The sequence below is a fragment of the Mesocricetus auratus genome, unplaced genomic scaffold, assembly GCF_017639785.1.
Source record: "Mesocricetus auratus isolate SY011 unplaced genomic scaffold, BCM_Maur_2.0 Super-Scaffold_100714, whole genome shotgun sequence".
In the NCBI taxonomy this organism is placed as follows: domain Eukaryota; kingdom Metazoa; phylum Chordata; class Mammalia; order Rodentia; family Cricetidae; genus Mesocricetus; species Mesocricetus auratus.
In genome coordinates, this window is record NW_024429270.1 from 1,242,410 (window position 1) to 1,349,467 (window position 107,058).

Below are 107,058 nucleotides of genomic sequence, written 5' to 3' on the forward strand. Positions count from 1 at the left end.
CAGTCCATAAACATAACAGCCTTCAGGTTCCAAGGCTTGCTCTCCAGCCTCCTCTGAAGTCACCCTATGTTCACTGGAGCCTCTTATAGTTAGAAGCCTCCCTGAGCCTCTGACCCTACACAAGGGAAAGTTGGAGTCCTTCCTCAAAAATTGACAGGCACCGTGCTCCACTGGGAACAAATCTGAGACCACAGTAAAAACTCCCTGATGAATGTGTGGAACAGCTGTCACCAAGCCCACAGCAGGTCCCCTTGGCTTACTCCTGGGGTGCTTCTGTAGCAGCTCTGGGCTGTGGGTGCAAGGATCCAAAGGAGAAAGCAGGCTGAGTGGAAATTTGATGGGGTAGGCTTCAGGTCCTATGGCCCGAGACGTCCCAAATTGGCTGGACTCAACCAGATTCTTTTCTTTTTTTTTGGTTTTACGAGACAGGGTTTCTCTGTATTGTTTTGGAGGCTGTCGGTCCAGCCCAGTCTTGAACTCACAGAGATCCACCTGCCTCTGCCTCCTGAGTGCTGGGATTAAAGGCATGCGCCACCACCGCCCGGCTCAACCAGATTCTTATTCCTTTCTTAGGTCGACAATGTGGCTAGCTGTGTATCTACAGCTAACAAAGACTCAGAAAGGTAAGGGATGGCTTAAAAGACCCAGGAGCCGGGTCTTTAATCCCAGCACTCGGGAGGCAGAGGCAGGCGGATCTCTTGTGAGTTCGAGGCCGGGCTGGACCGACAGTGTCCAAAACAATACAGAGAAACCCTGTCTCGTAAAAAACCAAAACCAAAACAAAACAAAAAAAAAGACCCAGGAAGCTCAGAAAGTTGACAAGGCTCCTCCCATTCAAGAATGAAGATTGTTCACCCAGGATAGAGCCCTTTCAACAGTCAGATGTGTGGAGTAGAGAGGCCACGGTGCCGGCCCAGAGTCTGTCAGACCTGGACCCTGAGATGGGTGCAGCCAGCAGGAGCATGACCTGACTCTCCCTTGGCCCAGGGCCAGGCTGGGCAGTGCAAACTGACCACAGAGAGCTCACTGGGGACAAAGGAGAGTGACAGTGGGCCTACTAGTGGCCTAGGAGGAGGAGGCTGGATGGGCTATGGGGAATGACTGGATTCTGGTGGGCCAGTGTCCCCGAGTCATGCTGCTGTACCTAACACTGTTCTTCTGGCAAACAATTGTTACAGCAATGCTATCTTTTCCTGTCAAATTGGACCCTGCTGATATCTTTATTATTTATTCATTTGGGGGCTTTTTTCTTTCTTTAAGACAGAGTCTCACTACATAGACCTAGCTGGCCTGGAATTCACTATGAAAACCAGACTGACCTTGAACTTGAAGAGATTCACCTGCCTCTGCTTCCCAAGTGCTAGGATTAAAAGGTGTGAGCCACCATGCCTACCCCTGCTGAAGTTTTGTTTATCCTCTTAGCTGCTGGACCTGAAGAGCAACTTGTACTGGTCGGTAGGTAGCCTTTAGAGGTCCCGCTCACTCTCCATGGAAAGATTCCATTACATATTCAGTATAACAATAAACCTTGAATGTCTTACAGATTAAAAGAAAAAGCAGAAAGAACAGAAAAATAATGGTGAAAAAATATTTAAAGAGTGTATACTGGAGGCTAGGTGTGGTGGCGCACGCCTTTAATCCCAGCATTCTGGAGGCAGAGGCAGATGGTTCTCTGTGAGTATAAAGCCAGCCTGGTCTACAAAGTGAGTTCTAGGACTGCCAAGGCTCTGTTACACAGAGAAACATTGTGCCAGAAAAAAAGGGGGGGGGAGATGTATACTGGGGCATGGAAGATGGCTCAGCGAAATGTTTGCCTTGCAAACACAAGAGCCTGAGTTTGAGCCCCAGAATCCTAATAAAAAAGGCTGGGTGTGGTGGCATGCACTTGTAATCCCAGCACCAGGACAGGGAAGACAGGCAAACCCTTAGGTCTCTGACCAGTCAGACTAGTCGTGGCAAGTCCCAGACTAGTGAGAGATGGTGCCTTTAAAAACAAAAAAAGGTAGGTGGTACTTAAGGAACAACACATATATATGAAAATGCACATGCATACACATAGACATCCAAGGAAAATGCTCTGCACGTAAGTGGAAAAAAATTACTCCCAGAAGCCATAAGATTGTGAGGTGAAAACCCCAGGGCCAGAGGTGGGCTGTCTTCCTATAAGCTGTTGGCCAATGAGGCACCCACACCTAGAACTAGATGGTGAGACATCAAATGCCTTGGCTGAAGAACATGGAGAAATCAGGTTGGGGCTGAGCCAAAACTTCTCCCCTATTGGCTAGCTGGAAGTGTTTCTCAGGTTGTTAGTGTGAGATAGAATCTTCATACTACACTACCAACATGATAGGAGACATGTGACTTTGGTGCAATGATGATATAACTGTTCAGGGTGCAGCTAACTGCTTTTCAATTGGATCCTAAGACCTGCTCCACGGAAGGGAACTCACATTTGGTACTATAAGGGCAAATGGTCATGTGGTAACTGACAACAGCTGTCACTGCCAAGGCCGAGTCAAATCTAGTCCTTGAGGCAGGGGGGATGCCAACACAAGACCAAGAGTGGTCAGGGCTTCCATTAGGAGAACCGGTCATCACACCTCTTTGTCACTATCAGAATGGCTTCAATGTCCGCATCAGTACAACAGGAATGTAGATCTTTTTTTCTGTGACATCAAGAGTTTTTGGCTAACATGGTCAGGAAACTGTTCGAATCCCTGGAAGTGCTTCAGGGAAGTCTGGTCTGGTGCCAGCCAGCTTGTAGGCTGGCTACAAATGAAGCAGTCATTGAGCTAGCGGCTAATGAGAGCCATGATAGGTCTCCAATTCCCAGAATGAGCCACTGGGACAGCTGCATGCCAATCAGTGAACTGTCATTTAGAAGGCAGCTTCTATTAAAACATGACTTCCTAGGAGCTGCACAATGCAGCCCTGCCTCCCCCCCCCTGTGACCCCAGACTCCATCCCCAAGGTCTGCCCTTCCCCCAGCTTCCCAATTAGTAATTGACCCTCTGTCATCTTCCTTCTGAGTTAGAAACCAAAGCCAAGGGCCATGTTGTGGCTGATGCCACTGTTCCGCTGGCCCGGCTCCAGCCTAGATAGTATCTGTCTTCCTCAGCACCCCCTCACTTCCTCTCAGATGGGGATGCAGAGCATTAGGAGTTAGCAGCTGCCGCCAGGCACCCTTTAGAGGTTGATGAGGTAATCCCCAACGCAGGCTGACGAGAGCCTCAGGGTGAAAGGGGCTCTGTGTGGAGGAGAGAGTCTTGACTGTGTCTCTCCGTCCCCAGGAGTGCTTCACTGGTGTCCTGGCACCAAGCAGAAGAAAAGCTACTCCGGACTTCCTTGCCTCCACAAAAGCATCATTCACTCTACAGCAGACACAGACTGCAGTGAAGATTTCGGCACAGTGGCGGGCAGGAAGCCCTGTTGAGGTCACTGACCACCCCACTCCACCTATTTCAGGAATTCCTTTTGTAGTGGGGTAAGCATATGGCACCAAAAAAAAAAAAAAAATCAATCCCCAAAAACTGTGAATGCTGGCCATCTACTGTCACTTGGGCTGAGGGTTGCTAGATGCTGACTGGGCTGCCAGGGAGCGTCGGGACAGGGTAAGTGCTGTGGAAGGTGGCTCTGGTTGGCTTGGTGGCCCACAGAGGAAGGTCGGAGAGTGAGGGGAATGCATCTGCACCTGACAACTGTGAGGAGAATGGGACAGTGATGGTCATTAATGTAGCAGTGGGTACCAAAAAAAAAAAAAAAAAAAAAAAAAGCCGGGCGTTGGTGGCGCACGCCTTTAATCCCAGCACTCGGGAGGCAGAGGCAGGCGGATCTCTGTGAGTTCGAGGCCAGCCTGGTCTACAGAGCGAGTGCCAGGACAGCCTCCAAAACTACACAGAGAAACCCTGTCTCAAAAAAAACAAAACAAAAAAAAACAAAAAAAAAACAAAAAAACAAAAAACAGTTGAGGTTCTAGGAAATGGTTCAGCAGTAGACACTTGCTGCCAGGTTGAACTACTTGAATTTAATCCCCAAGACCTACACTGAAGAAGGAGAAAATTGACTCCTGAAAGTTGTTCTCTGACCTCCACTTGTACACCCCCCTCCCATAAATAGTAAATGTAATTTTTAAAACAGTTATTTGGGGGAAGTGGTGGCACAGACCTTTAATTCTAGTACTGGGGAGGCAGAGGCAGGAGGATCTCTGAGAGTGCCATGGTAACTAGGGCTAGGCAGGGAAACCTTTTCTCAAAACAAAGTTCTTTTGCAAACTTACAAACAAAAACAAAGGTGTGACCTCAGGGCCACTACACAGGTTGTAGGAATGCGAAAGTGATGTGGCAAGTCCTTATCTGGTGGCTGCTCCAATGCAGGAGAATCAAACTGAGACCATGAAGGGCTCCATGGGGACCTTCAAATGTGTGTAAGAGCAGCTTAGGTTAGATGGCATTTTGTAGTAAGTCAATTTACAACCCCCACGTCACTAAAGTGACTCTCCTGGCGTCATCCTGGCTGTAACTCTGTTATTAGGTCATCTAGAAGTTGCTCCAGTCAGTAATGCAGGCCTGTCTTACACTGTCACAGCAAAGTGGAAAGAGAAACATAACCATAAAAAAAAATAAAGTAGAAAACAACTTTACAAACCAAGAATATAGCATTTTATTCATTTCCAGATTATGTGTATTACACAACATATACATATATTTAGATAACATATAAAAGAAAGAATAAATTGTAGGAAAAAGTATTGGTCTGGATCTGCCTTGTAGGACGTCTGTAAATCCGTGCATCTGTTGTACGTGTGTCTCACATGCCAGGGCAGGCAGCACAGGAAACCCCAGCAGTTGTGTGTCACTCAAAGCTCTGCTTTCCCCACTGAACTTAGAATGCAAGTAACAGAACTGTGGCATGGTCACTGGTGTCCATGACAAAGACACCAAGTGGTAAATGAGCCATAGCACAGTGGATTATTAGATGGTTTTGCATTGTCTCTATGTAGTTTTTTTTTTTAAACTAAGAGTCATGTCCAGAGTCTGTCCCCTTAGATGCCGTGCAGTTATTGCTGAAGGAGAAAAACAGAAAAGAGCAATCAATTTCAGCTATTAGAAAACTGAAGGTCAATGACACCAGTCCCCTATTTTTCTGATGATAACCGGGTGGACACTGGGCTGTGGGGACACAAGCGTAGCTGGAACAGGAAAAGTGCACACAAGTGTCCACAACTGTACCCTGCTTGCTCACTGAGGCTGACCAAGAGTCAGCCAGAGGGTATTCTTCCAAGAAGACCCATGAACAGGACATAGGGTGGCCTGAGAGGGGGAGGGGAGATGCACCGTGGTGGGGGAGCAACAGAACAGGTCACAGCCCATCCTCAGCTTGGTGATGCTATGCTGGAAGGAGAACTAAGAGGTGCCAGCAAGCCTCCAGGGTCAGTCAGTCAAGGGGATGTCCTAGGCCATGGCTCCCCACCCCCTGGCTTCCTTAAGGAAGGATGTCTTACTTTGGCCTTGTTCTGAACTGGAAGATACAGTTTGAACTCTGCCGGGAGCTCATCTTCTGAGTAGAGTCTGTCTGAGAAATAAACCCTTCGGATACGACAATTTGCATGGATCTGTAGAAACAAGACTCATTTTGACAGGCTAAATACAACTGCTTGCTCTTTGCCTGATTCACCCAGAAGCCCTCTCATGGTACTCCCAAAACTTCATCTCCATTAGCAAATTGGCTTTGCTTTGGGGTAGATTCCAACAAGAGGGGGATTCAGGGGCCGGAGAGATGGTCCTTGGTTAAGATAACTTACTGTTCTTGCAGAAAAAAAGACCGGGGTTCAATTTCCAGTACCCACACCATGGCTCACAGCTATCTGTAAATCTAGTTCTGGAGGATCTGATACCCTCTTCTGACCTACTCAGGCAAACATGTAGTGCACATACATGCAGGCAACATAGTCATATACACAAAACAATCTAAAAAACATTCGAGGGGGTTAGAGAGTTGGCTCAGTGGTAAGAACACTTGTTGCTCTTGCAAAGGACCCAGGTTCAGTTCCCAGCACCCACACAGTATGTAGCTCACAACCACCCCTACCTCTAGTTTACAGAATCCACTAGCCTCTTGTGGCCTTCTAGGGTACCAAGCATGAACATGGTACACAGATGTACTTGCAGGCAAAGCACACATACACATAAAATAAATGTACAAATTTTTAGAAAAAAAAAAAAAAAAAGGAGCCCGGTGTTGGTGGCACACACCTTTAATCCCAGCATTCAGGAGGCAGAAGCAGGAGGATCTCTGTGAGTTCGAAGCCAGCCTGGTCTACAGAGCGAGTTCCAGGACAGCCTCCAAAGCCACAGAGAAACCCTGTCTGAAAAAAAAAAAAGGGAAAGAATTTTGATTGTTGAATTTATCTTGTTTGAGTAGACCTCAGAATGTTCTCTGGACCTTTTCCAGGCCAAACCCCCTGAACAGTGCCTTGGGAACTTTGGCTAGAAGCCCCACATTGCCCTGTCACACGTATGGAAGGTGAAGTACCTGCACTCTCAGGGTCTCGATGTAGTTTGTGCCATACGCCCGCCGGGTGAAATCAGACAGGTTGAACTGAATCTGGTTCCAGCCGTCGTCCAGCCGCATGGGCATGGTACAGATGAAAGGTTTGACACGGGTGGTGCTCTGGTAGTTACTTGCTCGAAACCGCCGACGAACATTTTTGTCATCTAGTACCTGCAGCACCCGGAGGAGGCCCACACTAGCTCCATGTTCTCAGGCTCAGACAAGCTTTAAGACAAGAATCTGAGCCTCCACGGCCTGGTTCCCAAGGCCAAACCCCAGGGAGAATAAACAAGCCAGAGACAGGTCACACTGGTCACAGATGGCCCGGAAGTAGTAAGTTTATCTTATTTGTTGTCAAGACAACAGCAGCTGCGATGACATATGTCACAGCCAGCAGGCGCTCAGACCATAGAATGAGTCATATTTCTTTCCTCTAAAAACTCAAAACTATTAAAACTGAAACACTACTCAACATTAAATATTCACTCCCTGAATGGCATGTTAATCTTTAAGCCTTGAACTCTTGGAGCCATTGATTAGACTTTCTGGGTACTGTTCCTTTTGAAGCCTCACATTAAAACTTTGGTTGTGAACACCAAACTTACACTCATGAGAGCTGCATGCAGAGGCAGGAAAGAGCACACACTACAGGACAACAGGCACGCCTACCGCCTGGTTCCTGCACACTCACCTGTACCTCAAATGTAAAATACTTCTTCAGATTTTTGATGATCATGACGAGGAAAGGCAGTTTGATTCCCAGTGTCTTCTTGGGGTCTGCAGGACATGTGATGTATGTGGTGCTGTCAGCAGAAACACCGAGGAATGGGTTGGTTACTTGCTGTGGTGTGTACAATACCACATGATCCAAGAGTAAAAATTAGAAACCAGATCTAAAGGATCCAGCTTTGTCACCTAATGAACCCCTCAACAGTTCAGCTAATGAACATTGTTTTTAAATGCCAAGACTGGCAAGACAGAGCAGTGGGCAAAGGCACTTGCAGTCAAACCTGATGACCAGTTTGATCCCTGGAGCCCACAAGGTAAAGGAGAAAACTCTGATCTCCAAACACACACCATGGCATGAGCACCATCCTCCCTTCCCTATGCACATACAAAATGAACAAAATAAAAAGTTAAGTGTCGAGTATAGCGATCTGCAAGGCTGTTGGAGGCCAGGAGATAAAGGCTAGTTTGGGCAACATGAAAAGATCATGTCTTTAAAAATCAAACCCAGCCAGGTGGTGGTGACATACACCTTTAATCCCAGCATTTGGGAAGCAGATCTCTATGAGTTTGAGGCCAGCCTGGTCTACATAGTGAGTTCCAGAACAGCCAGGGCTACATAATGACACCCTGTCTTGAAACCTCCACCCAGAAAAAAAAAAAAACTAAACAAAAGAACTGACTCAAACAACAACTTGAGACCAAAAATAAAGTATCCGGAAAACAGTCTTGGAAGTACTTCTAGTAAAAGAAGACTTCAATTCTAAGGTAAATATGGAATGATAAAAAATTTAAAAATTGGGTTATTGAAAACTGTAACAGCTGCAGCTGGGTAATCAGAGCATTCTTCTATACTCTAGGTGAACAGCAATAACACAGCTAACTGCTCTCTGTGCTGGGCATGGGTCTGAGTGTCATAGTTGATCTTCACACTAACCCTACAGGAAAACACCCCCATTTTGCAGATGAGGAAATGAAAGCTGAGATTAAGCAAACTGCCTGATATACAGTGCTGCAAACAGTGCAGGGGATCCACAGACAGCCGGATCCTGTTAACACTGGGGCATACTGCCCTCCCATGCAGCACTTCTAGAATAGAGCTGGCAACCTACCTGACATTTGTCCCTTCAATCTCTAGCACCAGGGACTGGATGTCATTGTCAGTGATTCTTTTGATGTGGCCATTCCGTACCTATAAAGGAAAAAAATTTGTCAGGGTTGCAGTGTTTGACAACAGCCTTATAAAAATTCTGAAGACTGAATGAGCCCATTGGAGGAAAAGTGGCCCAAGAACACATGACACACAAGTTGGTAACAGCATGTCAAAGCCTATGCACAAAGGCGCATTTCCTCCACCTGTCATTTGGAATAAATTCCTTTCTGATTCAGACTCAGCTAACATTTGCTCTTTATTCTGTAACAGCAAAGTTCATGTATATTCTTATTCAACTCCTACAGCAGCAATAAAAACAAAGGTAAAGTGATAAGAGTCCCATTCTCAGACTGAATGTGGCATCCAAGGACTGTAAACGGGAGGTCCCAAGTAGGAGAATGGGTATCCTAGACCTTCCACTAACCATAGCTTCTTTGTCCACAGAGATAATAAACTACTGTCAGCTGAGCATGGTGGCCCACACCTTTAATCCCAGCACTTCAGAGGCAGAGGAAAGTAGATCTCTGTGAGTTTGAGGTCAGTCTGTCTATACAGTAAATTCCAAGATGCCCAGGGCTATATAAAGAGACCCTGTCTTAAAAACAAAAAACAATGAAAAGGTCACTAAGAAGGAAGGTATCAGGTGAAGAATGTTGATGCACACCTCAAATCCTCAAATCTAACTACTAGAAAGCTAAGGCAGGCGACTACTTTGAATTACAGGCCAGTCTGGCCTACATTGGAGACCTTGTCTCAAAGAAAATGTGTATTTATGTGTGTGTGTCCCTTGAGTTTACTCCTACTTTTCCTTTACCTTCTTTTATATCACTTTATACTCTTCTTAAATATGAGTTCAGATCCTTTCCATACCATGCACAGACATCTTCATTTTCAGTCAAGTGATCTCTCTCTTTTTTTATTTTCTTTCCTGGCTCATGTTGCCTAGATGGCCTAATTTAGCACTATACATACATATACATACATACATACATACATACATACATACCTATATACAGGCATTCATACTACATATTAAACATTAAATATTAATTTTCTTAAAATAATTAGGAATAAACAAGCATTTCTGAGCACCTAACCCAGAAGCAGCTAATATGGAAAAGATCAATAGGTATAGAAGAGGCTACAGGAAAAAGAAAAACCGTGTCTTCTGGGTATGACAAAAATGGCAGTGTTGGCTTCATAATCAATGATTCAATCTCACTGACTAAATCTCCTTGTTCATTAATCAGCATGCTGATTACAATTTTATTTTCCATTACATTTGCATATAGGGAGCCTGACAACAGACTTTTGGGATATTTGTACACTGTGAAGATATACAGCTGTGATTGGTTTAATAAAGAGTTGAACGGTCAATAGCTAGGCAGGAAGTATAGGTGGGACTTCCTGACAGAGAAAGGAAGTAGAGAAGATAACTGAGGTAGAGAGGAGGCACCAGTGGGGGTGGTGCAGGTATGGACAAACAAAATGGAAAAAAAAAAAGTAAAAGCTACAGGCAAAACAGATTAATATAAATGGGTTAATTTAAGTTACAAGAGCTAGCAGCACAAGCCTAAGCTAAAGCTGAGCTTTCATGACTAAGTCTCCCTGTTGTTCTTTATGAGCTGGCAGTGGACAACAAAGCTTACTACACAATACTTTTCCACACAGCTCCGTGCTTTCCCATCAGTTTCTGTGTGCTCTGTCACTGAGTTTGATCTATTCTCATTGCATGTGGTGTTTCCCGGTGACATCTGGAACCACTGCCCATCTTGTTCTACAACTGCAGTGGACTTGTCTGTGAAGCTCAGCCAAGAGTGGGATCAAATACCATGCAGCCTTAGGATCTTCTTCAGTGCTCAGTTCTGTGTGAGGCATAAGCTAAGCATTCAAATATGTGCTGACTCTGGAATCTGTCACCTTAAGAGCTGGCACATCTGAATAGGTTCAAGGAGGGCTTTAAACATTCCTGGATAACATATCGACCATGGACTGTTTATAATAGCAAGTTGGAGATCATGGGAGCATCAGAAAGCACGTGAAGCTAGTGGCATAAGAAGGTTTCTTACAAAACACCCTTTGGTGCCATTTTCAGACACAGAATTCTGGGCTAGATGGGCCTCTCAGCTCTGCCAATGGAGCAGTTCTTGGGTTGTCAAGACACAAATGTCACATTGAAAAGCTTCTCAAACAAAGCTGGACACACTCAATGCCCTCCTGCTTTGAATTCTGGGCCACTTTCCAACAGAGATTAGAAACACAAAGGCTTAAGTCTGTGTAGAACATGCCAGCACTGCCCACCTCCTCCAATGCTCCCAACCAAAGTAGCAATATTTCTCCTCTATATTTTGTGGAAAATTTGGCAACTTCTTGAAGGAGGAATCTGTCAAGAAATTATTTACAAAAAATGTGCTATAGCTCTACTGGTAAGAACTGGGAGCATTCCAATAAGATACAATATTAGTTTTATAACATATTACTAGTTATTCTCAATAACATAAACATTTCTTCTTTAAAGAGTAGCTACAAAAAAAAAGTAGCTGCAAGGGCAGGGAATTCAAGAAACTAATAAGTAATTAGGTCCTCAAGTCTACTACTATTGCTAGAAGGCAACATGTTGCTATTTACCCAACATTGTTTCAAATCATGGAGTTAATCTTAACATTTCCGAAAAGTTCTCTGTCCAGAGTCAACAAGAGGTCTCCCCTGGCTCAGAAAGCAGCCAGTTCTCACAGGGAGGAACTGTGAGGAAATTGGCCTTCTTCCCTTCTCCAAGTTTACAGCTTGCAAATCTGACCCACTCAAGTCCTTAGAAAGGGAACAAAGCCTTCCAAAGCATGCAGAGGGCAACAGCTCTCTCTGTGTGCTAGGATGAACAGCTAGGATGAACTCTAGAATCCCTGGGCCTCTCTTCACCCAGAGGCAAGTCAACCTGATTTGTTAGTAAATCACAACCTCCCCTCCCCATAAGACACCTTTCAAAGGGCTACAAACACAAAGGAGTGGAGTGCTGATGACTGGGATAGGAGAGTTCAAGGACAGAGGACTTCTCAAAGTCTCTTCTTTAAGGCTCCTAAACAAGGGAGTGGTTCCTGGGGCAAGGTTTCCACCCTCTGCCCTCTAGAAATGACTACATTAAATTATAGACCAAGCTGGGGTGTGGTAGTGCATGACTGAAAAACTAGCACTTGGAAACTAGGAGGATCTCAGTCTTGAGGCTAGCCTGGTATACAAAGAAAATTTCATGCTAGCCAGGGCTATACAGTAAGATCCTGTCTCCAACAAAAACAAAACACAACAAAGACACAGGCTGTCATGGCCTTCAATTGTCCAGGCCTTCCAGGAAGTCAGCCCGTCCTCTGAGCAGCTCCTCATAAACACAAGTGGTAAGATGTATGTCTCCGAAAGTCCCAACTTCCTTTCCTTAGCTCAGAGTTCACCGGGCAGGCCTGGCCTTCGGATGAACATAAAATGTATCTGCTGATATTTAGTACTCAAGGCGGAAGCAGATTTCACTTAACTTCTTCCTTTAATTAGTGTGCACCGCTTCTGACATTAATCCTTTCATCCATGATATACTATCACAGTCAGTGTGGCCTATGAGTATTCTTTTTTTTTTTTTTTTTTTTGCTTTACTATCCTGTGGTGATATTTATGATTTATTAAAGCTTGCCTGAGGATTCAGAAAGTAAAGTCAGCCTCAAGCCATAGAAGCCAGGCATACACCTTTAACCCCAGGACTCAGGATTAAGAGGATCTCAGTGAGTTCAAGGCCACCCAGATTTACTCAGATTGATCCAGTCCTAAAGAGAAACAGCTCACACACAAAGAAGATCTCAGTACCTGGGTTCACACACCTTTAATCCCAGCATTAGGGAGGTATATAAAACAGGAGCAAGATCTCAGTATCAGCCATTGATTCTCCAGTCACACTGAAGATAGGAAGGCTCAGTATCAAGGAGGATAGGAAGGCACTCGGTCCCAGAATTCTCCAGCCACGCTGAGGAGAGGCAGCAGGATCAGCCTGAGGTAGTGGGAAGAGCTAGTGGCCCATTGCTTTGTTTTCTGTTCTTCAGCTTGAAGTCTGAACCCAAATATGAGTCACTGGGTCTTTTACTTTTTGTGTTACACTATCCATTTACTAATACTTAAAATTTGGGGCTGAAGAGATAGCGTAGTGGTTAAGAACACTTGCTGTTCTGGCAGGTGCCAGGTTTGGTCCCCAGCATTCACCCAGAGTCATGTTACTCCAGTTCTAGGGCCTCTGATGTGCTCTGCCAGCCTCTGCAGGCACTTGCACTCACTTGGTGAACATAAACGCTATCTGGCAAGTGCGCATGGGGACACGCACATACACTCAAGCAAGCAAGCAAGCGCGCGCACGCACACACACACACACACATCTTTAAAGTTGGTGTGATGGAGATGCACTTTTGGATGTCCACTAGGGTGCTTCCAGAGGAGTTTAAGTGAGGAGTGAAGACTTACAAAGTGGGTGGCACCAATCTACCTTCTGCTCTTTCTTACTCCACCATTGAACAAAAAGGGCAAAAGATTACAGTCAAGATTACAGTCAAGCCGGGCCTTGGTGGCGCATTCCTTTAATCCCAGCACTCGGGAGGCAGAGGCAGGAGGATCTCTTTGAGTTCGAGACCACCCTGGTCTACAAGAGCTAGTTCCAGGACAGCCTCCAAAGTTACAGAGAAACTCTGTCTAGAAAGACAAAAAAAAAAAAAAAAAAAAAAAAGATTATAGTCAAAATTCCTGGTCTGATTCCTGGTCTTCACAGGTGAGGAGTCCTAGCTGCATGTTCCTGCTACCATGAACTTGGCCATGCCTTTCTCCCTACTATGAACTAATTCCTCCTTGAACCAAAAGCCAAAAAATAACTTACTTACCTTAAGTTGTTGTCACAGCAACTAGAAAACATGCAAAGTAACAGGTTTAACAGGCACAGTGGCTAAGGCCTATAATCTCAGAACTAGGAAACTGAGGCAGGAAGACTGCCACATGTTTATGGCTGCCTTAGGCTTTGTAACTCCAGGGTAGCCTGGGCTACATTGTGAAGACCTTGTCTTGTACGAATCCCAGCACCCACACAGAAGTGGGGCACACCTTTAATCCCAGCACCCGGGAGGCAGAGGCATGTGGATCTCTGTGAGTTTGGGGCCAGCCTGTTCTAGAGGGTGTACCGGGACTGTTATACAGAGAAGTCTGTCTGGGGGGAGGGGGTCTGGGTGTGGCAATGCACTACCTCTAATCCCAGCACTGGGAGGTGGGAGTGGCTAGACAGGCAGATCCCTGCGTTCATGGCTAGCCAGTTTAAAAGCTACCCAGTGTCTACCTCCACAAGTAAACACATCAGCACACATGTGCATGTACACATATACTACCATCAACACAAGATAAAAAAAGGAAAAAAAGAATGGATTTCTTAATGACATATGCAAATGTGATTATATTTTATTTTACTTATTTTTTTATTTTTCTGCCTGACTATATTTTATTCTTATTCATTCCTGTGAACCCTGACTCCTCCCAGCCCCTCTCATCTGGACACATGAAGTACATGGGGGCTTTTGAACCCAAGTTACTGGCAATTACAGGGGAATGCTCTTCAGTACTACAGACACCAAAGGTACAAACCTTAAGCTCATCTCCCAGTTCTTCTCCCAGGCTTTTCATGGTTGCTAGGCAACTAATAAGGAACACTGATTTTTTTTTGCCCCCTTCTCAGTGTAAACCCCAGGGAGGAGGGTCAAGATGAGGGAAAAATAATACTACAGGGATAGGGAAGAAGCTGGCCAATGTCCACAATTGTACAGAGTGATTCAAAAATAACACATTAGCTGTACCATTCCTAGCCCTCCCCCCACTTTCATTTTCTGGCTCCTCTCACTCATCGTGGCAGGCAGCTGAACCCTCAGCCATCTGGCAAGTCCTCTTAATGACACATGTCCCAATTTACATTAAGCCCTTAGATCTAGTAGGCCACTGCAGCAAGAAAGTATCTGCCCAGGGCCAGGGGCCTGGCTCCAAGTCAGAAAGCAGGCAGAGGGAGCCCTCTGTGGGAAACTATGGTCATAGCTCAGGCTCATGGGACCTTGGGCTACTCTCTCCATTTGCTGTACTTTTTAGGACTTACACAGCAGACCCGCAGTTGGAACTCACACTATAGACCAGGCTGGCCTTGAACGGGGTGCTGGGATTAAAGGTGTGCACTACCACCACCTGACTCCTAGTGTTTCTTGAAAGGGCACAAGTAAGCAGAACTCATGCTTTCATCCAGTTACAGTAAAAGCCATTATTCATTAAAAAAAGGCCTTGGGAAAGTGAAAATCATTTTCTTTTTTTTTTCTTTTTTCTTTTGGTTTTACGAGACAGGGTTTCTCTGTATTGTTTTGGACACTGTCGGTCCAGCCCGGCCTCAAACTCACATAGATCCGCCTGCCTCTGCCTCCCGAGTGCTGGGATGAAAGGCGTGCACCACTACTGCCCATCGTGAAAATCATTTTACTCTATCCAAAGGTACTCAATTCCATCCACGGAATGATTTAACATACATCAACAAATTAAAAGTTAGGGTCTAGGGCCAGCAAAGTGGTGCAGCAGATAATCACTTGTGGCCAAGCCTGATGTCCTGAGTTAAATTTTTGGACCCATGTGGTGAAAGAAGAGAACCAATGGGCACAGGCATGATCTCTCTCACACACACACACAAATAAAAATGTAATTATTTATTTTAAATTTTGGAAAAAGACTTTGTTCATCCTTAAAATGAAAAATGGGTACCCAGTCACCACGACCATTCAACAACAAACAACTCCGATAGTCTGATTCCATGTGGAAACAGAAACAGCAGCAGTTGAGAGGAAGAGAAGATGGGAGAGTGAGAGGGAGGGAGAGCAGGAGCAACCCCATGGGATTCTGGGGAGCAGACTGAAAGGCATGCAGCACTATGCAGGATGAGGAACACTTATTTATTTTTGCTTTCTGAGACAAGATCTCACTATGTCACCCTGACTGCCTGTGCCTCCTGATTCAAGTTGTGTTCAGCAAGCTCTAGCATCTCGAATAAATGTAAGATTTATTAGTTCCAGAAGTTAAGGAACATTAAACAACCAGCTGACTTATTTCTACACTCTTGGTCTGAAAACATACAAACATCTTTACCAGGAAACTGGTGTAGCCAAATCTTAACTAAATTCAAGTGTGACAAGAAGGAAGCTGAGGCCGGGCGGTGGTGGCACACGTCTTTAATCCCAGCACTTGTGAGGCAGAAGCAGGTGGATCTCTGTGAGTTTGAGACTAGTCTGGTCGACGGAGAGTAAGTTCCAGGACAGGCTCAAAAAAAAAAAAAAAGAAGGAAACTGAATTAATAAACAATTCAGGCTGCAGGGTCAAGGCAATATCAGAGACAATGCCTCCTCGGAAGTGAAGTGTGACCCACAGACTAAGGAAGATGGAAGATGTGGGCAGAGTTTGGGTGAAGGCTGGGGAGCAACAAGTGCAGAGGTTGTCAGTTGAAGAAAGTGGACTAGGCAAGGAGGGGAGGGGAACCTGGAGTTAAGCGGGTGGCAGACCACCTGCCTGGGCCTCAGATCTTTCCACTCTAAAGATTTGCGAGTGGAAAAGCCAAAGAACCACTGTTGTAGAATATTATTTTAAGGTGTGTTACATTTGTTTATGCTCTGGAACATTTGTTTAATGATGTAAAGATGTGTTGCTTTTGCTTATGCTGGTTTGTTTAACTCTGTGAAGCTCTGTGACTGTATAAAACGCCTGATGGTCTGGTAAAGAGCTGAACAGCCAATAGCAAGGCAGAAGAGAGGGTAGGTGGGGCTGGCAGGCAGAGAGGACAAACAGGAGAAATCTGAGGGGGTGGAGTAAGAGAACAAGGAGAGGAGGACACCAGCCAGCCAGCCAGCCGGCCGGCCGGCCAGCCAGGGAATAAGAGGGAAAATAAGAGGGAAAAGGTAGATGGGATAATTTAAGAAAAGCTGGCCAGAAACAAGCCAAGCTAAGGCTGGGCATTCATAAGCAAGAATAAGGCTCTCCACATGTGATTCATTTGGGAGCTATGTGGTGGGTTCCCCAAAAGAGACTAAAAGAGTAAAAAGTAAAAAAATAACAGATCATAACTACATTATTTTAATTCAGTAGCCTATGCAAATGCTATCCTTAATCTTTCAAAATTGTTTTTCACAGAAACCAAGTAAGCATTCTCTCTGTGCACAAACGCCAAAGTCAGAATAGTAAGTATCTGTGATATCAAAATAAGGACTCAAAATATCACTACAGACTATATGTACTATCTATGGGCAAAGGACCAAGCTGTATGTAGGTAATATAGACAGACCGACCTGTCCCCCCCCTCACAATCAGACTTCAACCTTATTACAGCTCTGCATTATTTGCTGGGTGGTGGGGGTGGATTTTTTTCATAATTCTGTTTCTTCCAAAATATTTACAATGCCAGTCACTCAGATGATGCTCAATAACTCAGGGATAAACATTATCAATTCCCGTATTTCCTTGCCGGGACTGGATTCCTGGTTACTGAGAACTTTATAACTTAACTGAGGAAAAGTCCAATAACAACAAAGCTGATGTGGATAGGCCCAAACTTCCCTCTTTCTCCTCTCGTCTCAGTGAATTAATTTATTTTGTATTGTGAAGATTTGGTTAAAACGAATGTTCCAGAGTTTGCCAAAATGTCTGTTTAATTTGCGCTAACAGTGCTTCACATGCGTTTATGTCATCAGGGCACCATTGGACCTCTAGTGGCATTGTTAAGGGACACGATGCACCATGGTTACTCTGCTTTCATATGCCATGTGTAAACATGTTGACTAGTCACAAGGCCATGCTTGAAAGAAAAAGACAAAGCACATCACAGATCAAAGCCAGGGGGCATCAAACGGATGCTTCTTATAAAAGCTTTACCACTACCATCCCACCACAACCCAGCATGTTCTCCGGCCCTGCTCTGACTGCTTCACACCAACACTCCACACAGCTCAGTTTCCAAATTCAAGTAGCACACAAGCCGGCACTCTCTACACCTTCTGTTCTTAGCAGTCGAGATACCAAGGCTGGTGAGCCATCGTCCTCCCAGCGGTGCCATGGGGACCCATCCCGGGTTCTCTTTGCAGGGGTCTAATTTAAGAGCTCCTGATGCCTCATTTCAAAGTGAACAAAAGATTAAGAACATGGGGGAGGGGTTAATGGTCTGTCCCTATGCAATACTCTTGATGTAACCAGTGATGGACAGAATCATTGGAAAGAGAAGACTTGGCCAGACTGCTCACGGATCAAAGGCCGGATCTTGTGGTGCTTTCACCTGACTTAACCAAACAACACTATACTCCAAACATGCCTCTCTCAAAGCTTCTCCCAGGACACACAACTGCCTAGCGCTGACAAGCAGAAGGCAGTGCAGGTGCGCTATCAACCACCGTGTGGCCCAAAGCCCTCCTCTGCAAATAAGAAAGACACTGTATAGTTCCAGCTCCACTACCAATAAACGTGCTTACTTGGCCTATCCTACCTACACCTCTATAAACACTCCACTAGGCACCCCACCTGTCTCCCCTAAGAGGGAAGTACTAAAGATAGTCCCTAAAATCGCCTGGCTTCCGCATTCGAGTGCCCACTTTATATATTTTTTAAAAAATGGTCCAGCTGACTGCCCCGGGGATCTTCATGAGAAATAATAAATGTAGACCAGCTCACATCCAGCTAGATTTTTTTTTTTTTTTGGTTTTACGAGACAGGGGTTCTCCGTATTGTTTTGGACACTGTCGGTCCAGCCTGGCCTCGAACTCACAGAGATCCGCCTGCCTCTCCCTCCCGAGTTCTGGGATTAAAGGCGTGCGCCACCAACGCCCGGCTCCAGCTAGATCTTAACATCTCCAAGAGTGGCCAGGGAGGGCCACCATCTCATGTGGTAGGCGAAACTACCATCCATTCTAGAGGAGGCCTGGATAAAATACGGAGGTCTGAATTTACGGCTCCCGAGAAGCCTCTGACAATCACCATTTTGCAGTTTTCCCAACGGAGAAAGCCAGGTGGGGAGGAACAGTACCGACTCCAAGGCACAGAGAGCTTGCGGCAGGTTCCAAAGGCTGGCCTGTCAGCGGTCAGTGACGCCGAGCGAGCTAATGAGTGAGACCTGAACGCGGCTGGCTTGGCCCGAGCGGTTGTGGCTGCGCCTATGTTCAGGATGTTCGGGACAAAAGCCCTCAGCCTACAGAGCAGCACGGTGCCTGGCCCCGGGGGACACGTGCATGCCTTTCGTCGCGGGGATGTGCGTGTCAGGCTAGGCGGTGGGCACTCCGCACCCATTCTACTGACCGGAAAGCCGAGGCTCAGCAGTCACACCGTCACGTGGGCAGCGAGGGCTGCGGGCCGGCCCCGCCCCCGCCCCGCCCCGCTCGGCCGCTCACCTTTTTGTCCCAGATCTGCAGGGGCTTGCTGCCGATGCTGTAGAGGATGGAGAGGAAGCCGCTCTGGAACGTGTTCTTGAACATCTCGCCAGCCGCGGCCCCGCAGCCGCCCTAGGCCGGACTGAAAGTCGGCACCGAGCGGCGGAGGACAGAGGGGGCCGCCGGTCCGAAGGAAGGACGCTGGGCTGCAGCCACTGACGGCGGGAAGCGGCGTCGCGTCGCGGATCCGCAAGCCTGGGCGCGCACAGGGCCACCTCAGCCCCGAAAGCACAGCAACTGCCGCCCGCGCCGCTAGCCCGCCTGAGAGGAGGCGGAGCGCCGCCGCGGCCCGCCACGGATCCCTCCGCACTCCTGAGCCCGCCTCCCGAAGGAGCATCGCCCAGTCCGGCCGCAGGAAGAGCAGCTTCCGGTTTCTTCCACCCTTAAGCCCGCCCCTTCCTGCCTCCTATGGCGCGGTACTCGGTTGCCAAGGAACTATTCCTCTCCTCTCCCCGCCGCAGCCCAGAATTGGTTCCCAACAGCGGAAGGAGACATTGAGTTTACCTTACATGTTGACAGTGCCTGCGGGGTGTCATGGGAACCGGGGAGGCAGTGTAGAGGGGTGGAGTCACGACAGGCCCCGCCCCCGAGGGGGGCGAGCGAGGAGGGGGACTTTCTGTGAATGACTGATTAATGTTGCTTGGCGTTGTGGCGCCATCATTTAATCCCAGCAAAGTCAGAAAGATCTCTGAATTCGAGGACAGCCTGGTCTACATAACGAGCTCCAGGACAGCCAGGACTCATAGAGAGACCCTGTCTCAAAAAATAGATGTCCTGGGGGACAGAAGAACGTGTGAGCGAGTGAACCAGTATTGAACGTCTTATTTACGACATCACCTTTAATTATCAAGTGACAGTGAATTGAACAAGATGCTGGGGAAAGCAATATGCTGGGGAAAACGTATCGCCTTAAGTGCATTGATTAGAAAACAAGAAAGCCTGAACATTAAGATAAAAGCAGGCCGGGCGGTGGTGGCGCACGCCTTTAATCCCAGCACTCGGGAGGCAGAGGCAGGCGGATCTCTGTGAGTTCGAGGCCAGCCTGGTCTACAAAGTGAGTTCCAGGACAGCCTCCAAAGCTACAGAGAAACCCTGTCTCGAAAAATACCAAAAAAAAAAAAAAAACCAAAAAAAAACAAAAAAACAAAACAAGAACAAAAGATAAAAGCAGAAATTAATAAAATTAAACAAAATTGGATTGGTTGACTTGAACCAACAGCTGATTTTTTTTTAATGCATCAACGCCTAGAACATTTTAGGAAAGACATAAGCTGTGGTATTTCAAGTGGAAGGAAATCTCAAATGTGGGAGACATCCCCTGTTGCCCAATGTCTTCCTCTATGGTATATTGTCCAGGTTTCCTTTGGGTATTCTGACACACAGAAGACTTTGCAGCAAAGGCAATCATTTTTAAACAATTTTTATCATCATAGTTGCAAATTACTATGTGATAGAAATATGGAAATTTTATTTATGTATTAACTCAATCCTCAAACCAAAGCTTTGGGTACTCCATCAAGAATTTCTAGATACAGTGAAAAAAATGAATTTATTACTGTATAAAATAAAACTTACCATATGTAATTTACTTTTGCATGATATCTGGATATCTGCCCAACCTGTTTCAAGTTCTTTTGCAAAAAGTCAGGTGTACACAGTTAATCCCAGCACTCAGAAGGCAGAGGCAAGTGAATTTCTGTGCGTTTGAGGCCAGTCTGGTCTACATAATGAATTCCAGGACAGTTAAGGCTGCTACACACAGAGATATCCTGTCTTGAAAAAGAAAAACAAAACAAAAAAAGTTAAAAAGATAATGTATGAAGTCTTTTGAGCTGGAAATGAACTGATCTAATGTTGAATTTTGAGGAATGGTTGCTTATGTTGAGCTTCCTACATAGACGACATTTGCACGAAGAACTCCATCTCTCTTCTCCCAGTGTTCTGATCTCTTTTTTGTCCCAGTGAATCCACACGCAAATGCCCTACTTCTTCCTGTGGAGGTTGGATCCTAAGCTGTCCAGGACAGAAGTTTACAGTCACTCCCTTCCCAGCTCCCTCGTGTCCTGTGGACATCTGCTCGCTGTAGGCTTGTCTAGAAGTTACCAACTTGATTCCTTGTGCATACCAAACCCGTGAAGTCTGCCTCAGCTCCCTATTTCTCATTGTAGGTCTTTTTGCCGGATATGTCCCCAATTTAATAGAAGCTCTGAGCTATGGGTGCCATCCTGGCCCAGGGTGTCAGTCACTCCTCATGTCCTGCTGGTGTCACCTAGCACCTCAGTCATCTTGCATTCCTTTGTCTTCACCTAGGCTGCTGCAGCTGGGCTGACTGGCTAATCCTTACTCCACTTAGAATGCCACTTTCAACTGGGCGGTGGTGGCGCACGCCTTTAATCCCAGCACTCAGGAGGCAGAGGCAGGCGGATCTCTGAGTTGGTGGCCAGTCTGGTGTACAGAGCAAGTTCCAGGACAGCCAGGGATATCTCAGAAGAAGCAAAAACAATTTACTTTCATGCTCCAATGTGTGCTTCCTATGGCTGCCATGACAACACACCACCGCATCTTCAGTGGCTCAAAACCTCAGTGGCTCAGAACAATAGAACTTTTTTCTTTCACAGTTCTGGAGGTGGGATGTCCAAAATCAGAGTTGTCGGAGCCACCGTCCTTTGAAGGTGATAGGAAAAAAGAAACCCTTCCTGGCTTGAGGCATTTCTTGACTGGTAGCAACAGCAGTATAAATTCTGTGTTCATTTTTACATGGCCGCCTTCCCCCCCACTTCTGTGTCCTCTCCCCTCTAATAAGGATACTAGTCATCAGATTTAAGGCCCACCTGGAATCCAGCAAAGATCAATGTGGACTGTGTTTGATCCTCCTTATATTGGGCTTGAAAGTTATTGTGTGTACTGGATACTTTTATGTCAACTTGACCCAGGCTAGAATAATCAGAGAGGAGCCTCAATTTAGAAAGTGCTTCCATATGATCCGGCTGTAAGTAAGCCTGTAGGGCATTTTCTTAATTGGTGATTTATGGGGGAGGGCCCAGCCCATTGTGGGCGGGGGGGCCAACCTTGGGCTAGTGGTCCTGGGTTCTATAAGAAAGCAGTCTGAGCAAGCAGCATGGAGCAAGCCAGTAAGCAGCTCCTCTCCAGGGCCTCTGCATGAGCTCCTGCCTCCAGGTTCCTGCCCTCACTGCTTTTGATGATGAGCTGTTATAAGGAGCTGTGAGTAAATGAACCCTTTCCTCTCCAAGTTGCTTTGGTTATGGTGATTCATCACAGCAATGGTAACATTGAGACACTATGATCTGACATTTGGGTACAGAAAAGACCGTGTGATCGTAAGAAGCATACAGGTAAATGGGCTTGGTTCTAGCATATTCTCCCCAGGGGTATGTAATGAGTCCTTTTCTGTCCCACTACCTTCCAAATAATGACATTATTAATAGTAACTTCTTTAATTATGAAAGCTCAGCCTATAGCTTAGGCTTTTTCCTAACTAGCTCTTATAACTTAAATTAACCCATTTATATTAATTTATGTTCTATCTTGCACCTTCTGTTTCCTCTCTGTTTGGCTGGTGACTCTGCCTTTTTTCCCCCCAGAGTCCTGTGTGTCTCCAGAAGTTTCACTTAACCTCTTCCTGCCTAGATATTGGCCATTCAACGCTTCATTCAACCAATGACAGTGAACATCTTCACATAATGTGCAAATATCCCCCAACAGGGGTGAGTGTGCTTTCCTCTGTTCATGCATCCCAGGCCCTGCCAGTGTCCACTATTGTGGTAGGCACTCAGTAAATAAATGAATAGCGAATGGCTAGAGAGATGACTGGAAACCAAATGGTCACTTCTGTCATTCAGGTCTGTAACCCTGCCTACTTAGGAGGAAAGAGGCTCAAACGTTCAAGGCCAGTCTATGTGGAGAGTGAATTTAAGGTTAGACTAGGCAACTCAGTGAGATCCTGTCTCAAAATGAAACAAAAGAGAAAGAGGCTTGGAGATATAGCTTAGTGTAGACTCCTTTCCTAACATGCAGCAGCCCCTGGGTTCAGTCCCTAGCACCACAAAGAGGAAGGACAATCATCGAGATGGGGACTACCGTATAGAAACAGAACAATTGCAACCCAGGCAGCAGCAACAAAAGCTCCCATGTTGCCGATCAGAGCATTCCAACTAGCTCAGGAGGTGCATCACAGGGTATGCCTTGGAATGTCCTCAAAGACACAGGCTTAGCTTGTTAACTCACGGCTCTATCTGGACTAGAATCTTTGACTATGGTGAACCAGAACTGAGGCAAGTTATATCATGTTGGTAGAATATCAAAACAGATGGACATTGGTTTTTAGGGTTCTTTTGAAGTGGAGAGGATTGAGACAGGGTTTCTCTGTGTGACAGCCCTGGCTGACCTGAACCTCACCTTGTAGACCAGGCTGGCTTCGTACTGACCCAGATCTGCCTGCCTCTGCCTCCCAAGTGCTAGAATTAAAGGCATGTGCCACAACAGCCCTGCTTAGACATTAGTTTTTAATGACTGATTTCATTTTTAAAAATTTATTTCTTATGTATATGAGTGCTCTATATGCATTATGACTTTATGCCCAAAGAGATCCCACTACAAATGGTTGTTAGTCACCATGTGGTTGCTGGAATTGAACTCAAGTCCTCTGGGAGATGTATGTGGTTTTGTTTGCTTGTTTTTTTTTTTTTTTTGCTTTGTTTTGTTGTTTTTGTTTTTCAAGACAGGGTTTCCAGTGAATAAAGTCCTGAGTGAATGTGTGCTGTTGACAAAGGCACAGCCATATCAATGATCCCAGAGCTTCAAACCCATGAAGGAATGCTGAAGCCTTCCTCTGGTCCCAGAGTGGATATTGACAGTTTGTGCAGAAAATGTCCATCATAGCTCCCCCTCCATATTTACAGCCTGAAGACTGCTCCCTCCCTCCTAGAGATCATTCCTACCAACATTAGGTAAGCCTGTGTCCTGATGCAGCTGTAAACCATAAACCCTTCCTCCTTATCTCTACTAACTCCTAGCCTCCTTGTCAGGGTTTCTCTGTATTGCTTTGGAGCCTGTCCTGGAACTCGCTCTGTAGACCAAGCTAGCTTCGAACTCAGATCTGCCTGCCTCTGCCTCCCGAGTGCTGGGATTAAAGGCATGCGGCACCAACATCTGGCCAGTCTTCTAGATTTTATATCTACAGACACATTTAACAACTCTGATAATAGGGCATGCACCTCTCAGAGCCAGGAACGCAGATAAAATCTTGACAAAAGCAGGGTGCTTCATGTCTCAAGAAGGGATCTGACCTGTAAGATGTGCTGTTAACTGATTAAAGGGGACTTCTCAGCACTATATCAAAGGGAAAGTAAGGCTATGTAGTGTGGGATCCAGAGGCTGCTGCCTCCAGCCTCAGTAAGCAGTGGGGCGTTCTTACCACTAGAAATCCAGTGAGAAGGAATTCTTTCTCTGGGGCCTATTTGAGAATACAAAGCACCCATTATATGTTCTATATACAGCCAAGTAACAAATATTCTGTGGTTGATACCTAGAATATTAATTGCTACTTCTCTAATAAATGATAAAGGCTTTCAGCAGATTTTAAAAAATACTTCCAAATTTATCATCAGGTAGATGGACTTGATGGTGGGTAATTTTGACAAAAGGTGGCATGTATAACTTCACATCTATGCTACAGCATCCCCCAAAGGACATCATGCTAACCCCCGGGAGCTATACATCAGACAAGGATGATCTGCTCTCCATCCCTCCTTACATGGTATCATTCAGAATGCAGCCCTGTGAGTCTGGCTTCTCAGCACAATGCATGTGAGAGGCACCTTGTGTTAAGAGCCTGAGAAAGAGAAACTGCAGTCTGGAAGGAATGCCCATCCTTTCCACCTCCTGGTCCTCTAGTCGTGTCTCCCCCTGCCCCCATCCACCACACACCCCATCCCATTATGCACACACATACAATTTCTGAAAGTTGAACTATACCCCTTTAAAAAGTAATTTTTAGCCGGGCGTTGGTGGTACACGCCTTTAATCCCAGCACTCGGGAGGCAGAGGCAGGCGGATCTCTGTGAGTTCGAGACCAGCCTGGACTACCAAGCGACTTCCAGGACAGCCTCCAAAGCCACCCTGTCTCGAAAAACCAAAAAAAAAAAAAAAAAAAAAAAAAAGTATTTTTTTATCCTACACACACACACCTATCCACAAATGAGGAGCAGATTTGCTCACTCAGCAATTCTGGAAAAAACAAAAAACAAAAAACACAAAATCTGGAAAGAGCCCAGTTTCTGAAGGCATTGCTTTAACTGTGGCACATCCCCCGGAACACCATGAAGCACAGGGAGAGAGGGGTACACGCTGTCTCAGAGTTTGACTGTCAACTGGAAACATTTTAGAAAAATGTATCATTTTCTCACATTTTATCATGAAAGTCACGGTACGTTTTAGATGATAGTAAGGGTGTATGGAAACACAACAAAACATCAAACTGAGTGAGAGCTGATATGGCCTAGAGGGGCTTTGACTATTAGATGATAGTAAGGGTGTACAGAAACATGAAGAAACGGGTCAAACTGAGTAACAGTTAATGTGGCTTAGAGGAGATTGAACTATTAACTTTTGATAACATTTGAATTGTTTACTACAAGCATAGTAACTTGTCATAGAAAAGACATACAGGACTTCTGGTGGTGTGAGCGTTCTCTGACAGTGCATGTGTGCTGGGGTTGGGCTACATGGGTCTCAGGTTAGCAGGCTCCGTTATCTTCTTCTCAGAGTCAAAAACAAAGTGAAAACTTCCCTCTCCTCTCCAGCCACCCCAAAACTCAAGAGTATCTGGTAGGCCTGGTGTTTCTGAAAAGCAAGACTTCTACACTGGGAAGTGAAGGAGAGCTGGAGCTAAAAAGAGGGGGAAGCCAATGACTAAGCTAGCCTTCCCAGTTTTCATGAGCGTTAATGGATCCCCTTGTCCCTACTGCTGGATCTGCCCAGGGCGTGAACTGCAGACAGGTCTGTGAAAACAGCCCGTACCCACTGTGTACACCACAAGAGCATGTGAATGAGCTATTGATACTGGAATACCATGGAATTTCTAGAGTCTTGAATTGAAAAGGGCTCAAGAAGACAGCCTAAGAACATTGGGCCAGTGGTGGGATGAGAAACCAAGGCAAGGTGCTTATAGCTCAGTGGCCTGGAGGGCACTTGCTGGCATCCAGTGGTGGGGAAGAATGGGGTATGTTAAGCTCTCATATCTGTAGAACTGACTACATCTGACATAAGTGGATCCAAAGGACATTGATACTATGGTGCCCCCCCCCCCCCTTTTTTTTGGTTTTTGGAGACAGGGTTTCTCTGTATTGTTTTGGAGGCTGTCCTGGAACTAGCTCTGTAGACCAGGCTGGCCTCAAACTCACAGAGATCCGCCTGCCTCTGCCTCCTGAGTGCTGGGATTAAAGGCGTGCACCACCAACGCTCAGCTTAACTGTTATATTCTTTCCACATAATCACTTCAATACTGTTGAGTGTTCACATGTGGATTCATATGGTCATTCAAAACAAGAGGCAGAAGGTGCAGAGCAAGCGGCCCTTGTGAAGAGCAAGCCTGCGCCCCAACCCACTGCCTGCTTCAAACCTGCCCGTGTCTATGTGCTTACAGTGTGAGAACTAGTGGCCAGAGGCTGATCAAACCCAGCTGTGTTTACTTCCCCCTACACAGCTGCTCTGAGATCCGTGGACTGAGGACATTGAAAGAGCACTATAAACTGGCTTTGTTTCCTGTTAACAATGGCTTCTTCCACGAGGCCTGTGTGCGTGTGTGCATGGGTTTTCCCTGCCTTTCCTGGGGGCTCCAGGACAAGATGAGGGGCATCTTTGGGCTTGATCCCTTCCCTCCCATTGGATAGCAGATTCAACCTGCCTCGAGGATTGAAGTATTTTTTCAGAAGGGTGTGAGTCTACATGACAGAGTAAGATATTGAGGCAGGAGTGAAGAAACAGAAAGGGTGGCTTACAGCATCGTCCTGAAGTTATCATGGGGCATTCAAACCCCTCGATGCTGAGCCCCTGCTCATTTGGAAGAGGCGAAGGTGAACAAGTGATGGGGATGAAGTAATCTAAGGAATGCCCAGCTCTCCCCTCCTATGCAGCCACCCAGGCTGTTCATTCCACTCTGCCTGTCACAAGCCATCCTGGCCCTGCTTCCCCCAGTTAGAGCCCAGCACGAGTGCACTGCTCATTCAGTCCTCTCTGGCCACAGGTCGTGGTCAATGGTCCCATACTGAAAACTCTCATCCACTTCTTTTAAAACGTTTTATTCAATAATATATACTTTTAAAATAATAATATGTAACTGCCCATCATGCCATACACTGCCCCCATCCCGTCTGTGGAGTCTGTGGTCAGCTAGTCCTTGGGATTTGCTGGAGCAACAGGCAGCCATGGGACAGGTCAAGGGCACAGGGAGCAACAGTAACCAACAACCATTTTTGCATACCCTTCACATTTCCCATGCTTTCTGGGTCGGGAGGAAGTCAACAGGAAGCCAAAGGCATGTGAACCTTTTACATTCGGAAGTGAGGTCTGATTTACGGTGGTGGGCTGCCCTTCAGGTGGTCTAGTTCGTGCTCGCCAAGCCTGCCACCATTTTGTGTCTGCTCTCGGGACGTGATCTCGCTACGCGCGTTAAGACGTTTGATTTGGTTCTTGTTCTGCTTATGGAAAAGTATGAGGAACCGCAACAGACCTGGGGAGAGATGGGAGGAGGGGAAAGAGGGCGTTAATCAATCTGAGTCAGAGTGAGAGCAGACACCCGGGACAGGACTGGGGATGGGGCACAAGCTTGTCTTCTCCACACCGCTCGATGGGACACTGGCTGTAAGAGCACAGGCCTTGAAGTGTCCTCTTCCTGCTGTTTGACCCCAACAGAGGGAGCCATTAGTCTGCCTTCTGGAGAGGAACTCTGGCCACATCATATCATAATCTTGCCCCGCCCTTCAAGTTCAGGTGCTGATGAAAACGCCTTGTGGCCATCCTGCAAGTCAGACAATAGGTCCAGCTCTAGGGTCTCAGACTTGACATACTGATTGAGGGGATCTTGAGTCTAGGAATCTGATGACTTGGTACTCACTCAGGGAAAGGGTCGAATCCACTAATCATTGAAGGGCAGCGGGTGTGCTCAAATTATTTTCAACCTGCCTCTGCTAATGGGTAGCTTTCTGGCATGGCTTCCACACCCACCATGGTAAAACAGGTGACTGACAGGCCAGTGGCTAGATTTTAGAGACCACAATGGGGAAAGCACTTGGCATCCAGTAAGTGGTCCCAGTCACTTTGTGGAAACTTCCCTTGGGGAAAGGGTTCTTTCTAATGCAAGATCCCTACCATTAGCCAAATGATGGCACAGGCCTACATTCTCCATGTGTGCTGCAAGGAATGGTGGGAGAGATTTTTCACAAATGGCCACGCCTGGGTCCCAAGGTTGAAGTCATGAAACAAAACAAGTCCACAAGAGGCTTGAGTGATGCCACTCAGAAACAGGTAGAGAACAAATCTGCCATGACACTCCAGTCCCACTCCTAAAGAAGTCTTTCACACCAAAGTGATGGCCTCAGTCACCACATAGGTCTTCAAAGATCGAGGTTTATGTCCGTGCCCTTCCCCAGCTCCCTGGGCCAGGACATGCAAGTTAAGGTTCCCCAGCAATTGTTTGTCTCCTAGTTGGGAAGGTCAGGCACTGTTGCCATGGCAGCCCATGTCAGTCATCCAGGGCCTCACAGTGGAACTGGGTCTGTAGTGTTCATTTGGAAAGGACCACAACACAGGCAGTGTTGTTTTCCTGCAAACAGAAGGCTCGTTCGTTCTTGAAGATTATCCAAGCTTGCCTCTGGATTCAAGATTCATGTCCCAAACTTAGTCATCACCATTTACAGCAAGAAGAGCCAGCAAGTGAAAAACGTAAATTTATTGATTCAAAGTTTTGTTTTTCTTTTAAATCCCCAATACATGCAGTTCAGGGTTAAGTGTCACATTTGTAGCACATTGTTGAGTATTGACACAAAAGTATGCATCAGCTGCATAATCCAACCTTGCCAGCTTCTACAACAAAGACCCCTAGCCAGCACAAAAGCAAGTGCTCCTGGCCATCTCCCTTCCCCATCATCCACATGCTGGGACTTGGTATTTAACCACAGGACAGGTCAGTTTTAATTTATTAAAGTCCCTGACAAACTCAGGTTCTTGTGTGCTCATAAGATCTGCTTGCTTTTGCTTCCAGAAGGGCTGACATTCTACAAGCACCTCTCCCCAGCTCTTATCCACTAACTCATATGAAGAGCCTGGAGACTGCCTTTCCCTGCGCAGGGAAACTGGCTCCTACATTTACCTCAATGCACATACAAACTCTTCCCACTGTTGATTGCTGGCCCCAAGCTCTGATGACACAGCAGCATGCTCCCAGAGAACCTAGGTTGTTTCCCTGAGTAGGCATAGACCCGGAGGCCCTTGGCAACTATCTCTCAAGGGCCAGTGGACCCAAGCGAGGGGTAGTGTCCTCTCTAAGCACATTTGTGAAGGAGCTTAGTATCCCCTAGTTTCGTTCTCAGGAAGTACAAGCTCTTCAAGGCCCACCTTTGTAACATTTTCTTACTGAAACCTTTTCTTTCACCTGCCCCTCCCCAGCCACCTTCTCTAAGCCTCCAGGACTCCCAGTTCCTTTCTCTCTGCAGTCGGCCTGAGAATACTTTCCTTTCCCTAAGAGGACACTGCCCTAAGCCAGGGGGGCATGGACATGTCAGGAGAAGGCCTGTGAGGAGGCCTGGCTGGGTACTCTACTCCATAGCAAACCTCAGTAACACATGCTCGAATTACACAGGCAATGGCTTCTAGGCAGCCACCCACAACAGGGGCAGGAGCAGGAGCAAGGTCAGCTGACTGGAGAACAAACTGTCACCAACACACTTCTTAGTTGCATTCTCAGCATGGCTTAGCCCAGGCAATTGTGAGGTCATGCTCCTAGTGGATACCAAGGAGACACTGACCCGGAGTCAGCCCTGGGGCCTCAGCTCAGCACACCAGGTGCCCGTTCTTGAACATAGGCAGTACCTGAGATGACAGTGCAACACTACCCTGTTCCCCACCATTGGTTTGTGGGTTGTTTTTTGCTTTTCATTAGAAAATAAAGTCCTTGTCATAGGCACTTTTAACTTGTGATAAGGTAATGAAGCAAACAAATGAAAATTACTGAGATGAGTTTAAGAAGTATGTATATTCACTGTAAAGGATACTGAGTGGGTCAATTTACCAGGGTAGTCTTTAGACTAGACTCATCCCTACACACGCATGCACGCACGCTTTAAAACTCTCCAAACCCAGGTGAAACATCCAGGGGGCTGGACCCAGGTACACCTGGACCAAGGTAGATTTGGAAACAGGTAAGAGGTCTACTAGATTCACTGCACTTGGTAAAGACCAGCCCAGGTAGAGTCCAGATCCAGAGGAAACAAGCATTAAGCCCAAAGTATGCGCCAAAGCTAAGGCAGAAGAGAGGTAAAATACAGGCACTGCTGCATACAAAGGACATGCCCCAAGGACCTCTCTCCTAGAGCATGCCAAAGGGGAGATCAGGGGAACATGGCCAACCTTCCTCCCAGAAGTCTCTGGAGGACCCAGGGCAGAGAGGTGGGGTCACTGCTCAATTGAGACCCCCCCCCAACAGCTATTGAACAACTTAGAGAAGAAAACATGGGTGATCAAGGAGATGAGGTTAGAAGACAGGAAAGACATACGGCGATGACACATCCCCTGATAACCAAGGGCACATGAGAAGGCCCATGGTAATCCCCAACACTTGAGGTTTGCTACTTGACATGCTAATACAGGGTCAGTAGCATCCATGTCATGTTTTCGATTCTCAGGAAGAACAAAAGTATACATCGATTTATAGAAGGTAGGATGCAAGGAGGTAGGATCTGTATGAAAACCTTAACTGGATGTCAATGTTCTGGCTTTATAAAGGATCTTAAAGAAGATTTTTAAAACTTTATTTATTGTGTGTGTTTACATGCCACAGTGCACGTGTGGAAAGAGGACAACTCATGAGAGTAGGCTCTCCCCTCACCACGTAGATTTTGGGGACTGAATTCTTTGCAGCAAATGCCTTTACCTGCCATGTTACTGGCCCAAGATCTTACTTTTTAACCTATGAACGCAACTCCATACTATCAAGAGAAGAGTTACATTTGTTCATACAGACCAAACGACAAAATAGAATCTGCATTTAGAGATGGACCTGCTACCAATACCAATACAAGTTTATTGGAATTTGGAATGTAAACAGATGTTTCAAACAAACAATCTAACCTTATAAAAATGTATGGCATTATTAAATAGTTAATGAAGAAATCCTAAGTGTGATGTTGTAGATACCCCAAGCATGTTAGGTCCCCAGAGCTGAGTGAGGCAGCCAAGGAGAGGGGACTAGCTGGCAAACCATGTCAGTGACCAGTCCCCCAAATGAAATCAGCTCTACAAAACAAAAACAAAAAACCCCAAACAAAATCTAGCTCTGTGCTAACATGAAGGTTAGCACAGAGGATCTAGACAGCTGTGACACTTGCTCCAGGAGCCCCACTTCCTCTCCCAGGCCTTGGCCGTCTCTCTCCAGCCAGTTGCAGGAGTCATAGGATAGCCTTGCCCACAAGGTAGCGCCTGCATGTCAGAGACTTCTTTGCCATTACACTCATGTATGACCTATCAGAGCTATAAATGCAATCACCCTGATTGTAGCCAGATCTGTTTTTCACGGGGCAAAAAAGAGGGACGATGGTAGGTATGCCTTTTGCATATGTGAGATTGTTCCTGAACACATCCTAATAGAACACTACCCTCCATCTTTGACCTGCCGGAAGACTAACATTCCAGCTGCAGCTATGGTCGTGAACAAAAATAGTCTTTGTTTTAGAGTGGTACATTAAAGTAGGTGCCCACACAAAGATGTGCTGAGAAATGGTGAAATTTTCCTTATAGGGGGTGGGGGGAGTGGTGCAAAAAAAAAAAAAAAAAAAAAAAAGCAACAAGATTCAATAGTTAGGCAAATCAATAAAGGTGAGCCCCAAGTTATGCACACAGCATGAAACTTCTAATGAACCTGGGACCTGTTCATGGCATCTCAAGATTTACAGTGCCATCTTCTGACACTAAAGAGGACGTGGTGAGAGCGACTGCAGTTTGCTTCCAAATGAATATACTTAGAAGAAAACTGCAGGAATGAGGTACATTTCCTGGAGAGCTCATGTCATAAAAAAATACATAACACATGAATTTGTAAAAGAGCTTAAAAAAAATACTGTCACTGCTTTAATCTTTTTTTCTTTTCTTTTTTTTTTGTAAATGAGGCTGGTGTGTCAGAATAGACTGCAGACTTTGCTAAAACTTGAGCCTGAATCCTCACAGAAGAAAACCAGACACCACAATGGAATAGATAGGAAGTCAGATATTCAGAGCTTGTTGACCGAACGGATTAATTCAACAGTGGTATCCTGTTAAACGCAGGTACGTGTACAACAACTCCGAGCTTCTCATCTCCCATGCATTCCAAAGGGAGAGTCCCCTCAGATCCTCAACTATGTGCACTGCCACACTGTACAGCGCAGCTCCCTGCAGACTAGTACTGGGGAGTTTCTTGCTTTTGACAGGCTTTAGGTCTTTACTCTTCTTTGCCTTTAGAAGGAATGATTAGAATTTCTGTTTATCACACTGTAGTTTCCTTCAAGTTTTTGTTTGGTTGGTTGGTTTTATTGGCAAGCATCAGTGCCGCATTACCGTCGATTCCCCAGGCTTCATCGTGCTGCGGTGAGGCCACTGGAAAGCACGGTGTTCTCTGTGCAAGTCTGGGACTGCTCCTTCACCACAGGGTCTGCAAGAGAGGAGCACAGGTCTCCATGTCAGCACCAGCACTGAGGGTGTATTGGGAATGCCATGGCCAACCTGCCTTTCCTCTTCTATATGCACCAAGACAGACATTTATGTGGATGGAACTCAGGCCACACAAGAACCAGGCACCAAGACATGATCAGGAAATAATGCCTTTTCCTTTTGCCTCAATGCAGGGAATGGAACCCAGTCTCACACATGATAGGCAATCATCTAAGTCACATCCTCAACTTCTTAAAATTTTATTTTGTTGCTCAGACTGAACATTCTTCTTTAGCCTTAACCTCCAGTGTGGCCATACCTGTCATGCCTACTGGGTAATTTTATAGAATTGATTTTTCTACTTCCTTAGAATACAGACCCAAAGCCAGGAGTTGGTGGCACATTCCTTTAATCCCAGCAGAGACAGGCGGATCTCTGTGAGTTTGAGGCCAGCCTGGTCTACAAATCGAGTTCCAGGAAAGCCTCCAAAGCAATATAGAGAAACCCTGTCTTGAAAACAACAACAACAACAAAAAAAAAAAACACCAAAAACCAAAACCAAACCAAAACAAATACAGACCCAGCTGAAAGGCAGAGACCCTAACTTACCACTGTTCAAAATTCACATTTCTTACGGTTTCTCTCTGAACACCAACATCAAATTTAGACCCTAAATTCTTTAAAGTGTGTTATAAAAAAGGTGAATAAAAAAGCCAACAGTCGAGCCGGGCATTGGTGGCGCACGCCTTTAATCCCAGCACTCAGGAGGCAGAGGCAGGCGGATCTCTGTGAGTTCGAGGCCAGCCTGGTCTACAGAGCGAGTTCCAGGACAGCCTCCAAAGCCACAGAGAAACCCTGTCTCGAAAAACAAAACAAACAAACAAAAAAAAAACAACAACAAAAAAAAGCCAACAGTCTATCAATTTTAAGCAGCAGTGAAATATGTAGTTTATTTAGGAAAGTAAACAATGATTATCTAAAATGCCTATCAGGTTACTTTTATTATTATTATTCCTGAGACAGGGTCTAACTATATTATACCTGAGATGGCCTCAAATTAGTAATCCTTACACATTTGCCTCATGAGTTTACACCAGTACAGCTTTTGATTTTACTGGGTTTTTTTGAGACAGGGTTTCTCTGTGTAGCCCAGGCTATCATGGAACTCACTCTGTAGTTCAGGTTGGAGTCAGGGATCCACCTGCCTCTCGGCCTTCTCAGTTCTGGAATTAAAGGTGTGCTATCACCATGCTTGGCTATTTTTGTTGTTGCTGCTGTTTTTAAGATAGTCTTACTATGTATCCCAAGCTAGCCTTGGACTCACAAACAGCTGACTAACTCTGCCTCAGCACTTGGTTTAAAGAAGTGGACACCACTCAGGGCAACACCAACATCCTAAAATGGCCTAACTTGGTGGGTAAAAGCAGCTTTCTGTGTTGGAAATTAGAAAGCAGACAATGGAATGTCAGCTGTGTAGGGCTCAGAAGGCTAAAAGAGAAGACCCTTTGCATTTTTTGTTGCCTAATATTATTGGGAATTAGTAAACTCCAAAGGAAATTGGGAAAGGAAAAGAGCACACAGTGGTCAAACAACAGACAAAAACTTTAAGGGACAGAGTTCATCTTGACTTACAGTGAAATGAAGTTAAGTTACTACTCAACTTATTACATGACTAGACTAAGCCACCCTCTTCTGTCAACGACACGGGTGACATGGGAGACTTTCAGTGGGAAGATGGGAAGAACTACATGTACCCAAAGCACAAGCACATGGAGAAGGAACACATACGCTCTGGAGATGTCACAGGTCAGAATCCAGCTGCCATACCTGCCGCCTGCTTACCCCAGATTCCTCCTGCTCACATATTGCTTTCTTTAGAAACACATTACTAAAAAAGCAGCGATCTTACTACTTTGTTTTGGTTTTTCAAGACAGGGTTTCTCTGTGTAACAGCCCTGGCTGTCCTTGAACTCACTCTGTAGACCAGTTTGGCCTCAACTCACACAGATATGCCTCTACCTCTGTCTCCAGAGTGCTGGGATTAAAAGCACGTGCTGCCACCACCACACAGCCTGATCTTACTACTTTTTTTTTTCAAGACAGGGTTTCTCTGTGACTTTGGAGGCTGTCCTGGCACTAGCTCTTGTAGACCAAGCTGTTCTGGAACTCACAGAGATCTGACTGCCCTGCCACCTAAGTGCTGGCCTGATATTACCACTTTTAACTAATTTTTTTTAAAGATTAGAAAAAAAAAATCTTCATTTAGGTTTTCGCCCTTGGGGGGGAAAAATCTTAGATACCTTCAGTATACAAGCCAAAGGTGATGAGAATGGGTTGACAGCCTGGCCTCAGAAGTACAATTAACCCTTAAGAGCAAACACCTTCAAGAACTAATCAAATCACCTGTAAAGTGGTCTCAGTGGTCCAGAATATGAATAAAATCTGAAGCCAAACTCCTAGGTTGATCCAATCCAAATACCTAGTTTTCTGCCTGACCCCAAAGATAAAGGTGACACTTTCTGCCGTTTAGTAACTCACAGAAGTACGGGTGCTCCATGGCCTCTTTGGCAGTCAGTCTCTGTTGATGGTCGTACCGCAGGAGCTTGTCAAGAAGATCTAGGGCCTCAGGACTGACAAGGTGTCTGTTTTCACTATGGATAAAGTTTTCCCAGCGCTTCCGTGAATGTCTGAAAAACAAAAACAAAAGTGAATATTAGTATTATTCTGAGACTAAACAACCAGAAAACCCTTCTTTAATAGACCTAACATAAACAAATCCTTAGACTACTGCACTTCGTGAAACAGCCAAAGCTCATTTTTATCTGAACCTACTTCAAACAGGCCTGTGTACCCACACCCTGCCGCCCAATTAATGGGTGAGCTGAACCTATTGAAAACATCTACACGTGAGGGAGACTTTGTTCAATCTTTCTGGGTTACTCGTATGCCTGTCTTTTCATCAAATGTGAGTAAGGTCTGGTGATGACTACGTGATGCATTGGTCAGTAGATATGTTTACAAGGCTGGCTTCAGAAACAAGCAGTTTCATAAAATAAGGTCTGAAGACCACCTGTCAAAGATTTACTTTTGACATACTGTACTGACGCTGGGCATGGTGGTACACACCTATACTCTTAGCACTCAGACTGAGGCAAGCTACACAATAAATGAACAAACAAACAAAACCCACCCAATACCTAAATTGTGAAATTAAGTACAGTACCTGAAAATCTTGCATGCCTTAATATTTATTATAAAACTTCTGAAAATAAGCTATTCACTTATCTGAAGAAGCCTAGTTTTCTAAAATTTGCCATCAAAATAAACATATGCAGGGCTAGGGAGATGACTCAGTGGTTAAGAGCACTGGCTGCTCTTCCAGTGAACCCAGGTTCAGTTTCCAGCACTCACATGGTGGCTCTTAACTATCTGTAAATCCAGTTCCAGAGGACCCCTTCTCTGGCTCTACAAACACCAAGCATACACATATGGTACATATGTATGCACACAGGTAAAACATGCTTACATATAAAAAGAAATAATTTATTTTAAAAAAGTACAAGCTTTGGGGCTGGAGAGATGGCTCAAAGGTTAAGAGCACTGACTGCTCTTCCAGAGGCCCTGAGTTCAATTCCCAGCAACCACATGGTGGCTCATAGCCATCTGTAATGAGATCTGGTGTCCTCTTCTGGCTTGCAGACAGACATGGAGGCAGGATGTTGTATTCATAATAAATAAATAAATCTTTAAAAAAAAAAAGTACAAGCTTTGACCAAATAAGCATATTTTTCTATAACATTATGATTTTATTTTCCATTTGTTTCCACAGGATCTCAGGTGAGTTTCAAATTCAATGATCCTCATGCTATAGCCTCCCAAGTGTTGTGATCAGAAGCATGCACATCTACACAAGTCTTATTTTCCATTTTCTATTGATAAATAGGAATCCTAGCACCTAGGAGGCCAAGGCAGGTAGATCTCTGCGAGTTCAAAACTAGCCCTGATCTACATAGTCACTGAGACCCTGGTTCATTCAATAAGTAGGTAAATAAATATCAATACTGATATTAGAAAAGGGAAACTGGATGTTGTCTAACTTTACCACTTTTGAAATAGAGCAAAGTGCTTCCTTCTTTCCTTCCCTCCCTCCCTCCCCTTTCTTACTTACTGTCCCAAGATATCATTGAAGTGTGGATCTAGGTCTATGTGGTACTTCTTCAGATATCCGTACAGCTCATCTGTCCCCAGAACCTTGGCAATTCGAACAAGCTGAAACACAGAACAAAACTGACCAAACCACCAGGTACAGAGCTTCCTGTGAACTTTTGAGGACCCTGTGCTGGGCCTGGGAATCAAGAAATCCCATGCCACTCAAACCCCAAACGACTGAACAGATAGAATAAACAGAGACTTAAGGATACAACACTCACGCGAAGGCAAGTTTCTACACTGCCTTTAAAGGGTTAACATAACGTAGAGGCTAACATCATTGGGGACACTGATCAAATGACTATAATGTGATTTTGTTAGACAAGGAAGTGCCTTACTTCTTAGACCCATCTTGAAAGTTCACCAGGCAGTATTGTCTGTCTCTGCATGATTGGGGCCCTCATGCCCATATACATATATAATTCTGAACAACCCTTTAGCTTACACAGCCCCCAGAGGGCTGAATCTGCTCACCTGGTCATAGTTGTCCTGCCCATGGAAGAATGGCTCCTTTCGGAAAATCATGCTCGCTAACATGCAGCCCAAGCTCCACATGTCCAAGCTGTAGTCATACATCTGAGTGCAAGAAGGACGGTCCATCAGTCAAGGACAGTCAGTCACTCTTTGTATTAATTGTCTCGTAATCATCTGACTTTCAGCCCTGACTTTTGAGGCACGAGAATCTTATACACATTAGGCAAGCATTTACTACCTACTACCAAGCTCCATCCTCAGCCTTTCTGCAATTATTTTAGAACTAAGTCATTCCTTTCCCCAAAAAAAAAAAAAAAAAAAAGCCAGCAAGACTCAGCTGGTAAAGGCTGTCAAGCTTACTACTTAAGTTTGGTTACAAAAACCAGTATGGTGGAGAGAACAAACACCTGTAAGTTGTCTTCTGACCTTCCCACATGGATTGTGGCACAAGTATGTTCATACACATACATATATGCATAAAAATAATGAAATTTTTAAATGCTGCTGAGAAAAACCTTTAAAGGAGAATAACTGGGTTTTGAATACATCCAAACTGACTATCCAGCAACCAGGAAAATTCCTAAGGAAAATAGAAATAGCTCTGAGCAGCTTCACCAATATGTTTACCTGATAGTCCACAAGGAGCTCTGGTCCCTTGAAGTACCTCGAGGCCACTCGAACATTGTACTCCTGAGCAGGATGATAGAACTCCGCCAGACCCCAATCAATCAGTCGGAGCTATGACAAAGACAAGACCCAACAGAATGCAAAAGGTACACTTTGAGATGCCCATGACGAGGCCACACTGCATTTCTACAACAGGTATTTGGCCACAGTGTACCCAGGAAAAATCTTACTTCAGAAACTGCAGATGAAGTCATTCATGGAGCACAGTACTTGGAATATATGAGTTTTTTCCCTTTTAAGTTATCCTGTTTTTTTACTCTCCAGATCAAAAGCGCTCAATCTTTATTCGGTCTCCATGCTACTTACATGTGGAACACATGCCCCCACCATTAACAGCTCTTAATGTAAGGTCCAGGCACTAATGAAGGACTTACGTGTATGACCCACTCCAGGACAGAAGCACTGCTCTAGTTGGTCATTAAGCTAATACTGTCTATTGGAAAGACAGAAGTGTGTTCTTTTAGGGTTAGTTGGACTGGTCTAATGGTCATGAAGAGCAAAGCAGAAACCACTGATGTCGTTTCTTCCTGAGTCCCTTTGAACTCTAAAACCAAAATAAAACCAGTGACCATAGTCAAGGTCTTAGTGTACTTCCTGGAGACTAGAAAAGTCAAAGTAACACAGTCTATTGAAGAAGTCAGTGTGGTCCACAGACACCACAATGCTATTTGACAATGTTTAGGTTTTTCCCTAAACCTTCAGCAAAGATTTGGTGCTGCCTGGCTGGATTGGTACCTTTTTTTGTTGGTGATCTATCATGACATTGTGAGGTTTCACATCCCTGTGCATGATTCCCTTGCTGTGGCAGTAATCCAGAGCCTAGTAGGTAAGAAAGCACAGAGAAAAGTAAGCAAACCCTCTACCACCCACAACGCAAACACATTTTATTATTTGTGACACTTTAACTTGAACAGTCTCAAAAAAGGGCAGCTTACTGCCTGCCTTTAAGGAGAGAGACAAAAGATGCTCTCCGTGGATACTACAGCTGGCAGTCAGTAGAAAGGGGGATGCCGATGATCATGCTGAAGGTTGCTGTAAAAAGAGGGGACGAGAGGCCAGAGTGTGGGTATGAAGAACGACACCTTAATGTATCCTTCAACAAGGCAGACTTGGCTATGTGGGCCATGAGTTTTCCAGATCAAGAAACATTTATATTTTCCTTAAACAGAAAACTTGAGCTAGCATTTAAGAATTATCATTACTATTCTAAGAGAAAAAACTACTTCCTGTAATAGAAGCAAAGGGCTTTGAAGTGTTAAAAGCCAATGATCTTTAGTAAACTGACAGCTATATAACCACTGCCGCCGCCAACGTTTCAGAGCTTTTCAGCACCTCCACAGTTGGATTGGTGTACGTTCTAGAGATTTCTTTTGACCACACATTCCTAACAGTACAGTACTTTGTTCATCTTTCTCACAGAGCTTATTTAATTTTGAGACTGAATCATTTATGAACTTATTAGTTTACTCACTTGGGTTGTTTCTACTTTTGGGTGTTGAGAACAACGCTGCAATGAATAACCACGTGTAAGATTTTTTTTAGAGGCAGAAGTGCCTTGTTGCATGTTAGCTTTACAAATACTAAGGAACTGCCTGTTTTCTCAAGTCTAAACCACAATGGTTCCAGTCCTTCCACATTCTGGATGACACTTGGCACTGTTTTTGTGTTTTGTTTTCCAAGACTGGGTTTCTCTATGTAACTCACTATGCAGACGAAAGGCAGGCCCTGACTTAGAGATATGCCTGCTGCTTCCTCCTGAGTGCTGGGATTAAAAGCATGCACCATTGAAACTGTGTTGCTCTGTCTAACTTTGGAGCCTGTCCTGGAACTTGCTCTGTAAACTAGGCTAGCGTCGAACTCACAAAGATCTGCCTGCCTCTGCCTCCCAGGTGCTGGGATTAAAGTCGAGCACCACCACTGTTCCCTTTTTAATTACAGTTATTCAGGTAGGCTAAAGTGGCATCTCAATGTGTTTCTGACTTGTATTTCCTTACTAGTGATGAAACAAATTATCATCACATGGTTACTGATCATTTTATATTTATATTGCCTTTGAGGAAATGTTGATTTAAAATTTTTTCTTTAAGTTTCAATTAATAAGCCTTTTTCCTTTTGATTGTTACACAGATCAGTCAGGTTGCCCTCTACTCTCTCTGCACACAGACTGACCTCAAAGTTGATATCTTCCTGCCTCAGACTCCTGAGTGCTGGGACTGAAGGCTTGCTCACTATATCCAGATTTTTAAAAAATCTAATACACCCCACACACAGACTCACAGCTCTTAAGTCTTCTTTTCCATACACACCATGGGACATCTTTGTGAACCCCAAAGTTAGACCTTTTGGCTTAAAAAGCACTGGAAAGCTTCAAGAGGCCAGAAAATTCCTCATGTAGTGCTATCCTGCATTAAAGAGTGTTCAACAGAACGTCTACTTAGCCTAGGTCTCGGCTGTGCCACTCAAGCTGTAACAGCCAAAAATAATTCTGGATACCAAGTACCTCCTGGTTGGGGAACAGTGGCAGAGCAAGGACACTGTACCAGGCAACTTTATGCCACCGGTGCATTTAAACAGGATGATCAGCACATCTAAACTATGCTCCCTGCACACTTATTTGATCTTCTAGGTGAGGGAGATGGGGTGGGGGAAGCAGGAGAGGAGGGAGGGAGAACTGGGATTGGAATATTTAAAGAAAAAAAAAAGTCCCTGGTCTGTAGCAACAGTAACAGACAAGGTTTGATGCTTTTACTTTGGAGAATGGGCAATACAAAACCTGGGGACAGAGATGAGATATAATCTCCAAAGAAGGGAATACTAGAGGGAGGGGGCCTAAAGAGCACTTTCTGGACATCCATAGTTTCTTCACCAGCCTTGTCCATCATTTTCTACAGCAGACTGTGGTAATCTATAGCTGTGTGTAGTAGAGTAGCCAGTAACTACTACACTCGGCATGCAACTAGTTTCACATGGATAGAGAATAGAATTCTTAAATTAAATGCCTACCATAGATCTAAGGACACTTGGCTGAAGGCTTACACATATAAAGTATAGTATCATGGAAACTCAAGATTTCTTTACAACAGCAGTAGCCAAGACTCCAATGTGTTGTTGTGCCTTCTTTCAACTGGTATTTTGTTTAAGCAGCATTTCATAATTTCCACCCAAATCCCATCATGGCAGTTTTCTTATGATACTAGGGTCAATGAGGGCACATCCCTCTGAATCTGAATCAGATCACATAAAACCTGGGGGGTGGGAGTGGCCACTGAAAAGTCACACACAGCCTTCAGCCTCTACAGTGGCTGGGAGGTTAAATATTTCCTGGTTCCCAATTCTATCCTTTTCTAATAGGGAAAATGTTGATTTCTGCTATTTTTACCTAGTCTTTGTCAAAGATCTAATATGGACAATACCTGGGATGTGAAAAATACACAGAAGGCTGAGAGGGAAAAAAGGCAGCAGTGATTAATTCTTGGCTGTGTTCACTGGCTAGATACCCTGTGGGGCTCCTAACAGGCCTTTAAATCTGCTACAGCTTCTGAGCATTCATTAGCAGGGAGAGCTAGAGTGCTGCTATCACCAGACAGAAGCATGATCCATAAACCCAGAGGCCAGATGTGCTAGGTTCTGTCTTTATCTAGCTGGTGTTGGCCAAAATCTACAAATCCTGAATATTGACTTGTGGCCACTTGTGAGAAATGAACAGTGGCTCTCAAAAGTGTATATGTGGGGCTTTCTGGGAGGACCTCTAGGAAATGTAGCTTGCTGTTCCTAACACTGCAAACCACTTCCTATTGGATTTCTAGTCTGGAGAAGGCACAGATAAGGTGGACCAGGTCAAGCTCTAGTCTACTCTTACCAACAAAAAGGAAGTTCAATAGACATGGTGTGAATTCCAAGCTCACCACTTTGGCTACAGTAAGAGGCATATGATTCAAGTACAATTCTAAGGAAAAGCATTCATTTCATGGGGGAAGTTCTTCACTTCCCTAAGCCCAGCCTTACTTCAACCTGGTATTTTGTTCAAGCAATATTTCCCAGTTCCCACACAAACTCAACCTTGGGAATTTTCTTAATTGAGATCCACAACCACTAATCCTTATCCCCAAGTTTTTGCAATATTTGTATGTATGTATTATTATTAATTATTATTATTTTTGGAGACAGAGGTTTCACTTTGTAGCTCTGGCTGGCCTGGAACCCACTATGTAGATAGACTAGGCTTACGAGACCCACCCACCCACCTCTGTCTCCCCAGTGCTAGGATTAAAGTCATATACCACCATGCCTGCACAAGTCTGTATTTACAAAGCACTTCTAGGGGAAGGGGAGTTCATAGTTCCCTAGTTCTTAGTGACTCATTACCCTAAAAGGTACATGTAGCATTTTCAGAATGCTTTACTCAAGTGTTTCACTTACACAAATGAAACACTCCTTTGTCAAATAATGTTTCGTTTTTTTATAGTACTTGATATTTTTAAGTCATTTAGAAGGTCCACACATCACTTCTCCCTAGATTAAGGGCTAGTCAGTGCTTGGGTTGAGGCATAGAGATTCTCAAAGAAAGGGATGTTAAGACAGTTTGAAAAAAATGGCTGCCAATTAATTCTATACACATCCCTCTTCATGACTTTCCATAAAGAAATAATAAACATTTTATACCCTTTGAAGTCAAGGGCAGTGCTTACACATTGAGGTCTCCATTCTTACTGCTATTTGAAAGACAGCAATGCCAGCCCACATCACAAATACATGAATGAGGCTAGCTCAAACAATTCTGTCTCAGGCGGGCAGACTTGAATCTAAAAATGAAGTTACCAGGCTAACTCATGAGAGTATTAGCAATAAAAAGCCATTTCATTTAAGTGTGATGTGACTTTTTACACAGAGAAGATTAGGATTAATTAACTGTCAAAAAAAAAAATTCAACTGCCACCAAGAGCCACAGGGAGTTCTGAGCTTTGTATAATGACCCTGTTGTAGCCTTCTTGACCAGTCTTGTAAGTTTTTGTTTTTTTAATCGGTGAAGTCTCACAACAGAATTCTCATCAGAAGTCTCACTAGATTCTCCCAGTATCAGGAAATATTCTGCTTGAATTCTTTTAAAAAACTTCTTAAAGGAACAAGCCTGGGGGGGCGCACCATCTATAAATGCTACTTACTTTAAGTAGTTCATACATATAAAACCGGATATCAAAGTCAGTCAGGATCTGGTAGAGTTGCTGAAACAGATTTCAGAAAACAGAAAGTCAATTTAGTCTGATTGTATTTGCTATTCTAAACGCTGGCCTTCCCCTGCAAACTTAGTTATTTGATCTTTCCCACTTACTATTCCACAATTCTAATAACCATAGCCACATTGCTGTGAAGTCTATCTAGTTGTCTACACCAATCTAAGTCCACCCAGCACATAACACACCTGGAGGACTTCCTCAGCTGATGTGGAATGGTGTTAGGGGAATGAAATGGTTTGTAAAGGAAACAAGGAAAGTGAGGGACATTTGGAGATGCCCTCTGTTCCCTACCAAATAATTCCTGGCTGAAAATTTCACAGGCAATAATGGAGATTTTTTTTTTAAATAATAGAATAAGGCACTAAAAATAAAAAGGCAGCCGCGCCAAACAAGACCAAAATACAGGTTAACACACTCATGGAAACTTTCATTACTCATAATCCAGAGATCTACCTCATGGAGTTCTGAAATAAATTTCCATTTCTTGGAGCAGAGTACTAGGATAATTAAAGCACTACAAGCATTGCTGTTCACAGACAAACAATTTCAAGAAAATCTTTCCCTGTCAATCTAGGCAACACTTTCTATAAATAACGTTAACTGAAAAGACTTTAAACTTTTCTGCTATTAGAAAAAAAAATCACACATCACAGGGATGCTCCAAGGAGCAAAGATTGACTACACTGTGATTTTTGTTTTTTTCCAGACAGGGTTTCTCTGTGTTGCTTTGTAGACCTGGCTAGCTTACACTGTGATTCTATAAGAGGAAAGTAAAAATCACTTATCTGCAAACATGACAAAGAAACTAATAAAGCACAGGTGTAGAGGAAGAGGCCACTCCTCCCTTCACCCATCAGGGAAGAGTAACTTTAACTTGCCTTTCCAGTTTAGTAGGACCGTGTAGCTCCATCAACCCTAGACAGCTGCTGGCTCAGGCCCATGAACTGCTGAGTTGCTAGGGGCTCACCCCTGGGCTGGGGACAAGTCTGGGGGTGGGGGAAGCTGAGCTGTACTCACACCTACTCACCATTTCTACCAAACCCCAGGCTTTTGTCTTTCCAGCCCTCTGCTTCAAGACAGGTTTCTTAGCTAGTACTTGATCACAATTGGCAACCAGAATATGCAGGTCTAAGCTTTGATACCAACTTGGGTGTGAGAGAGATCAATTGCACAGGTTGTGCTAAACTGAACGAGGTCAATAAATAGCCCAGAAAAGAGGAAAGACCAAATTCTCAAACCCTCATGTGCTAGGACTTTTTTCCTAGAAAAGTAATTTGGGTTATTTTATTTGAAACTGTAAAAGGCTTTTCTTCTTGTATCATGTACTATCTATATCAATCATCCTGTTAAGGGCCTACAGTATAAAAATAAATGTCCTTGTCCTGTCAACAAAATACTTCTGACTATTCCAACCAGTACCAATTTTACTGAATATGAAGGACATCACCTACACAACAGTTCGTGGCTGCCCATCATTCAGTCTGACCTCCTTTTTCTTGGTGGGTAAGATTAAACTGTATCTGGACCAAGTAACCTCCCGGGTTTATGATTAAGGCTTCTCCAGGGGCTAACCTGGCTTCCTCTAATTCATGTTGCTCCGATCTTCACTGCAGACTTCAGGGATCATCTTCTCTGAAGCTACCAACATGCATCTGTTCCTCCATTGTCCCTTCTAGTGCTCCTCTCGAAACCATCCCATCAGCTTTTTATACAGAAACAGGGGTCTCTCCCTTCTTTTGAGCTCTAGGGCAGTGGTCCTCAATTTTCCTAGTGTGGAAACCCTTTTATATACAGTTCAAGTTGTGGTGACCCCCAACCATACTTTTTTTTTTTTTAAGATTTATTATGTATACAACATTCTGCCTCCATGTATTCCTAAATGCCAGAAGAGGGCACCAAATCTCATTATAGATGGTTGTAAGACACCATATGGTTGCTGGGAATTGAACTCAAGACCTCTGGAAAAGCAGTCAGTGCTTTTAACCTTTGAGGCATCTCTCCAGCACCCAACCATAAAATTATTCCATTGCTACTTCATAACTGCAGTTTTGCTATCTGATATTTAGGATATCTGATATGGGACCCCAGAGGGATCCTAACCCAGTTTGAGAAACACAGCTCTGGTAGTGACCTGGAGTTCTGAAGGTAAATCCTCATTGTTGGCTATGTACATGAGGGAAACAGCTGTCCTCAGCTGGTGGCCACTACTGTGGTGATTCAGAGTCTCTGAACTCTCCCCACCTCCCAAGTGTCATGAACCCGTTGCACAGCTGTACCCTACCCCATTTTCTCCACCAAACCCTCAAACTCAAGCCTTCATATAGCAGGACAGCATGCATAGCTCCTCCACTTGCTTTTGTAATGCTCACCAGTTAGTGGAACAAAACAGAACCTAGCTTCCAAGAAAACTAGCAGAGTTCATGTGAAATTAGAAAGAGAAAGTTCCTAAGAACCACACCTTCCCCCCCAGCTATGTAGAGAATATTATTAACCAAGCAACTGCAGAATGTTGGAAGGAAGTAAGCGTTGCTCATATTTGCATAAGAGACTTATCAAAAACAATCCAAGCTATGTTTCCCAGAAGATTACGAACTCACAAGTAAAGGCACTTGTTACCACACCCAGTGACCTGAGTTAGATCCCTAGGGTCCACAAGGCACAAAAAAGAACTTACTCTCAAGTCTGATTCACACACACACACACACACACACACACACACACACACACACACACACACACACACACACACACACACACACACAGGAAAAACAGATTATGAAGGTAAGGAAGAAACCACTTACCTATTCCAGCTCAGCTGCAAAACCTCAAATACTTTGGTGTTTCCCTAGTTTTACTACAGGAGTAAACTAAGAAGGCTGGTTGAGTATGTCTTTGACTTTTAAAAATAATAAAAATAAACCCTGCAACATCTAAAGAGGAAAATGACAGACAATGCAACTTGATAATCAGGCTTGAGGTCTGTGCAAAGTCAGACACCTAAGGAATGGCCACAGTGGGCCTCAAAGATGCTGGGGGCAGGGCAGGGCAGTGCAGATCCCATACATAGTCTTTGCCTCAATGGCTACAATTCAAGGACTTCATTTCCTATGGACTCTGACCCAGTACAGAAGAGCACAGGTATGACAACAGAGTGAGCATACACAGTTCAGTCTACATGAAGAAATCTCAGGGCCCAAATGGAGGAAGACCAAAAAGGAGGGAATATAAAGTGAAAGACAGGTATTGTAGTCACAAATTTAGATACTGTAACCTTCAAGACAGACCAAAATAAATAAATAAAAAGAAATTTAAAGAGCTAGAACACATTTCTAATCCAGTAAATAAACTTTACAATCTGAAAATGTCACAAGTCTTAAGGAAATGATAAAATGTTAATGACACCTAAATGTAGTCTAGTGGTTCCTCTAATGAGGAAACCATCCAGTCTGTAAGTCCACAGGACCAGTTAGCACAGAGACACTACTCAAATGTATTAAGGTGAACCTGCCACCTGCTTATGAACGAAGCTCAATTAATCCTTACCAATATTCAATGTTAAAACTTGATAATTGCCGGGAGGGGGTAGGGTGGGGTGGAAATGGGGGCAGGTTGGAGTGGTTGCACATGCTTTTAATCCCAGCATTCAGGAGGCAGAGGCAGGCGGATCTTTGTGAATTTGAGACTAGACTGGTCTACAAGAGCTAATTCCAGGACAGCCTCCAAAGCCAGAGAAACCCTGCCTTGACCCCCCCCCACAAAAACCCCCAGAAAAAACTTGCTAACTGACCATGTCTGCCTTTTCCTTTAGAACTGTTCTGAGACATGGTCTTCCTACACAGCTCAAGTTGACCTAGATCACTATGCAGTCCAGGTTGGCCTTGAGCACAGATAGAATTCTCCTGTCTTGGTTTCCCAAGCACTGGGTTTACAGGTGTGTGCCACCATAGCCAACTCTCACTTGAGACACTTTCCAGGTCACTCTGAGAGATGACTCTCTCCTTTTTTTTTTTTTTGTGGTCTTTTTAAGGGCCAATATATTTCTTCTACTGGTTTAACTTTGACATATAGAAAACAATCGGTGGTTCTAAAGGGGAACTGACCAAACCTCTACCATGAAGTGAAACACTAGGGGAAATGAGTAAGGAACTAGCCACCATGGTTTAAAACATGACCCACTTTAAAATCACAAAGAAAACATCAACAGGCTCCAAATAACCAGTACTATACAGGGTGGGTATCTGCAGTGCTTGGGACCAACAGCCTATGTTTGTTTGTTTTTGTGACAGGGTTTCTCTGTGTAGTCCTGGCTGTCCTGGTTACTTGCTCTGTAGACCAGGTTGTCCTTAAACTCAAGAGATCCTCCTGCTTCTTCCTCTTGAATGCTAGGATTAAAAACGTTTTTAATATCACATTTTTCAGCTTTTAGAATATTTGCATAATCATAATGAAATATCTTGGTCATGGGATCCAATATAAAATTCATTTATGGTTTTGTTTTGGGGGTATTTAGGGATTTTTTTTTGAAACAGGGTCTCATGCAGCCCAGGTTGACCTCAAACTCTAAATACTTCAGCTTTTGCCTTCTGAGTGGTAGTATTAAATGCCCCAGTCACATGTGGACAAAATTCATTTGTGTCTCATATACATAGAACACAAAAGTAAGCTCAAACTTTTTTTTGGGACAGGGTGGTATTACGTAGCCATGGATGGCTTCAAACTGAGATCCACCTGTCTCTAAACAAGTGGTGAGATGAAAGGTGTGTACCATCATATTCAGTTCATTCAATATTTTAAATAGTTCTGATCATAAAACAAAACTTTGTGGGGTGATAATGACACCCCACTTCACATTTGAGATTTTTAAACTAGGAATGCACAGCCTGGATAGATCATATTTTAAGTATAATCAAGTTAAGTCAAAAATAAAGGAATCGTTGAAAAGGCCAGTTGATCTTGAACTATATACTCACAAACATAAAGACATTATGGGAACAATAGTTACAGAGAAAGTTCTGAAAAAATCCATGATAATCGATGGATTACAGTGTAAATAACTAAACTTCTTGGGTTCTGTGGCTAATGCAGGAAAATACCCAGGTTCCATTAACAGCACATTCAGAACCAAGTATTATAAAGTCCAACTAACTCAAAGATGTCTTAGCAAAAAGATGAAGCTAGCAATGGGAGGGAAGGACAGATGTAACAGTAAGGGCATCAAAACACTGACTGGTCATCAACAAGCTCACAGTTGGCCACTGTGAAGAAAGTCTGGGAGAAAAACCCCTAATCTACAAGTTTAAAACATGCACTTCTAATTCAAAAACCTTCATCTAACATTAACAAATAATTTTATGAGGACAGCTGCCTAGATTACACACTGTATATACATTTAGCAACTACAATGAGGAAAAGCTGCCTAAACTTATTTATAAACGTTAATATAACCTAGATACCAAAATGAAATGTCTGCATAATGAAAGGAAATTTATGGATCAAAACTGATTATCAACTGGTTCCCTACCCCCATCCCCCCAGAAATCACTAAACAAAACGTGGGCACTGCACGCTGCCTTTGTTTTGCTGGGTAGTACTAGTGATGGAGCCTACGGCCCTATGCACACTGGACACACATCCAGCCACAACACAAGCCAGTCACTGCTGTCGCACCCTAACATTCAACCAGGACAAACTTCGGATAGTACCTGAAAGCCAGCTATTATTGCACTACACACTAAAAGAGAAAAAGATGAACAGGAAAACCAAATCTTTCCATTCAGGCAGACACAGGACAAAATAAAAAATCCTTACTGACATAATGGCCAACAGATTGCCCATTTGTGACCTGTCATCCAAATTAGGCGAAAAACTAATTATCCAAATGCCATCATTCACCATTCCAAAACACACATGCTACCTGATATTTAGTGTTCTTTTAGGATGACCAAAATAGCATTGTCCAGTATTCAAAGGGGATCCCCCCACCCCTCTGCTTCATCTGAAGGCCCTCTAAAGGAAAGCAGTTACAGGCCTGAGAGACAACACTTTGAAGCCAGAAAACATGTTCATGGACTTAACAGACTCAAAAAGCTGAAAATTCAGCCAAAGGTGAGGAGCCCCTAGCCCAGAGCTTCAAACGAAGAAGTACAGAAAGGCTAGATATGGACATAGCCAGCTACATCTGAGAGAGAGCAAACAGCAAGCTGGAAACAGAAGTTGTGAGCTAGCACACCAACACCACTGATATCTGCATCGCATTCTACAAGAGCCCAACTGCCAAGTGTGTCCTCAAGACAGGGGCCTCCCCTTCAGAGTATTATTCCACCAACAGGAACAGTAACTAACAGAGCCAAACAACAAAATGGTGAAGAAAAACAGATGAAAGGCATGGAGAGAAAATGCATTCATCTCTATGAGAAAACAGATGACATTACATAAAGCATAAGAGAACAGGACACTATTTTTAAAAATTCAGAGACCCAAATGGACTTCTAAGATACAAAGTCTAACATTTGAATTATATTCTAGACAGCGGGAACAAGAAAGGGTCGAAGGAATCAAAGAATGCTGACACTATGGAAGTCATGAGCTTTCAGATGGAAATGTCCAGCAAGAATGCATAACAAAGGATGAAAGGAGCCCACAGGAAGGCACACATCTGATCATTAAGAAGTCTGAGAATGAAGAGAAATTCCTAAACACTTCCAGAAAAAGAAAAGAAAAATCTGTAGATCAAACAGGAGGGGCTCTAATGCTGACACCAGAACAAATGCTTTCAAACTGAGGAAATCATGAATTCCAAAACAGAATTATACCCCAGTGAAGACATAAGTGAGACTAAAAGATGTTCTCAAATATCCAAGTGTCAAAAACCACTATCTCCACAATCCCTTTAAAAGCACCCATTAGAGCAACCATGTCTTCAGAACAGCTCCTTTAAGGGTATCCCAGGATGTCAGAATTCCTGTCAATTCCCCCCAGAAGCCTGATACAGCACCTGGCAGGTACCACCTTTGAGAAACACAAAATGCTGAAGCCACACTGATTTTACCTGTAAGGGAGTTATAATAACAAAGTATTTGTTACACACAGGAAAGGCTGTACTCGATATAAAACTTACTACTCATTTAAGTAAATGCATCTTTCCCCTTAGATACCCTTGAGAGATTCCCTAGGAAAATTACATGTGTAAATAAGGTTCTTCCTTCATTTCACCTGCAGCATGGAGCTGGATACCCACATCTTCAACTGACAAGATGGTTTTATCTCTCTAGTTTCTAGCTCAACAAACTCACAAGTATCTAACTCCTTGTCAGAGAGTTGTAATCATCCTCAAGTCCTCTCATACTCCTGGAAATCACTATTTTGGTTTTTTTTATATTGTTTTCAAATTGTGTTCTAAAAAAGGTTTTCTTTTAGCACATCTTAACACCAGAAACCTCACTAGTAGGTTGATGTTTTTAGTTACACTTAGACAAATCCATGGACCAAGTTAAAGCCGTACATAGCTGCTTATTTCTGTAATCCCAGCACGCAGGGGACTGAGGCAGATAGGCAAACCTGGGATAGAGTGCCCCCCCAAAAGACAATAAAATATTCTTTTAAAAGAATGCTTCAGTTGGGAACACTGGCAGGCACTTGTAATCTCAGTACTTAGGAGTCTGAGGTAGGAGGATAAAGTCTGAGGTCAAACTGAGTTAAATGAGAGACTATCTTAAAAAACGTCACTGTATAGCTGGGCAGTGGTGACACACACTTTTAATCATCACTGAGGAGACAAGGGCAGGCAGATCTCTGAGTTCAAGGCCAGCTTGGTCTACAGAGTTCCAGGACAGTCAGGGATATACAGAGAAACCCTGTCTCTTAAAAAAACAAAACCAAACATACAAAGAAAAAAACTTCTGTATAAAATAGTATATCCTGATCAAAATAAGACAATGTAAGTACCCCAGAATTGGGTTCTTTGACAACAGGGACTTGAAGTAGGTTTCTGATATCAACTGCTTTGGACATAGAATGTATGAAGATATCAACTGCTTTGGTCACAGAATGTATGAACACATTTAGCAGCTGCAATGACTCCTTTTACAGAAGTTCTGTATCCACTTATCCTTTCCTATTAGCAATGGCAGATCTCATGAAAATCAAAGTCAATATCCACTAAAACTGTGCTGCATAAAACAGGTGTTACAGATGAGGCATTACATCTATTACAGATGAGAGGACCCTACAGTGCAGCTAACTCCTTGAGAAAGCAAGTCAAAGAGCAATGAGTAACTCTTCCAAATTCAAGAGCCCCAAATATGATCCACCATTTTGGAGCAAAGCTATCTTCTTTGATTTACCCTGACTGCTTTGATTTGAAGTTCAAACAGTACCCACTCCACCCCCTCCCATCCCTCATTAACCCCATGCCAGAAAGAAGCATACACACCTTAAAATCTGTATTATTGATATATTCAAATACCAAAGCTGGTGTCTTTGACTGAAAGAGAGAGAACAGTGACTCTTTTTAGATACTCAGACAGTAATAATGCAATTTGTAATGGCCCACCCTCAAACCTCACAGATGAAAAGGAGGATTCCCTCACAGGGACAGCGTGTGTGTGTGTGTGTGTGTGTGTGTGTGTGTGTGTGTGTGTGTGTGTGTGTGTGTGTGTTTTGTTTCCCTAGATTTGTTATTTATTTATGTGTTTGTGTGTGTATGTGTGTTTTCATCTCTAGAGACTAGAAGAGGGTATCAGATCCTCTGGAGGCAGTTGTATTGGGATCTGAGTTCAGGCCCTTTGGCCAAGCAGCAAGCACCCTTGTCTGCTGAGCAATCTCTCCAGACCTAAAAACCTGTTTTATTTTGAAGTATTTATGATGGGAAAGTGAGAGATGGAAGAGGGGCAGTTATAGATGGCATGAATGTGGATACTGCTCAGTCATTCCCAGGAAGCTCACTTTGTATCCTTCACTTTTGTGTATATGTAAAGCTTTAAAAAGAACGATATTCCCAGAGTGACCCAGGAGCAGCCCTGAGAAACACACTAGTGATTTGGAGATTTACACTCAGCAATATCCCAAGTTGCCATCTGTATCAGGAGCTTCACACTTTCATCTTGGTTTTAGAAAGATACATCTGACACAGTTTTCATAATCTTCTGTTAAGTCTTTTTAGGATTCTAGGATTCTAAATGATCATCTGGACTCAGAGGTATAATACAATATAATGCGACTTTTAAAATCACTATAGCTAGAGAGGCTGCTCAGTGGGTAAGGGCACTTGCTGTGAAAGCAAGAGGACCTGAATCCAAATCCCCAGCACCCATGCAAAAGCTGGATACTCTAATTCCCAGGAGATGGAAACAAGAAGATCCCAGAAGCTTGAAGTCCAGTCAGTCTAACCGAAAGGGCTCTGGCCTCTAAATATATGTACCCCGACTCATCTGCAAGACAATACAGAGAAACCCTGTCTCGTAACATACAAAGCTTGGTTACCATAGTCTTTAATGAAATTAGTTCAGTTCTTTATTGCAGAAATCTGGACCTTCAAATGTCAGGTTTACTTAGGGAAATAAAATCATACTAATTGGCAGAAATAATGTTTCAAAACTGGGAGAAAAGTATGGGCTTTAACGGTTATAGAAATAAAAACCCATCTCAATGCTGGGCATTGGTGGCGAATGTCTTTAATCCCAGTATTCGGGAGGCAGAGGCAGGCGAATCTCTGTGAGTTCGAGGCCAGCCTGGTCTACAGAGCAAGTTCCAGGACAACCCTCCAAAGCAATACAGAGAAACCCGGTCTCGAAAAACAAAACACACACACACACACACACACACACACACACACACACACACACACACACACACACACACACACAAATTTCAAAAATTTCGACTTTGGGGAACTTTAGCTCAAGGACAAAGCACAGGTTCTTAGGAGTGGGCCACAGGGTGTCTATGTGGGAGGTGAGGTGGGGGGGGAGGGGGGGTGGGGGGTTGGTATACACATATCTTTACCTGGGCGACAGAGTCCTGGGAGCACCAAGAATAAATGGGTCTAACAGTCTAACACTGTCATCAAGACCCTGACCTTTCTACAGGCTCGTGTAAACCTTATCGTCTATGGATCCCTTTCTACTTCTACCTACATTATTATAGTAAATCAGGCTTATTAGGCAAGTATGTATGTGTCTGCTATGTGCATGAGTACAGTTATTCCGAGGCCAAGTGTCTGATCCCTCTGGAGCTGGAGGTACAGGTGGCTGTTGGTACTTGACAAGGGTGCTGGGAATATAACTCAGGTTCACTGGAAAATAACATGAGCTTTTAACCAGACATCTCTCAAGCTCTACTTCAGTTTTTTTCTCAAACGTGTACAGATATTAAGTCAGGTATCAGTAAGTTCCGCTAAGGGGTGGGGAGGTGAAGAGGGACACCATTTGTCTTTCATGTGCAAGGCCCTTAGGTTTAGTCTCTAATATCTTCTTCTGAAGCCTTATCATCCCGTCAGGGGTCTCTAGCTCAGGTTGGCCTCAAAAATTTAGTAGTTCAGGGCTTGCCACCAATCTGATGTAGAGTGGGATATATTATTTAATGAAATCAGTTATAAACTGGTATATAATGACCCCTTCTCAGTCTTGATCAGGGTCCAAAAGAAAAATCTTTCTCATCCTATTATCAATACGCAGCTGGGCAAATTACTTAGCCTTGGCAGATTTTTTTTTTTTTCCAAGACAGGGTTTCTCTGGGTAACAGCCCCGGTACTCACTCTGTAGAGACCAGGCTACCATCGAACTTGCAGAGATCGGTCTGCCTCCCGAGTCCTGGGATTAAGGTGTGTACCCCCCTCGTGACTTTGGTTCCTTACAGTACACTGTCCACAACAGCAGTACTGATCCCCTGTATCACTATGGGGACTAAATGGGTGATACAGCTAAATACTCAGCAGTGCCTGGCCTACAGCAGGCACTCAGGCTAGCTGTTGTAGTATGAGGATGTCCTCAGCATATAGAAACAAAGATCTGCTTCTTAAATAAGCTTACATAAAACTGTCACAGAGAACAAGGAAATAATCTCAGATAGAGTAGGTGGACAACAGACACTGGATAGAAGTGACACTAAGTGGGCTTTGCATGTATGATTTAGCAAACCAAAATACTGTCATTTTCTCTAGACAAAGGAAAGAAAAGTAAACAGTACCCCTAGAAAAGGTCAAAATTAAGCACACTATTTTTTATTTTTTTGGTTTTCGAGACAGGGTTTCTCTGTATTGTTTTGGAGGTTGTCCTGGAACTCACTCTGTAGACCAGGCTGGCCTTGAATCCACAGAGATCCTCTGTCTCCCGAGTGCTGGGATTAAAGGCGTGCACCACCAACGCCCGGCTAGCATGTTATTTTTTAATTAAAAATTATTGTTGTGTATGTATATGTGCATGTGTGTATGTCAGCACATGTGCCATGGCACACACATGGAAGTCAGGGGCAAATATAGTTCCTAGGGATTAAACTCTAGTCATCAGGCCTGCGTGGCAAGTTCTTGTACCTACTGAGACATCCTGCCCCAAAATAAGCATTTTAACAAAAGCATTTCAGCTGTAAAAATATGCATATATTTTTAGTTCTACATTACAGTGTGAGGCTCTTTGTAGTGGATGCAGAACTAAAGACTAGCATATGGGACAGCAAGGCTTCTTTTTTAAAGGACTGGTGGTCTAGGAGCTGCTTAGTTCTCTATACTAGAATCATGGAGATTTCCAATTATCAGACTTACTAGAGATAATGGAAACTGGCAGTTGAGAATTTCAGGGGGTTAAACCAAAAAAAACAAAAACAAAAACAAAAAAAACAAAAAAAACAAAAAAAGGCAATAACAGGTCACAAATTGGGGTAAGGTTTTTCTCTGTACATAGATGGCATTTAGTGGTGGTAGCTAGCTCATCAATGGGCCATGACAGTCGTATGGTTTTTTTAAACCCACTTAGCAGTAAATACCAGTGCCATTAATCCATTATGCAGCACCAAACAAGGCCCTGGGTGTTAAACAACACCCCCACCCCAATGCACTAGCACACTCCCCAGGCACCTACCACAGGGTCCTTTACAGTGTCAATCAGCTTTATGATATTTGTTCCACCACGAAGGTTCTCCAGAATCTTAACCTCGCGTTTTATCTTCTTTTTCTTCACTGGCTTAAATACACAAGAGTAATCAGAAGTGAGACTTCTTTTGAGGTTAACATAATAAATACAGCTTTAAACAATGTTAAGGCAACAGCATACATCATTTGCTGTGTACTATGTTGTGTTAAAAATACGCTTAAATTAGAAGAGAAAAAGTGAGTTTACCCATTGTAATCCTTTAGGTTAAACAATTTATAGTTTATAGCTTATGTGGCAAGATCTTTAAGTAGTTACATCTAGAGCATTTAACAAACTTAAACATCCACGTAGTATTTTAAAAATAAATGTATGTATACTGGAGGACTGCCAAATGTGTGGTAGCTTTTTACAGCTGTAGATCATAGACAAATGGAAAAACTGAAACAAAATGGCCAGACACTTGCTCTTCCAATGAGTTGCCTGTAATTGGGTCTTGGGGCAAGAGCCAGTTCAGTGACATCAAGTTACAAACTTGTTTCCAAGCTGTTGGCTCCCATTTCCTGTTGCCACCCCCACTTCCTTAATATTTAGAATCAAATCAGCTCAGAGCCAGTAACTCTCCCAACAGATCTCATTCCTAGAGAGAGAAAGCTGTTGGATCAGCAAAGGAGAAAGCCGATCTCATCCAGCAGTGACTACTAACTGCTAAGCCACCAACCTACAAGATTGGAAATTAAAGGTCTTCTTAGAAATACTCCCATTATGTGTATCATTTCCTGTCTGAAATAGGATCTAAAGTCAACAAATAAAGCAGTTTTGAAAAGGCAAGTGTGTGATAATCAATGACTTGCAAGTTACTCAGGACAGCAGATACACATTAACTCTCTGGCCTAAGTCCACTCACCCTCATAAAGCCTCTAAGGAGGAAGGTCAGTCCCAGAGGAGCTATTCATACAAGGTCACAGCTAACAGGTGAAGAAGCAAGAGTCTGGCTAGGCAATCTGACTGCCCAGCAGTACCCTCTTCACCTCTGTGTTGTACAAGGGAGAAACTGCTAAGAAAAAGAACTACTTTATTGTTAAAACACTGCTATGAAAATAGCACAAGTAAAGAGAAGTCCATGGACTTCATGAAATGATGAAACAACTCTAAAAAGCCTTGGGCTGGAAGTGCTGGGAGATGGTTCAGCGAGTAAGAGTGCTTGCTGTCAAGTCCGGAATTCAATCCCTGGAACCCACTCTCACAATGTGTCCTCTGACCGTCACATGGTATGTACTCTGCCACAATCCAACACACAGTAAGTATATATAAACACATTTTTTTTGTTTTGTTTTTTTAAACAGGGTTTCTCTGTGTAACAGCTCTGGCTATCCTGGAACTAGCTCTGTAAACCAGACTGCCTGCCTCTGCCTCCCAAGTGCTGGGGTTAAAGGTGTGTGCCACCACTGCCCACATAAATGTAATTTTTTAAAGCTCAGAGATAATAAATAACCTCTTGGTTACTGAAACATACCCATGAACAAGAGCAGGGAAGGTGGGCGGGCTGGAGAAATGGCTCAGAGGACAAGAGCTGGGCAAGCAGGAGGACCCAGGTTCAGATCCCCAATGCCTATGTAAAAGCCAGGTGTGATCGCAGCTTGTTGGGTAACCAGCCTAGCAGAATAAACAGTGAGCTCCAGGTTCAACAAGAGTCTATGTTAAAGGAGTAAGGTGGAAAGCAATAGACCAGGACACCAACATTGTCCTCTCATCTCCACCAGGACACACAGCACACACACAGCAGAAGGAATGGAAGGAGAGCACGGCACCCCCTGCAACAGTGCCTACCTGGGGAGCATGTGTAACCGTGTTTGCAAGCCAGCGGCCACAGCACTCCACTCCCCCAGGGTTCCCAGTACAGACATGTTTCCATCTCTCCTAGGAACCTTACTATCTTGATCTTTGAATTCATGGACCTCAATGTTTGGGCAAAATTAAGCACCATACAACTCAAATAAAAACAGACTGGGAAGGACGAATACACGGCAAGTAGCTCCAGGTATAAAAAAAAAATGCCAATGTCAGGAAAGTTATGAACAACTACTTCGGATTTAAAACAGAAGACAACTGGATATTAACACACAAGTTGAGATTTTCCTTACAGTGAAGAGTGCTATAAAGGAAACTAGCAAACATAAATAAATACCAGGTAAAACAGCACTGGATTAATGCTGATTCTCATTTTTGAACATGCTACTACAGAACTGTGTGAGAAACCAGTTCTAAAGAAAAAACTCAAGTACTTAGGGATGACGGTAACTTACTCTCAACAAATCAGAAAACATGTTAAGTTTACTATATTTATATACACACATCCAAAAACACATTTGTCTACATACATGTGGTTTATAAGTGTAGATATGTGGCATGTGTGATATATTTATGGGAGAAAAACAAAGAAGGATAAAGCCAGTCAGTATTTGAGGAATCTGGTGAAAGATGTTTAGAGTTTTGTTGTTGTTTTAACATATATATTTTGAGACAAGGTCTCTCTATGTAGTCCTGGCTGTCCTGGAACTCACTATATACAACAAGCTGGCTTCCAAACCACAGAGCCCCAACTGATTCTGCTCCCCAATGTTAGAATTAAGGCTATACGGTTGACTTTTGTAATTCTCAAATTATGCTAAAAGATAAAAGCTGGCTATCTTCTATACATTTAAACTCAGGTAATGCCACTCCTGTTAAAAAGACAAAACAAAACCCCGCAGCCAGAGCCTTGTACAATCCAGACAGCTCTTCTGTCCTGACAGCACTCCCAGGGGGACAGTTGTACACAAACTGCTTTTATGCCACTTTCTCCAGCCTCGTTGCTCCTCAGATCCCCACAGGAATACAGTTCCTAGAGCCTAGAAAGACTGAGCTATTTTTCATCTTATCTAAGGGGAACTTACAGTGCAGCTGAAGCATGTTCTGAGGCTCCAAGACTCCCCAGAGCAGAGACTGGGAACAGCTGAGCAACTCTGAAATAGTCCGGTGGAGGGAGCCCACAGCAGCTGGAGTCCTTAGATGCTGCCAGATACCAAGAAGACTCAAAAAAGAAAGTGACCCGTCACAACCCAGGACACACCCTCCAAAGCACTAAGCACCACACAGCAAGCAGCTCTGTCAGCCTCCATGTACTGCTCTGTACCCGAGAAAGACTCCAGAAGGTAACTATTAAAAAGCTTGGAGAGTAAAGATCTTTTTAATTATACAAATGGAACCAGTGAAGAACATTTTTTTCTGGGAGGATCAACGACACCTTTAAAAGCCTTACAAGCCACCAGTTACACAGCATGCAGAAATCATCTTGAACATGCTACCAAGGGTCACACTCATTTATCTAATTCAGATGGTATCTGTTTCAAAGATTCAAATGGTACTGGTTTAGCTGTTTTGCAAATTGATTTTTTTTTATTCAAAATAAATAAAGCAGCGAAAAAGTTAACTTGCCATTCTTCTGTTGCAGCCCATAGAGCACTGGGATCACAGGTGTGTGTGTGTGTGTGTATATATATATATATATATATATATATATATATATATATATATATATATATATATAACCACGTATATTGAGAAAATATTTAAAGGAAAGAAAAACATTAAAAACTGTTAACTGGGAAGCAGAGGCAGGCAGATCTCTGTGAGTTCGAGGCCAGCCGGGTCTACGGAGTGAGTTGCAGGACAGTCTCCAAAACAATACAGAGAAACCCTGTCTTGAAAAAAAAAAAAAAAACCAAAAAGTTAAGATTTTTAAAACTGTTAACTACAAAAGCTGTTTATTAGCCATCTGGAAGACCCTTGTTCAAAGTGGCCCAGATCTAAAAAATTTGTAAGTTTGTGACACAATGAAGAAAAGGAAAAGTTGACAAAAAACCACCACCTTCTACTTATCCCAGAGCTTCACTCCTTTAGAACCAGTGCAAAGGACAAAGACAGTGTGGGAATCAGGATCTCAATCCATTCTAGCAAGTATTAAAGGCAAAGACCTGCTGGGCAGTGGTGGGCACGCCTTTAGTCCCAGGACTCGGGAGGCAGAGGCAGGCGGATCTCTGTGACTTTGAGGCCAGCCTGGTCTACAGAGCCAGTTCCAGGACAGCCTCCAACGCACAGAGAAGCCCTGTCACAAAAAAAAAAAAAAAGACCCATTTAATTTCTTTCCAAGTTCAACTAGATTGGTAAATTCAGGCAGACAGTAACACAACCACAACTTTCATCCCACTGTCCGACCAATGACCAAAAAACTAAGGTATTAATCCATCACTTGCAATGGCTGCCAGGAATGAGAATGATGGAGGAGGGGAAAAACCTAGCCAGGCTGACATTTATTTATTTTCAGACAACTTTGAAAACCACTGCACTTGACCTAATAAAAATATTAGCTGAGCAATGTTATTCACAACAATTTTTCCTCTAGTCTTTCAAATCTCAGCATTCTAATTACACTACTAATTCCTCGAGGGGAATTATTCTCAGAACTAAACAAGAATAAGATAAAAAGGCAAAGTATAAAATCCAAATGACATCATTAAGAAAACAAGAAAGAAAGAAAGAAAGAGGGAGGAAGGAAGGAAGGAAAGTTAGTATGATGGTATATACCTGTAATCCTGGCACTTGGGAGGCTGACACATGGGAAATTACAAGTTCAAGGCCAGCCTGGGCTAGCTGGTGAGAGCTTGCAACAAGACAGAAAACAACATGTTCATGGTGATATAGACAACGAATAGTCACACACCGCTGTTGGCATTATATGGAATGGGTCAGCTACTGTGGAAAGTTCCTCAAAAGAAAAACACTAGTCAGGCATGGTGGCAATAAGCATATAATTCTAGCACTCAGGAGGCTGAGGCAGAAGAATCAGTTTGAGGTCAGCCTGGGCAACTTACAAAGATGCCATCTACATATAAATAGGGAGATAAATTACCAAACAAACCACCAAAAAAGCACCAAGACATAGGCTCAGAGTGGCATTTGCGTACCCATGTTCAAAGCAGCTCTGGTCACAACAGTGAACACATGGAAGCAGCTTAGTGTTGGCTATGAAGGAAAGGATAGATAAAATCTACTATCCTCTAAAAAGGAAATTATTCTTTTTCTTTGAAATAGGCTCTAAACTGAAGCCTGGGTTGCCTTGAATTTAAGGTAATGCCCCACCTCAGCTTTCCCAAGTGCTGGGATTACAGGCATGAACCATCATGCCTAGCAAAAAGTAAACTGTATTATATATGTATAACTGCATTTGTAGGCAGCATGTTAAGTCAAACAGGCCAGTCACAAAACAGAGCTTTATAATTTCACTTATGAGATACCCTCGTAAGTAGTCCAAACAATGAATAGTGGTTGCTAGGAGCTGGGAAGACAGAGAATCGGGAAACCATAACTTAATGGGTAGTTGTAGTTTCACAAGATGAAAAGAGCTATGCAGACGGATGGTTGTAATGGTCCTAACAACATTATGAATGCATTTAATGCCATGAACTGCATGCTTAAAACAGTTATGATGGTAAGTCCTATGTTATATGCATTATACAGAATAAAAGGGGGGAGCAAAGCACAGAGCACAACCTTTTAATCTCGCCAAGTTAATATTACAACCCCTTTGATTATTGACTCTGTTGATTCTGCTTCTAAAATTGTTCAATTAGTCCAATGTAACACTGTTATTACTGTTTCATATTGTTGTCTCAGCACCAAGTTTATTAAGTACATTTAATCTTTCAAGAGGAATTAATTATCTTTCAGCAGTTTCCCCCAACCATCCAATGTCACCGAGCTATGTATTGGACCTGATGTTTATATTCAGGCAGTCTACTTCCTGAGCACATTCTGGAAAGAAAAACACTGTGGATTATGGCAATACTATCACCTACATATGCTTTTATCTGTTTCATATAATTCTACTTTAGAAGACAAGAAAAGTCAGAAGTTATAAATGAGCAATCCAGAACTCAAGTCTTCTGCCCTCTTTTTTATATGGTTAACAGTCTACCACTTAAATTATGAAGTGGTAGATCCAGAAACCAGTAAATGCCACATGGAGCCTTGAGCCATACATACAGATGGGCACTTTCTACCACTGTATATTTTTCACATACACTCCACTTAGATACACACACACACACACACACCCGATCAGTTAAAGGAACTATATAAGTGAAAAAGTTCTAAAGCAGAGGTTCTTAATCTGTAGGTTGTGACCCTTTTGGGGTTGCATATTTATATTACGATTCATAACAGCAGCAAAATTAATTATGAAGCAGCAACAAAATAACCATGGTTTGGGGCCACTACAACGTGAGGAACGATATTAAAGGGTCACAGCATTAGGAAGGTTGAGAATCACTGGTCAAAAGTACTTGGTAAGGGAGAAACAAGATGTCACAGCAGATAAAAGTACTTGCCGTTCAATCCTGAGGACCACACTGTGGAAGGAGAGAACTACCACCTGCAAATCATCTCTGGAAGAGCAGCCAGTGCTCTTAACTGCTGAGCCATCTCTCCAGCCCCATTACACATAGTTTCTAACAATGTTTAATGTTACTTATACTCCAATACTGTTTTAATAACTACTCTTTAGACCATAAGACATTTGATAAAACTAGAATACACACACACACACACACACACACACACACACACAAAACCATCACTAATATGCTGCTTTAGGAAGATTGTTATAAAAGCCTAACAAAGTGAGACCTACCTCAGACAAAAGAGGAAGTACTTCATCACTTGAAGACACCACCAAAGGCCATCAGCTGACCACTAAATCACTAATAAAGAGCTCTAACCAATGCCAAATCTTCCTTTTAAAGCTACCTTTTTAAAATTCATTTTTATTTTATGTGCATTGGTATTTTGCCTGCATGTATTCTGTATAAGGGCATCAGATCCCCTGGAACAGGAGTTACAGACAGCTGTGAGCTGCCATGTGTGGATGCTAGGAATTGAACCCGTGTCCTCTGGAAGAGCAGCCAGCGCTTTTAACTGCTGAGCATCTCTCAAGCCCCTTTAAAGCTATCTTTTAAGAACCCAAAATATTAATTAATAAAAGCCTTTAATTCCAGCACTCGGGAGGCAGAGGCAGGCTGATCTCTGAGTTCCAAAACAGCTTGGTCTACAAGAGCTAGTACCAGGACAGCCTTCAAAGTCACAGAAAAACCCTGCCTTGAAAAAACCAAAACCAAACCAACCAACCAACCAACCAACCAACCAACCAACCAACCAACCAACCAAACAAACAAATATTGCCAGGCAGCGGAGGTACATGCCTAGAATCCCAGTTCTCAGGAGGTAGAGCCAGGCGGATCAGAGTTCAAGGCCAGTATGGTCTACAGAGTTCCAGGAGAACCCCAAATTTTAATATTCTATTTTGTTTTGATGTGGGGGAGGGGTGGTGAGGACAGGATCCAGAACCTCTCTCTGGCTTGGTAGGCTAGTGCTCTACACCTGAGCAACCACCTCGTTCCCAACAATACATTTTCAAAACAATCCTACAAATATGTTAAACACATTTAAAACAAATTTTAATATCAACATTGCCTTAGTCAAGAATTAATACTGAGGGAGGGCAATGGGTAACCAATTTATAATGCAATGGGTAGCTATTTATAATACAAAACAGTGCTGTTATCAGGAAGCCTTATGAGCATTTCTAAGCCACTGCAGCACTGGTTTAAAATGCTATGGATGTTTAAAAAAAAACAGTAGTTTAATTAAAAGCCCTCAAGGATCCCAGGAAGTGCTGGGATCCATACACACAGGCAGTGCTCACTAATACTTCATTTTCACTTTTTTGTACACCTTTCTAAGTGCTAGAAAGAGCTGAAGAATTGACTGCTTATGATCAAGATGAAACTTGACAACTGAAGTAGCTTTCTGCCTTGTTGCATAAATCTTAACTTTCTTTTGGATTTTTCGAGACAGGGTTTCTCTGTATTGTTTTGGAGGCTGTCCTGGAACTCACTCTGTACATCAGGCTGACCTCAACTCACAGAGATGGGCCTGCCTCTGCCTCCTGAGTGCTGGGATTAAAGGTGTGTGCCACCAATGCCTGGCTAAACCTTTCTGACATCTCCCCCCCAAAAAAAGAAAAGAAAAAGAATAAAAATGACTATAGGGAATGGTGGTGGTATTGCAATCCTTTAATCCTAGCTCTTGGGATGCAGAGGCAGATGTATCTCGGGGGAGTTCGAGGTTCAGACTGGTATACACTATGACCAAATATCACAACAGTAGGTATTAGTCTGGGCAGTGGTGGCGTACACCTTTAATCCCAGCACTTCGGAGGCAGAGGCAGGCGGATCTCTGTGAGTTCGAGACCAGCCTGGTCTACAGAGCAAGTTCCAGGACAGGCTCCAAAGCCACAGAGAAACTCTATCTCCAAAAACAAAAAACCAAAAAAACAAAACAAAAAAAAGGGTAGGTATTAGTCATAACTTCAACTTATTTGAGTAAATAAGCATAACTTTGGAATAAAGTCTCTATACTTTTGAAAATTAATACCCTGAATCCATTACAGCAACAAAACTACAATATTAGTGGTTTCTTACTCTATCCTTCAAATAGGAATAAAACCCACATAGAAATGCCATAGGGCTTTGACAAAAGAATGTAAGGTGGTTCAGGCTGCCCTCTGAGAAAAACAATGAACTAGGACATAAAAATCTCATGCTCAAACCTTGGAAGGCACTCTGTTCAATGCTAAGATCCCATACTCCAATGTTGAAATGAACAGTCAGAGGTGTGAAGAAATAGGAAAGAATTCTGGAAGGGCCTTGTGACACCTAGGTCTACCATTTGTAAAAATAATCTCTCGAAGCTTCCACACTGGACTCAGTAAATGCATGTGAAGCCTCTTTAGAGCAAAAATTATCAAGCAACTAACCTCTGAAATTCTTCACAAGAAAAACTGAAGAGCAAATAGTACTATGCTTCCCTAAACACACTGGGATTCATACACATACCCCAGTGCTGTTCCCTTTAAAGCACACCACAGGAAACTGCACTTCTTCTAAAAATGCTATTGTACAGGCATTTAAACATTTCTCTGGAATTGTCTTAGATTTTGGCAGTTCAATCCCCCAAATGTACACCAAGGAATTCAGATATTCCTAACTACAATTTGTTTTTATTTAGTCCTTAAGATTAAAATGTCTGAAGTAACTTCTATTTAAAATGAAACTGTATGGTTTCCAGCAAGCTCCTTGAAGGAAACATTTCTCTGCTTACCCCTTCCCCCAATAAACTATAGCCCTTCCACATACAACTCATTTAGTGGGGCCAAGCTGCTGACCTTAACAGCATCCCTTAGTTCTCACCCTAGTGTCTTAGCAGCAGAGACAGAATCACCTGTCTCTGAAGCAATTCTGATCCCATTTCCAGAAAGATGATTTACAGAATGCTAAAATCGACACAACAACTAAATGGGGACCACAGCAAGGCACAAGCTTTTCATTTCAATTCCACATTTTTGTTCCACAGAACCTCCACTGGGCCACTGTGAAAATCACGCTCAGGTGAAGTCCTCCTGCTCTCCAGTGTTCTCAGTCTTTCACTAGTAACACATACGTGATCTAACACGAAGAACTGTCCAGATCCTAAGGTGGCATTTATGTACATTAAATGACCTGACAATACAAAGAATGGCTTAGGTCCTACGGACTACCTTCCCGGGTATCCATTGGGGGAGTTGCTTTGCATTCTAGGCTTTAAACTTATCTCTGAAAAGCCTCGTTTTTTGACAACTTTCTTTCTGGAGTAATTCAGAGCAGAGACTAACAAATCCAACAATGCCAGGTGGCAGTGACACACGCCTTTAATCCCAGCACTCGGGAGACAGAGGCTGTGAGTCAAGCCTGGTCTACAGATGGAGTTCCAGGACAGCCAGGGCTGTTACACAGAGAAGCCCTGTCTCAAACAAACAAACAAAAAACCAAACCAAACAAACAAGTTCAATGATGAAGGTGCCCTATACTAGCAGATTCTCCTTAAAAAAAAAAAAAAAAAAAAGATCTTTTCTTGTGAATACCTATTTATTCTGTATCAAATACAGGCCCTCTCACAAGCTGTTTGAGAAGTCCACATTTTACGCTTTAAATGTTCCTGACCTATCAAACTCAAGAGTTCAGACCAGTCTGCACAGTTCCTCAAAAGTTTAAAGGAAAATGTGGTAGAAGTGCTGCCGGGCCATCCCCCAGGAGATACACAAGAGCTTGAATTGCTCATTCTGGAATAGCTGGTCCTTTTGCCCTGTGGGAGAAAATGTTACATACCACGCATAGGACACTCACCTTCAGAATTTTTACAACCACCCTCTCATTGTTGGTGATGTTAATGGCCTCAAATACTTCACTATACTTGCCCCGACCAAGTTTTCGAACCAGTTGGTAATCATCTTGATTACTGTGAAAGGCAAGAGACACACATAAATGCCAGGATTTGGGATTAAGCAAGCCTATGTTCACTATACATCCGTCCAGCCACTTCCATTAATCGAGCATTTGGAGGTGTCCCTAAGTTACCCATCAACACGTTCCCTAAATGAAAGCCATACAGAAGCTTGGCTCCCTTCACTCTGCAGACCTCCTAACCTAACTGACTCCTCCTAACCTGTGGAGAAAAGGCAGCCCACGGGGCCTTGTGGTCCACGTTAAAGGGACCGAGCAAAGCATCCACGTTGGTGGTACTGGTGTGGCCTCCACAGCACTTGCCTCCCGCCAGGGAGCCACCGAATCTGCACATCTTCCAAAATGTTCCTCCCACCCAGCCTCATTTCAGAAAAGTAAAAAGGTAGATTTTAACAGCCCAAGAGGACAGCCATGGACTTCCCATCCCATATGAACCCCAAAGGAAGAGGAGGAAGGGCTGCCCCCACCCCGTCCCCACGTTTCTCCCCACCGGCTGCTGAGCCGGGGGCCGGGCGGGCAGGGGAGGCCGGGGGACACGTGCGGTCGGGGCCGGGCCGGGCCTCCCTGCCAGCCCCGAGGCCGAGCGGCCGGCCGGGTGCGGTTCGCGCGAGGGGGCGGCTGGCGGCGGCTTTACCCCCAGCTCGGGACGTGGGCTTCGTAGTCCCAGTACTCGCGGCTCCTCAGGCTGTTCACCTCGGCGTAGACCCGGGCCCGACTGCCCGCGGCCGGGCCGGGCATGGCGGGCGGGACCGGGGGGCGCCGCGGGGCGCCAAGGGCGGCGGCGCGGCACGGGGCGCCGGGTGGCAGGCGCGGTAGGTGGCGGGCCGCGGGCCGCCTGAACAGGAGGAGGAGCGCGGCGGCGGCGACGGCGGCGGGCGTCCGCGCCAGGCCGGGCCCGCGGGGGCGGGAGGACGGACGCTCGGGCTGGGGGGGCGCCGGCCGAGCCGGCCGGGGGCCTGCGGCGGCCGGCGGGACGACGGGGCTCGTGCTCCGCGGCGGCCTCCGCTCGGCTCGCGGCCCCTAGAGGCAGCGGCAGCGGCAGCGGCAGCCACCGGCCGGGAGAGGGGCAGTGGCGGCGACGGCGCCGAAGAGGGAGGAGGAGGAGGCGGAGGAAACCCGGAAAAGGGGCCGCGCTCGCCAGGAGCGGCCGCCGCCCAGCCCCGGCCCGCCCCGGCCCACAGCGCCCCCTGCAGCGCTGGGGGACTGTGGCCGCTTCCCGCCCCCGCAGCGACCGCGCCACCCGCTAAGCAGTTGTGGTCATCTGCTGGTCCACCTGTAGGTCACCGCCCAGGAGCCTTCGTCCCCGACTGGCGCCCTTTTCAGCACAGCCGAATAGTCCAGCCACCTCATGTCCGCCCACCACGACCTCCCATACTGGCCCTGGTCTGACCTTCCTGTCACCTAGCTGTTCCCAAGTGACTTGCTTATAAACCCAAGAGTCCTCACCTCAAATTGTCCCTCTTCCTCCCTCCACTTCGCCCTCTGGACCCCACCCACCTTCCACAGACCCCCCCTCAATCCCAGTCTCTCTCTAGGTATGTTCTAGACCTACCCTTTCCTCCTAATTCCCCTTCAGATTCCTCCCTGAGACCCCACTGAGTCATCTCTTGGGTCACTTGGTTAAACCAGAGTCGGCTAGGTGGTTTCCCTGTAAAGTTACTGTTTTCTCCCTTTCATTGAACTTGTAATTTGTGGGAAATACTTTGAGATTGTAAATATCCATTTTTTTTGTTGGGGGGTGGGGAGGGAGAACTGGGAAGTGAAGAGTCCTGCCTGGAAGGAGAGGCTAATGGCTGGGCATGGCTGAGGACTAGGTAGGCATACAAGCCTCTAATACTCTGCTCTTTGATCATCTGGGTCCCTGGCTGTATTGCTTTCCTGTCCATATTCTTTATCAACAAGAATATCCTCACCCAGTTCAGATGAGTCTAAACCTTTTTCACCGTCTTCTAGATGAGACTGTGTTTCCTCTTCATATAGCTAATTACCCAAGTTCAAGTCCCAGTTCCGTAGCTCCCAACTGATGAGGATTTGAGGCAATGACCCAACATCTCTGTGCTTCAGATTTTGTAGCATTTGCCCAGCATTTACTTCACAGAGTTTTGTAGAGCATTAAACTATGTAAAACAATTGGGACTTTTCAATATTAAGGCACTACATGCCCACATTATTTGTTTGGGTTTTGTTTGTTTATTTTTAGAGACAGGGTTTCTCTGGGTAGCCCTGGCTGTCCTGGAACTCGCTGTGTAGAACTCAGAAGATCTCTGCCTGCCTCTGCCTCCTTAGTGCTGGGATCAAAGGTGTGCGCCACCACTGGTGACCTTCCGGCCTCATGCTGTTATTAGACTCTCTCACCTTTCCCTCCCTGCGACCCTGTCCATCTTTCAGTTCTTTCTTCCCTTCAAGCGTAGCCAGGGGGTACCTCGCCTTCCCACGTTCCCACGACTGGCTTGGTTTTCGTTGTCAAGTTTTACCTGAAAGGTTACTTTCTCTAAAGTTGATACTTCTCTCCATGCCCTTCCTGAAACTTCGGCTTGACATGAGTTCTCTTCTGGTTCACCATCTGTGCTCTTCCTGTGAAAAGTACGTGAAAGTGTGACTAGAGCTGGGTGCTTACCACCAGGTCACTTAGTGTCTGCCATATCTGGAGGCCTGCTGGTTCCAAAGGGGACCCTGAAGGTCACCACGTTACCCACGGACCAACTGACCCTCTGTGAAAGGACACATCACTCATAGCAGTACTCCTATCAAAAAGGTTCAACCTGGCAACCTGGCTGGGCGTTGGTGGCGCACGCCTTTAGTCCCAGCACTCGGGAGACAGAGGCAGGAGGATCTCTGTGAGTTTGAGACCAGCTTGGTCTACAGAGTAAGTTCCAGGACAGCCTCCAAAACAATACAGAGAAACCCTGTCTCGAAAAACAAAAAAACAAACAAACAAACAAACAAACAAAAAAGGTTCAACCTGTGTCCAACGAGACACAGCCAAACCAAGGGGTTATTCAGCAAAGCATCTAGTCTGAACTGCCTAAAATGACAGTGTCACAGCAAAAAAACATGGGATGCTACTCAGAATTAAAGGAGACTGAGGGCCATTCATGTGATACTGAAATCCTACCTGAGGGATAGATTGTGGGTTCAAAGCCAGCCTGAGTTACATAGTAAGATCTTGGGTCTTGGGGTTTTTTTTGTTGTTGTTGTTCATTTGCAGGGATGCAGCCAGGTGTGGTAGTTCATGTCTCTAACCCCAGTACTTGGGAGGTTAAGGCAGGAACATCAGGATGCTTTGAGGCCAGTCTACCTCTGAGACTTGTCTAAAAACAAAAATGAACTACACACATTTTATTGCTCAGAAGCCTGGGAAGACAGACACAGCATTTCTACTGTCCTTACCGCTCAGAATCAGCAGAGAAAGAGCATCCACAATAAATAAATGGGCTGAGCCAGGCTCAGGAGTGTATGCCTGTTATCCTAGCTAGCACTGGGGAGGCTAAGTCTGGGGGGCAGCTTAGTTTGTAATGTGTTCCAGGCAAGTTCGCCTTACCTATACCTTGTTTCAAAAACAAGAAACAACAAAAAAGCAGGAACGTGTGTGTGTGTGTGTGTGTGTGTGTGTGTGTGTGTGTGTGTGTGTGTGTGTTGGACAAAGGGTTAAGAATACAGCAAGCTAATAGAAGGACTTTCATTGGGATGATTGTTTTTCCATTGAGGTAATTTTAGTATGGGGTATATATTACATAATACTAACATTCGATGCTAAATTGGGGAGTATGAGTTTTATATTGGAGTTAAACAAGTAAAGTCCTTTGACTTTTAAGAATTTCAAGGGTTGAGGTATGAACAATTTCAATTTCTACAACATATTCTCAAATGGTTCTGTAGAAACCCAAATAAATAACAAAATCCATGGGTTCCTAAGAACATGATCACCCATGGAAAGAAGAAACCACTGGTTGACAATGAATGAAATAAGCAAAATACCCGAAAACGTGCATGGTGATTCCAGCACTCTGGAGGTGGGAAGGAAGGAGAACCAAGAATTTGGGGTCCACCTAGGTTTCATAGCAAGACCTTGGCCCAAAACAAAAGACTCTCAGAAAGTCCACACATTTGGAACTGTGCACAAATTGAAGCACTTTCAGGAACAAAACTGGAAAGAAAATAAAGTACTTAGAGAACCCAAGGTCTTTGACAGCTGACCTCAGGCCTGTTGGCCCACCTAGTCTCTGATTTAGCACATGCTCAAGGTCTTGAAGCCACTCCAAGCTTTCTTTGCTCATTTATTTTTTCTCAGAGTTCCCTAAGAACTTGTCCAGACCGACGGGTCATAATCCTTAGCCTTGGATGGGCCTGTCTTAGTTCTAGAACGCCCTCAGTACTGTGCAGAAATTGTAGTTGCTTCAAGCGTGTGTGCTTTCTTTCCCAGGCTTGCATCAGATTCTCAAAGGAGGCTATGGCCTGCAGAGGATTCTAAGTGAGCCACGGCCACTGATCTGAGGACTGCGTCCAAACCCAGCCAGGGCTCCATTCTTTACCTCCGCCACCCACACTCCCTGTCCCTGCCCCTCATCCTTCACCACCTAGCCCACACCCATGCCTCAGAACCCGATCCCACACCTGTGGCTGCCGGAGGATTCTCCCACACATGGCTCTGGTGAAACACACTCTAGATTTGGCTGATATTTATTGGCTCGGCCCTGAAACCCACAGTCAGTCCTCCCACAGCCAAATGGAAGGTGTTTTTATGGCTCGTTACAAGATAGGGATGGGGGCCCCACAGAACTGGCAAAGACCCACCTTTTTTTTTCTTCTTTATATGGCTAGCTTGTCAAGAGTTGACATGAGGCGGTATCCTGGCAGCCTAAGCTGAAGGAATCTGGCTTGGGTTTGTGAAGAACCAATCAGGTTCCTCTGCACAAGTAGGTGGAAGGGCAGGGAGAGCCCGGTATTGACTTGTTTACTGTGTGCCATTTTATGAGTGTGACCAGAGTCATGCAAAAGACAATACAAGAGGGTAACTTGAATCAAGTCATCCATTGCTTTCTCACCAACCCCTCCTCTAGATCCCGCTTCTACCCAACACTAAAATGCCCCTGTAAGGACTCAGACACTATGCTGGCCTGTCCCTGTCACCTGGCAGAATGAACTCAGGCAGTGCCCTGGCCAGCCCAGGGTTTCATAACTACTAGTCTACCCGCAGGTGCAAAGGATCCCTTTAAAGGAAAAGACCCTGATCTCTTTCCTGCTGATCCCCTGGGGCAAATGGGACTTTTCCTGTTCTCTCTCTGTCTCTGTGTATCTGTGTCTCTTTACCTTTTTTTTTTTTCTTTTTGGTTTTTCAAGACAGGGTTTCTCTGTGGCTTTGGAGATTGTCCTGGAACTAGCTTTTGTAGATCGGGCTGATCTCGAACTCACAGAGATCCGCCTGCCTCTGCTTTCCCGGTTGTGGAATTAAAGGCGTGCACCCCCCCCCTTCCCTTTCTAATAAAACTTTTCACTAAGCTCTCTCTGCCTGGCATGTTTGTCCCCCCACCTTGGTCACCCCGGTCTGCCATGGAATCTGCCAAGGTTCCCCACTCTTTATCATAGCAGCTTCCCCAAACAAAACCAAATACAGTTGGGCGTCATGGTGCACACCTTTAATCCCAGTGTTTGGAAGGCAGAGGCAGGCAGATCTCTGTAAGGCCAGCCTGGTTTACAAAGCAAGTTCCAAGACAACTCAGACTGTTACACAGAGAAACCCTGTCTCAAAAAAACAAAAAAACAAAAACAGCAAAACAACAACAAAAACCCAACAAAGAAAGGAAAAAAATTAAGGTTTAGAGATGCAGACAATACCATACCTTTTCTGTCATGTGCAGAAACTTAAATATGCTCATGTGTTTAAATATTTGCGTTTGTAGATCACAGAATCAGAAAGGGGACATCGAGAGGGGAGAAGAGATTTTTCTTTTTCATTTTTTTTTTGTGTATCGGGGTGGGGTGGGACATGTCCCACAATATTTACGTTGGAGGCCAGAAGACAACATTTCGGGAGACACGGGGTCACCAGGCTTGGTAGGTGCCCTTCGCCACTGCGTACCCGCACATCCTGAGAGAGGACCTGGGGGGGGCACTGGGAAGCAGAGTAATGGGGCGTGTGTATTGGGAAAGCACAAAGGAAGACTGAAGGACGGAGGAGGATCAGCTGGAGGGGAGCACATGGGGAGGCAGTGGGGGAGAGGAACAAAATGAGAGCCAAACAGAGTGACACGTGTGTGGAGATGCCGTGATGAAACCCAGTACTTTATATTCCAACCTAACGAAATAAAAAATAAAAGTCAAGGGCTGGGAGATAGCCCAGTGAGTAAAAACACCTGAGTGTAAGCTTGAAGACCTGAGTTCGAATCCCCATGCCTCCAGAACTGTGGGACCTGTAGCTCCAGTGCTTTAGGAGTGAACGGGAGGGTCACTGGGGCTCTCTGGCTGCCGGCTTAGCTCCAGGGTTAGTGATGATAAGGTAGAGAGTGATGGAGCAGAACACGGTACATACATGTGCGCATGCACCACATACATATCACACACAAAAAATTAGTAAAAAATAAGACCCACAGGTTGTAGTTTTGCTGTGAGGACTTCCTTTTCTGCAGGTGAAGAAACCAAGACCCCTGTGTCAGGGGATAGCTTGTGGCAGTCAATATTTGAACTCACAAAGTTATTTTCCTAACACTTTCAGATTCAGTCATTCCTCCCCCAAAGAAATTCATCATGAAAATCATTGCTTTTAAACCTGGGAATATAAAACAACTTATATACACCAAACCAAGGGACCAGTTAAAAGAATTATGGTCCCTGTCTCAAAAAAATTTATGGTACCTTCCTATACTGAAATATTAGGTAGTGTTAAAAATGATGCTTACAATGGATTTTCTGTGATAAAAGGAGTTTTATGATAAAAAGGTTTATAATTTTTTTTGTTTTTTCAAGACAGGCTTTCTCTTATTGTTTTGAAGGCTGTCCTGGAACTTGCTCTGTAGATGAGGCTGGCCTCAAACTCACCTCCCTAGTGCTGGGATTAAAGGTGTGCACCATCAGCTTTTATGATTCTTTTATTTTGTGTACATTGGTGTTTAGCCTGCATGTGTTTCTAGTTACAGACAGTTGGGAGCTGCCATGTGGGTGGTGGGAATTGAACCCAGGTCCTCTGGAACAGCAGCCAGTGCTCTCAACTGCTAAGCCATCTCTCCAGCCCCAATAAAAAGGGTTTTTTTTAATTGTTAAAAAAAAGTTGCACCGTTAATCACAGTAAAAAGAATGACAAGGGAGATCGAGGTGGCTTGGTAAAGTGATTGTCACACAAGCCTCAAGATGACCTGAGTTCAACCCCCAGAAACCATGTAAAGGTGCAAGGAGAGAACCAGCTTCACAAAGTTGCCCTCTGACCTCCACACTCAAGTGGTGGCATGTATGTATCCACATATATACACATCATGCACACATAATAGTTAAACAAGCCAGGTGTGGTGGCACGGGCCTAATAATGTTAAAATAAAATTGAATTAAAAAAATGATCACACCTACTTCCTGCTTTCCTGTGTCTGTATATCACCTAAATGGAAAGGGGGTACTGCAAGTGACTGAGTTAAAAAAAGACTTTGGGGCCAGGTGATGGTGGCATACACCTTTCATCCCACCACTCAGGAGGCAGAGGCAGGAGGACATCTGTGGGTTCGAGGGTAGCCTGGTCTACAGAGTGAGCTACACAGAGAAACCCTGTCTCGAACAAAAAAAAAAAAAAGACTTTGGAACTGAGAGATTGTCCTGGGCCATCCAGGTGGGCTCTGTGTCACCACAAGTTTCCTTGCAAGTAAAGAAGGGAGGGGGGCCGTCAGAGCAGCAGATATGCTGATGGGAGAAGCAGGGGTCAGAACGATGGATTCTGGCTTAGAAGACAGAGAGGGCTACATACCTAGCTGGTTTATGGCCCCCTGAAGCTGGAAAAGCCAAGGAAACAAATTCTCCCCTAAAGCCTCTAAAGCAAAAATGCAGCCCTGTGAATACCTTGGTTACCAAGGAGACCATCTCAAATCAAGCTGTGTTAGGATGTTTGTGGTCATTTGTCAAAGCAGTAGAAGGAAACTCTCTGACCAAGGCTTGAATCCGTTTCTGGTTTCCTCTTGAGTAGACTGGTCAGGGGCTCCCTCTCTGTCCTTGCTGATGGTGGCTTGGGCAGGAGAAGTCATTTTCTCCAGTGTTGTAACTCTGGCAGAGCTAGAAGCCTGTACCAGTAAATAGCCCCACACCATGCTCATGCAAACAACTGTAGCTAAATTCAGTAGGTCACAAAAATCGAAACAAAGAAAGCCATGAAAATAAGATGAGGAGCCAGGTGGTGGTGGCCCACGCTTTTAATTCCTGCCCTCGGGAGGCAGAGGCAGGCCAGCCTAGTCTACAGAGTTCCAGGACAGCCAGAACTGTTTCACAGATAAACCCTGTCTCAAAAACAACACAAAAAAGTAAATAGTAATAAAAAAATTAAAGAAGAGGAACTGTTAGAAAGAAAAAAGTGTGGGGGAAGGAGATGAACGTGGGTAAGAGGGTGGCAGGTGGAAGTGACACAAACACCTCTTATTTGTGTAAGAAATCGTTGAAGAAAAAAGTCCTGCTAAGTCAGGCTAGCACAGCTTCTCAGAGAGAATATTGTCTTTCTGATCTTGACATCTTACCGTCTCCTTCTGTCTTCAGCAATAATGCAAAAGAGCCTGTTTGGCCAGAAGCTCTCATTCTTGATACTTCCTTCCATATCCACCCTCCCCCTACACATTGGTTACAAATCTCCGCTTGTCCTTGATTGACTTGAGGGAGAGCTCTCATTCACTGACACTGACTAAGGTTCCACTAAGTAAAGTCTGCTTCTCCATCCTCAACAAGTGACACAAATAAGTTGTTCTTTAAAATGAAACCCATTACTTTTCATGCTAATGCAAAAACAATGTTTCCTTTAATAGTAACAGACTACTTTCTAAAAAATCCAGGAGACAGTAAGGTAAAAAAGCAAAAGCTGTTCTTGTTTCCTTCTATAATCTCACAGTTTGGTGTATATCCTTCTAGGACTTTCTCCCACAGTAAAAATAAATGCTACAACCTATGCTCTTTTATTTTGCTTGGCTTTGCTTCAAAGCAAGATGGCCAAATACACGCCTATATTTAGAGGTGAGATTTCAGGTAGGTAACAAATGCATAGGAATGAACTAGAAGGAAATCTAGCCAATGCCTTTTGGCCTTAGATTAATGTTTATGTTTATTACTCCTCAAGGTATACGAACTTGACCTCACCCTCATAAAACGTGTGTGTGTGTGTGTGTGTGTGTGTGTGTGTGTGTGTGTGTGTGTGTGTGTGTGTGTGTGTTTCCAGGCAAGTTTTCTCTGTGGCTTTATAGGCTACCCTGGAACTCACTCTGTAGACCAGGCTGGTCTTGAACTCAAAGAGCCCCGCCTGCCTCTACCTCCTGAGTGGGGGGATTAAAGGCCTGCGCCACCCCCCCCCCAGCCTCTTTCAGAAAATCTGACAAGTTGTGAGGACAACAACGGTTAAGAGGAAGAAGAAGGTAAGGAAATGGGGGTTTGAGTTCTCGATGAGGAATCCACTAGTAATATTGGGCTTTTACCTAACGGTGCCTCTGGGCTCCACACAGGGCGGCGAGCATGTGGAATAGGGTTCAACTGCTGCCCTGGATCCTTCGCATATACATTCCTTAGAGACATCCATTGGTGATTCTTTTTGCCCTAATCACCCTTAGAGACTGACTTGGTGTCCTCCATCCAGAGAGTGCCCTGAGGGAGGGACAGAATATGGAACAGCTCAGCACAGTCAAAAAAGGCACAGAAACAGAAATTTCCTGTTAGTCAATAAGGGCCCTTTTCATTCAGCCCATCTGACTGGGTGGGGATAGGAGCTCTCCAAGTTAATTGAACTCTCAAGAAACATGGATAAAAGCATTCAGACCAAAATATAAATAGAATGAGTGTTGAATATTCATTAATCTAAAATCTGAAACTCTAGATTCTTCAAAATCCAAAATATCTGTGTGTGTGTGTGTGAACACTAGAGGTTGACATCAAGTGTTGTTCCTCAATTACTCTTTTTCACCTTACATTTTGAGAGTATCTCGCTGAAACTGAAGCATACCAATTTGGCTAGGCTTGCTGACCAGGGAATCCCAGGGACCCTCCTAGCCTCTTCAGGACTAGGATTATAAGTGAGCCACTACCTCCTGGATTCTTTTTGTCTGTCTGTCTATCTATCTATCTATCTATCTATCTATCTATCTATCTATCTTCTATTGCTCATCTATTATTTGTCTCTCATCTATAGTGTGTGTGTGTGTGTGTGTGTGTGTGTGTGTGTGTGTGTGCGCACATGTATATGCAGGTGCAGGTGCATTTGAGTGCTTGTGAGGAAAGAGGTCAAGGTTGAGTGTCTTTTCTCAGTCGTTCTCCATCATTTTTTCTGGAGGATAGGGCCTCCACTGAACCTGACATTTATCAATTTGGGTTAGGCTGGCTGACCAATGAACTCCAGAAATCTGCCTGCCAATTCTGGGGTTACAGGTGTGTACCTCCATTCCTGACTTTTACATGGGTCCTAGGAATCAAAACTCAGATCTTCACCTTACTGGTTGAGCCATATCTCCAGCCCTAAATCCAAAACCTTTTACTAGTGAAAAATTCCACATATTGTGGGTGAGCAAGCTCATCAAAAACACTATGCAGAATTATCCCTAGGCTCTGTTATGAAGACACATGTGAATTTTGTGTTTAGACTTGGTCCTGTCTCCAAAGAAACCTCATTATACATAGATAGTCTGACAAAATCCTAAGTATTTCTGTCCTTAAACATGGTAGATGCAACGATTCTCAACTTGTCAATGTTGTCTCAAAAGGACTTGCATTTTAACAGGGCCAGCTTGAAGACAGCTAGCAGATGCATCCTCAGTCCTGGGATTTTAAGTGATGAAAGGTGAAGGGAGAATTGTAGTCTCTCTGAGGGCTGCTCCCAGTGTGCTTGGCTAGGGGTGGACACTTGGAGTGAAAAGGGCTGAACTCTCCATGACCAATGCCCACAGCACCTTATAAAGCCAACAACCTTTCCCTGCCGCTTAGCTGCTCTTTCCCAGCATGTCTGCACCCCAGCAAACTGCTCAGGGTCACCATCAGCTTCTTCCTCATCATATCCACCATGGCAACACGAAAGCTCACTCCCCCCCCCCCCTTGTTAACGTTGCCTGTCCCTCTACATTGGGACTACCCGTAGCTTTTGCCCCAGTTTAAGCTCACGTTGCCTCTGCTCCACAGGCTCAATGCGGAGTCCTCTCAGCAGCAACCTCTGGGCTTTCAGATTCACACCCAGTGCCAGTTGGTGGCTAGAACTCAGCAGGTTCAGAAACATGGTCAAAAATTTACAACATCATTCACTAACCTCTATGTAAAATTTAGTATTTCCTTTCATTCTGTATATAGGGTGAGAAAAAAATAGGAAGGAGGAAAGGGAGGAATGGATGAAGAAATAAAAAAGTCACAGTAGTATTAGCAGGACCCAAGACCTTGACAGTATACTTGCTTGTCACGTTGCAGTTGGTGTAACTGGGGAGTAAGGTCGCTCTCCAGAAAGGCCAGCTTCTCTGGTTGGTATATGAAAGAATGTGGAGCGACCCTCCTAAGGCCAGGTGTCTCCTGCATCCCAACCCTCACTCTTTTTCAGTGTAGGACATCCTTAAGTCTGTGATCAGACTGCTTTTCATTTCTCCTGATAGACACCATCCACTGCTCCCCTAAGAAGAGTAAACCGAAGCAGGATACAAATCACACTTTGCTGCTTTGCTTTGGGAAGTGCACTGTGTGCATGCTTTGGGGTCTACACAACTGACTGGAGCATCATCCCATGAAGGCCCAGATAGTAGGGATGGGCCCATGGCCTTGGGGACCTGCCCTCTGGGCTGCCTGCCAGAGAGAGCAGTGTAACACAAAGTTCCAGGGATCCACCCTCAACTCCAGAAAACACAATCTAAGCCCCTGAAAAAAACTCCAAATGACAATACACCTGAGGTGACCGGTCTCCTCATTGAGCAAATGGAGGACACATGGATGGCAGCAGAGAAGGGTGCTGAGTGGAAGATATGACACTGTTGAAACCACAGTCAACGTTGGTGTCATCCCTGGAACTAACAGAGTCAGTCAGGGACCCAGCCTAATTCACCAGCGAGTGGAAGTATTGTGTCATTCTGCAACCACCTCTACCTCGTGGCTGTCTAATCCTAGTCCTAATGTCATCTGCTCCAGGGGTCCCCTGGAGCACAGGGACACCCTCCAGGGTCAGCTATAGCTTTGGTCATTAGGTTCCTTTCAGTCTTCAGTTGCCAACAGTTTCTCCACATCTGTTTGAAGGCTGAAGCTCAACTGCAGAATACTCAGTGTGAGGTATCTGGCATCTCTTCATGATTTGGTTCATGCATCCTGGGCACAAACAACACAGAAATAAAAGTCAGGCTCGCTTCTTTCCATCCTACCATGGTCATTCGATGTCTGCTGCCCGGCTGCCAGAGACAGTGACTTTGGTCAGCTGATTATCAGGGTAGCACCAATTAGATTTCTCCACTGGAAAGTTATCTTTTTACCTTCTAAGTGAATACACCTTTGGAGGGAGTTGTTTTGTTTTTTGAAAACTATGTGACTCCCCCGGCCCTCATCAAACACTGTACTTATGAACTCTTGGTTTCCAGTTTTATTCAGTGAGTTACAAGGAGACTGCCTTTGGGTTTTTATTATTCATGCTACAGAGTATTATGAGGTTGAGGATAGTGGTGTATACCTGTTATCCCACCATTTTGGAGGTTGTGGTTTGAAGATAGAAGATCAAGGCCAGCTGGTACTACAGAGCAAGATTTTGTCCCAAACAAACATTATCATGAATTAAAAAAAATCCCAGCACCAGGGAGCCAGAGGCAGGCGGATCTCTCTGAGTTCAAGGCCAGCCTGGTCTACAGAGCTAGTTCCAGGACAGCTAGGGCATTTACCCAGAGAAACTCTATCTCAAAAATAAAAAAATAATATGTTAAATTGTTGTGTATTTGTTTATATGTTTTTTGTGTGTGTGTGAGATATGTCCTCAAAAGCATGTCCATACCACAGTGCACATATGAAGGTCAGAGTGTAACTTTTTGAATCAGTTCTTTCATTCTGATGTGTTGTCTGGCTCTCTTGGCACTTGCTCTGTGGACCAGGCTAGTCCTGAACTCAGAGAGATCCTTCTGCCTCTACCTCTTTAATGCTGGGATTTGAAGGTGTATGCCACTACTTCCCGGTAATGAATACTTTTGATGTTCAACTTGACCATTATTTTACTAGTGAGATTTCCTTCCAGCTTGTCCCTGAGTAGCCGATTGGTTTGTTTGTTGATAAAGTCCACTAGGCAGCCTAGGTTGGCTTGAGCTCCCAGTTTTCTGACTGGTGGGATTCCAAGTGTGCATTACTATTTCCATCTGTATTTTAGTTATAAAAGATACTCCAGGATCATGCTATAACTTTTCCTGCCCCAGATCTGCAGTTAACTACTGCTTCAAGGTGTCCTTATTCCCTTTTGTAGAGAATAGCTTTTAGAAGTCATGATATAGGCATGAAGCATGTTCTCCATTACTGCACTCTGGCTGCCCATGGTCCCTCATAATTGCATCAAGTCAGCCCCTCTCCCTCTCTCTGCCTCCCCACTCTCATGCATGTACATACACACACACATACACACACATACACACACACATACACACACATACACACACAATCAATTAATACACTTGACTATATCGAAAACTGTGAGTTTAAAGTGTCCATTTCAAGCTAAAACCACAGCACGCATTCTAGTTCTCTCCAACAGCGAGCAACCTGGCAATGCAGAGCTCCTTCAGCTGGAGGAGGAATGCTGCAAAAAGCCCTCATGAGGATGTGAAAGAAGAGCATTTCCCATGCAGATTCTGGCCTGAAAGTGCTGTAGCAGGACTCAGCTTGATCTGCAGTGGCCTGGACAGAAGGGCTGAGTGGGAAAAACAGCAGGAATCACACAGCCGGTCAGCAGGTGACAGCTGCCAGCAGGTGACAGCCGCTAGGTGATAGGGAATGGTGGAGGCAGCCATGGATGCTAGACCTTTGTAAAGATTCTGATTTTTCAAATGACCATGATAGGAAGCCCCCAGAGCAACCTGAATAGAGAAGGGCCACAAAGGCCTTGTTCAGACTGTGAACCTGAAAGCCAAGAGACCCAGATAACCTAGGTAAATGGGGGCAGGGGCGGGAGGGGGAGCATGGGGATGGTCCACAAGTGTGAGAATACTCAGCTCTGGGTGTCTGTTTGGGAGGCTAGTCAGCTGGATGGGGCCTGTGCTCTGAGGGGTAGGTGGTGGTGTCTGTGAGATAAATACCATTAAAAGCCTAGGTACAAGAACTTGGTTTTGTGGTACTTGCTGCCACTGTCTGTCCACTGGTGAACGTTAAAAACCATGCATTGTTGCCACCAAACCCGTAGGTCCTTTGCTGTGTCCTAGAATGTAACTTGTGGAAAGGAGCTATAAGCTCCCAAATGGAGCTCTCTCTGTCCTTCCCTCCCCTTCTCAATGAGTCAAAACTCCCACTCTTTGGAGCCCTGATCCTGCAGGGTGTGGGTCGGCATCTGAGAAGCTAATAAATAATATTGTATTGACTTCTCTTAAGATGCCTACCCCTCCCTGAAGGATTCACTGACTCACTTTTTTATTTTTAAGGCGGCAACTTACTTACCTACTTCTGGGATGTGCTAATAATGTAGGAGGCCATTTCTCAAATGGCATTGTCCTGGTTAGAATTCCTATTGCTATGACAAAACACCAGGACCAAAGCAAGTTGGGGAGTCTATTACCGAAGAGAGTCAGGGCAGGGGCTCAAGCAGGGCTGGAGGCAGAAGCTGAAGCAGAGGCCATGGAGGGGTGCTGCTTACTGGCTTGCTCCTCATGGCTTATTCAGCCTGTTTTGTTAGAGAATCCAGGACCACCAACCCAGGGGTGGCCCCACCCACAATGGGCTGGGCTCTGCCTCATCAATCACCAATTAAGAAAACGCCCAACAGGCTTGTCTACAGTCCAATCTTATGGAGGCATTTTCTCAACTAAGATTCCCTCCTCTCCGATGACTCTGGCTTGTGTCAAGTTGACAGAAAACTAGCTGAGTGCGATAGCACATACCTGTAATTCCAGCACTTGGGAGGTGGAGGTAAGAGGTTGAGAAGTTCACAGGCAGCCTTGGCTGGACAGTGAGTTCAAGGCCAGCCTGGACTATGAGAGTGAGTTCCAGGACAGCCAAGGCTGTTGCACAGAGAAACCTTGTCTCGAAAACAAACAAAAACAGACAAACAAACAAAAAAAAAAAACCACGGAAGAAAACCGACTCTCCCTCTCCCAGCAGCCATCAGTTGCCAGGAACTCCTCCGCTGGGGGTGGGACTTCCTGACCTCCTCCTCCTCCCTCTATGTTGGGGTTTCATCTGACCTAATTTGCACAGGTCTTGTGCGTGTGGTCACAGCTGCTGTGAGATCATTTGTGCAACCACCCTGTTGTATCCAGAAAGTACTGTGGTCACCCGCTGCCTCTGGCCCTTACATTCTTTCTGCGCTGTCTTCCAGACCCCTGGAAAGGCTGCTCATGTTCTAGGAGATGCCCCACACCTGCACACACATTACCAGTACTAATTGGAATCTATGATTCTTTTTTAAATAGACAACACATGAAGTTGTGAGGAAATAATGGTGGTAGGGATAGGAGAGGATTTGGAGGGGAGGGAGTGGGGAGGGTGGATTTGATCAAAGTATATTCTCGGCATGTAGGAAATTCTCAATCAAGAATAAACTTTAAAAATCAGGAAAAAATGGTGTGAATTTCTAATTAGCCCCATTTTTTTCATGACCTGAAAAACATGTAAGACTAATGGGTGTAATTAAACAGATTTAAAAAAATATAAAGAGGTATATAATTTGCATTAACAAATACCCATCCCCATCTCTAGTGACTAAAAGTTAAGTGATCTCCAAGTATTACAACAGCGTTTTTCTTAATAGCCCCATAAGTGGATGCAGCCCATGTTTTCACTGACTGACTAATGACTAAGTACAATTCTATACATCTGCCACTGAAATATTATTTGGTAATTGTTAAGAGCAAGGTAAACTAGAAAAAAACTCAGAAAAAGCCACCCTGAGAAATTCCCTGTGTGGCACAAGGCTGATTCAGCTCCAGCCAAGGAACCATAAACAATTCCAAGGAGCACCCAAACTGTGCCCACCCCAGACAAAGTGACCCCATCTGGGTGGTCAGGCAATGACTAATTTTGATAAACAACATCTTCTTGTTACAACTGTCCTTGTGGGCAACGGTTAGTAACAATTTTGAAATTCCCCTAGCCCCCACGTCTACTCTTACCCAATCCTGAATGGCCAAGGCATGTACCACCCTGCTTCCGGTTTTTTCCTTTATAAACTCCTTGCAATTGAGGCCAGGCACCCTTTTCCTGCAGCTGCCGTGCCAGTTTGCTGGACAGGGTCCCTGCCGAGGCTTGTAACTTAACACTAAACCTTACGTATTTGCATCAGTGAGTCAGCTCCTTGGTGGTCTTTTTTCTAGGGGGGTCCTCACAAACTTGGCATAACAGTAATAAAAATAATGAGTTACTGATATATGCTGCATCATGAATGAACTATGAAAACATGCCAAGTGAAGGAAACCAGTCACAAAAGACCCACATATCATATGATTTTATTTATAGAAACCTCTAGAATAGGCAAATCCATAGAGACAGAATAGATTACTGGTTGCTAAGGGGTGGGAGGCAATGAGGAGTGACTTCTAACGATGAGAATGCACAACTGTGTGAATATATGTGACAAGCCACTGACTTAGGGGCTTTAGATGACCATATGGTATAGGAGGCAATTCTCAATAAAATAATTATTTTTTTAATGCAAGGAAGGAAGTGAATTCCAGGGAGGAAGGAAAGGAGGGAGTAAAGGAGGAAGAATTGGAGTGCGGGAGTGAGGAAGAGGGGGAGAAAGGAGAGAAGGGAAGGAGGGAGAAGGGTGAGAGCAGGCAGGAAGTCAGGTGAGAGCAGGCAGGAAGTCAGGTGAGAGCAGGCAGGAAGTCAGGTGAGAGCAGTGATGTCTCGGAGAGAAGCAAGACGAGGGCTGAGAAAGGACCACAGGAGCTTTTTCTACTTTCCCTTGGGAGCCACTGACCCAGGTACAGTGTGGATTCCCCCATTAGAGAACAGAGGATGTCGGACTGGAGAGAGGGCTCAGTCCTTAAGATCACCTGCTGTGAGCTGGGATCCCAGCACCCACACCGGACAGCTCACAACAGCCTGGAACTCCAGCTCCAGGGGATCTGACGGCCTCTCCTGGCCTCCAGGATCACCAGCATTCCCATGGCATGCATACCTGTATACATACACACAAAAAAATTAGAGTAAGTAAACCCCTTAAAAACCAACAAAGAGCTCCCCAAATTAGAAAACCAAAAGAAGCACCACATATTTTCTTAGTGTGTGTCTAACAGAGTACTCAGTGTGGTTCCAGTGTTTAGAGATGTCCATTTGTTTGACTTCAAGGTGGTAGTTCACTGGGGCCCAAAGTCTACAAAGTTATCCTGACAGAATTCCAGTAGTGAGACAAATAATTTTTGCCAGTTAAAAAGGATAACCCTAGCGGGTACACAGTTGACACACATCTGCAATGGGGAGACTGAGGCATTAGATTGAGAGTCTGAGGCCAGCCCCAGCTATATTTTGGGGCCTTGACACATACAAAAAGGAAAGATAACCCCAAAGGCAGTAGTTTCATTATCCTGTAGGCCATTAATCAGTTTTGTTCCTAACCTGGCAGACTGGTTTTGGCATGCCTTTTTCTGATGGGCTATACAATTATTTCCTTTAAAGGAGTTAGATGAGCCGGGTAGTGGTGGTGCACGCTTTTAATCCCAGCACTGGGGAGGCAGAGGCAGGCTGATCTCAGTGAGTTCAAGACCAGCCTGGTCTACAAGAGCTAGTTCCAGTAGTCCCAGGACAGCCTCCAAAGCCACAGAGAAACCCTGTCTCAAAAACAACAACAAAAACACACACGCAAAAAAGGAGTTAGATGATTCTTTGTACCATCTAACATTTTTCCATTTACAAACACATCTTGGGCATATGCTCATTTTAGTAAGAATTAAAGTTCTGAATATTATTAAGCTAACAGTTTGACAAGGAACAGGAGCTGTTTTCTGTGTTACAGAAATGATACTAGCCAGGTGGTGTTGGTGGTGCACACACCTTTAATCCCAGCACTTGGAGGCAGAGGTAGGCAGATATTTGAGTTCAAGACTACTTTGGTCTACAGAGTGAGTTCCAGCACAGGCTCCAAAACTACACAGAGAAACCCTGTCTTGTAAACAAAATAAAACAACAACAAACTACGCTGGGGGCTGGAGAGATGGCTCAGTGGTTAAGAGCATTTGCTGCTCTTGCAGGGGACCTGGTTTCAATTCCCAGCACGCACATGGCATCTCACAAACATCTATAACTCCAGTTCCACAGGGACCTGATACTTTCTTCTGACCTCTTCAGGCACCAGGCATGCCCATAGTTCATAGACATACATTCAGGAAAAACATTCATACACATCAAAGAAAATAAGTAAATCTTTAAAAAAATTTTAAATGATACTGAAAAATGATGCCCTTGTTGAATAGAAGACATCTCAACTTGTACCAGAAAGGTCCCGCTTTGGTCTGCAGGAATAAGGAGGTATTGCAAAGGATTCTGGGTACTTCAATCCAGGGGAGATGTTACAACATTACCATATGTAAAAGAGAGGTTTTGGGAGAGCAACAGAGAAAGCTATCTTGTCCTGGCCTCCACCTACATACACGTGAGCACGCATACCACATATTTTCATGCACACACACACACACACACATACACACACACACACACACCAATCCCCACACACAAAGACAGGGATTATGCTTAAAATTCTTATAAGCATATGTATTGGAAGCAGGAGAGAAAAAAAAAGAGTGTTTTTTCCTATTCTTGGTTCTCACCTAACATTTTTGATACTAGATTTTTGAGGCTTCTCTTCCCCCAACTCCCTCCCCCCACACCACCACCAAGTAAACCTCCAAGATTAGCCAAAAGCCATTAGCTGGGCATCTTCTAATGTAGTTCAGTTCAAACCAGAGCTCGGCCTGGAGGCAGAGTCAGATCCTATAGGTTGAGGGTCCAGCCCCACTAAGGGTACCAGTCTCAAGTGCAGACTGTGATCTGTGCTTTCAACCAAATGGGTACCTTAGCTGAGGTTTGGCCAAGAGTATAGACAACAGCAAGTGTTGTCCAGAGCTGAGGGAAAATGAGAGGAATGAGTCCCATGCCCCAGCTCCTGTCCCGCAGCTTCCCTGAGCTTACCTGTCTCAAAGCTCTCAGAACTCAGTTCTTTGGCTTCCTGTGGAGATTTCCAAGGTAGGCACTACTGATCCTCAGTGCATCACCTTCACGTTCAGCCTCTCCCCTCTCCTTATCGCTCTAGAGAATCCAAGGACTTCAGAAGCTAGAATCAGAGGTAGAAACCAAATGCACGTCCTGTGGTTTGAATGTTCCTACTACAAAAATAAGTCAAACTTAATCCTCCAAATGCCAACTATGCCAGAGCCAAGAAATCCTGCTTTATAAAAACAAAGCTACGCCGGCGTAGTGGTGCATGCCTTTAATCCCAGCATTCGGGAGGTGGATCTCTGAGAGTTCAAGGCCAGCTGGTCTACAGAGACAGTTCCAGGACAGCTAGGGCTGTTACAAAGAGAAACCCTATCTTGAAAAATATAAAACCAGTCAACCAACCAAACAAACAAACAAAACAAAGCTACAAAGAAAAAGGTAGAACCTTAAGTGTCCACACTCTGGATAGAATTATGGAAAACAGTTGCAATGAACTCCAGAAGCAATGAACTCCACCCCACCCCTACCCCACCTGCCCAGGGCCCTCCCAGTTCGGGATGGGATAAGGAATGACAAAGGTGATTTTTGTTGTTGTTATTGTTCTCTTCTTTCTTCTGGAATATAATTCCTGTCCCTAACTTTAGAACATTATACGGCTATAATAAAGAATGAGGAGGATATCTATATATCTATATCTATACCTATACCTATATATATGGACACTGGCAACATCTAGAATATATTAAGTGAAAAAAGCAAATTACCAAACCATACTATAGTGTGATCCATTTTTATAAATGTAAAATTATACAAAGGGATATGAACACTTGCTTATGTGCATAATGAAGCAATGTCACAGCAATTATATTGGTGGAAAACATGGCACTTTCAGTTAAAATAATAGACTGAGGAAATCCTGTCTCATCTCCAAGACTAATAAAAAAAATCACAGTACGCAATCCTCAGAGGTTAAACCCATAAAAAGCCATCAAAGTGATCAGAGAGGGGACACTAGCAGGTGAGACATGCTGCTGGAGGTTTGGAAGGGTGGGAAACAACTGAATTGACAGAGTTGAAACTGTCCCAGAGGTGCCAACAAGCAGCCTTCTCTGCTAGCCCATGTCAGGTGTATCCAAGTCACCCCTCACAGGCCACATGCCTTCCAGATCAGCTACAAATGTGGTCAAATATGTTTGTGGTAGATGACATCATATTGCCACGTCCAAGACTTGAACATGCCAGCACACAGTCACTCTGTGAAGAGGAAGTGACTCTTGCAGGGGCATAACTTCCATGGGTGGGGAACTGACATAACTGGGTGTCCTGGCCACTGTCCTGATGCCTGCTGAGCAATGACCATCAGTGGACCAAGTTGGCAATATCTACTTGGTAAGCTGCCCCTTAAAATGTGGGTTTGCTGTGTACTCTTGGCTTGCATACATTTATGTGGGAAGCCTTCCAAAGAAGCAGGAGGGTTAATGAGTGACAGCCCCAAAATGCTAGGAATTGGGTCAGAATGATACATCGGAGCTGGAGCCGGGCACACAGAAGTGTGACTAGGATTCCTGAGCAAAAAGCAATGAGACGACAGCCAGGATTCCATTTTCCAAAACTGCCACTCCAGTGTCTCCTATTTCATGTCCTGCCCCACAGTGATACCGAGACACCCCTCCTATTGAGAGATGGAGTCTGTGTTCCCTCTCCTTCAATAGGGGTGGCATTCAATTCATGACTCACTCATGACAACAGAATTCAGGAGAAGTGTCACTTTCCAGGCTAGGCCTCTTAAACCGGAAGCTTTAACCTCCAGGTCAGTTTGACTTCCCTGAGACCACCAAACCTGTGGGGAAACACAGGCAGAAGCCCCAGACTACAGAGAGAGGGACAGAAGTCTGGCCAGCTCTCTGTCATCTAGCTGGCTTGAACAGCAGGGGAGATCCCAAGCCAGAACCCCTTGCTGAGTCCTCTCCTAATTCTCCACCCACAGAAACAGACGGTAAAATGAATGTTGTTTTCATTACTTTGGGGTGATACTTCTCACATCAGTTATCCTTGGAGAAACCTCTCAGAGGCCCTTTCAAACGTGGCATGGCCAAATCTACTCTTTCGGTCCCTAGTACAGGTTTGCTCTACAAACCAGGGAAACACAGGGCAGGGGCAAAGGCTGGAAGAAACGTGATTCTAAAAGCAGAGGTATTGTGAGAAAGTCTACGTAAACCCCACCCTTGGGGCTACTTGGCTCCAAGGATTCTGCCACTCAGACACATGTCTCCCACAGCAGAACACTGGACAGTCATCATTGGATAAACTCAGGAAACCAGCATGTAGGTGTGGTGAGAAGTCCTCACACAGCAGCAAGAGTGAGTCCTTCAGTAAAATGTCAGGGAGCCGGAGAGGTAGTCTAGCTGGCAAAGACACCTGCTTTGAGGACTGTTGGACCTGAGTTCAAGTCCCAGGAGCCAGAACCTATTCACAAGTTGTCCTCCGACCTCGCTGTGGCCTGTGTGAGAGTACTCTCCCCATACTAAATAAATAAAAATGTGTTTTAAGAATTTTGTCAGCCGGGCATTGGTGGCACATGCCTTTAATCTCAGTACTCAGGAGGCAGAGGCAGGCAGATCTTTGTGAGTTCGAGGCCAGGCTGGTCTACAGAGAAAGTTCCAGGACAGCCTCCAAAACAATACAGAGAAACCCTGTCTTGAAAAAAACCAAAAAAAAATTTTTTGTTAGTGCTACGGTTGTGATGCAACTCAGTGGTAGAACATTTGCCTAGTGCACCCTGGGCCTGATCCTCAGCACCACACGCACGCACGCACGCGCACGCACGCACACACAATTAGATTTAAAAAAACAATAAAGGCAGATAATCCCAGAAAATACTGGTTGAGGATTGGAGAAATAAGATTGGGAAGGAGGGACTCCTGTAAACAGGCGTGTGATTAAGCCAGTGCGCAGCGTGAACAATTGGAGCTTGATCGCACGGTCCGCCTCTGGGAGACGGTGCAGGAAGAGCATGCCTCAGAAGTGTTCCATCCAGCGGGCAGGGGATCCATCAACTGCTTCCAAGCTGCATTGTTTCGTGCAGCTGTTCCTGCGCTTGGAGTGGGCATCTGGCCTGGAAGAGAATAACCCTTGGGAAGAGTCATAGACACCGTCAACAGCTCTTTACATAATACTTCAGAAACCTAATTTGGACGTAACTTAGAAAACTAATTTTGAAACTAAGGATTCTAAAACCAAGCAAAAATTCAATCCAGCAGATTTGAAGGCAGAATAAAAATGTTCTTATATTCCCATGTACGCTGGAAAATACTAGAGTGTGGATCCATCAAAAGAAAGCAAGTCCTTCAAGAATGGCCAGGATCCGGGACGCAGGGAACGTGTCGAGACATGCAGAGAGTGTGTGATGGGGACACAGGCACCCTGAGTGGACAGGGGCAGAGTGGTGAGACCTCTAGAAGTTTCTAGTTGGGAATGGGACCTACAGATTATCTGTTGTGTTTGGCAGCGAGACAATAGCTTTCAGAGGGGGTTTCCAGTTCTGTTGGAGAGGAAGGAAGGAAAAAGAAAAAAAAAAAGAGGGGTGAAAACTTTCCCAGTGAGAAATACTGAATAGGGAGAATAATGCTTTCACTGTACTTGTCTTGGGAGCAGTAGTTCTCACTCTTGGCTAAATATCATAAGTACTGGGAAGCATCAAAAAGTCCCGATGGCTGGTCCCTGCTCTCATAGCCTGATGTATGAGATCTGTGCACAACCTGGGTTTTCAGATTAAAGGTCTCCGAGTGATGCAGTGTGCAGTTAAAGTTGAAAGCTGTATCTTGGCAGGAAAAATACTTCACCGATCACAACAGTGCGAAAACTGAATAGGATTTAATCAGAAATTTGTCACACGGTTCTGTGGGAAGAATGGAAAGGGGAGGCATGTGGGTGAGCACAGCAGCCAGTCAAGTCTAAAGTCAAGAGATCAAGGCATCACAGGGGAGCATCTCATGCACAAATAAGGAGGTAGATGCCAGGAGAGACAGATACAAGAGTGGCCTTTTCTTAAGATCAGAACTCACAGATGGAAACTGTGTGTGTAGGCAGGAAATGAGGATATTACTGATTTTGTCTGGAAATAGTATTTGCCTTACTAATACCACCAGTCTGCATGAGTGTGACCAAAGAGAAAGAAGGAAGGAAGGGAGGGAGAGAGGGAGGGAGGGAGAGAACAAGGAAGGAAGGAAGGAAGGAAGGAAGGAAGGAATTACCATGATAAAGAACCAAAGAAGCAACTGCGAAGCTCAGCAGTCAAGTTCCCAGGCTGCTTTTCCGGAGGACCTGGGTTTGATTCCCATCATCCACATAGAGGCAACCATCAGTTACTCCAGTCCTAGGGGATCTGCGACCGTCTTCTGGCCTCCCTGAGCACTTGTCTCAATGTGGTGCACAGACTTACATGCAGACAAAATATTCAAACACAGAGAATAAATAAGATGTTAAAAGAGAGAGAGAGAGAGGGAGGGAGGGAGGGAGGGAGGGAGGGAGGGAGGGAGAGAGAGAGAGAGAGAGAGAGAGAGAGAGAGAGAGAGAGAGAGAGAGAGAATTGGAAACAGCCCAAATGTCCATGAAAGGAAATGGTTTGTTGTGCGATATTTGTCTACGAGAAAGCAGCACCTTAGAAGTAGGACCCCGACCTTTTCAATGGATGTGTGTTAGGACGACAGTGACTGGTGAATAGTAGCCATGACACATCGGTATCTATAGAAACCACAGGTATAAAAAGTGAAGCTGTGCATCTCTCAGGCAGCACAAACAGGCAAGTGGGGGAGAGTCACCTGGATGTAGTGAGAAGGGAATGGATTCAGATGGCAATGAAGGTGACGGACAAGTTTATTCTGTTTCTTTTTATTTTCCAAAGAAGATAAATTTCTCAATTATTATTATTGCTGCGGTCGTTGTTGATGGTGCACACTCGCATGCTGAGAATCAAGCCCAGGGCCTTGTGCATGCTAGGCAAGTGCCCTATCACCGAGCTACATCCCAGATCCCTTCTATTTCTTGTGAAATTAAAAATTATTTAAAAATAAATACGCATAGATGAAATCTAGACTATTCTACACCAAGCTGTTATAACAGTTTCCTTTGAGTTGTAGGCTTGGCTAGAAAGGAAAGGTTTCTGGTTTTACTCTAGTCATCCAATAATAATCGTTTTTCTTTACAGAGACCTCAGTGAGACTTTTGACTAGAAAGGGGCCTGGGAATCCAGTCAGTTCTGGCCTGGAATGTGTCCTGCTTCTGACTTGGGAGGAGGGCAAAGAGCGAAGGTTCTGGCTTGGCAGGGGCAAGGGAAGCTGGTAAAACCAGCTGCAAGTTGGGTTGTGGAAAGAGCATGTTGACAGGGTGACTCACTGTTGAGGAGGGTGGAGATGGCTTGTTCCTTCCCGCTTAGCCGCCATGCAGCTGGAGCTTCCACAGAACTCCATCTCAATAACCCTAAAGAAGGTATCCTTTCCAAACCCAGAGAAACAAGGGGCCATGCATGAGGGTTGAGTTAGGCCATGCATGAGCGTTTCTTGGAGTCAGCCTGGACCAGTGGAACTAGGTTCACTGATTCTTACACAGGAGGGGAAACTGGGGAAGAGTCATGAAATCCAGGACCCTTGGGCCTGTGTACATGGAAATTAGGACGAGAATATGGTTTTAATCACCAATGGAGCTTCTTTGATTGCTCTCCATAATCCAAGAGCTCTTACCTCCTACCCATAGGTTTTCTATATGACCCTTAGGGACCATTTGTGAAGCTTACAGAAATGTGTATAAACATTCCCAAAGATTTAGACTATTTACTATTTATTTATTTATTTATGCTTTTGTTTTCAATAGAGTCACACCCTAGCCCAAGATTGTTTGGAACTCACTCTATAGTCCTTACTCATTTCAGGTCTATGGCAACCATCCTTTCTCAACCTCCCCAAGTGTTGGGATAATGGGCATGATTACATACCTGATTTTACTTGATGGACAAGCACACATGTATAAAGTGAGGACATGAGCCCTTCAAGGTATGGTTGAGGAGAAGGTTTCTATTATAGATATGAGGGAGAATACAGCTAGAAGCATCTGGAAGAGTCCAGAGCAGGGAGAGAAAGCAATAGACTAAACATGGCTAACAGAATGGATCAGGCCATAAGGGAGGGACGACTGAGAGAGGGGGCCAAATGAAAGACGGGGAGGGGGGTAAGGAGAGGGAGGGAGGGAGAGAGAGAGAGAGAGAGAGAGAGAGAGAGAGAGAGAGAGAGAGAGAGAGAGAGAGAGAGAGAGAACCAAAGATGACCCAAATGTCAGGGTTCTATAGGAATGAGCAGCTGGGGGAAGGGAAGTCCATGAGCTGGAAAAGTTTAGTGTGTCGGCTCTGTTCCAGGCACTTGCCATGCTGACAGTGCCTGGAGGCCAGCTTTCGTTTCGGAATGCTAATAAGCACATAGTTAGTCATTTGTACCCAGTTTCTTGGGGACCTGACAGTGGCTAAGTACAGTGTCTTACCAGCCCAGTTCTCTCTCTCTCTCTCTCTCTCTCTCTCTCTCTCTCTCTCTCTCTCTCTCTCTCTCTCTCTCTCTCTCTCTCTCTCTCTCTCTCTCTCTCTCTCTCTCTCTCCTCTCTCCTCTCTCTTTTTGAGACAGAGGGCTCACCATGTAGTCCCAGCTGCCTTTTAACTCAAGATCCACCTGCCTCAGATTCCTCTTCTTCTTCTTCTTCTTCTTCTTCTTCTTCTTCTTCTTCTTCTTCTTCTTCTTCTTCTTCTTCTTCTTCTTCTTCTTCTTCTTCTTCTTCTTCTTCTTCTTCTTCGTTTTTCAAGACAGGGTTTCTTTGTGAACCTTTGGCTGTCCTGGAACTCTCTCTGTAGACCAGGCTGGCCTCAAACTCACAGAGATCCTCCTGCCTCTGGCTCCAGAGCGCTGGGATTAAAGGCGTGCCCACCACTGCCTGGCCAGTATCTGCTCTTTGAGCGTCTGATCTGTGCTGCTCCCCAGAACAGGAAAATGACAGAGGACAAGGAGTGGGTCCTTCTGTCCTGTGGGCCAGGATGGAGCAGGGGTGGCTGCTCTTCATCACACGCCATCATTTAATTATCACCGAGTTACACACACAGTGACTGTAGTCAGTTGGAAACTAGAACCACAGCAAGAAGGAAGGGGTGCTTGGGGGTGCCCCAACACCTTGAGGCTTCAACACACAGTGAAATGAGAACTCTCGATAACCACAACTCCTAATTTTTTAAAACTTTTCCCCTCAAGTCAGGGTCTCACTATACAGAGCCCTGTTTGGCCTTGAACTTGCTGTCCTCCAGCCTCTACCCCTGGAGAGCAGGGGTTATAATATGCACCAGCATGCCTGCATGCCCGACAGCTCTCAGATTTTCTTCACTGGGGGAAGGCAGGCGATGTTCTGCATGTATAGAAGGCTGAGAATCTGAGTAGTATGCTTAGGTCTCACAGCTGGTAGGGGATAGAAAACAGGGGGCATCTGCAGAGCGCGTGAATGCATAGATCCTTGTTAGTTGCTCTGTCCTTCAGATTTCCACCTTTATTATACACATTCTGCACAAAAGGAACCAGAACTTTTTGGAATAACAGCTGAGCCCAGACTTGGGTAAGGGAAACACAGACAAATGGACATCTGGTCTTCCAGGAAGCAAACGGTGCACAAAAAAGTGATGAGGACATGTGACGACTCCAAGGGGCTTCTATTGGTCAAATTCAGGGTGATTCAAGTGTCAGCTAATTTAGCAGTAGCAAGGAATTGCGATTTACACAATAAAGTAAGAATCTAAATCTACCAGGTGGGTTGGAGAGAAGGTTCAGTGGTTAAGAGCCCTGGATGGTCTCCCAGAGGACCCAGGCTGGATTCCAAGGACCCAGGCTGGATTCCCAGCACCCAGATGACAGCTGACAGCTCCAAATCCGGAGGATCTGACATCCTCCTCTGGCCCCTGCAGGTGCTAAGCATGCACTTGGTGCTCAGACATGCAGACAGCAAAAACAACCATATACATAAAAGAAAAATAAATACAAATCCAAGAAGAATTTATCAGTGCATCCTGATATAAACAAAGTAGAATCTTAGACAAAGAAACATAAAAGGAAAGATGAGATAAGAAAAAACACCATTTGGCAGCTGTTTTAGCAACAATAAATTTGGGCAAGAATCACTAAGGAGCACCAACACTGGTGGGTGGAGGATGGTGAGAAACAAGATATTTAAATATGTTCACAGTATCTTCCAACGACACACTCATTAACCATAAAGGGACAAACAGCAGCTGCAGCAGAGAAACCAGGCGGACACCATCTTAACCAAGGGACTTGCCCATTTTCAAGTCCTCACATTGACAGCACTTCTCTACCTCAGGATGACACTCCAGTTCTCTGATTCTGCTGTACAACATGCAGAGCCTGAACTGGATCACAAGAAAATGCTAGACAAGCCCAAACTGAGGAGCACTGTACACAAATAACTGGTGTTTCCTCTTTAAGAGTATCCAGGCTGCAGCTGGCTCCATCACTTGAAGAGGCAGAGACAGGTGGATCTTTGTGTTTGAAGACATGAAGACAGCCTGTTATACACAGCGAGTTCCAGGACTGAGACTCTATCTTTAAACACACACACACACACACACACACACACACACACACACACACACACACACACACGAAAAAAAGGAATGTCAAGGTTGGGACTGGAGAGATGGTTCCCAGGTTAAAAACACTTGCTACTCTTGCAGAGAACCTGGGGCTCAGTTCCCAGCATCCACATGACTCACAACTATCTGTAACTCCACTTCCAGGCATCTTCTGGCCTCCACAGGCACCAGGAAAGCACACAGAGCACATACATGCAAAAGAAACACTCACACACATAAAATAAATAAGCATTTGACACAATGAGTGTTATGGTCACAGAAAACAAAGATTAAGGCGCCATTTGAGAATAACAACAGCAAAAAAATCCTGAAAACATTGATGCATTTCTTTATCTTCCTATGTAGGTACCAGCAGAAGAGCAGACAAAATTTCCACAAGGAACATAAGTTAGACAACAAATCACAGCAACCGTATTCTCTCAGTCATTATAATTTACTAAATTTCACCATTTAGTTATTTGGGAGGTTCTGAGACTCAAACCCAGGTCCTCTGCAAGTACTCTCAACCAGACCCCTACATTTTATATTAAAAGTTATTGATTCTATTTTATAGTTTACTAAAAATGCCCTTGTTTCTAGGATATGCACACTGAAGTATTTGAGGACAAAGAGGTACCACAAGTTATTATTCAGTGTTTCAGAGAAACTAATACACAGAGAATGATGAAACCAATGTAAATGGTTAATATTCAGGAGTTTTGGAGAGTCTTGGTAAAGGGTATAGGTCAATTCTCTTCAACTGAAAATACTGGTAAATCAAAGGTTTAAACGAGTACACTATTAAAAACAGACTTGTAATACTGAGATTTCAATGTGGTCACCAAGGGGACACCTTACATCCTGAGGGTGGAGCCTAGAGTAACCTATGCATTACCCATATGTATGATTTTATGAGGTAAAGTACAGTAATCTTTAGCTTATTTTACCTTTGTATGCACACAAATAGGTGTGTGTGTGTGTGTGTGTGTGTAATGCTTGTGTGCATGCAGGCACATGCATGCCACAGTGTACCTGAGGAGGCCAGAGGACAGCCTTAGGTGGTGGTCTTAACCTTGAGGCATACACAAGGTGGCGTGGGCTGCTAACCTCCAGCATTTCTCCTGTGTTTACCTCTCGTCTTGTCAGGGGCACTGGAATCATGCACTATAGAGACCCCATCCAGCTTTTGGGTTCTGGAGAGTCAAACTTAGATCTTCACATTCACACAGCAAACCCTTTATCCACTAAACCATCTGCCAGTCCTAATTTTTTCTTCAATACAGGGTTTCTCTGTATAGCTCTGGCTGTCCTGGAACTCACTCTGTAGACCAGGCTGGCCTGTAACTCAGAGATTCACTGGCCTCTGTCTCCCGAGAGCTGGGATTAAAGGTGAGCACCACCATGCCCTGCTTGTGGTTGTTTTTGTTTGTTTGTTTGAGTCCTGAAGGTCGTGGCTTGTTTTCATCTGTCACTTGTTTTGAACAGGACGTCTGGAAAGCTGGCATGACACACATGCATTGAAGTCCCGTTTCATTACTGTTCATGCATGAGACTAACCGTCATTTCAGCCTCACCGGCGGTCTAATTCTCCCCAGAATCTGGCCCAGTGGGTAGCATTCATTTTCATCTCACAGCAAAGGAAACTGAGGAGAGTCCCATGCTTACAAAAGGCAAGACTCTAGCTTCAAGCCATGTCTTTTAAATCTAAATCCAGGGTGTGCAAAGCCTTTTTACTACACTGAGTATTGATGCTGCTGATAACAACAAACATTGATTGGGTACCTGCCTGAGCCTCGTCTCATCCAGAGAATGGATCACAGTAACATGTTTAGTGAGTTAAGACATCAGTGCTGGGAGCAGTGTCTCTGCAGCATTTATCTAATTATTCTTTATCAATAAAAAACTAGCAGCCAGATATCGTGTTCAGAACCTGAATGATCAGAGAAGCTGTGGGGCAGCCACCAGTGACCTCCTACCTCTTCCATCCCTTCCTCCAAAATGGCCAAGAGCCTCTCCAAGCCCCCCCCCCTTACTACTTCCTCAGTCCTCCAAAACCTCTATGGTCAGCTGGTGGCTGGCTCCGCCCTCTGATTCAAAATAAGCGCTATTGTCAGAATGCAACCAAAATATCACACACCGTGTCTCCACATAGTAAAATGGCCACGTGTCAATTATGATTGCCATTGTGCGTAAGACACAGGAATACCATAAGGTCTAAGATGCCACTCTCCACTCCTGGGACTGCTCCGTAGGCAGGAAGACAGGGCGCATCCTAAGCAGGTATAGAGCTACAGCAGGTGCCGCATGTTAAGGACTAGTCTGTGGGTCCACAGGCAGGAGGAAACTGCCTTGGCCAGCATGAACCTGAGACAGGCATTCTAACACTGCTCCTCAGCTTGGGAAGAGACACTACCTTTATTCGGTAGGGGTCCCCCTGGTGAGACCTCAAGCAACTAGAGGGTCAGCCCTCTCCAACACGATGTATCTTTTCTGCTACCGCCATGTAATGGCTTGGTGAATGAGATCTTTCGTTTTTTCCTGGAGATCTCCCCACTGCCCCTGGAGGTCCCAGTCAGGATCAGCTGGGTGCCAATGGGACAGAGGACCCTTCTACAGCATCTAAAGAGGACATAGTATGGGAGACGAGATATAGACAGCGGAGAGTGGAGAAGACACCATCAACCCCAGCAGGAGAGGCAAAGGAGCCCCAGGAGATGTTGTAACCATGGCTACAAGTGATACTGAAACAGAAAGGAGGAACTGTGAAGCTTTTTTCCCTTCTGCCCACTTGGGCTCAGCTGACCCCAGGTCTTGGGAGATACAGCTTGAAGGGATCTGGACCAACTCACTTTATCCTTGCCTCCTCACAAGAAGAAAGAATAGATCTTAAGGCACAGAAGTAGCCGAAGTGACCATTACCTTGGCATTCTAATACCTCAATTGTGCTTAGGCTTCACAAATGTAGCTGTTTACTTTGTTTATAACAAGTTCCTACTCTGTGGTCCCAGGCAGTCTTGAACTTGTGGTAAGTCTGCCTGGGTGCTAGAATGACAGGTCTACCACTATGCCCTGCCTAACTGGTTGTTGAGGAAGGAGAACACGGGGCCCTGTGCCCCGATTTTTTTGTTTTAATTGGGGGTTTGTTTCAGTTTTTGTTTTGAGACAAAGTCTCCCTATGTAGCCCAAGCTGCACTTGAACTTACTATGAAGTCCCAAGTTGCCTTCCACTTACTGTGAAGCCCAGGCTAGCTTCCAACTTATGATCCCTTGTCTCAGCCTCCAAGTACTGGGATTATAGGTGTATGCCACCATGCCTGACTTAACCTGAGTTTCTTCTAAATATATATGACCCAGCAGTCCTACTCCTGAATCAACACCTAGCAGAAGTGTGCACACCTGCTCTCTAAAACATACACTAAAAGCTTCATTGCAGCACTTACTACAACAGCCCCAAGCTAGAAACACCCCCAAGAAACCATCCCTGGTAGTATGGCTAATCCCAATGGAATACTATGCAGCAGCAGCAGCAGCAGCAGCAGCAGGAATGAGTAGCTTACAAGCACCCACACTGGGGCGGGTGACACTTATCAACACGCTAGGTTAAAGAGTCGGACGTGGATGGCATGATTTCATTGGTCAGAGATAGAAGAGGAGGATAGGCCCGTGGCTGGCTTCAGGATTCAGGGTAGAAGTTACTTGTGGGGGTAGTGATGTCATGTAAGGGATCTTTGGAAAGCTGGTGTCTATAGCCCATGAGCACCAAGCAGTATCCTATTTCTTCACGTATGTGCTGGTTGCATAAGTCTGTTCCGTTTTTGAGGTCGTGCCAAGCTGTACACGTATGACTTGTGCAGATTTTCTTGCACATAAATCTTTAGTAAAAGGGATACCCTAGCAGACCATTTTCTTTTACCACTACCTGTTTCCCCCATCTCAATCCAGAGTGTCCCTAGAAAAGTGGATGAAGGAAGGTAGTGGGGCTTAGGTTCACGGCCCAAAGCAAGAAAAGGAAAATGAATATGAAGGGCCCTGTGCCTCTGAGCTCTTGTGGGAAGAGGGTCACAAGAACTGCAATGCGCACATTGTCACGTGATCAAAGTCATTGAAGTGGGCAACCAGTGAGTGACAGAAACAGGATCTGAACCCAGATCACATTGATGCCAGAGCTAAGGCTCATGGTGTTTCTGCTCCTGTCTGGTACAGATAGATCAGGAGATGCAGGCCTTTAATTCCCTCTGTTCTGCCACCTTGAGCAGAGACCCACTTCCCCTTCTGCCTGGGAGTAGGCAGCTGTAAGACAATGTTTACTAAAAACAATACAATGCCTGGGGGCATTAAGTTCCTGGAAAAGGCCTGCCCACAGAAACCACCCTGACCCCGACCTTGTCCAAAGACTAACCACCTCTTCTGCCACGCTCAGATCAGTTTCTGGGGTCAGAGCAGAACCAGCCAGGGGAGAGGAGAGAGCAGAAGCTTCTCTGGTGGGAGCCTTTCTTAGGAAGTTTTCTTGAACCTTTTTGGGGCCTGCTTAAAGTTTTCTTTACATCGTTGAACAAGTCTCTGTGTTGTCAATCCCCGACACCCTCCGCACGTTCTCGGACACAGGCCGCGCAGCAGACGCGACAGATGAAGGAAGGTAGTGGGGCTTAGGTTCACGGCCCAAAGCAAGAAAAGGAAAATGAATATGAAGGGCCCTGTGCCTCTGAGCTCTTGTGGGAAGAGGGTCACAAGAACTGCAATGCGCACATTGTCACGTGATCAAAGTCATTGAAGTGGGCAACCAGTGAGTGACAGAAACAGGATCTGAACCCAGATCACATTGATGCCAGAGCTAAGGCTCATGGTGTTTCTGCTCCTGTCTGGTACAGATAGATCAGGAGATGCAGGCCTTTAATTCCCTCTGTTCTGCCACCATCAATGCAATGGCTTGGTGAATGAGACTTGCCTCTGCCTGGCAGGCTCACCACGGGGCCTCATGCTTTTTTTTTTTTGAGACAGGATTTCTCTGTGTAGCCCTGGCTGTCCTGGCACTCACTCTGGCCTCAGACTCACAGAGATCTGCCTGCCTCTGCCTCCCAAGTGCTGGGATAAAAGGCATGTGCCACCACTGCCCAGCAACCGCGTTTCTGATGCTGATTTTTATGATGGGAGCTACCCTCAAAAACAGTGAATAGGTGCATGGCTCATGCTTTCTGGGAATTTTCTTTCTCTGCCTGTCTTTTGGCTGGGACAAAGCTACTTCTGGCTATTCCCAATGCCCCCCCCCCCAGCACTTTTGGATGGGTTTAAAGACTTTGGAGAACAGGCAGTCCTAGACCAGTCTGTGTGGTTCTGAAAGCAGAAAGCATCACGATAGCTCGCACTGAAGGCCTGGGAGGAAAAGGCCACACGTTAGGAGGACTTCTGCTCCGTTCTTCTAAAGGGCTGGTGCACAGGCCAGCCTTCCTTTGACTACCCAGCGTGCTCTCTTTCTTCTCTCAGTCTTCGTAACACTTCCTTTCTGGGTTGTCACTCTTCTCTCGGCCTTTCTTTGGGGTCAAAGATGGTGGTCAAAATTGGGCTAAGACCTAGATCCACGTTCCCAATCTTCACACCTCAGCTAAGACTTCATTTGCTCGGGGAAACCTTCCTGATACCTTGAAAACTGGGGTACCTTGTATCTCCTCTCTTACCACACTGGGTTGCAGCTGTTTCCTCAGGGTAGGAGCTCCCAGTGAGTACAGACACTATCCGCCTCGATACTCACTGCCGTAGGCACAAGGCCATGCACACAGTAGGTACTCAATGAACATCTGCTGAAAGAATGAAGACAGATGCTCTGCAAGTCATTAGATGAGCCCCACCTCACGCAGCTGCTCTTGTTTGCAGAAGCCTCCAACATTCACTTCTCCAGGACGGAGCATCTTCCTCTCTGGGGAGGAAGAAGCCAGGAAGTTTCAATTCACAGTTAAAGCTTAATACATGGGTTGATCGGACCCCGTGGTTCAAAACACAGACTCCTGTGGAAATGCAGGCGGGGGCAGCGTCCACATGGAAACAGCAGAGGCCTGGTGAAGGAAGGGTCCCAGAGGAGTCGAGGCAGTGGCAGGCGAGAGGCTTCTGAGCGTGGACTCACTGCTTGAGGCAGATGTCTGGACTAACAAGGGTGCATCTTCTTGCTTCCCAGGGCACAAATGGGCACAAATGCCTAAGACCCTCCTCAGCCTCAGCCTTGCTAGTATCTAGAGCTAGATAGATCTTGGTGGTGGGGCTTGTCTTGTTCATTGTTCTGTAGCAGCATGTGTTGAATAGCTTCTCCCCACAAATTCAGGCCCACTTGGAACTCCCAATGGGACCCTTAGTTAGGAGAAGGGTATTCACAGGTGTAATCAGAACAGAGTCTGGGAGTGAAATACTTATGGATTTAGAGTTGGCTCTTTTTTCTTCTTTTTTTTCTTTTTGGAGGCTATTCTGGAACTCCCTCTTGTAAACTAGGCTGATCTCGAACTCACAGAGATCTGTCTGCCTCTGCCTCCCTAGTGCTGGGATTAAAGGTGTGTGCCACCACTGCCCGGCTTAGTGTTGGCTCTTAATGTAATGTTATTTCTGTACCATCAGCTTTTGATTAAAAATAAAGTGAATGACTGAAGAGATGGCTTGGTGGGTAAAGACTGTAGCCACCAAGCCCAAAGACCCGAGTTCAGTTCTCAGGACCCACATGGTGGAAGGAGAAAACCAACTCCCATAAACTGTCCTCTGACTTCCGCATGTGTATCGTGGCACACACATTCATGAACACAATTAATCGCTTAAAGCAAAAATAAAACTAAGAAGAAAAAATAAACATGATGACTTATGAAAAAAAGTAGAAGACACAAAGATACAAGGACAGAAGCCGTATCGTGAGGAGATGTGTGATAGGGGGTGAAGCCCGAAGCCAAAGAGCAAGGAACCACCAGCAGCCTGGAAAATTGGGAGGACTTCTTCTCTAGAAGCTTCAGAGGGAGTAGAGCATTGCTGACACCTTAATTTGGGACTCCTAACCCGTTGCTTGAAGGGTCGTTTGTTAGGAGGGTTCTAGGAAGCTAATATGAACAGAAACTCTAGCACCACCATCAGATGCTCATGGCACCCTCAGTTACTACAAAAACAGTTCAGATATTTCCAGAAGCCTCCAGGGTGCTATGGGACCCTCCTACTCACCCGCTGAGACCCACAGTGGTAGATTAAAGGATGGAGAGGAGTGAGGTGAACTGAGATTTAAATTTCAGCCCTGCCCAGAATGACTACGTGATGTTGGGCAAGTTGCTCAACTCCTCTGATCCTCAGTGTCCTCATGAGTGAAACAGGGCACACGGAGGCGCCTGTATCTCACAGAATCATCAATGCTGATGCAACAAGATGGTGCACAGAATATGCTTTGTTTTGCATAGCATCGCACGTATAGCTAGCACTCAACAAACAGTAACCGAAACAATGATTGGTGCAAGGGCATTGATTAAGCAATCGTAATATTACCTAATGGGTACCAAATACACAAAGAGCTAACAACGGCGATTTCCACTATTATTATTTAAATTCAGCAAGCTGAGCCACTCATCCATGCAATAATCTGTGTTGTGCATGGCCTCCACACCCACCACCACTGCGGTGGCTCTTCCAGGTGGAGGGGATGCTGGAGTGTCCATCTTGGTTTCACGTTTTCTACATATTTTTCCTTACCCTCATCCTATAGATCATAGTAATCTTGTAAGGTGCATAGAGTAGTCACTGAGTTTATAGAGGTGGAAACCAAGAGGCAAAACCACTGAGAGGTTTACCCAAGCTGAGGCAGGTAACCCTGGGTCATTAAAACAGTCTGCTTCTGAAGCTGGGGAGGTGGCTCAGGGGGTAAAGGTGCTTGCTGCACAAGCGTGAGAACCCGAGTTCAAATCCCAAGTACCCACATACAAAAGCAAGGCAAGGGGGTGCTGGGATCTTCAGTGCTGGGGGCTGATATAGAGACAGGGAAAGAATGACTGAGGCTGAGTTGCCAGGCAGTCTAGTCAAAAATCAGCAAGCTCTGGGTTCAGTGAGAACGGTAGTATACACTATAATCCCAGCACTGGGGAGAAGGCAACAGGAGGATCATGAGTTCAAGGCTATCCTTGGATATATAGGGGATTCAAGGCCAACCTGGGCTACAGGAAACCTTACCTCCAACAAACAAACAAAACAAAAGCAAACAAACAGAAAAGATGATTGGAGGCTGATTTGAAGGACAAGGGGCTAAAACAGCAGTCTATAAACTGTTGTAGTGATGGACTTTGTGTGAGGGCTCCTCTGCATTCCAGGTGCTTCTTCAATGAACTTGCTTGCTAGGTTGTCTGGGACCAAGAAGAGAGAAGAAAGGAAAAGAAACTGAATCTGAAAAAGGCCAAGGGATGAGTCATCTGAGGAAGCGTGGCCTGGCACGGGGAATGTCAGGGTAAAAGTCCAGAGGCAGGAACCTGCTGGCCTGTTTGAGGGGACTTCCAGGGAACTGGAGTGACCAGAAAGAATTAAGTGAGGAGATCTAGGTAAGAACCGAGGCAGGAGAAGAAAGAGCAAGGCAACTGAGAAAGTGCACACTTATAAGGGACTCTGGATCCTATTCTGAGCCAGACAGGAAGTTATCCGGAGTTCTGGGCCAAGCAGGCACGACCCAATTTGTGTTTAACTGGAGTGTTTGCTGAGTGGTGATACACCAAGGAAGGAAGAAGGCCTTTCCTCTTTCTTCACTCTCCCCTCCCTCTCCCCCTTAGTCTTTTCTTTCATCCCTTCTCACCTCCTCCCCCCTTTCCTGTTCCTCCCCTCCTCTCTTGGAGTTTTACTGACACATTACAAAGCGCATAGCGAGATGGTGATGGACACTCCAGTCCTTTAGGTAGAAGACCATGGAGGTTTAGACTGTGGTGGCAGCAATAAGAAGTTACGTTCTGGATCCACTTTGAAGGAAGAGCTGGCCACATCTGGCGAGAGATCGGATGTGGAGCCGAGGCCGGAGCTTTCAAGGGCTGCTCTTGGAAGACTCCCGGGTTTGCTGAACCAAGCTCATGGAAGGATGAAGCCACCATCTGCTAAGACGAGGAAGGCAGAGTGGGTTTGGAGGGAGGGATAAAAGGTCACGCTTTAGTGGGAACATGTGAAGTTCAACACACACAGACAGGAGCAGGTGTTAGGTAGAGGTTGAATGTGCAAAGTTGGAGTGGAGAAGAGAGCACATTTGCCATATGGTTGTGTGATTTATAATTGATATCAGCAAATTACATACTAAAAAGTATGTGGTTGTAGAGAGAAGCCTTTTCCTTGCCAGCCGCTTTGGTTTTTTCCCACCAGTCGCCTGGGCTCTGCCGCGTTGTAGTCCCCAAATAACACACAAGACACTATTAATTATGAAGATGTTGGCCTTGCTTGTTTCTTACTGGCTAGCTCTGACTTAAGTATTTACCCCATAATTGTTGATCTAAGTATTTCTCTTACCGGAGAATAGGGTCCGGACTTCTTACCCCTATGTCAGCTGCCTGATGACTCTCTGTGTTGCTCTTTCCCAGAGTCCTCCTGGACTCCTAGTCCCACCTATCTTGCTTCCCTATTGGCCAACAGTGCTTTATTGACATATACACAGGACTTCCCCATCATGTGGTGTCTGTCTTAGGGTTTCTATTGCTGTGAAGAGCCACCACGACCACAGCAACTTTTGTCAAGGAAACATTTGAAGAAAAAAAAAAAGGCCAGGCGTTGGTGGCGCAGACCTTTAATCCCAGCACTGGGGGGGGGGGGGGGCAGAGGCAGGCGAATCTCTGAATTCGAGGCCAGTCTGGTCTACAGAGCGAGTTGAGTTCTGGGACAGTCTCCAAAAAATACAGAGAAACCCTGTCTCACAAAACAAACAAACAAACAAACAAACAAAAAACCCATTTGGTTGGGGTGTTTGGCTTACAGTTTCAGAGGTTCAGTCCATTATGATCATGCGGAGGAGCATAGCAGCGGGCAGGCAGACACGGTGGTGGAGAAGTAGCTGAGAGTTCTACATCTTGCAGGCAACAAGAAATGCTCTCAGACACTTGGCAGTATCTTGAGCATAGGAAACCTCAAAGCCTGCCTCCACAGTGACACACTACCTCCAACAAGGCCATGCCCACTCCAACAAAGCCACACCTCCTAGTGTGCCACTCTCTATGAGCTTATAGGGGCCGATTGCAGACCACCACAGTACCCAACTTGATAAGTTCTATCTGTATCTATGATGTGTGTTCCTGTTTCATGTGTGTTCCTCTTCATGGTCCTGTTTCACTGTATACTCATGTCCCAGGCAGCTACTGATCTGTTTCTGCCATAGACAGTGTGCATTTTCCAGAATTTCTTACATAGGAGTCTACACAGCATGGATCTTTTGCTGTCTGACTTCTCTCACTCACCTTCTTACTTTGGGGTTTATGCATGTCATTACCTGAAGTAGCAGTCCACTCCCCTATTTTATTAATGGACAGTAACTCATGCACAGCAATGACCTTAGTCTTCCATCTGTGGGTGGAAATTTGGGTTACTTCCAATTTGAGACTATTAAAATTAGAGTTGCCTGGGGCTGCAGAGACAGTTCAGCAGTTAAGAGCCCAGAATGTTCCTTCTGAGGACCTCAGTTTGGTTCTTAGCTCCCATGCCAAGTGTCTCACAACTACTTATAACTTCAGCTCCAAAAAGATCTGATGTCTCTAATGTCTCTAGCCTCTGTAAGCACCTGAATAAACAGGAACACACACACACACATACACACACACACACACACTTAAAATAAAATAAATTTGCTTTTGATTTTTGAGACGGGTTTTTCTGTGTAGCCCTGGCTGTCCTGGAACTTACTTCGTAGACCAGGCTGACCTCAAACTCACAGAGATCCATCTGCCTCTGCCTCCTGAGTTCTGGGATTAAAGATGTGAACCACCACCACCTGGCTTAACAGTAAAAACAAAACAAAGCAAACTTTTAAAGCTGTGTGAACTTTCCTGTCTTTGGGACTTGGTGTCTTCAGGTGAACCTAGGTTCCTTCTCTTGGGTGAGCATCTCAGGGAGGCATGCCTGGGTTATGTGGTGAAGTATTTTAGATCCTTAAGAAACTGCTAAATGGTTTTCCAAGGGGTTGTATCATTCTACATTTGGGCCAGCAGTGGGAATCTTCATCTGCTGCTTGGTCTGGTGGGGCTTTTTAAGTTCTGTGCACCCTAAGAGTTTATTGGTAAGGTATAGCTTTCCTCCTTGTTTCCATAAAGAGCGAAACGTTAAGCATCTGATCCTTTGTGGTTCATACTCAGCTGTGTGCTGCATATGGCAGCTGGGTCAAAAACAGACTAAATGTATGGTGAGGTCCCAGAAGCAGTAAGGAGCTGACCTACATTACTGTAGCCATCCCAGCATCGCAGTGCAATGTGTTACTGGCAGGTTCATGATGCTGTCGGTGTATCCAAACCCAGGGTGCTGCCAGTGGTATAACGATATCGCAATATAGCTGAGGATTACACATATTTAACCACGAGAGTAGCTATTATGCCGACTTGAGTAAAAAGTAGACTTTTCCCATTGTTCTAGAGGACATTCTTTCTGCTTACATAAAGAACTTTACTGTAAAGCCGTGTGCTGTGCTGTGCCAGCAGCGGCTCCACGGGCTTCGTGTTCACCATTTCACTGGCCGCATCATTCTCTCTGATCTGGGGATGTTTTGCTCATCCTGGTAAGCTGAACCTTTATTGACCCCCTTATCCCAGGAGTGCAGCAGGCCACCTAAGTTTGTTTGCCCAAGGATGCCAAGACCTAACAACCCATTTTCCAATGTTTCCTTTTTGCTAAGCAACAAAAGACAATATTCATCTACCTATCTGTTTATTTATTTACTTCTGAGACAAGGTCTCAGGTAGCCCAGGTTAACCAATAACTTAGTTTGTGCCTGAGGATGACCTTGAACTCCTGATTCTCCTGTCCCCTTTACCAAAGCCGGGATTACATGCTTATGCTACCCCACTCAGCTTGATTACGTATATGTGTTTGTGCATTCTTTTTTTAAAAGATTTTATTTATTTATTTTATGTATGAAAGCTCTATCTTCATGTCTGCCTTTATGCCAGAAGAGGGCATCAGATCTCATTATAGATGGTTGTGAGCCACCATGTGGTTGTTGGGAATCGAACTCAGGACCTCTGGAAGAGCAGCCAGTGCTCTTAATTTCTGAGCCATCTCTCCAGCCCCGTGTTTGTGCATTCTTTAAGTGGTAGAAGTTGATGTTGATCGCAATCGAGGTGTGAATAAATAAACACAGCATCTTTTCCTTCCCCATTCCCACGCCCCCTTAAACATAAAAAAAATTCAAAAAGTCACTTCATAGCCCTTTTGGCGACAGTTGATCCTCATATTGTTTTAAACAGACTGCAGCTTGGTCCTCTGAAACCCTTTGAGCTGCAATACATCCACTAAGGGATCACAGGAAAGAAACCCCACTGCTATTTCTGGTCGTCTACAGCTAGTGAGCAACTGCCAAGTTGCTGGACTGTCACTGTCATGAAGATGACTGAGAAGGGCACTTCAGCAAACTGAAGGCTGCTGGGAAACTGTGAAGAGACAAGCCCTGCCCACAAGTTACTGTCTCTGTCATTAAAACTCCCGGAGGAGGCCATACATCACAGCTGACCCACTTGTGGCTGCCAGTCCATTGCTTGCCGCCAGTGGCAGAGGTTTTCCTGCCTCTGTCTGGAACCACACTACAGTCAATCCTGGAAAAGTGACCTTCCCAAACTTCAACACTGCCTTCCAACTGTGGCGCTCTAGTTTTGAATGCTGTCAGATTTGCTCTGGGGCTTATGCCAAGCTGGAGAATCCCACCACCATCGCATCTATAATTCACCAGGGACAAGGCTGTCTCTGGAACTCCTCCTTCTTGACTC

At 44.8% G+C, this 107,058-nt stretch overlaps 2 protein-coding genes across 5 annotated transcripts; both read right to left on the minus strand.

The window, feature by feature from the left end:
* Nucleotides 1–4,635: 4,635 nt before the first annotated feature.
* Cfap20 (cilia and flagella associated protein 20) lies at nucleotides 4,636–19,202 on the minus strand. Its single transcript, XM_005078638.4, has 6 exons — nucleotides 18,877–19,202; nucleotides 8,388–8,467; nucleotides 7,241–7,352; nucleotides 6,532–6,720; nucleotides 5,501–5,611; nucleotides 4,636–5,062 (listed from the first exon to the last, which is right to left on the minus strand). The coding sequence occupies exons 1-6, from the start codon at nucleotides 18,958–18,960 to the stop codon at nucleotides 5,057–5,059; spliced, it is 582 nt and encodes a 193-aa protein (XP_005078695.1). The 5' UTR covers nucleotides 18,961–19,202; the 3' UTR covers nucleotides 4,636–5,056.
* An 8,015-nt stretch (nucleotides 19,203–27,217) lies between these two features.
* On the minus strand, nucleotides 27,218–66,859 carry Csnk2a2 (casein kinase 2 alpha 2). Of its 4 annotated transcripts, XM_040740756.1 has the most exons (12): nucleotides 66,587–66,854; nucleotides 65,836–65,947; nucleotides 55,508–55,609; nucleotides 51,868–51,918; nucleotides 43,365–43,424; nucleotides 38,938–39,021; nucleotides 38,143–38,253; nucleotides 37,516–37,617; nucleotides 37,001–37,101; nucleotides 35,371–35,519; nucleotides 32,740–32,833; nucleotides 27,218–27,664 (listed from the first exon to the last, which is right to left on the minus strand). In XM_040740756.1, exons 1-11 carry the CDS (start codon nucleotides 66,688–66,690, stop codon nucleotides 32,757–32,759), a joined length of 1,053 nt encoding a protein of 350 aa, XP_040596690.1. In that variant the 5' UTR covers nucleotides 66,691–66,854; the 3' UTR covers nucleotides 27,218–27,664; nucleotides 32,740–32,756. The 4 variants fall into 4 exon arrangements, with proteins under 4 accessions (XP_040596690.1, XP_040596692.1, XP_040596691.1 ...); XM_040740758.1 differs by lacking the exon at nucleotides 38,938–39,021 and having other exon boundaries at nucleotides 66,587–66,858; XM_040740757.1 differs by lacking the exon at nucleotides 51,868–51,918 and having other exon boundaries at nucleotides 66,587–66,856.
* Nucleotides 66,860–107,058: the final 40,199 nt, after the last annotated feature.

Bases quoted from the DNA above. Each gene is read 5' to 3' on its own strand.
- Cfap20 (XM_005078638.4), bottom strand. From the start codon at position 18,960: ATGTTCAAGAACACGTTCCAGAGCGGCTTCCTCTCCATCCTCTACAGC. The intron at 8,468-18,876 runs GTGAGCGGCCGA...TTTCCTTTATAG, and splicing joins TGCAGATCTGGGACAAAAAG to GTACGGAATGGCCACATCAA. The intron at 6,721-7,240 runs GTGAGTGTGCAG...CGGGTGCTGCAG, and splicing joins ATTTTACATTTGAGGTACAG to GTACTAGATGACAAAAATGT.
- Csnk2a2 (XM_040740756.1), bottom strand. From the start codon at position 66,690: ATGCCCGGCCCGGCCGCGGGCAGTCGGGCCCGGGTCTACGCCGAGGTG. The intron at 51,919-55,507 runs GTAGGTGCCTGG...TCTCTCTTTCAG, and splicing joins ACACTGTAAAGGACCCTGTG to TCAAAGACACCAGCTTTGGT. The intron at 37,102-37,515 runs GTGAGCAGATTC...TCTGTGTTTCAG, and splicing joins GGCAGGACAACTATGACCAG to CTTGTTCGAATTGCCAAGGT.